General features: G+C 43.7%; 1 long non-coding RNA gene and 1 other non-coding gene across 2 annotated transcripts; both read right to left on the bottom strand.

Moving 5' to 3' along the window:
• Positions 1–45,102: 45,102 nt before the first annotated feature.
• Positions 45,103–136,409, bottom strand: LOC126162688 (uncharacterized). Its single transcript, XR_007535098.1, has 3 exons — positions 136,297–136,409; positions 116,568–116,737; positions 45,103–45,304 (listed from the first exon to the last, which is right to left on the bottom strand). It is a non-coding gene; the product is annotated as an uncharacterized LOC126162688 (long non-coding RNA).
• Trnas-cga (transfer RNA serine (anticodon CGA)) lies at positions 128,674–128,747 on the bottom strand. The gene has a single exon. It is a non-coding gene; the product is annotated as a tRNA-Ser (tRNA).
• Positions 136,410–144,179: the final 7,770 nt, after the last annotated feature.

Raw genomic sequence — 144,179 nt, 5'->3', positions numbered from 1 at the left:
ATTCGACCCCTTCAAACTCGGTCAGCTGTCAGTAGAAAGCACGAATGCGTCTCGGTGCCATGGTTGCCTGGTCGATTCACCATTTCTGTCCGTCTTTTTCTCCAACCTCTCTCTCACTCCTCCTGCCCTTCCTATCTCACTCTATTTCTGTTCACTTCTGTTCACAACTGGACCAGTAAATTAGTAGTTCAGTTGCTGCTAGTCTCTGACCAATGATGCGGGATGTGTAGAACATCACAGGGAGTCCATTGCTAGTTTGCAAATGGCATACGCGAAAGCAAAAGGATGCAGAATGTACAAGGGTTGTTTTTTAAGTAAGGGCCGTTTTTATTTTTTAAAAAAGATACAAATACTTTTGTAAAAAAACTTTTATTTTCTGATTCTACACACTTTTACCTATTTTTCTACATAGTTGCCTTGTATGTTTAAGCACTTGTCATACTGTACAACTAAGTTTTTAAATTCCCTCTTCAAAGAATTCGGCCGCCTGCTCCGACAGCCAAGAGTTCACGGCCACTTTCACTTCATCGTCGTCATTGAAGTGCTGCCCACCAAGATGGTGTTTCAGGTACCGGAAAAGGTGAAAATCGCTAGGAGCAAGGTCGGGGCTGTATGGTGCATGGTCCAAAACTTCCCAGCCAAAAGAATCAATCAAATCCCGAGTCTTTTGAGAGGTGTGAGGCCCAGCGTTATTGTGCAGGAGCAAAACTCCTTTTGTCAGCATGCCGCGCCTTTTGTTTTGAATTGCTCTGCGTAGCTTCTTTAGAGTTGCACAGTTGATTGTCGTTCCTCGTGGCATAAAGTCCATTAGCAAAACACTGCGCCGGTCCCGGAACACAGTTGCCATAATCTTGCGCTTTGACAGCGTCTGTTTGGCTTCGACCTTGACGGGTGAGGTTGTGTGCCGCCATTCTATCGATTGTCGCTTGCTTTCGGGAGTGATATGGGATACCCATGTTTCATCTCCAGTGACAATTTGACTCAACATGTCATCCCCTTCTTCCTCGTAACGAATCAAAAAGTCCAATGAAGTGGCAAATCTCTTCCCTTTGTGGTCCTCTGTGAGGAGTCTGGGTACCCACCGAGAACACAGTTTCTTAATGTTTAGGTTTTCAGACAAAATTTTGTACAAAACCGATCTTGAAACTTGTGGAAATTCCAAAGAAAGTGTGGAAATTGTGAATCTTCTGTCCTCACGAATCTTTGTTTCGACTGCAGCCACCAAATCATCAGTGATCACAGAGGGCCGGCCTGAGCGTTCTTCGTCATGGACGTTTTGACGGCCACTTTTAAACTCTCTAACCCATTGACGCACTTTACCTTCACTCATTGCATTCAAGCCATAAACTTCTGTTAACTGACGATGAATTTCTGCAGCTGATAGGCTTCTCGCGGTCAAAAAACGTATCACTGACCGTATCTCACACGCGGCGGGCGATTCGATAATCGTAAACATTATAAAGTAGCACAGCGATGCGTACACGTCAGCTACAGAACTGCAACTTGCATCAGTGTGAACGGGAAGGATGCCAGCAAGTGGCGCGGTGGCTTGTTGCGGCGTCCGCGCGAACTACGGGACTATACGCACGAACGGCCCTTGCTTAAAAAACAACCCTCGTAGTGTCCTCCCTTGTGATGGTGAGACGTGGTCCAGCAGAATCTTGGCGACGAGCATGCCTTCCCTCACGTTCCCACGCAGTCCAACTCGGACCACTGTCGCAACCGGATGCCCCACAAAACTATATATTGTACGATTTGACCAGCTCCTTCAGACTCCGTCAGCTACTGATAACGCTGTATCACACGAAAATGCGGCATCACCGTGTGCTCCTCAGTGATCACTGACGCTGTTCTCGCCGCTTATATGCTCCATCAGGCCTGATAACAACACTAAACATAAACGACACTAGTGCACTCTGATGACTGTTCTACCTGTCACAGAGAATTGCAACTACTGTCATTTACAAATCTGTAGATGATGTGTATATGTACTAAGTTACATTGACATCCGACGATTTCTTCAAACTGATATTATAGGAATTCTTCTGTCTGTCTGGTGGGACAAGAAACGACCTCGGTTTGCGAAGATTTTCTGGTTGTCTCTCACCTGCCTCTCGCTGTGTATGGTGTATGTGCTAGGACAAAGCCCACTATGAGCCGGAGAAGAAGAATGTTCTACAAGCCCTGATTAGCCCATCCATGATGTACCTCCTGGTACTCTTAAGTATATTACACCTGCAGGGTAGGATACATAGAATAAAGAAAACATAGAAGCAATTATCGTTAGCAGAGGAGAAGCAGAGATTCAAATGAAATTAGCTATTACTTCCTCATGAATTTATTAATGGCATTACACAAAGTAAATTACAGTGCAGTAGATTCAAAGAGCATAGAAATCTAGTTGATGTGAATGAATTCCCGCTCGGGCTTAGAAGACATGGATCCACAGAACATGTGAAATAGGTGTTAAAACTTATCGTTACTGCAAACGAAGAGCACGCAGGTGGTGTAGTAATAGACACAGCTGAAGCTTTTGACAGGCTATGGCGATGAAGAAATCATGGGCATGAATCATCAGATTCACAAGTTGCTTGGAATGACAAGAAATATTGAAAACAGCATGATAATAGGAGTCTTTAATCTTGTTGTGGGGAGCCACAAAACAGTGAAATGCGCTGATAAATTTGGAATAGAAAATGAAAGTAATTTGTGACCACTATGAAATGATAGCAAAAGACATGGTTTGAAGTTGTAGATACTGTAGTGGCGCACTCGTTACCGTATCACGCGCCTTGCATTAATCAGCTATGCACAGCAGTTCACCACCCATGTGTGCTTCAGTATACTTGTGCGACTGCTCATGTAAATACTGGCCAACCAGCCACCACCACGAAGCACTGAATTGGTGACCACTGCAGAGCAGGCCATCACCTTGAGGCCATGGAAACATCGTCGCTCACCTGCCATCCACTGGAGCAGCCATCACTGACCACCATCCAATGGGACTATGTGCCTTGGTGGTCCAGCCTTAGCATGATTGCCTGAGGATCGAACTGAGACCCTCTCATCCACCGAGCCACTGGGCGTCTGCTGTTCCCAAGTGCCAACAGCCAGACATCGAGACCAGAACTCTCTCCCTAGATGTCTCCACTTTCGTGATTCGTCTTGTCGTTCCAACACCTGAAACTAGTCTGCCATCTATTTGGAATGCCGACCACAGAAGGTCGCTCCTCTCCAGAGACATGTTGAGTACGGCATCCACAGGTGTCTACATGACAATGCTTTGCTGCCGAGGACAGTGAGCTCGATGCCCACTTTCCACCTGTGGACGTGACCACAAGACCTCTGTTGTAGATTAGGCTAAATGAATAAATCCACTATAATCGAGCTCGATGTGACTGGATTGCTCTCGCCTACCCACTAGAGAATCCCATGCCCCTACATTTAGTGGGACAATATTGGATGTTGGATATCGACTCGGAGCAACAATGGCAAATCCAGCTGCAGCAGAAGTTCAGTGTTCAGCATATAAGTGTAAATAAGTCCCAATTATTAGCATTGCATGGGCTTGTAGGGTCATTAGCTTTTTTCCCTTTCTGAACTGAATAATATTTTATGTACGTTTTCTTTGCCTTCTCGTAGTGACAGATTGTGAGCAAGATGACGTTAGGTACTGCGGACGAGAAAGTATCAGCTCACGAGACAATACAGCACTTATTTGATCAAGTTTCTTAAATATAAATGGGTGATTAAGAGTTAAATAAGAAACTAGAGTTGTTATGAAAAATACAGTTTAGAGTTACATAGGGGACTGGAGAAGTTACGGCAGGAGGGAAAGGAAGAACCCTACCACCCGCCCCAGTATGTTTCAACCTGTCCTTGATGCTAACACGGTGCCATTAGTTACGCCTTTTTTTGGTAAATCGAGGGATGATGTTTTGATCTTCATGGATAACGTACGCAAGGCCACAAAATTAGGGGAATGGTATGATGAGCGGTTATTGAGTATGGCTCGACTGAGATTAACAGAGAGTGCAAGAGCATAGCTTATGCGCTGCGGAAAGGTGTAAGATCCTCGTTTCTTCTAGGATTTCCAGGAAAATTATTGGAACTGTATTGAAGGAAGAGCACTTTTAGGCACTATTAGGAACAGCTGAACTGTGTAGTGCAAAGTCAAACGGAGACCATAGAAAAATTTTGTGGACAGGGTAACTATGAACTTAGAATGACAGTGTCAACAAAACCATTCTGTAGGAGGCAGAGCAAAAGGCACTGAACGCATTCCTGCAGGGGTTGGCATCTGCAGTTTCCAGTAATGTATGAGCGGAGTTTCAAAAGGCATTAAACGAGATTGTGGCAACTGAATTGGATCTAATAGAAATTGATAGAATAGACCTACAGAAAGGAGGGTGTTTTTTTAATATGGAAGTCACATGTTATCAGAGTAGTCAGCGTGGGCAGAGATACAGGAAACCACAGTGTGGAGAGCGTAAGCGAGCCAGACATTTGGAGCGGGAATATCAGCGATGGTATCCACAGGCGCAGAGTAGATGGGTGCAGGATGGAAATCACACTTTGGCGTTAAACAGGAGCAAGAGCATTACAGCCACTGTGTGACATTCCTAGTAAATGTAAACACAGTTGGCCACAGTGCAGTATTAGTGCAGGGGGGGGGGGGAGGGTTATGGGTTATTGTATGACCAGATCTGTAAGAAGACGGGCATGTAAGTTTTTACTGGTTGTGGGATCGCACGTATCCATGGAAAGTCAGGATGTAGTAGGGGTAAGAAATTTGGGCCCACCTCACTGTAGACTGAATGGTGTTGGTGTGGGTAATGTTCAGTCGGTCGGTTCAGCAATGATGAACTTTCATGTGGGGGAAAGACTTCCTGACTTGTTTGGAAGTACTTCCTCGGGTTGGAAGCAGCTATAATGCCGTAACTGGACTGAATTTCCTGAGGAAATATCAAGCTAAAGTAGATACGGAACAGCATATAGTATAACAGGATGGACATTCCTCACACGAAACTGCTACAAGATACATCTCTGGTGCAAGGGAAACAAGCTGCATGCACAGTCCCTTAGAATCGACTCATGTGATGAAATACCACAAGATACAGGGAAATTAGTCAGGCTAGACATAGAAACAGATTTTTCAGTCAAGAATTCATGTATAGTGGAACAGTAGGTGGAAAATGAAGAACTGAAGGAAATACGTTGTTTTGTGTACTGTGGTGTCTCATACGTGTACGAGGTTGATTGAAGCCAAATAGTGCCCTTCAGCATAGATTATTTCGGTCCATTAGGTGTAGGGCTACGGCGAATATATCGATGTCCAACGTAGAGTTACTGAGGAAGATTTGGATAAAGGATTGAGTCAGACAGTAGTAGCCGACCGAGACAGACGCAGCAACAGGGGAGTGACCGCTTTTGTGACATTTACGAGTTCCTAACCAGGAGCGAATTTTATTATATCACCTGTGTGGTTTAATAGTTTATTTTCTTGAGTTTCTTCGTGTAAATTTAATATCTGACAGCCGCCGTTCTCAAGTTTTCGTCTGCGTCGGAAAGCAAACCGATTTTGTGACATATTACAAGTTCCTAATCAGGGGCGAATTATTTAGTTTTACCTGAGTGCTTCGATAGTTAGGCTTTTGAGTATGTGCGTATTATTAGACACAATTCCTGCGTTTTCGCCAGGTTCTACAGTAGAGTTGCGCAGCACATGCCGATATTCTGTTTATCTGCACAGTTTATTTTTCCACAGTCTTTAGTATGGACAGGGACTGCGATTGCTGTGTGTGGATGCGAGCCGAGTTGGTGACACTTTGCTCTCGGCTTCAGGCTGTGATGGCTTCGGTTACACAGCTTGAGGCTGCAGTGGATGGGCACCACTGTTGTGGGCCGGCTGTGGGGATCCAACGGACGTCCAGCACGTCAGAGTCCTCTGATCAGTCCTCACCAGTGGCCAACCCAGTTACTGCTCACACTGAGCCTGACCCCTCACCTGTGGTCGAATGGGAGGTCGCCCCAGGGTGAAGCAGGCGGCGAAAGACTTCCCAGGAGGTCGCATGTAAGGTCTCCCCAGTTTGTTAACAAACAGGTTCCAGGTGCTGTCTGTGGCTGACACTGTCGCTGAGCCAGATGCTGTCGCCTGTCCTGTTTCAGAGGAAACTACTCAGCCTGCAAGATCCGGGCAATCACAGAGGGTGGGAATATTGGTAGTTGGGAGCTCCAACTTTAGGGGCGTTATGGGGCAGCTTAGGGACTTGGCTGACAAGAAGGGGAAGAAAACTAATGTGCACTCCGTGTGCATACCGGGTGGAGTCATTCCAGAAGTGGAAAGGGTCCTCCCGGATGCAATGAAGAGCACATGGTGCAGCCAACTGCAGGTGGTTGCTCACGTTAGTACCAATGATGTGTGTCACTTTGGATCAGAAGAGATTCTCTCTGGTTTTGAGTGGCTAACGGAAGCGGTAAAGGCTGCCAGTCTTGCTTGCAAGATAAAAGCAGAGCTGACCATTTGCATCATAGTCGACAGGACCGATTGCGGACCTCTGGTACCGAGCCGAGTGGAGGGTCTGAATTAGAGGCTCAGACGGTTCTGTGACCGTGTAGGCTGCAGATTCCTCGACTTGCGCCAAAGCGTGGTTGGGTTTCGGGTTCCGCTGAACAGGTGTCCACTATACGCAGGAGGCGGCTGTGTGGCGTGGACTGGGCGGTTTTTTAGGATAGAGGGTCTCAGGAAAACACAAAAATGGCTTCAGTCACAAAGGGTGCAAGCTGAACACAGGAAGAACGTAGATACAGGAACCATTGGTATAACAGTTGTAAATTGTCGTAGCTGTGTTGGGAAAGTACCAGAGCTCCAAGCGCTAATAGAAAGCACTGATGCTCAAATCGTTATAGGCACTGAAAGCTGGCTAAACCCGGATATAAGTTCAGCCGAAATTTTTGCGAAGAACCTAACGGTGTTCCGAGAGGATAGGCTAAACACAGTTGGCGGTGGCGTGTTTGTTGCTGTTAGAAGTAGTTTAACTTTTCGCGAAATTGAAGTAGATACTTCCAGTGAGTTAGTATGGGCAGAGAGGTCTTGTTGGCAACCGGAACAAAATAATAATTGGATCCTTTTACCGACCTCCCAATTCAGATGATACAGTTGCTGAAAGGTTCAAAGAAAACTTAGTTTGATTTCGAACACATACCCGACTCACACAATTATAGTTGGTAGTGACTAATTTACCCTCAATATGCTGGCGAAAATACATGTTTAATTCTGGAGGTACGCATAAAATATCATCCGAAATTGTGCTAAACTCATTCTCAGAAAATTATTTCGAGCAGATACTTCATGAGCCCATGCGAATAGTAAACGGTTGTGAAAATACACTTGACCTCTTAGCAACAGATAATACTGAGTTAATAACGAGCATCAAAACCGATACAGGGATTCGTGAACAAAGGGTTGTCGTAGCGAGATTGAAAATTGTATTCCCCAATACCTCCAAAAATAAGCGAAATATATACCTATTCAAAAAAGCAGATAAAGATTCACTTGACGCCTTCCTGAGAGACAATCTCCACTCCTCCCAAATTAATAATATAAGTGTAGACCAGATGTGGCTTGAATTCAAAGAAATACTATCGGCAGCAATTGAGAGATTTATACCAAATAAATTAACAAACAACGGAGCTGATGCTCTTTGGTACACAAAACGGGTTAGAACACTGTTGCAGAAACAACGAAACAAACATGCCAAATTTAAACAGTAGCAAAATCCCCAAGATTGGCGATCTTTCACAGAAACTCGAAATTTAGCGCGTACTTCAATGCGAGATGCGTATAAGAGTTTCCACATCGAAACTTTGTCTCAAAACCTGGCAGAAAATCCAAAGAGATTCCGGTCGTATGTGAAGTATGTTAGCGACAAGAAACAATCAATGCCTTCTCTGCGCGATAGCAATGGACATACTATCGAAGACAGTGCTGCCAAAGAAGAGTTACTAAACACAGTCTTCCGAAATGCCTTCACAAAAGAAGACGAAGTGAATATTCCAGAACTCGAACCGAAAACAGCTGCCAACATGAATAACGTAAAAGTAAATATCCTCGGTGTAGCGAAGCAACTTAAATCACTTAATAAAAGCAAGTCTTCTGGTCCAGATTGTATACCAATTATGTTCCTTTCGGAGTATGCTGATGCATTAGCTCCATACTTAACACTAATATACAACTGCTCTCTCGACGAAAGAACCGTATCCAAAGACTGGAAAGTTGCACAGGTCACAACATTATTCAGGAAAGGTAGTACGAGTAATACACTAAATTACAAGCCCATATCGTTAACGTCGATATGCAGCAGGACTTTGGAACATATATTGTGTTCAAACATTATGAATTACCTCGAAGAAAACTGTTTATTGAAACACAGTCAACATGGATTTAGAAAACATCGTTCCTGTGAAACACAACTAGCTCTTTATTCACATGAAGTGTTGAGTGCTATTAACAAGAGATTTCAGATCGATTCCGTATATCTGGATTTCCGGAAGACTTTTGACGCTGTACCACACAAGCGGCTTGTAGTGAAATTGCGTGCTTATGGAATATCGTCTCAGTTATGTGACTGCGTTCGTGATTTCCTGTTAGAAAGGTCAGAGTTCGTAGTAATTGACGGAAGGTTATCGAGTAAAACTGAAGTGATTTCTGGCGTCCCCAAGGTAGTGTGATAGGCCCTTTGCTATTCCTTATCTATATAAACGATTTGGTAGACAATCTGAGCCGGCGCCTTAGGTTGTTTGCAGGTGACGCTGTCGTTTATCGACTAATAAAGTCATCAGAAGATGAAAACAAACTGCCCCGGACGTTGTGGACATGCGGCTCTAGACGCTTCAGTCTGGAACCGTGCGACCGCAACGGTCCCAGGTTCGAATCCTCCCTGGGCCATGGATGTGTGTGATTCCTTAGGTTAGTTAGGTTTAAGTAGTTCTAAGTTCTAGGGGACTGATGACCTCAGATGTTAAGTCCCATAGTCCTCAGAGCCATTTGAACCATTTTGAAACAAACTGCAAAACGATTTAGAAAAGATATCTGAATGGTGCGAAAATTGGCAGTTGACCCTAAATAACGAAAAGTGTGAGGTCATCCACATGAGTGCTAAAAGGAATTCGTTGAACTTCGCTTACACAATGAAACAGTCTAATCTAAAAGTCGTAAATTCAACTGAATACCTGGGTACTACAATTACGAACAACTTAAATTGGAAGGAACCCATAGAAAATGTTATGGGGAAGGCTAACAAAAGACTGCGTTTTATTGGAAGGACACAGAAAATCTAACAGATCTACTAAGGAGACTGCCTACACTACGCTTGTTCGTCCACTTTTAGAATACTGCTGCACTGTGTGGGATCCTTACCAGATAGGACTGACGGAGTACACTTAAGAAGTTCAAAGAAAGGCAGCAATTTTTGTATTATCGCGAAATATGGGAGAGAGTGTCACAGAAATGATACAGGATGTGGGCTGGACATCATTAAAAGAAAGGCGTTTTTCGTTGCGGCGGAATCTTCTCACGAAATTCCAATCACCAACTTTCTCCTGCGAATGCGAAAGTATTTTGTTGACGCCGATATACATAGGGAGAAACGATCACCACAATAAAATAAGGGAAATCAGAGCTCGTACGGAAAGATATAGGTGTTTGTTCTTTCCCCGCGCTATACTAGATTGGAATAATAAAGAATTGTGAAGGTGGTTCGATGAACCCTCTGCCAGGAACTTTGAAACGTCCCCTTAGAACAAATTATACACGACTGTGCTTAACCTGACACACAATGTTTTTTAGCGCAACGCAATCTGACTATCAAAGATCCCTGCAAAGGAATGGCCCTGAGTAACATTACACTATACCTTTCACAAATAACTTACCTCACAAAAATCTTCATTACTGGAACTACTGCAATACAGCGAGCGCCACTACTGCCAGCTAAATAAAAGATTCAAACTACGGAAGGCACTAACTACTGATAGTCTTAGCAAATGAAAGATTCTAATAGAGAACAAACAATGTATTTACCTCAATATTCATAATATATACAGCAGTTCATGACATTTTTCAAAACTCCGCCATCTCTCTCCCCACATCCACCACTGCTGGCGGCTCACCTCCAACTGCGCAACGCTACGCGCTGTTCACATCCAGCTATAGCAGTTCATGACAACAATGGCAGGCAACAATGCAAACTAGCCACAGACTGCACACAGCACAGCCAGTGATTTTCATACAGAGCGCTACGTGGCATTACCCATATAAAAATATAAACAGCCTACTTACATAGCCCCCATGCTCCCCACAAAAAATTTTACAAATTTTTTTGGCCAGTGGCCAATAATGATTTGAGAAATTTTTTTTATAATTACACTAACAAAGATATCCAATGCACACACTTATTAATACACTCCTGGAAATGGAAAAAAGAACACATTGACACCGGTGTGTCAGACCCACCATACTTGCTCCGGACACTGCGAGAGGGCTGTACAAGCAATGATCACACGCACGGCACAGCGGACACACCAGGAACCGCGGTGTTGGCCGTCGAATGGCGCTAGCTGCGCAGCATTTGTGCACCGCCGCCGTCAGTGTCAGCCAGTTTGCCGTGGCATACGGAGCTCCATCGGAGTCTTTAACACTGGTAGCATGCCGCGACAGCGTGGACGTGAACCGTATGTGCAGTTGACGGACTTTGAGCGAGGGCGTATAGTGGGCATGCGGGAGGCCGGGTGGACGTACCGCCGAATTGCTCAACACGTGGGGCGTGAGGTCTCCACAGTACATCGATGTTGTCGCCAGTGGTCGGCGGAAGGTGCACGTGCCCGTCGACCTGGAATCGGACCGCAGCGACGCACGGATGCACGCCAAGGCCATAGGATCCTACGCAGTGCCGTAGGGGACCGCACCGCCACTTCCCAGCAAATTAGGGACACTGTTGCTCCTGGGGTATCGGCGAGGACCATTCGCAACCGTCTCCATGAAGCTGGGCTACGGTCCCGCACACCGTTAGGCCGTCTTCCGCTCACGGCCCAACATCGTGCAGCCCGCCTCCAGTGGTGTCGCGACAGGCGTGAATGGAAGGACGAATGGAGACGTGTCGTCTTCAGCGATGAGAGTCGCTTCTGCCTTGGTGCCAATGATGGTCGTATGCGTGTTTGGCGCCGTGCAGGTGAGCGCCACAATCAGGACTGCATACGACCGAGGCACACAGGGCCAACAGCCGGCATCATGGTGTGGGGAGCGATCTCCTACACTGGCCGTACACCACTGGTGATCGTCGAGGGGACACTGAATAGAGCACGGTACATCCAAACCGTCAATTAACCCATCGTTCTACCATTCCTAGACCGGCAAGGGAACTTGCTGTTCCAACAGGACAATGCACGTCCGCATGTATCCCGTGCCACCCAACGTGCTCTAGAAGGTGTAAGTCAACTACCCTGGCCAGCAAGATCTCCGGATCTGTCCCCCATTGAGCATGTTTGGGACTGGATGAAGCGTCGTCTCACGCGGTCTGCACGTCCAGCACGAACGCTGGTCCAACTGAGGCGCCAGGTGGAAATGGCATGGCAAGCCGTTCCACAGGACTACATCCAGCATCTCTACGATCGTCTCCATGGGAGAATAGCAGCCTGCATTGCTGCGAAAGGTGGATATACACTGTACTAGTGCCGACATTGTGCATGCTCTGTTGCCTGTGTCTATGTGCCTCTGGTTCTGTCAGTGTGATCATGTGATGTATCTGACCCCAGGAATGTGTCAATAAAGTTTCCCCTTCCTGGGACAATGAATTCACGGTGTTCTTATTTCAATTTCCAGGAGTGTACAATGTTGGTCAAAAGCTAAAATTTTCTCACAGTCCATAAAGACAGTCCTGATCATTCACCACAGTAAAACTGCCGTTTCTTTTAACAAAGTCTGAGCAGTAAAAGACAATGCACACGGAAGTAGTGGATGTCCATGCAGTCTTGAAGAAGTAGTGTTGTCCTTCCAACAGAAAGACAGTGCTGACTCTTGACATGCTGACAGGTAATGGGCCACAACAGAGCAAACCCACAGCAGAGTCAGTCGAAGTTGATGAATATTGGTAGGTAGGTCATCACAGAGTAGACCCACTGTAGTCCTGGTAGAGATTGTGGTATTGGTGGGCCACCAGAGGTGCAGACCCACTGCAGTCTTTGTAGAAATAATGGTATTGGTGAGTCAGCAAAGGTGTAGACCCACTGTAGTCCTTGTAGAAATAATGGTATTGGTGGGTCATCAAAGATGCAGACCCACTGTAGTCCTGGTAGAGATGGCCAGCAGCCATCTGCTGCGACTGTGCAGGTGCACAATCACCATCGAAGAGTCTTGCGGATAATATAGCAAGTCCATAACCACCACTTGTCCACTCACAAAGTTTTCTTTTTTTTCTAATTGTCCTTAGAACCAGCAATGCTGTTATCCAGTCCCTTGCTGAATTATTAACACACGTGCAAACACTATCAGTCCCTACTTCTCACATATTGTCCATATACTATGACCAACAGAAATGTGTGCAGTGAAATGTAACATACAAGTTACTTAATGTGATAAACTGGTGTCAATTACAATTATATAACATAAGAATACAATTACAAAGATACAAAATACATCATTAAAAAGATAACAATACAGATAATATTTGTAGTACAGGCTTTACGACAGAATAGAAATAAACATATACATCAGTGTTACAGGAATGATGACATGAGTACAAAAATAAAAGATCAGAATCACTTTTGAAATGTCAACTTCACACATGAGCATTAAAACAACACAGAATAAATAATGGCTAAGCATCTTTACAAAGAAAATAACAGAGTATTAGAAAAATTCTACAACATAGCTCTCATCAGCTAAACACATAAAGACAGGAAAAACACAAATACACAAGGGTACACAAACATATAGCGGAATAATAGAAGGAAAGGACAGGGTTTGTTTTACTGCAGTATTTTGCAAACAAAACTTTCTTTACTTCTCGGAGATCTCCCTTCATTCATCATTATTCCCAAAAAGTCCTATCTATACCTCCTTCCTGTATTCTATTCATATTTCTTTCAAAATAATTATTTCTGATTGTACAATACTCATTTGGGCCCAAATCTTTTTCATATAACTTCGCATTGCATTCTTTACCTATTCTCCATAGTCAGTTTTTTATATAGTCTACCCCCTCTTAAGCTAACTTAAATCTACTGAGCTCAGATATATATACCAAGGGACGAGGCAATGCAGCATCACATAACACAGTTAATATAAACAGCAATGAAAAAAACGCAGATTTGCGAAGCAAGCAGCATTAAGAAATTAGCAAAAGTCAAATTCAATAACACTATGCCTGGCAAACAGCAGCAACTTATACCTAGACATGACATAGCTCAAGCAGAAAAAATATTACAGTAAAAACAACAATGCAGACAAGGGAAATGTCTATTCACATCTTAATGTCTATGTAATTAAAGTGGTGCACCATAACAACTTATTGTAAAAAAAATATTACCATGTACCTGAAAAGAAAATTATGTGTTACTGTTACTAGTTCCTTCTTATTGTTCTTTCCTTTCCAAGTGCTCCTTTTTTAAAGAATGTGGATCATAAAATAATTATTTAATAGATCTGTTGACAGAAAGAGTTCACATTAGCAAATGCATCTAAGTTTATTTTATAAAACTAACGCTGCAACACAGCTGGAAACCAGATATTAAATGAAATAAGCAACTATGAAAAGCAAAGCATAAAAATATCATTCAATAGTCATGTGGCATTTCGTAAGTCAGTAGCACTCAACTCTCGGAGAAAGACACTTGTCATAATCAGGTGTGCAGATGTACGAATATTTCCCATCAATTCATAAGCATTTCAATAATTAGCACAAAGTGCGAGTAATCATATGTTTTTAAGTAACGTGCTAAGGCAGAAATCTTGTGACAGATCTGGATGAGCTAGTATTGGAGCGTGAAGTAACACTTCATTCAAAGAATTGAATTCCAACTGTGCTTGTTCGTCCCAGTTCCAAATAGTATTTTTTCCAGTGAGAGAACAAAGTTTTGGTGTAACTAGAATTTGCATATTCAGAAAACGACGGTAAAAATTTACGAGACCTAGAAAACTGCGGACTTGTTTTTTTGTGGATGGAACAGGAATGGCTCTGATTGCTTCTAACTTTTCAGGATCCAGCTGATTGCCTTCAGAAGAAATAATATGTCCCAAAAACTTCACCTTTGACCTACCGAATTCAGACTTTTCCAAGTTAACTGTAATTCCAGATTCTGCAAAAATACGTAACAAACTGTTGAGGATGCGGTTATGTTGTTCCCATGAAGCTTCTGCTATTAGAATATCGTCCACATATAAGGTGATGTGACGTTTTAAGAACTCAGGTAATATGGAATTTAACCCGCGAATGAATGCTGCCGAAGAAATGTTCAAACCAAAAGGAAGTTTCCGAAACTGATAACAAACGCCGAAACCAAGGAAAGCTGTGTATTTTCTGCATTCTGGATGAAGCTAGATCTGATAAAAGCTGGATCTGAGATCAATGGAAGACAACACTTTTACACCATTAAAATTTTGAAGAAGTTCTTCCATCGTCTGCGGCCTGTCTGTTTCAGGAATGATGATAGTATTGATTTGTCTCGAATCTAAGACAAGTCTGATCGATCCATTTTTCTTCTCAACAACATGTAACGGATTGTTGTATGAGCTTACTGCAGGCTCAATAATGCCCTCGTCAAGCATAGATTGTATTTCTGTTCTAACACGGTCCCTATAATGCGCCGGAATTACGTATGGTCTAACACAAAATTTAGTATGCTCACGAACACGAAATTGGTATTGAAATCCCTTGATTGTTCCTGTTTTGTGAGTAAAAACTGTGGAATGTGCTTGTAAAATCTCAAAAAGGTCCTGCCTATCAGTGTCATTACAATTCTCAATTGTTTGAATTTTATTCTGAATTAACTCATTAATTTCAAATATGCCGTCGATGTCATCCCTGTCAGTACTTACAGAGTGATTGTTAGTGTCTAGTTCCGTAGAAAATTCCAAACTGTTATCTAACAGAAGGTAAAGCCGATTAATTTCCTCATCATGGTTTGAGAGCCAGTCTTCAAATTTCAAAGCTATTGACCTACCTTCTTTCTCTAAACTTATTTCAGCATCGTGAAAGCTTAAAATTGCTTTGTATTCATTCAAAAAGTCTACTCCCAGTATAATTTCCGTCGACAATAATGGAACAATAAGAAAGTTCATAGAGAAGCTGTGGCTTTGGCAAAAGAATTCTAAGTTGGTTTGTTGGCGTACATCTACACTTTTTCCAAAGATTGCACCTTGTAATTTAATCTTATGTAACGGAAGTGTGGGGCAATCGTTCGATTTGTTGCATTTGCTAAAAGCTGTTTCACTAATTACTGAAATGGGACTGCCAGAGTCAAGTACTGCCGTAAATTTTACGTCATTTACAGTAATGTGAATCACAGGATATGCAATGTTGTTATGTTTTACGTCGTGTTCCTGGAGTAAGATGTCCCTAATGTCTTCCATTTTTACGTAATTACTAGCTACGGCAGCATGCGTCGTCAGTTTCATAAGTACGTATTGTGGCTGCCAGTGGAGTGAGTCATTGCCTATTTTCTCTTTGTTGGCGCGCGTCGTTATTGGGATATGGAGACCTAACTTCTACAAATTCATCGTGACGAGAGTGCTCTGCTCTGTTTAAATTTCGCCAGTTCTGATGCAATTCAGGTCTGTCGTTACGATCATATCGTCTGTCGTCATGTCGGTAGGTTCGATAGTTTCTTTCTTGTCGGTCATGTGGTGGAGAATTTCTCCCTGAATCGTAACTGCGCGCTGGACCGTTGCGTCTGAAGTTATTCTGTCTCCCTTGATAATAATTATTTTGGTTCCCATATTGTCTATTTCTCTGATTGTCTCTGTGATAGTCATTATTGTGGAGAGGTGATCTTTCCCTGTAATTATTACTACTCTGCCAACGGTTGTCATACGGGTGGTGTCTATTTTGGTCACGATTTATGTGGTGAGAATAGCCTTGTCGCGTCCAGTTATCGTTTCTGTCGTCACGGAATTGTGACGGATGTGACCTGTAGTGATTGTTTTCCTGTTTTCGCATCCCGCGACTGCCTGTGTCAATTTCTAATTCTTGTAACAGTCCCTGAAAAGCTTCAATGTCGTCTTTGCAACGTCCTGCTAAAATAATATGTCTCAAATGTTCGGGCAGTTTGATTAAGCAAATGCGGATGAGTTCTGAGGGGCTTTATGGGTTTGACAGGTATTGATTCTTGTGCAACATGTCTTCAAAATATTTCACAAGACTGGAAAATTCAGATTGTTCGAAGTGTTTCATCATTATGATACTATGTTTTACGCGGTCTTGTGTGGTTTGAGACCAATATGCTGAGAGGAAGGCATGGTAAAATTCTCCTTCACTCTGGCAATCGTGAATGACCGATCGCATTCTTACAGCTGGTTCATTCTCTAAGTAGCCACACATGAATTCTAACCTGTGCTCCAATGACCAGTTGGGAGGGAAACAATGAGAGAATTGATGGAGCCACGCTTGTGGATGAATGTCGTTGGCAGAATTCTTAAACGTTTTGAATTTACGTGTAGTAATGAACAGCTTATAATCAAAATCATCGTGTCGGCGAGTAGCATATCGGTCATTGTTACGTCGTGTCGGCGGTTCCATCTCAAAATTCGGTGTACCTTGCCAATTTCTTTCATAATTACCGAAATGCCCTGTGTTATTATTTTGTGGCTGTTCCATATTTCTATGTCCCTCTTCCCTTATTGGGGCGCGAGTGTCGTCTGAAATACGTAATTCTTGTATTACCTGTGTCAGCTGATCTTGTACTTCCCGCATTACTCTTTTGTATTGCGTATTAATTTGATTCTGATTTTGTTTGAATTTTCTTATTTGTTCATACTCTTCTGTGTCAGTGAAGGCTACGGGTCTTGTGTCATTCAGATCATCATCTACCTTTGTAGATAAGTTAGTGACCTGATCCGAAAGTTCGGCTACTTTCTCTGATAATGAACTAATTTCCTCCATGTGTCTTTCTACTGTGTCCTTTAAGTTTTCCTGAGTTTGAGCAAGTTGCATAACCGAATCGGTAGATGCAACTGAGTCCATTTTAGCTTGCAAGGTCTCATGATTTTCATGAACAATAGTTTGCAGTTCTTTTATGGCTGCTTCGTGATTCTGTAATGCATTTTCATGCCGCGAAAAAATAGGTTGGAAATGCTCACAAATTTGTGTTTTTACGTCATTACAGACCTTTTGACATTTCGATTCGATGTTATGTAACTCAGTAGTTAAATCTTCACGTGTTTGTTCAAGTGTGGTGTCTAACTTTTGAAGCTTTTGCTGTGTTTGTCTCTGATTTTGTTCCATTGTGTCTAACTTTTGAAGCTTTTGCTGTGTTTGTCTCTGATTTTGTTCCATTGTGTCTAACTTTTGCAGCTTTTGCTGTGTTTGTCTCTGATTTTGTTCCATTGTGTCTAACTGTTGCTGTGTTTGTCTCTGATTTTGTTCCATTTGTTGCATTAGTTGTAATAACAATGCATTAGTGTCTGGAATCTGTTCCTCTACTCTTTTCGGCAGTGCATTTGCACCGGCAACATTCACATTTTGACAAGCTGAAAATGTGTCTTGACTTATTTGAGAAAACGGTGAGGACGCAAAACCTGAATCTACAGTATTTGCAAAATTGTGTCCTATCATTTCGGATTCCTGAGGCGAGCTGTTGCCGACCGATCGATCGATAAATGCTTCCCTGTTCACTACCTGTTTGACTGTCTACGCCATTGTTTGGCGCCCGCTCCATTTCCCTATGCACAGTTACCAAATTACTACTTTGAACATTAGTTAACTCATTACATGGTGGGGCCAACACACTGCTTTCGTCTTCACTGTCATTTCTTAGTTTACTTTGGAGCCGAGTGTTACGTTTTTCACACGCCATTATTGTCACAATATTTCACACGATAACACAGAAAAGCACAATTTGAATAGCAAAAATAAGAGAACACATTAATATAGCACTGAAAATAATATCTAGTTAATTGCAGCTGCGAAATACTTGGTGCAAATCTACATGCATGCCACAACTGTTTTACAGTACAACAATGAAAGACTGCAACTACAAAGGAGATTCTCTCTACAATTACGCGCTAGCAATAAACAAAAGCTACACTAAATACACAAACTACAAGAAAAAATCAGAAGATTCCAGTGAGGTATCCTAGGCTAAGGGTCGACATATGAAACGTCCCCTTAGAACAAATTATACACGACTGTGCTTAACCTGACACACAATGTTTTTTAGCGCAACGCAATCTGACTATCAAAGATCCCTGCAAAGGAATGGCCCTGAGTAACATTACACTATACCTTTCACAAATAACTTACCTCACAAAAATCTTCATTACTGGAACTACTGCAATACAGCGAGCGCCACTACTGCCAGCTAAATAAAAGATTCAAACTACGGAAGGCACTAACTACTGATAGTCTTAGCAAATGAAAGATTCTAATAGAGAACAAACAATGTATTTACCTCAATATTCATAATATATACAGCAGTTCATGACATTTTTCAAAACTCCGCCATCTCTCTCCCCACATCCACCACTGCTGGCGGCTCACCTCCAACTGCGCAACGCTACGCGCTGTTCACATCCAGCTATAGCAGTTCATGACAACAATGGCAGGCAACAATGCAAACTAGCCACAGACTGCACACAGCACAGCCAGTGATTTTCATACAGAGCGCTACGTGGCATTACCCATATAAAAATATAAACAGCCTACTTACAACTTAAAGGTGATTTGCAGAGTATCCATGTAGTTGTAGATGTAGATTAGATTTTGAGTGCTCTAAGCTAGGACACTCTACCAATTCAGATGCAGTGTAGAAGAAAGTGTCATATATACAAGGAAGTGATAAGAAAGAAACTAAAATATTGTTGTAGAAATATGCAGAGTTATTTAGCCCTTTGCCAGAAATTATGATATGACAGTACAGGATTCCCACTGGGAATGAAATGCCAGTGTACAAGAAACGATACCAAGTTGCACATCACCTTCAATCACTATGGAAGAATTTATAAATCAGCATCTTCACGACAACATTGTAGCAGAAAGTATCAGCCCTTGCGGGGGAGGAGGGAAAGGGGCGCTGGTAGTAATTGTAACCAAGTAAAACTCATATGATAGTAAAGCATATCAGTTTCATGGTGACTATCGACACTGAACTCAGCACACAGTCATGGATGGTAACCTATGTCTAATATCACAGAAACTTTAGATAACCTGGCGCTTGGTCTATATTTTGCAACTATGGATTTGCGGAGTGGGTACTGTCAGTTAGAAGTAGCACCAAAGGATGGACCCGAGATCGCTTTTTTTTTGTTCCATTTAGTCATTAATAATACCATCGAACGCCATCTGGTTGTTAAATGCACTGGCAATGCTCCATCATCTGTTAGACGCAGTGCTACGAGGCATAAAAACAAGGCAGTGTGTGATGTATTTCGATAATAGTGTAGTGTTTTCCAAGAACGTCTAAAAGCGTGTAGTACAGTTACAGAACATATTTAGTCGATTACGAGTGGCACAGTTAACATTAAGGTTAGAGAAATGCTATTTTGTTTTAAACCAAGTTCAGTATTTATGGTGTATTATCGGCTAGGATGGTGTGTGAACAGACCCCAGCTTGTACAAGCCGTGCAGGAATTTCCTACTCCTAGTATAGGAAGAGAGTTAAAGGACTTTTCAGGTTTGACTAATTACTACAGGAAATTTGTGCCAAAATTTCCTAAAATAGTGGAACTCCTCACACATCTTCTGAAGAAGGAGATAGAAGTAGGGGGGTGGGGGCATACAAGCAAGAATTTCTATGACATCAGCATCAACATTCCTGGAATTGCATCTAGCTGTGTGCATCATGGTCATCCCAGGAATTCATCATTGCTGTGTGAAGGTACCACTACACCATTGCCTCCCACCACAGCGCCTCCCACCCCATTGCCCCCACCGTCCACACACCACTGACCCTCGCTCATTGATGTCATCATGCTGTCTGCCAGAGGCCTGCGAAGACAGGCAAGCAACTTTCTTCATAATCTGATTCTGTGTGCGGTGTCATTTGATGTCCAACATGAAACACTGCCAACAGAAGCAGAAATCAGCTGGGAAGAAGAAACCTATTGGTAAGTATTTGATTTCTCTTATAACAAAATGTTCATTATTAGCATAACCCACCGTCTAACATTATACTGCTTCCTTGCATGAACAGATGTATATGTTTGTACAGATAAACAAATGACTTCATGATATTCTCTGTTTAAACTGAGGTTTTGTTACAACCACTGATTGGTTCAACTGATAGACAAGGGAACACAGATGTGCTGACATGAACCAAAGCCTCAGCAGCACCACCAGACTCTCCACAGGATGTCTTCCCAACATTTCGAGCCTAATGTTGTTCATCTTTGCCGAAGCACAACCAAAGCTGAAACTTGAGTATCAGGTAACTGCTAGCAGAATACTGCTGTTAACAAATATGTACAGTTTCACTGGAGGTGGATCTAAGTCTGTAAATGATGGTCACACTATATCTGAGTAGCAGAGATACATCATACTAATACTAAGACATGAGGAGAAGTATGGTGTTAAATACAATAACTGCGTAACAGCACCTGACTGCTGTGATACACCGTAACTACTACAGAGTTTTACGAGTATATGCATTGTTTATAATGTAAGGGTAGTAGCAGCCACAGGGGAGATGAAGAAAGAACCAAAAGTACACACATGCGTACAAACACACATGTTGTTGTGGACTTCAGTCCTGAGACTGGTTTGATGTAGCTCTCCACGCTACTCTATCCTGCGCAAGCTTCTTCATCTCCCAGTACCTACTGCAACCTACATCCTTCTGAATCTGCTTAGTGTATTCATCCCTGGGTCTCCCTCTACGATTTTTACCCTCCACGCTCCGTCCAATACTAAATTGGTGATCCCTCGATGTCTCAGAACATGTCCTACCAACTGATCCCTTCTTCTAGTCAAGTTGTGCCACAAGCTCCTGTTCTTCCCAAATCCATTCAATACCTCCTCATTAGTTATGTGATCTTCTCATCTAATCTTCAGCATTATTCTGTAGCACCACATTTCGAAAGCTTCTATTCTATTCTTGTGTAAGCTATTTATCGTCCACGTTTCACTTCCATACATGGCTACACTCCATACAAATACTTTCAGAAACGGCTTTCTGACACTTAAATCTATACTCGATGTTAACAAATTTTTCTTCTTCAGAAACGCTTTCCTTGCCACTGCCAGTCTACATTTCATATCATCTCTACTTCGCCCATCATCAGTTATTTTGCTCCCCAAATAGCAAAACTCCTTTACTCCTTTAAGTGTCTCATTTCCTAATCTAATTCCCTCAGCATCACCCGACTTAATTCGACTACATTCTATTATCCTCGTTTTGCTTTTGTTGATGTTCATCTTATACCCTCCTTTCAAGACACTGTCCATTCCGTTCCACTGCCCTTCCAAGTCCTTTGCTGTCTCTGACAGAATTACAATGTCATCGGCGAACCTCAAAGTTTTTATTTCTTCTCCATGGATTTTAATACCTACTCCGAACTCTTCTTTTGTTTCCTTTATTGCTTGCTCAATATACAGACTGAATAACATCGGGGATAGGCTACAACCCCCTCTCACTCCCTTCCCAACCACTGCTTCCCTTTCATATCCCTCGACTCTTATAACTGCCATCTGGTTTCTGTACAAACTGTAAATAGCCTTTCGCTCTCTGTATTTTACCCCTGCTACCTTCAGAATTTGAAAGAGAGTATTCCAATCAACATTGTCAAAAGCTTTCTCTAAGTCTACAAATGCTAGAAACGTAATTTTGCCTTTCATTAATCTTTCTTCTAAGATAAGTCGAAGGGTCAGTATTGCCTCACGTGTTCCAACATTTCTACGGAATCCAAACTGATCTTCCCCTAGGTCGTCTTCTACTAGTTTTTCCATTCGTCTGTAAAGAATTCGTGTTAGTATTTTGCAGCTGTGGCTTATTAAACTGATAGTTCGGTAATTTTCACATCTGTCAACACCTGCTTTCTTTGGGTTTGAGATTATTATATTCTTCTTGAAGTCTGAGGGAATTTCGCCTCTCTCATACATCTTGCTCACCAGATGGTAGAGTTTTGTCAGGACTGGCTCTCCCAAGGCTGTCAGTAGTTCTAATGGAATGTTGTCTACTCCGGGGGCCTTGTTTCCACTCAAGTTGTTTGTATGTGTACCTTAGTATGTGCACAGAATACAAACACACATAGTGTACAGTAAAAGTGTACATAGTACACATATTACTATATAATTTGCAAGCACACGAAGTGTGCAGTCATTTACATGCATACACACACATACACAGAACAATGACAACAGCTATCTACTACACACACACACACACACACACACACACACACAAAATCACTCCAGCAGATAATATGAGAATGCGACATGTGAAGATGTGTCATCACCGAGTGGATACTCTTCATAGTTTTTGATCGTGAGAGCCTGTGAGGCTGCACAATGCACACGCTTAGCCTCTCTGGGTGACGCTTGCATCTATACGCTATGCATACGTCTTTGATCTGTGCCCTGCAAACTCTGCGAGCCATCCGCTTTGTCTTTCATTAGGTCTACAACTTTCTTGTTCTGAAGTCTTACGCTGTAAGAATTATTGGCCACATATCCAGACACGAATTCCTTGGGATTGTACCTAATTACTTCATATTGATCACAGAATTTTACTCAGCAGGTGAAATTATCTGTATCCATATAAAGTAACTTGGAATCAGCAAAGTTTGGATTTGTGGAATCAGTACCTGTGGATATGAAACTTCCTGGCAGATTAAAACTGTGTGCCCGACCGAGACTCGAACTCGGGACCTTTGCCTATCGCGGGCAAGTGCTCTACCATCTGAGCTACCGAAGCACGACTCACGCCCCGTACTCACAGCTTTACTTCTGCCAGTATCTCGGCTCCTACCTTCCAAACTTTACAGAAGCTCTCCTGCGAACCTTGCAGAACTAGCACTCCTGAAAGAAAGGATACTACGGAGACATGGCTTAGCCACAGCCTGGGGGATGTTTCCAGAATGAGATTTTCATTCTGCAGCGGAATGTGCGCTGATATGAAACTTCCCGGGAGATTAAAACTGTGTGCCCGACCGAGACTCGAACTCGGGACCATTCTTTCAGGAGTGCTAGTTCTGCAAGGTTCGCAGGAGAGCTTCTGTAAAGTTTGGAAGGTAGGAGACGAGATACTGGCAGAAGTAAAGCTGTGAGTACAGGGCGTGAGTCGTGCTTCGGTAGCTCAGATGGTAGAGCACTTGCCCGCGAAAGGCAAAGGTCCCGAGTTCTAGTCTCGTTCGGGCACACAGTTTTAATCTGCCAGGAAGTTTCATATCAGCGCACACTCCGCTGCAGAGTGAAAATCTCATTCCAGTACCTGTGGAGTTTGGAGAGATACAGAATACACATACTGATATAGACAGGCTTCGTGAACTTAATTGAAAACGTAGTCATCTTGACGGCCACTAGCACTTTGTTGAAGATTGTGGCCCACTGTTTAATGTAAAAATTCAATATGTTAGCTAAATTTCATACGCAACAATATATTATGTAATATGCAAAATCATAGCGACCTCTGATTTTCATTGCAAACTTTTCCGAATTCCGCGCAGCGTCTTAATCCCATGTAAATATCACAATAACCACGACCATTAACGAAATGATGGACACATCATGAACCTGAAATATAAAGCTATAAGTAAAGCAAAATTGAAATTTTTTACCGAACTGTTCCTGTGAAATCGTCTTAAAAAGAACGCAGGGCGTGCGTCTCGATTCTATCATCGCTGACCGGACGAAAGGTGGAAAACACTTGTCGGCCTCCCCTTCTGAACAAACGAGTGAACTCGCCCAGCGTTTTGGACTGCGCATCGACCACCGTATCCTGCGAGGGCTGTAGAGAAGATCCAACTAAAAGTGGCTTGTTACGTCACGGGATCGTTTAGTCGGCGCGACAGCGTTACAGAGATACTGAACAAACTTCAGTGGCAAGCGTTACAAGAAAGGCCTTGTCAACACAAAGAGGTATACTATTGAAATTTCGAGAGAGCACTTTCCAGGAACGGTCAAACATTATATAACTTCTTACTACACACATCTCGCGAAATGACCACAATGAAAAAATCCGAGAAATTCGAGGTAATGCAGAGGCTTGCTGGCAACGATTTTTCCCATGCGCCTTTCGCCAGTGGAAGAGGGAAGGGAGGATCAATTAGTGGTGTAAGAAGCACCCTCCACTATACACCTTCAGGTGGCTTGCGGAATATCGATGTAAATGTTGATATTAATACACTTACATAAACGCCGTTCCAAAGAATACTGCCATTAGTAAAGTACTTCGATACAAAATATTAGTCAACAAATTATGAATTTTATGGTGTTTATTTATTAAATAAAGCAGTTGAGTCACACGCTGACCGACCCATTCTGCTATTAGAGCATCTTTTCTGACAACACAATACTTCACGCCTTTTTTTATTCTGACGGATCCGCCTCTCGTAATATCTAGCTGTCAATTACAGGGTGACAATTATTGAACCATATGAAATAAAATTGTTATAGCTTCAGAAAGGTTTGCGTCAGGGCTTTCAAATTGCACGGTTGGCGGGGAATGATGGGAATTAGTGTGCGCATGCGCATGTGCCTTGTTGTTGTCGGCCATTTGCACGTTAAAATGTCACAGTGACGCGCGCCTGAGCATATAGCTTTTGTAAAGGCCTACTATGCGAGCAATAACAGCCAATCTGCGACTCATACGAAGTTTGCGATCGAGTTCAAGCTGAAGACAATCAGTCCACGTGTGCTAACAATCAATAATTTGATTCGTATATTTGAGAGAACGGGTAGTGTCCGTGACGACAATGTTGGCAATGTTGGTCGTCCAAAACGCATGAAAACCTCGAGAAGACACGCGCTGTGTTTCAAACCAGCCCCAGGAAATCGATCAGACAAGCTGCACAACAGGTGGTAATCAACCAGGAGACACTGCGAGAAATTGTTAAAGGCCTGCATCTTTTCCCATACAAAATTCAAATCCATCAGCCATTAAGCCCCAGGGCCATGGAACAGCAGTTGTGTTTCGCCAACACTATTGTCCACAGAATTGTCAAACAGGACTTTGGTTTAACGACGAAGTCCGCTTTCATTTGGGTGGGTTCGCCAATCAGCAAAATTTGCGCATTTGAGGGATCGAGAACCCGCATTTCGCGATCGAGAAGTCTTTTCGTCCTCAGTGGGTAGTCTGTGGGGTATGCAATGTCCAGTCATGGAAGATTATTTCATCCCCATTATCCAAATGGACCATGATTCCGACAAGATGTGGTACATGCAAGACGAAGCTCGACCTCATCGAAGTAGGAGAGTATTTGATGTCCTGGAGGAGAACTTTGGGAACCGCATTGTGGATCTAGGGTTCCCAGAGGCCAGTGGCATGGGCCTCGATTGGCCGCCATATTCTTAGAACCTGAACCCATGCGACTCCTTTTTGTGGGGCTATATTAAAGACAAGGTGTACAGAAATAGCCCCAAAGCCATTGCTGAGTTGAAAACAGCCATTCAGGAGGTCATCGACAGCATCGATGTTCCGACACAGCGGGTCATGCAGAATTTCGCTATTCGTCTGCGCCACGTCATCGCCAAGGATGGCAGTTATATCGAACAGGTCATGAATAAATTCCAATATCTATAGTGACGTTTACATGTTGAATAAAGTTTGTGCACGCCGCAGTTTGTAACTAATTACTTTTTTCACATAGTTCAATAATTGTCAGCCTGTACATAGGGATATCGGGATGCTTTTGATTATGTAGAGTACTCAATCTGCCCTCTACAATGCAATTGTCCGTCTGTGGGAAGTTTGTATAATTGTTATGAATTGTTTCAGTTTGTGCGAGAAACTTCTGATTTTACATTTTTTTTCCTCTCGATTTCAGCGTTGTAGACATCAGTCGGTGAATGCCACACAGCTTACACTCAGAATACGTACGTACCTTTGTATAAGAAGTTATCACCGTCGCAGTCTAAGCATGCTCATCGTGTAGGATTATCACGTGCACGCTGTGTTGCCTGTCCTAATCTCTGGCCCTCATCTGACACGCAGTAATCTCTGGGATGTTTGTCTGGAGCCAACAGTTTTCGTGTGCTTAATGACAATGTTATTCTTCAGCCTTACAGGTGAACTGCTTTTTGCTCGTTCTACTGTTATCTTTAGATGTGGGAATTACATTGTTCTTTTGTGTATTCAGATTCACTTTTACTCTAAGAATTTTCTAACTCTTTCTTAGATTATATTTTTTCATTTATTGGTAAAATATTTAAAAAAATAGTTAATTTGTTTCAGAATGAAATTGGCTGTATTTTGTGTAAGCAGTCGTTGACAGCTGTTATGTGCTTGAGGAGTCATTTCACTGTATCTACGACGGTCGAGTTTGTTTTTTACTTGTCATTCCGCAAACTGCTTTTGTCTATATTGGACCATTTTCAGGCTATCGCTATTAGAAAGAAAATAACATTGCTGAAAGTTCTAGCAATACTTATGAGGGATATTCAGCAAGTAAGGTCCGATCGGTCGCGAAATGGAAACCACTGTGAAAATCAAACATGTTTTATTTACAACAGTTGGCTACGCTTCCCAGCTTCTTTTCTGCTTAAGTCGCCGCTCTGGCTTAGAACATTTGTCGTAGTGCTGTATCATCTTTCCAATACCCTCGTCATAGAAGGCTTCCGCCAATTCTCTATGCTGGTCTACAGTTCGTTGTCTGTGCCAAAATGTTGTCTTCATAGCCAGCGGTTCATGTGAGCAGAGATAAAACTCAGGGGGAGCTGTATTGTGGGTGATAAAACACTTTCCACCGAAAATGCTGCTGTGGTGGCTTCATTGTCCCTACAGAATGTGGCCGAGAATTGTCATAAAGAGGAAAACGCGTGACAGTTATATGGACTGCCTGACAACGGGCGAAATCCCTCACCAGGTCCAACTGTGATTCATTGATATTGTGATCACAGGATACTTTTTTTGTGAAGTGCACAGTTTTACATTTCTGAACATATAAAGCAAGTTGCCAGGCTTCGCACTATTTTGAAATCTTAGCAAGATAACTGCGAGGACGCTGTAATTTTTGAGAACATTTCTCGTGGAAAAACAGCAACCTGGTTAAAAGTACTTTAAAAATGGAGTACAAGCAGTCTCAACGGCACTAAAACATTTATTTCAATTGTTCGCAGAGTCGTAACACCAAATCCGTTCACCGCCACCGCCTACCGTCATGGTATACGGGTCAGAGGATGGTCACATAGTGATAGAAACCGGTCACCATTGAAATAAATGTTTTATTGCGGTCGAGACTGTTTGTAACCCATTTGTAAATGCAAAAGTCTGTGTTATTATTAATATTGTCTGCAACGTCATTAATAAGCAACCTGAACAGCAAGGCTCCCAACAACTGAAATTATTTCTACATATGTCGATGACTCTCCATCCAAGATAACTTGCTGCGTCCTCCCTATCAAAACATCCTCAGTCCGGTCGTAAATTTCACTTGGCATCCCAAACGATAGTGCGCCTGCTTAGCTCACTGGTATCAGTTCCTCTTGGGACGCGACAGCGATCGGACGTGTCGGTTCTTCCGCGTAGTCGTAGCGCCGAAAGCCGTGTTTATAATAATTCTTGGATTGTGACCTGTGATATTCTCAGTGCTTCTTCACTACCGTCGTACACAAGCTTCTTAATTTACTCACAGCGGTCCCGACGGCGCATATAGTGCAGTTGTGGCTCCCAGTGTACCACGTAAGAATACCCTGTGTTTTGCATTTGAGAAATCTTCCAGGAATGTGCAACCGAGTTCTCTAGAAATCCATGACTGGATAGTAGATATTATTGGCATCACATCCGATCAGGTCCACACAGCATATTATGACATGGCGGAATACTGTTTCTTTGTGAAGTTTGTAGACCAGATACAACTGGAGAAAAGTTTGGTGAATACTGGTGGGAAAGTAGAGTTCCGACATCTTGATCAGTCGGTGAGTACAGTTTCAATAACGAACGCTGACTTTGAGTAGAAACAAGTGCGAGTGTTCAATTTGCCACCTGAGGTTGAGAATTGGTTTCTTAGAGATGTCCTCGCCAAATACGGTGACATCCGACAGATTAGAAACGAAAAATGGTCGAGCCGTCACAAACTCCAATGTTATAGTGGGGTTCGCTCAGTTGACATGGCCGTTAAAGTCAATATCCCATCCTATATAATGGTTTGTGGTTATAAGGCTCATGTCATTTACGAGGGGCAAGTCGGTACTTGTTTCATCTGTAACACGAGTGGCCATTTACGAGAGGATTGCCCACGGCGAGTTGTCGTACTTCGAAACAATCTGCAACAACGACAGAGATTAACATTGGCTGATGTCCTAACTCAAAATCAGACGCCTTCTGTGACTGACTCCCAACCGAGTGCATCTGTGTCAGAGGACAACGATCTCGGTAACGGCACCTTCCCACCCTTGCCTCAAAAACCCGTGGCCAGTCACCCCTTAGCCACCGGTGTTGCATTATCTGTCGGTAACAAACGACGACGTACTATAAGTGACGGTAGTGGTTCCGGCGAACAGGCAGTAAAAAATCAAACCGATGACGCGGAGCCACGGGCCTCCACACAGGACACGCATGTGTCGGATGGCTCAGTTACGACCCGCCAAATTCCCATTCAACCGCCCGACGCAGAAACTGTCAATACGAGTGCAGCCGAGTGTTTACAGCAATCCGTTCCGATGCCGCTTGCCGACTCGCCGCAGGTGGCCAACACACAAGAGGCGGCAGTCAGTCAACTGCAACTCGTAAACTCGGCGGATGAAGCATGCGGTGTAGAGCATAACATAAATAGCCGCCACCTCGAAACTGCTTCCAAACAACACGAGGACCCGGACAGCTGTATACAAACAGCCAGTACGGCTCCAAACAAACACAGTGAGCCTACTGACGCCGCGTCTTCGGAGTTGCCGTCACCCGTTCCGAAGCAAGGACTTTCACATACTGCTTACAGCCATGACTCGCCGACTCCGCCGTCTTCAATGACACTTCGGACGCCTTTGCGACGGCAAAATAAAGTTAAACCAAAGGACTCCGTGGCTGGAAGTAACTCAAAAAGTAAAGTCAGCGCAAAAACTGGTACAAAACCTGCGGATGTAGGTTCGAAGTTCGATGGTGAGGTGGACTGGGCTTCCTACGCTTCCCATCACCCACAAGTCTCGGACGATCATGTGTCAAGCTTATGAGTTTTTGTCCCTGAACATTAATAGAGTTAAGACAGATTTAAAATTATCAATGCTACGGCAGTTTATCTATGAGTCCGAAGCTGATATAGTTCTGTTACAGGAAGTGTCTGTCTTAAGTTTTCATGTATCAGGATTTGCAACAATCGTAAACACCGTGGCGGACGGGGGTACAGGTACGGCCATTCTATCACGAGACGGAATCTCAGTGAGCAATGTCGAAATGTTGGACTCCGGTAGAGGCATAGCTTGCCAAATTTTTGATGTCACCGTCGTCAATATCTATGCTCCATCTATGCACCTTAAAATCAGAAAGAGCTAACTTCTTTAAGCAAGACATCATATACTTGCTACGCCGCAACCCAACCCAGTTGATAATTAGTGGTGATTTCAACTGTGTGATCCACAGGAAAGACCAATCGCCAAACTTTAATTACTGTAGGGAACTACATGATCTGGTGCGTCACCTGCAGCTGAAGGATGCGTGTGAACTAAAATTTCCTACCCTGGTAAAGTACACGTACCTGACCACAACCGCATGTAGCCGTCTAGACCGTTTGTACATCTCTGAGAACATTTGCCAACATGTTCTGGACGCCGATGTCATTCCGGCTAGCTTCTCCGACCACTGCGCCCTCTGTGTCACAATAAATCTGGACAAACAGCATACAAAATGGCATAGGATTCCGTGGAGCCTAAATGTTTCTATTCTCGCCGATGCCTTGCTACAAGATGTCATCTCCACGACATGGGCGGATTGTCTCAAGCAATGCTGCAGATATCCGAGCAAGATAGCCTGGTGGAATGCTGTGGTCAAACGGAAAATGCGATTATCTTTAAGAAACTACAGTTGGCAACGGGCGCAAGATGTCAAACGCACGATTGATTTTTACCAAACAGTTCTGCGAGAGCTGTATGCGACTACGACACCAACCAACACACAGCTGACGACCATCAAACAATTAAAGGCGAAGCTTATAGGCATAAAGAGAACGCAGCTTGAAGGACTGAAGATCAGACCTAAGGCAAAATCGCTTCAAGAGGACGAACTTGCATCGCTGTATCACCTCATAAAACATCGTGCCCATCGCAAGCGAGCTTTTATCGGGGAGCTGGACGCAGATGATGGACTCCGTTTGACCCGACAGAGTGATATTCTTACTGCAGTTTACCGGTACTTCACGGATCTGTACTCGCAATGCGATACATGTTGTGCCGACGGCGGCGATATCGTGAGTGCTCTGCCCACCGTAGTCACGCCTGCGGACAACTTGGCGGTCGTGTACGATTTTGCTCCAGACGAAGTCCTTGAACTGATTTCTGGCTCGCCGTCAAATAAATCCCCTGGCCCTGATGGTTTGCCACGGGAATTTTATGTGCGCTTCTGGCCCATAATCGGACACGCATTTACAGATGTTCTCAATGAAGTGATGCGAGGGAGTGACGTGCCGGCCGAAATGAAGGAAGGCCGAATTGTATTGATACCAAAACGCATACACCGAAAAACCTTAGATAACTTCCGACCTATTACTTTACTCAATTTTGATTACAAAACCTTCGCCAGAGCACTCAACAGCAGATTGTCTCCGTTAATGAAGCAAGTGATTCACAACCATCAATCATGCATCCCTGGTCGCACTATTATGACGCCCCTTTCGGAATATAGAGACGTAATAGCCATAGCGTCAGTCACTAACGTGAATCTCGCATTGCTGTTTATCGACTTTTGCAAGGCTTTTGATCGCGTCCGCCACGAGTACCTCCTACAGCTACTGCAGCGGCGCGGTTTTGAGCAACGGGTTATAAATGTCGTGCAACGTTTCGTCACGGGCATTACAACCAGAATCAGCGCAAATGGACAGCTTACTCAACCTATCGAGGTCCAAAGAGGAGTGCCGCAGGGGAGCCCTCTCTCCATGATGTTATTTGTTTTATCGCTCGAGCCGCTCTTACGCTCTATTCATGACAAACTTGCAGGCCTTTCGATCGCCGGGACGTCCTTCGTGGTTCGTGCTTACGCCGACGACGTCGGAGTGTTACTGCGCAACGACAGAGACGTATCAACCCTCAAGACCGCGGTAGACGAGTACTGTCGTGCTTCCGGTGCTAAAATCAACGCCGGTAAATGCACCTTTGTCAACATTCGAGGATTCGACGCAGTTATTATACCTTGGGCGAAGCGTGTCGAAAACCACACCACTCTGGGGATGATTATCGACAAATGCCCGCTAAAAATGAATGCAAAAAATTGGAAGCAGGTCACCAATAAAATGGAAGGTGCCATCTATGAAAACAATTGGCGGTCCGTTAACATTCTCCAACGCATACGACTCCTCAGCAGTTATATATTCAGTAAAGCGTACTATATGGCCCAACTATTTCCAGTCCCCAAGATGCAGGCCAAACACGTGATGAAACTCTCTAATAGATTTATCTGGCAAGGGCATCTGTTCAAAGTGAAATACACCACGCTGACGTCTTCCAGACAGGTCGGCGGACTAAACATGCCTGACATTAACCGAAAGTGTACTGCGTTATATATTAAACGAATCACCCATTTGTTGGACAAGGAACCTCTCAGCGTAACCAGTTGGCTCTTCCGAACCTTACAACCCACCGATACGCATCCACCCATTGATGTAGGTAAAATAAATTACAAACTACGACATGTCAAGCAGTTTTTTCTTGAAGTAAGCTATATTGATGGACATTATTTCACGCAGGATTTACCGACGACGCACCTGTTATTAAAAAGATGGACATCTCCAATAGTCCGGAATCCCATTGAACTTAAATACCCGAGTGTTCATTGGAAGGCAGTTTGGGACAACATAAGTTTAACCGTCCACACTGCTGAAGTGGCGTCCACATGGTATAAAGTGGTAAACGATGTTACACCCACTAATGAAAGGTTGCATAGAATCGGTTTAAGTGACAGTGATAAATGCGTCCGCTGTGGCCTGGTCGACACCTTACGCCATCGCTTCACTTGTGGTGGTCATCTCATTAACTGGAAATGGGTGCAGCAGAGGCTGGGCCTGATTACCCGCAGCAGCCCAGCCAGCCACTGCGCCGACATCCTGCTCTGGCCGGACGCGAAACATTTTCCCGCTACCAAGAACAACACCGTGATGTGGATGTTAGGACAGTTTGTGACATATATCATCATCCACAATAATGAAGATAATCTCATTAGTTTCGAGGCTTACATGAGAACGGCACGCTGGAAGATGAAACGTTACCCAAATTTCCGGAAGATGTTTGCTAACATGTTAGACATAATTTTTGAAAAACAAGGCGTAGGGTAATTCTCGATGCCGGTAAGGACACAAATCACATGCAAGACTATGTAGCGAACAAAATACACAACGAGTAAGGGGTTATACCAGTTCCTAGGACTACTACCGATTTCTCAATGGTGTTATTAACTTCATTATGACGTTTTCATTAATTTATGTACCTGTGCATCTCTTGTTATCCGTTTGTGTGCTCCAAATGACTTTGAGTTTGGACAGTTATGAAACAAATGACATAACTGTCATTCCAGTTAAGACAATCAATTATATATATGTTTGCGTTTCGGATCTATGTCTCTGTCTGGACTGAAGAGGCTACTATTTATGTTCTATTTTGTAAGCTTACAAATGGCACTATATTGAAATGTGTTCTTCAGTCTATTGTAGGATACAGTTCGTGTTGAATCAGTTCCAGCATTTCAATATTTTGTTTTTGTGCTTATGTACATATATGGTTGTTTTAATAAAGGAAAAAAGGTAAAAAAAGTGGTAACGTGCTTGCCTACCGTGCAGTTGGCCCAGGTTCGATTTCCGGTCGGGTTGGAGATTTTCTCCCCCCGCGGACTGTGTGTTGTGTTGTCCTCATCATCATCACCGACGCGCAAGTCGCCCAATGTGGCGTTACCAGTAATAAGACTTACAGTCGACGGCCGCACTCCCTCGGATGGGACCTCCAGGCCAACAATGCCACACAATCCTTTCTTTTACCCCGTGCGATCGTACATTTTTGATAACGAGCGCAGATCTGGTATCAAGAAATATTGCGTCTAGCTGACTGCCTTGATCCATAGCTTTCAATATGTCATGTGAGAGAAGTGCGAATTAGGTTTCTCACTATCGATGTTTCCGGAATCTATGCTGGCTGGCGTGGAGGAGGTCATTCTAATTTATTTACCTAATTACGTTTGTGCGCAGAACGTGTGCTAAAGTTCTACAAGAAATGTATGAAAAAAATGTTCTACGATAGTTCTGTGGACCACTTCTGTTACCTCTTTTCGAGACGTATGTTACCTGTGCTTTCTTACAACTACTGGGCACGGTTTTGGGTTCAAGAGTTCTACTGTAGATTATAGTTAAAAGAGGGGCTAAGTCAGCCGCAAATTTGGTACAGAATCTGATAGAGATTCCATTGGTCTCTGGAGTTTGGTTAAGTTTTAACGATCTCAGATGTTTCTCAATGCCACTGACACTAACATCTATGCCACTAATCTTTTCACTAATAATGATAATTAAATTGGGGTATTACTCTTGGGTTTTCCTTTGTACAGGAACATTTGAAAACGGAGTTAAGAATTTCTGCTTTTGCCTTAGTACCCTCAGATTCAGTTCCTGTCTCATGACTGAACACTAACTTTAGTGCTACTAACAGCCCTTACGCACGAGCAGAATTTATTTTTGTTAAAGATCTTTCTACAACCTTCTGCTCCGGTAGTCACTGAAGGCTTGACACACTGCGATCTTGACCGCCAAACTGATTTAATGCAGGATCTGCCTATCTATAGCCATTTGCTGCGTTTGACACCTATTACGCAATGGGCTCTGTTTCTTTAGAAGTTTCATTACAGTGGCTGTATACAGGCAGGATCCCTCCCACGATGAAATGTTGTATTGGGTACGTATCTATTCCGTACATTGCCATTTATTCGTTTAAACTTGCTTAATAGTGTCTCTGCATGCCCCTGTTTTGAGCTTAAAGTTTCGTCATTGAGATTTGATTCTACTGATACTTTATCTGCCTTACTGAACATATGCATCTTACTATTTCTTGTAACTGCCTTATTGTTTTAATTGTACTTTGGTTGCTACAAATGCCTCATTATCACTGATAACACTTTTGATGTGGACGTCCTCAAACAGATCAGGTCTATTTGGTGCGGGTAGATCTAATATATTTCCATAACGAGTGGGGTTCCGAAGCCCTGTTGTACGTAGGTATCAAAGAACTTCACAGTTACTTGTCACGCCCACCACTGACAAAACTGTGATTTTCCCAGATGATTATTGGATGACTAAAGTCTCCTCCGATGACTGCAGTATGATTCAGGAACTTACGTACTAGAGATCCGGGGTTTTCTTTAAACTTTTCGATTACATCAGGAGGGGCGTTTGGTGGTCGATAGAAGGATCCAATTATAATTTTATCCCACCCCTGATAATAAGAATTGCACATTAAGTTTCAATATTATTTTGGCGAATTTAAGTGTCTTGCCTATTGCGAAAAATACTCCACCTCCATTTTCCAATAGCTTATCCTTTCAATTATCTCACTGCTGTCAACTTTGAGATTTAATCACCTTTCTGCACCTAGTGTTATGTCGGCTTCACCGCTTTTGATGAGTGCTTCAAACTTCGCACTTTGTTGTAAATGCTTCGGCAGTTAACCCTATGATACTAATATTGTTTCCAGTGGGGACAGTAAGAAGCAATAGGCCGGCCGCTGTGGCCGAGCGGTTCTAGGCACTTCAGCCCGGAACCACACGGCTGCTACGGTCGCAGGTTCGAATCCTGACACGGGCATGGATGTCTGTGATGTTCTTAGGTTAGTTAGGTTTACGTAGTTCTAAGTTATAGGGGACTGACGACCTAAGATGTTTAGTGCTTAGAGCCATTTGAACCATCTGAAGAAGGAATATTTTCTTCGCTGCCAGAAGTCATGAAGGGCGACGATGTTTGACCTGTCTACTAATCCAGTGTTTCTCAAACAACATCAGTTACATGTTGAAGATATGGCATACTTTCTAGGTCGATATATTGCATAAAATTTATATTACAGATAAATTCCGTTAATGCAGTCTTACTAAAGGAAGACTAGGTTCTGTATGATTCTCAGCTGATCATGTTTTATGTAAGTATAACTACAATTTTGTTTTGAACCATTTGTACATCACTACACGCAGGGACGTAAGTACGGAGGTGGAGGCCCCAGGACAGTTACATAAAGTAGGGCACCCACTCCATCCTGCGACCTACACCCACATTACCCACTCGCAACCCTACAAAACGTCGCCCACACATCATCTCCTACAGCCAGTTATCCTCCGCCCGTCTACACTACACAATTTCCTGGCCACTCTCCTCTTACACGAGTCAAAAAATGAAACAAGTAACATAAACATAAGAAAACCAATCATTTTATTTTAAGCACAAGATGCGTCTGAAAAGTTCTGTGAACGATCTCAGAAATTAAAAGGAAACGATAGTTACAAACGAAATACCTTTACTGGACTTCAAAATCACCGTTAGTTACAACACACTGCTGATATCGGTTGTAAAGTAGTTGAAAACTGTCAGCAAACGCTTCTTGTGGAATCGCTCGAACTACCATGGTCATGCTTTGTTATATGCATCATTACAAGACATGAGACATTGTGGTACCGGTATGATGCTGAGACCAAGCGACACTCAATGGCATGGTGTTCATCGTCTTCCTCACCTCCCAAAATATGTCGGCTCTCAAAATCCAAGATTAAGACGATATCGACCGCGTCTTGAGACGACAAGGGCTTGATCCATCCCGAGTTTCTACCTGAGGGAGGTGGAGAAGACGAAGAAGATCGCGCCACCGAATGACGCTTGGTCTCCAGATCGTGTCGGGAACACCAGGTCTCATCTCCTGTACTAATGCGAATTCCAACCACTCGTGATCACAGTTGTTCAAGCGATTCCACAAGAAGCGATTGCTGAGAGTTTCCTACAGCTTTACAACCGATGTCATAAAGTACCTAATGGTGATTATTGTGAAGGGCAGTAAAGTTACTTTGTGAAATTGTGTGTATGTGTTACAGACCTAGTAACCAACTCTATTTTGACATCTTACTTTGTTTCCTTTATTTTATTGTGTGGGGACTCGTAATGTTACATGGGAATTCTTACCTCCAGATTTCTGAACACAGTACAGTCACTGGTCAACGATATTGTGACACTGTACTCCTTCCACTTGTGCGTCTTTTCAGGGGTGAATTAGGCTCTGTTTCAGTTTGTGGATGACAAGGTGCGATCGCATCGAACAGCGCAGGCGAAGTAGGTCTTACAAAGAGAAGATATTCGGCCGATGCACCGACCTGCCCTTTCCCCTGACTTACATGCCATCGAGCGCGTCTAGGTTGCGTTGGGGAGACGTACTGCAGCAACGACAATACTATTGTCAACCTCGCTGGCGGAGAAATGGTACGCCCAACCCAAAAATTCCTTACTAGCCTCATTGCTAGCATGGGAGCACGTTGCACTCCGTCATTCCTGTCCGGAATCGCACACACTGTTAATAATGATGTCCCGCCATTAGTGAGGTCCAGGGAACCTTCATGAATCGCAGTGACTTTGGTCCAATTATTTTCATTGAATAGAAGTGTCATTTCTGTTCGTCTCATTGTGTATTTCTTTCAGTTACCTTCTCTACTGTACTGTAGCAGTTTTTTCTACGAGGGTCACTCCAAAAGAAATGCACATTATTTTTGTAAAAATACAGTTTTCATTCTGCATGTGTGAAAGTTTTACAGTGTGTAGATACATCCTTCTCGCTTGTTTTCAAACTTAGTTCAACCTGTTCCCGTGAGTGGCGCCGTCACAGCATGTCCTCAAGATGGCTGCTACACTTGACGTTCGTCAGAAGCAACGTGCTGTCATAGAATTCCAGTGCTGTGAAAACGAGACAGTGGGAAACATCCACAAGAGGTTGAAAAAGGTGTATGGAGATGCTGCTGTCGATCGCAGTACAGTTAGTAGGTGGGCAAGCAGGTTACGTGATGAAAGCGGGCACGGCAATATTGAGGATCGTCTTTGCAACGGCAGGCCTCGTACTGCACACACTCCAGACAATGTGCAGAGAGTTAACGAATTGGTGACTGCTGACAGACGCATCACATTGAACGAATTGTCACGCTACGTTGGGATAGGGGAAGGAAGTGTTTGCAGAATACTGAAAGTGTTGGCGTTAAAAAAGGTTTGTGCCAGGTGGGTTCCCAAGATGTTGACAGTGACTCACAAAGAAACAAGAGAAAAGATATGCAGCGAACTTTTGGAACAGTACGAGAACGATGGAGATGAATTTCTTGGAAAAATTGTGACAGGTGATGAAACATGGCTCCATCATTTTTCACCAGAGACGAAGAGGCAATCAGTGGAGTGGCATAATGCAAATTCACCCAAGAAAAAAAAATTCAAAACCATACCTTCTGCTGGAAAAGTTATGGCTACAGTGTTTTTCCATTCCGAATGACTCTTACTTGTGGACATCATGCCAAGTGGAACCACCATAAATTCTGGTGGATGTGTGACGACACTGAAGAAACTTCAAGCTTGACTGAGTCGTGTTCGACCACATCGGCAAAAGCAGGATGTTATGCTGTTGCACGACAATGCACAGCCACATGTCAGTCGATAAACCATGGAAGCGGTGACAAAACTCGGACGGACAACACTGAAACACCTGCCTTGCAGTCCTGACCTGGCTCCATGTGACTATCATCTCTTTGGGAACCTGAAAGACTCTCTTCGTGGAACAAGGTTTGAAGATGATGACTCCCTTGTGCACGCTGCCAAACAGTGGCTCCAACAGGTTGATCCAGAATTTTACTGTGTGAGTATACAGGCGCTGATTCCAAGATGGCGTAAGGCAGTTGAGAGGGATGGAATTTATGTGGAGAAATGAAAATATTGTCTCTAAAGGATGTATCTACACACGGTAAAACTTTCAACCATGTAGAATAAAAGATGGATTTAAAAAAAAATAGTGTGCGTTTCTTTTGGGGTGACCCTCGTATGTACGGTCCAAGATTCATCGAGCCATGTTACTTGATATTGACTCATGAGAAAATTACTTAGGTTCTTAATCTTTGCACACCACTGTAGTTTGTGTACGATCCTTTGGTGCTAGCTGTTTCTGACAGTGGCTGAGCGAGGTGGTGTAGTGGTAAGGCATTGTATTTACATCTACATCTATACTCCGCGAGCCACGCGAAACTGTGTGACGGAGGGTACTTCTGGTACCAGCATCGGATTTGTCATTCCCTGTTCAATTAGAGAATGGCGCGAAAATGTCCGTATTAACTCAAATTTATCGAATATTCTCTTTGTGGTAATTTCGCAAGATGCACACTTAGTTGACAAAAGTCATGAGACAGCGCTGTGCTTATATACAGATGGCGGTAGTATCGCGTACACAACTTATAATGGGGCAGTGGATTGGCGGAGCCGCCATTTGTAATCAGGTGAGCCATGTGAAAAGATTTCCGACATTGTTATGGGGCACGACGGGAATTAACAGACTTAGAACGCGGAATGGTAGTTGGAGCTAGAGGCATGGGACATTCCACTTCGGAAATCGTTAGAGAATTAGACATTTCGAGTTCCTCAGTGTCAAGAGTGCGGACAACGCATTGGTCGACGGCGTTCACTTATGACGGAGAGCAGCGCCGTTTGCGCCGGGTCGTCAGTGCTAACACACAAGAAACACTTCGTGAAGTAACACCAGAAATCAATGTGGGACTTACGATGAACGTACCCGTTAGGACAGTGCGGTGAAATCTGGCGTTAATGGGCTATGGCAGCAGATGACCGATGCGAGTGCCTTTACTAACAGCACGACGCCTCTGCTGCTCTCGTGACCATATCGATGGGTCCCTAGTCGGTTGAAAAACCGTGACCTGGTCAATTGAACCCAATTTCAGTTGGTAAGAGTTGATGGTGGGGTTCGAGTGTGGCGCAGACCCCACGAAGGCATGGACCCAAGTTGTCAACAGGACACTTTGCAAGCTGGTGATGGCTCGATATTGGCGTGGGCTATGTGTGCATGGATCATTGACTGGAAATGGAGATAATTTGCATCCTTTTATGGACTTCATGTTCCCAAACAACGGTGGCCTTTTTATGGGTGATAATGAGCCATGTCACTGGATCACAATTTTTCACAATTGGTTTGAAGAACGTTCTGGACAGTTCGAGTGAATGATTTGGCCACTCAGATCGCCCAACAAGAATCTCATCGAACATTTATGGGACATAATCGAGAGGCCAGTTCATGCACAAAATCCTACACCGGCAACACTTTCTGACTTATGAACGGCAACGGAGGTGGCATGACTCAATATTTCTGCAAGGGGCTTCCAACAACTTGTTGAGTCAATGCCACGTTGAGTTATTGCCCTACGCCTAGCAAAAGTGTATAAATAGAAACAATGTGAGTCTTCAATTACACTCCTGGAAATGGAAAAAAGAACACATTGACACCGGTGTGTCAGACCCACCATACTTGCTCCGGACACTGCGAGAGGGCTGTACAAGCAATTATCACACGCACAGCACAGCGGACACACCAGGAACCGCGGTGTTGGCCGTCGAATGGCGCTAGCTGCGCAGCATTTGTGCACCGCCGCCGTCAGTGTCAGCCAGTTTGCCGTGGCATACGGAGCTCCATCGCAGTCTTTAACACTGGTAGCATGCCGCGACAGCGTGGACGTGAACCGTATGTGCAGTTGACGGACTTTGAGCGAGGGCGTATAGTGGGCATGCGGGAGGCCGGGTGGACGTACCGCCGAATTGCTCAACACGTGGGGCGTGAGGTCTCCACAGTACATCGATGTTGTCGCCAGTGGTCGGCGGAAGGTGCACGTACCCGTCGACCTGGGACCGGACCGCAGCGACGCACGGATGCACGCCAAGACCGTAGGATCCTACACAGTGCCGTAGGGGACCGCACCGCCACTTCCCAGCAAATTAGGGACACTGTTGCTCCTGGGATATCGGCGAGGACCATTCGCAACCGTCTCCATGAAGCTGGGCTACGGTCCCGCACACCGTTAGGCCGTCTTCCGCTCACGCCCCAACATCGTGCAGTCCGCCTCCAGTGGTGTCGCGACAGGCGTGAATGGAGGGACGAATGGAGACGTGTCGTCTTCAGCGATGAGAGTCGCTTCTGCCTTGGTGCCAATGATGGTCGTATGCGTGTTTGGCGCCGTGCAGGTGAGCGCCACAATCAGGACTGCATACGACCGAGGCACACAGGGCCAACACCCGGCATCATGGTGTGGGGAGCGATCTCCTACACTGGCCGTACACCACTGTTGATCGTCGAGGGGACACTGAATAGTGCACGGTACATCCAAACCGTCATCGAACCCATCGTTCTACCATTCCTAGACCGGCAAGGGAACTTGCTGTTCCAACAGGACAATGCACGTCCGCATGTATCCCGTGCCACCCAACGTGCTCTAGAAGGTGTAAGTCAACTACCCTGGCCAGCAAGATCTCCGGATCTGTCCCCCATTGAGCATGTTTGGGACTGGATGAAGCGTCGTGTCACGCGGTCTGCACGTCCAGCACGAACGCTGGTCCAACTGAGGCGCCAGGTGGAAATGGCATGGCAAGCCGTTCCACAGGACTACATCCAGCATCTCTACGATCGTCTCCATGGGAGAATAGCAGCCTGCATTGCTGCGAAAGGTGGATATACACTGTAGTAGTGCCGACATTGTGCATGCTCTGTTGCCTGTGTCTATGTGCCTGTGGTTCTGTCAGTGTGATCATGTGATGTATCTGACCCCAGGAATGTGTCAATAAAGTTTCCCCTTCCTGGGACAATGAATTCACGGTGTTCTTATTTCAATTTCCAGGAGTGTATTTAAGATTTTGTTCATTGACAGAAGGATGTTGGGAAATAAGTAAACTGAACTTAATCGCCATGATGCAAATTCACTACTAAAATACGCACACCTTCCAACCGCAAACTGATAAACGTGGTGGGAAGAAATAAATGATGTAGCATTACAACGAGAGGCAAAGCACAACCGCAGTAGACATTTTCATCGCAGGGCACTGATCTCGGCGTATGCGTGAAGGCAAAACAAGTACAACACTCTGCTCAACACGCCAGACGCTCAGCTAACATTAGTACGTGTATAGCAAGTAAAGTATACCCGGAAGATTTGAATATAAATTGATTACTAAAATAAATACCGTGGTCTACGCTACAAGAATAACACTAATATTAGAAAAGATGAGGACATATTTACATGAAAGGAAAGAAATTGAACTGATTGTGGGAAGATATCTACGCACCAAGTTACTATTTACAATATAAATACAAGAATCTACATTATAGCTACATTGTATATACAGGGTGAGTCACCTAACGTTACCGCTGGATATGTTTCGTAAACCATATCAGCGGAGGAGTGGTACTCAAGCGTCAACTTTAGGTTACAATATCTCCGGATATAATTAACATTTTACAATGCAACAAACGGCACTGATTACGTATTTGTTTATTTGTTCAGATGTGCTAACAAAACCAACGTGGTTCCATTTAAAAAAACGTAGGTTTGTGTTAAAAACATACTTCCGTGCATTTTTGTATGGTTTGTATTAATCAATTACACTAGCCCCTCTTCTCAAGTTCGGTCTGTGGAATCGGTTCGTCAGTATTTAATGTGGTTTACGAAATATATCCAGCTGTGACGTTAGGTGACTCACCCTGTATACTGCGAATGATGCATGATACGTTGGTTGCCCTTGGAGCAAGGACGTACTTAGTCTACAAGTAAATTTAAGTTTTTTACAGGGAGCAATGCAAGGACGGGTCCCAGTAAGGAGCAGAAAGAGAATTTAGGTAGCTGGTACCAAAAGAAACGGGCCACACGGCAATATGAGTGTTTAATTATATATAAATATGTGTATGAATGTGATAGTGTGAATGCTATGTGTGAATATAAAGAAGTTGTAGTACGTAAAATGTTGCGAAATGGAGTTGAGATCCTGTACTACTACAGGATAAAAAACAGGGGGTCGGATCGTACACTGAAGAATGCAAGTAACAGATATGAAAGCCGAATACAAGTTTTCAAGACACAATTACACATGGTCATGACTTACCTGTATGTCCCATAAACATTTCTTTTGATACAGCTTTCGTAGCATATTATTTACATAAATACATATTATAGTACAGAGGAGCTGTATCCGCAATGAAAAGTATAAATTAAGGACACTGAAGTACAATTATTACAGGTACTTTTAAGCAAATGACATTAATAAACTTATATAACACAATGATGTTAGAATTTTATCTGTATTGCTGCAATCGCTGAGTAAATAGTTCGTCGGAAAACACAAGGAAGCGTTCACAGAGAATTTGCTCAATTATTGTGTGATGTGTAAGCGATGGATTTCAGCAGATGATAAATGCTTCTTTCCAATACTCATCATGCCTCCCTGTAGATTAGATTGGTAGACCATCACCTGGTACATTTGAGAAACACTTAGCTAAGTGTAGTTATGCTTGCGTGTGTTGAAAACGCGAGAGAGGAATGTTCTCTATTCCTTTCGTTAGCAATCTGGAATTACAGACGTTTGAATTAAATGAGATAATGCCAGTCATTCATGCAGACAGATTGCATATATGTATATTGATTTTCCAGTCTCGACACGTAACATGTTTTGCAAAAATTATCCATGTAAACAAAGATTACGTCACGAGTTTAGAAGTTGTAGTGCTAGCTCATCATAAAAAGTTGTAAACATAAATGTTGCCTTACCAGTTTTGAAGGTGAAAACGACTTCTTAAAAGTTATTCACTTGCATTTAAATATTGCTATGCAAACATGGAAAATGTTGTGACAGATGCATGTATAAACTTGTGTATAAGTAAAATAAGTGAAGTGTATTAGACCTCGCGTGTCAGCCAATAGCGAAATGACATTTATGCGTAGTTACAAGGAGCAAATTTACATGTTTTTATTTCTGTATGTCAGTCATGGAAAATTTTATGCACTTTTACTAAGACATGTAAGTAAACTATATATGAAAAGGGTTTTTACCATATGTGAAATGAAAAGAGTCTGCAAGAAAAACTGTTGACATATGATATGTTTAGTGTTCGTTGAACAAGGAATACACACTCGTGTGAAGTAGTGATCAAACTTGCGTCTGTCTACAATGACGAAAACGTTCTAAGTGGCCTTTGTAGCGGCGTTGGAAGCCGAACCTTACAATGAAGGTAGAATTAAAGCAAGCAACTTATGGGCTTACCTGGAATATGGAGTTCTCGACGTGATGCCGATAACCTTGGTCGGAACTTTATGGCTTCTCCGTCGCGGCATCGAACTTTTTAACCAAACACACATCAGCATGCACTTATCTTACAGAGCTACCCTATGGACGCTATAACGACCTGCAATTCGTAGTCGTCTATAAAGATATAGACGCGAGTAGTTGCAGCGACGGTACGCAGCGAACAACGCTTAACGTTGTGGAGATGTGGCCGCGCAAACTATGGTTGTCAGTTACAGTTCAATAATGGAGCAAAAGGCTCTAATTCGAACATATCTTTTGTCGAGTGATGATCTCTCAGAAACTGAACTTTTAAAGTTTTGTAAATTTCAGCAAGTTAATTGTAATATAAATAAAGCTGATTAATGCGGGGGATAAATAAGATACAAACTTGGCCGAACTACAAAAAGTAGTATAAGTAATACTTCCATATGAAATTTGATTATTTACGGTATGTATCTTTGTAAAATGCACCACTGCTGTATACTGTCGTCCAGTAAGGATGGAAAGCACCGATGTACAGTAGGAGGGGGGGGGGGGGGGGAGGGGACAGTCGTGATAGATCTCATTTTCATTTAGCGATAAAGTATATGTCATTTAATAAGTATCGGAACACTGCAAGGGGCAAAGATGCAATATGAACCTGCCCGCGCCAAAATGAGATATACACGGAAAGAAAGATGAACATATATCTGTATCCTAATGTTACCTTAAGCCGATATAAAATTTTTCACTCTTCAGCTGTTGGTCTCTTCCCGTCCGTGATTATGGGTGGATGTATTGTGTGTATGTCATATATATATATATATATATATATATATATATATATATATATATATGTGTGTGTGTGTGTGTCTGTGTGTAAAAGTTTTTCCAATATATCCTCTGGAAAGGGAGGCAGTTTCTTTCATTTCTAAATTACTTTATCCCGAAAATTAAATATGGATACACCGTAGCCTGCAAACCTCGGAAAACACGGTGACATTGATTGTATAATACTGCGTTCTTTTTCACGGAGCTGGATGGTGCAGCAATTTAGGCTGTAAGAGTGGTAATCGAAGCGAGGGACTGTGGAGGTGCGAACGTTAGACGTGTGAATTGCTCGTGGTGAAAGTATCCGCCAGCCACACACCTCGAAATTATCCACATTATTTGCACGTCCTTACAGTGCTAGTACATAAACACTAGTATAACACTCATGCAATACAATGAATAATTTTTATTTGTATTTCATATCAGAAAATTAAAAGACGTGCCACTGAAAAAAGTGGATTAATTTAATCAGTTAATAATAAGTGAAGGTTATTAGACCTTACAGAACAGTTGCAGATTTATTTTCGATACATGACATACATCAATGACAACGTTTATACGGTGTTTGGTCCACTGTAGATCTCAAGTCGTTATGTCTACCGCCTGATGATGCACGGAGCCTGTGTGTAGGTACACCTGTAAAGAAAAAAACACTTCGTTTAATGATGAATTCTTTTGATTTGGCAGATCTTGTTTTAGAGGCCCTTTGCCGGACAAGGAAGCATAGTTAATTTGCAAATCTGGTTCAAATAACTCTAAGCACTATGGGACTTAACATCTGAGGTCATCAGTCCCCTAGACTTAGAACTACTTAAACCTGACTAACCTAAGGACATCACACACATCCATGCCCGATGCAGGATTCGAACCTGCGACCGTAGCAGCAGCGTGGTTCTGGACTGAAGCGCCTAGAACCGCGAGGCCACAGCGGCCGGCTTGCAAATCTGGTAGACGGGCGCTGTCAGTGATACCTCCTCCACTGATGTTATAAAAGAATTGGAGGGGTCAGTGGATGAATTTAGCGTTAGTCTAATTATGGTATCTGTTGTGTTTTCGAATGTATCACATCTTGGTAACAAATAGTTCCATGTGTTTCACTGGTAACCATTGTCTAGTGTGTAATTTTTTTTCTACTCTGTTTATATTCTTGTCTTGTAATTCAGTAAAACATATAACAAACTGAAACTAAAATTATGCTCAAGTGGATTAGCATTTTCTTCCATCGAATTAATGCTTTAAGCAGTCATGGCCGCGGGGTAGTCCCCAGGAGACACTGCAGGAGACATTAGGTAATGCATTTTTAAACCTAGTGCTGAGCTCAATAAGGCGACACAGGGATTTGCGTCACTATTTTTCTAAGGAAGAACTAATAGTGATGGTGTGAGAGGCTGGGAGTGATCTTGGACAGGCCTGCTCCTGAAACTCGTTCCACTAATACGATATTATGGTCCGCTAATGGTCATTTTGTACAGATGTTCCGTCTTTACGTTCAATACCGTCGCGACAGTGTTGTGAAGTGAGTTAATATGGGACTTGAGAGGACGCTGTTGACTGCTGAGGAGGCACACAATTCGGTTGTGCCAGTTGAGAGTATCCATAGGTCGGGCTGTATCAGGAATGGCCTACACCTTAATGTGATTGGGAAGAGGTGGTTGGTGAAACTTACAAATCACAGTACAGCAGCTGGATTTCCGATGATAATGTGTAGAGGGACTAGATACTTTCAAGAAGATGTCAGGTAGGCAATAGCCCTGTTTGAGGAAGGTTTCTTTAATGCTGGAAATTAGTGCAATGAATGGGGAATGCAGATCAGAAAGGTCAGTACTCTTATTTCATAAAAATAATAGGAAAATTAAAGGTAAAGTAGATGAATTGGTAACATATCCTGACACTGACATTATTTCCATTTCTTACATAACTAAGAAATACGAAGGCTTCATTGAGGGCTTTCATTCTATCTGATTTCTATGCAAGGGGTTCGTTGCAGAAAGGAGGAGTGGCGAGTTATACTAATTGTAATGTTTCATTCAAAAGAGCTATATATCAAAACATTGTAAACACCTTATATTTGAAGGTTGTGCAGGAGAGTTTGTGAATTTTCAAGGAGAGACCTTTTAAGTATATGACTGTACAGGTACCCCGTTCACCTTGCAGTGTTTCCTCTCCAGACTTGAAGCAGTGCTAGGCAAGGTTCTTAAGAAGAACATGTTAGGATTTCAGTACAATCTTTGTAGTAGATTCTCAAGTGAAAATAATGTTAATGTACTTGAATCATAGACCGCGGCAGAGACAGCATACTTTCCAACTAAAGTTCGAGGAAACAGAAGCACAATCGTACACACAGTCTTCATAGGCTGTTCTCTAGTCGATAGGCACATTGTGAGCAAAATTAGTAATTAGTTGCACGACGATGCTCAGGTCGTAATCAAGGCAGAGTCATATCGAAAGGTAGTAAACAAAAGTCTTATGGGTCCATTCGCAATGAAGATATTTAAAGACAACCTTGAAGGACTAACTTTGCAAGAAGTCTAAAATACAGACGACGTGAACGACAGATATAACGTATTTCTTTAAAGCTTCACAGCTATAGCCCTTAAAAAGTGTAGGCACTTATGCAATACTAATAAGCAATCGATATGGAAGATCATATAAAAAGGAGCTGTATCACAATACGAATAACAGTGTCAGGTTTGAAACAGAATCCCACCACAGAGCATGTTCCAAAATGCTAAAAATGGCATCAGACGAACCGAAACAGTATATTACACCAAGAGAATAGAACGATCTCAGAACAAATTTAAAACTATTTGATCAGTTGTGAAAGAGGTGTCAAGACAGAATGAGGGTGCTCAACATATTACAGACCTATTGTGTGAGAAAGAAACTGTTTCTGATGTATCAATAATGTGCAAAATATTTAATAATCAGAATTGTCAATAAAAGACACCCACTGGAATGTCGAAATTTCAGATAGGATTATGAATATCGGTGCATCATGCATTAGTTCTATACTCAGTCATTTGCGGAATGAGTCATACAGGTGTGGAGAATTTCGTGATGGACTGAAATACTTTACAAATACTTAAAAAAGGGTTAAAAAGACAATGTATTAATTAACAGCCAATTTCAGTGTTACCAGCAATTTCAAAAGTGTACATCTCAGTACAAAGAACTTGCTGCCAAACTAGCAGTTTAGTTTGAGGTGAAGGGTGTCCACAGGAAATGAAATTTACTCTTTTGTGTGTGTAAGGTAATTTCAGGACTAAACGATAGGTTGAGGACAGCAGGTAATTTCTTTGATTTGGAATAATAAACGTTGGAATCAGTGGACAATATTTTTGCAAAAAATGGAATATTTTTGGGATTAGAGAAAAACTTGAAAAACGGTATACTTCATATCTGGAAAATTGGAAGCAGGAGTCTGTCATCTAGAGTCAACAAATACGAATCTGAGATCTGGGTCTGTTCTTGGCGTTGTTTTTCTTGATATGAGTCAGTGATTGCCGCTAAACGTGACAGATGACTCATAATGTTTGTCCTTCCAGATGACACAAATGTTACTGTGAAAGACGTGGAAATAATATACATGATACATCTATTATTGTATTCAGTAACATAAGCACGTGGCTTTCGGAGAAGTGATTTGCAGTTAACTGCAATAAAACACAATGCGCATAGACGACTGCAGAAATTTTTCCAGGTGGTGGCGGGGCGGGGCGGGGCGGGGTGGGGGGTGGAGGGGGTGGGGGGTGTCATGATTCTAAAATTGCCGTTTATTATTATATCCCAGAGAAACCATGGTTTATGCTTAAAATGGTTCAAATGGCTCTGAGCACTATGGGACTTAACATCTGAGGTTATCAGTTCCCTAGAACTTAGAACTACTTAAACCTAACTAACCTAAGGACATCACACACATCCATGCCCGAGGCAGGCGCGCGGTTCCGGACTGAAGCGCCTAGAACCGCTGGGCCACCGTGGCCGGCGTTTAAGCTTAAATCGGACACATATTCAACAAAGTGATCAATAAGTTAATGAAATAAAGCATAAAATATTTAGAATATATATTTTTATTCATACATGAGTAACGTTAAAGTGACACTGAAGCAAAAATTCAGAAGTGCGAAAAATCAGAAATGAGAACACATTTATAAACAAAAATAACTAGTCATGAAGAGTCATTCATTAATCTTCGTGGAAAGTGCAACAGTAAATTTTAAAAACGCTTATATACTGTTTTCTAAAACTCTGCTTGGAAAAAATACACCCATTCACACAGCCACAAATGCATTTTCAGTCATATGAAATGAAATTGCAGTTCAAAATAATTAATTGACTTCCTAGCAAGAGCTGGTGAAGATAGGCTAACTGTGAACAATCACATGTGATATGAAACTACACAAAATGTAATATTACGCCCAGACTGTTCATAAAGTTTGTCAATGACTAAGTTATTAAAGATCATATGTTGCAGTCTTTCTCCTCCTGTGAATAGTTAGCAGGTAGAACTCACATAACCTGTTTTCATTCTTTGTAGCATACAACCACAGTTTTACTCTTCCTAGAGTCGGAAGGATTGTGCATGTACTAGCAGGCAAAGCAAGAGCAAAAGCCTTTTACATAGCAGGAAAAAACCTTGTATGTTTATCGATATCGGTAACGTAGGTATTTAGGTATTTGTGACCAATATCCATTCCACATTGTCGCTTTAGGTAATAAATTATCAATACTGTAATATTTTTGAGCCGCTTTGGCTCAGGAAACAGATTTGTGGAACTGTAAATTATCAGGTACATATGACAACACACTAAATTTCTTGTTAGTTATTTCGATAACAGAAATACTGGTACCACATCCAGATGTCAGATACGTGTAGAAAATTGCAGAGTGTACCTAATCAGTATTGTGATTTGCGAAAGCCCATGAAATACAACGTAGAATATTAGTAGCTACCTGTATACCCTTCGTCCCCCGGACCCAAGTCGAAAGTAATGGAAGAATGAATGTCGGAAGTGAATATTTTTGCAAAAGAGAAGAGACTGCTGTAGAACTTTCCCAATAGTGCAAAGTTGACAGGTCTGCTAGTTTCCCCTAAGTCTCAACACTCCTCCAATCTGCTCATCCAGTAATTCACCGATAATTGCCGTTTCCTTACATTAGTGTTGTGCGCTGCCACGATATAAACTGAAGAGCCAAAGAAAGTTGTACACCTGCCTAATATCATGGTGGGCCTCCGCGAGCTCGCAGAAGTGCCGCAACATAACGTGTCATGGACTCGACTAATGTCTGAAGTAGTGCTGGAGGGAATCGACACCATGAATCCTGCAGGGCTGTCCATGAATCCGTAAGAGAACGAGGGTGTGGAGACCTCTTCTGTACAGTACGTTGCAAGGCATCCCAGATATGCCCAATAATATGTCTCGGGAGTTTGGTGGAGAGCGGAAGTGTATAAACTTAGAAGAGCGTTCCTGGAGCCACTCTGTAGCAATTCTGGACGTTTGGGGTGTATCAATGTCCTGCTGGAATTGCCCAACTCCGTCGGACTGCACAATGGACATGAACGGATGTAGGTGACCAGACAGGATGCTTAGTTACGTGTCTCCTGTCAGAGTCTTATCTTGACGTATCAGGGATCCCATTTAATTCCAATTGCACATGCCCCACACCATCAAAACGACTCCACCAGCTTCAACACTCCCTTGCTGACATGCAGGGTCGATGGATTCATGAGGTTGTCTCCATACCCGTACAAGTCCATCCGCTCGATACAATTTGAAACGAGACTTGTCCGACCAGGTAACTAATCATCAACAGTCCAATGTCGATGTTGGCGGGCCCAGGTGAGGCTTAAATCTTTGTGTCGTGCAGTCGTCAAGGGTACACGAGTGGGCCTTCGGCTCTATTTCGTTTCGTTGAATAGTTCGCACTCTGACACTTGTTGATGGCACAGCATTGAAATCTGCAGCAATTTACAGAACGGTTGCACTTCTGTCGCGTTGAACGATTCTCGTCGTTGGTCCCGTTCTTGAAGCATGTTTTTCCGGCCACAGCAATGTCGGAGATTTGGTGTTTTATCGGATTCCTGATATTCACGGTACAATCACAAAATCAAATAGGGGTTTAATAATGAATAAAAAAATAGGAGTGCGGGTTAGCTACTACAAACAGCATAGTGAACGCATTATTGTGGCCAAGATAGACACAAAGCCCATGCCTACTGCAGTAGTACAAGTTTATATGCCAACTACCTCTGCAGATGATGAAGAAATAGATGAAATGTATGACGAGATAAAAGAAATTATTCAGGTAGTGAAGGGAGATGAAAATTTAGTAGTCATGGGTGACTGGAATTCGTCAGTAGGGAAAGGGAGAGAAGGAAACATAGTAGGTGAATATGGATTGGGGGGAAGGAATGAAAGAGGAAGCCGCCTTGTAGAATTTTGCACAGAGCATAACTTAATCATAGCCAACACTTGGTTCAAGAATCATAAAAGAAGGTTGTATACCTGGAAGAATCCTGGAGATACTAAAAGGTATCAGATAGATTATATAATTGTAAGACAGTGATTTAGGAACCAGGTTTTAAATTGTAAGACATTTCCTGGGGCAGATGTAGATTCTGACCACATTCTATTGGTTATGAACTGCAGATTGAAACTGAACTAACTGCAAAAAGGTGGGAATTTAAGGAAATGGGACCTGGATAAACTGAAAGAACCAGAGGTTGTAGAGAGTTTCAGGGAGAGCATAAGGGAACAATTGACAGGAATGGGGGAAAGAAATACAGTAGAAGAAGAATGGGTAGCTCTGAGGGATGAAGTAGTGAAGGCAGCAGAGGTTCAAGTAGGTAAAAAGACGAGGGCTAATAGAAATCCTTGGGTAACAGAAGAAATACTGAATTTAATTGATGAAAGGAGAAAATATAAAAATGCAGTAAATGAAGCAGGCAAAAAGGAATACAAACGTCTCAAAAACGAGATCGACAGGAAGTGCAAAATGGCTAAGCAGGGATGGCTAGAGGACAAATGTAAGGATGTAGAGGCGTATCTCACTAGGGGTAAGATATATACTGCCTACAGGAAAATTAAAGAGACCTTTGGAGAGAAGAGAACCACTTGTATGAATATCAAGAGCTCAGATGGCAACCCAGTTCTAAGCAAAGAAGGGAAGGCAGAAAGGTGGAAGGAGTATATAGAGGGTTTATACAAGGGCGATGTACTTGAGAACAATATTATGGAAATGGAAGAGGATGTAGATGAAGACGAAATGGGGGATAAGATACTGCGTGAAGAGTTTGACAGAGCTCTGAAAGACCTGAGTCGAAACAAGGCCCCGGGAGTAGACAACATTCCATTTGAACTACTGATGGCCTCGGGAGAGCCAGTCATGACAAAACTCTACCATCTAGTGAGCACGATGTATGAGACAGGCGAAATACCCTCTGACTTCAAGAAGAATATAATAATTCCAATCCCAAAGAAAGCAGGTGTTGACAGATGCGAAAATTACCGAACTATCAGTTTAATAAGTCACAGCTGCAAAATACTAACGCGAATTCTTTACAGACGAATGGAAAAACTGGTAGAAGCCGACCTCGGGGAAGATCAGTTTGGATTCCGTAGAAATGTTGGAACACGTGAGGCAATACTGACCTTACGACTTATCTTAGAAGAAAGATTAAGAAAAGGCAAACCTACGTTTCTAGCATTTGTAGACTTAGAGAAAGCTTTTGACAATGTTAACTGGAATACTCTCTTTCAAATTCTGAAGGTGGCAGGGGTGAAATACAGGGAGCGAAAGGCTATTTACAGTTTGTACAGAAACCAGATGGCAGTTATAAGAGTCGAGGGACATGAAAGGGAAGCAGTGGTTGGGAAAAGAGTAAGACAGGGTTGTAGCCTCTCCCCGATGTTATTCAATCTGTATATTGAGCAAGCAGTAAAGGAAACAAAAGAAAAATTCGGAGTAGGTATTAAAATTCATGGAGAAGTAGTAAAAACTCTGAGGTTCGCCGATGACATTGTAATTCTGTCAGAGACAGCAAAGGACTTGGAAGAGCAGTTGAACGGAATGGACAGTGTCTTGAAAGGAGGATATAAGATGAACATCAACAAAAGCAAAACGAGGATAATGGAATGTAGTCAAATTAAGTCGGGCGATGCTGAGGGAATTAGATTAGGAAATGAGACACTTAAAGTAGTAAAGGAGTTTTGCTATTTGGGGAGTAAAATAACCGATGATGGTCGAAGTAGAGAGGATATAAAATGTAGACTGGCAATGGCAAGGAAAGCGTTTCTGAAGAAGAGGAATTTGTTAACATCGAGTATAGATTTAAGTGTCAGGAAGTCGTTTCTGAAAGTATTTGTATGGAGTGTAGCCATGTGTGGAAGTGAAACATGGACGATAACTAGTTTGGACAAGAAGAGAATAGAAGCTTTCGAAATGTGGTGCTACAGAAGAATGCTGAAGATAAGGTGGGTAGATCACATAACTAATGAGGAGGTATTGAATAGGATTGGGGAGAAGAGAAGTTTGTGGCACAACTTGACTAGAAGAAGGGATCGGTTGGTAGGACATGTTTTGAGGCATCAAGGGATAACAAATTTAGCATTGGAGGGCAGTGTGGAGGGTAAAAATCGTAGAGGGAGACCAAGAGATGAATACACTAAGCAGATTCAGAAGGATGTAGGTTGCAGTAGATACTGGGAGATGAAGAAGCTTGCACAGGATAGAGTAGCATGGAGAGCTGCATCAAACCAGTCTCAGGACTGAAGACCACAACAACAACAACACGGTACAATCGCGAAATGGTCGTACGGGAAAATCCCCACTTTATTGCTACCTCGCTCGTGCGCCGACTATAACACCACGTTAAAACTCACACAAATCGTGATATCCTGCCATTGTAGCAGCAGTAACCGATCTAACAACTGCGCCAGACACTTGTTGACTTCTGCAGGCGTTGCCGACCGCAGCGCCGTATTCTGCGTGTTTTCATATCTCTGTATTTGAATATCCATGCCTATACTAGTGTCTTTGGCGCTTCAGTGTACAATCAAATAGCCATATAGAAAGCAAGAATTGTTGATTCCCTTGTAGCACTTGACGCCATGACAACTCCCTGCAAGCAGCATTGACTTCTGATGTGCAGCGCCGGCCGGAGTGGCCGTGCGGTTCTGGGCGCTACAGTCTGGAGCCGAGCGACCGCTACGGTCGCAGGTCCGAATCCTGCCTCGGGCATGGATGTGTGTGAAGTCCTTAGGTTAGTTAGGTTTAATTAGTTCTAAGTTCTGGGCGACTGATGACCTCAGAAGTTAAGTCGCATAGTGCTCAGAACCATTTGAACCATTTGATGTGCAGCTTGTGCCATCTCTGACCACACGCGGCTATTCCCGTTCGCTTCAGCGTGTGCACTGTTGTGCTCTTTAAGGTACATGAAAATAGGCACTAAGGTTCTCAGTGTGAACCGTTTGACATAAAAACTGACCAGCGGCCGGCTGCCGCAGAGTCCGCACTGACCGTGACATGGGACAAATAATATGAGTATACAAACGCCTCAAAAATGAGATCGACAGGAAGTGCAAAATGGCTAAGCAGGGATGGCTAGAGGACAAATGTAAGGAAGTAGAGGGTTATCTCACTAGGGGTAAGATAGATACTGCCTACAGGAAAATTAAAGAGACCTTTGGAGAAAAGAGAGGCACTTGGATGAATATCAAGAGTTCAGATGGAAACCCAGTTCTAAGCAAAGAGGGGAAAGCAGAAAGGTGGAAGGAGTATATAGAGGGTTTATACAAGGGCGATGTACTTGAGGACAATATTATGGAAATGGAAGAGGATGTAGATGAAGATGAGATGGGAGATACGATACTGCGTGAAGAGTTTGACAGAGCACTGAAAGACCTGAGTCGAAACAAGGCCCCCAGAGTAGACAACATTCCATTGGAACTACTGACGGCCTTGGGAGAGCCAGTCCTGACAAAACTCTACCATCTGGTGAGCAAGATGTATGAAACAGGCGAAATACCCTCAGACTTCAAGAAGAATATAATAACTCCAATCCCAAAGAAAGCAGGTGTTGACAGATGTTAAAATTACCGAACTATCAGTTTAATAAGCCACAGCTGCAAAATACTAACACGAATTCTTTACAGACGAATGGAAAAACTAGTAGAAGCCGACCTCGGGGAAGATCAGTTTGGATTCCGTAGAAATACTGGAACACGCGAAACAATACTGACCTTACGACTTATCTTAGAAGAAAGATTAAGGAAAGGCAAACCTACGTTTCTAGCATTTGTAGACTTAGAGAAAGCTTTTGACAATGTTGATTGGAATACTCTCTTTCAAATTCTGAAGGTAGCAGGGGTAAAATGCAGAGAGCGAAAGGCTATTTACAATTTATACGGAAACCAGATGGCAGTTATAAGAGTCGAGGGACATGAAAGGGAAGCAGTGGTTGGGAAGGGAGTGAGACAGGGTTGTAGCCTCTCCCCGGTGTTATTCAATCTGTATATTGAGCAAGCAGTAAAGGACACAAAAGAAAAATTCGGAATAGGTGTTAAAAATCCATGGAGAAAAAATAAAAACTCTGAGGTTCGCCGATGACATTGTAATTCTGTCAGAGCCAGCAAAGGACTTGAAAGAACAGTTGAAGGGAGGATATACGATGAACATCAACAAAAGCAAAACGAGGATAATGGAATGTAGTCGAATTAAGTCGGGTGATGTTGAGGGTATTAGATTAGGAAATGAGACACTTAAAGTAGTAAAGGAGCTTTGCTATTTGGGGAGCAAAATAACTGATGATGGTCGAAGTAGAGAGGATATAAAATGTAGACTGGCAATGGCAAGGAAAGCGTTTCTGAAGAAGAGAAATTTGTTAGCATCGAGTATAGATTTAAGTGTCAGGAAGCCATTTCTGAAAGTATTTGTATGGAGTGTAGCCATGTATGGAAGTGAAACATGGACGATAACTAGTTTCGACAAGAAGAGAATAGAAGCTTTCGAAATGTGGTGCTACAGAAGAATGCTGAAGATTAGATGGGTAGATCACATAACTAATGAGGAGGTATTGAATAGAATTGGGGAGAAGAGAAGTTTGTGGCACAACTTGACCAGAAGAAGGGATCGGTTGGTAGGACATGTTCTGAGGCATCAAGGGATCAGCAATTTAGTATTGGAGGGCAGCGTGGAGGGTAAAAATCGTAGGGGGAGACCAAGAGATGAATACACTAAGCAGATTCAGAAGGATGTAGGTTGCAGTAGGTACTGGGAGATGAAGAAGCTTGCACAGGATAGAGTAGCATGGAGAGCTGCATCAAACCAGTCTCAGGACTGAAGACCACAACAACAACAACAACAATAATACTCTAAGTCTCGCTATCTGCATAGCTATCTCCCAATCTCTACACTTTGGGGATCACAGCAGCGCAGCCTCTGTGAATCCTGAGTTGTGCCTCAGCGTGCTGAGGGCTAACTGTACAGAGAAACGTGGAATCTAGCTTGGTTCTGACACTAAGTACAGTAGTGTCGTGTAGTGTAGTGTTGTATAGTAGTGTAGTCCAGAATTACAAATTACAGAATTTGCAAAGCAGCGTAGTACAACAGAACAATATAACATATATCTGTTGAACAGTTGGCCAGAGAGTTTTTTTTTTCTTTCTGTTAAAATTACTATGACATTTTTATGTAGATTTTCCCATCCCTCTTAAACACAGTAATATGTAGTTATACAACCATATTTGAAATAATGTTAAAAAGTATGTGCTGTATTTATGCCAATTCATGCGCAACATCTGGTCCGTTCTTGTATCTAGATAACAGACTAAAAGGAAATAGCAAATAAAGAATATCTGCAGAAATTGTCAACACTAAATCTTTTCATACTGCTGAAACTTCCTGGCAGATTAAAACTGTGTGCCGGACCGAGACTCGAACTCGGGACCTTTGCCTTTTGCGGGCAAGTGCTCTACCAACTTTTTTTGTGTCATCTCATTTTGTTCGTTTTCGTTCATTGCGTTTGCTCTGGGGGACGTCGCAAGACACCCGTTTCAGTTCGCCCTTGATCTATTAACTCAGTTTTTTATTACAGAGGGCAGCTAACCCTCTGACCGAACACGCTGAGCTACCATGCCGGCAGTAACTGAGCTACTCAAGCACAAGTCACGCCCTGTCCTCACAGCTTTACTTCTGCCAGTACCTCGTCTCCTTCAAATTACTGTTTATCACCGTTGATGTACAACTAAAACTGCTGGAAAAATAAACCGGAGATAGAGCTGATCAGTACTGAAATCAAGCTATTTAGGGAAGAGTTAAGTACGTATTATTATTGTCAACGGAAAGTACTGTGATTAAATGGAACAAGTTTGTTTGCAAATTACAGACACAGTGTATATTGCCAATGTGTGCACTGTTGCGCAGATATCTTCAGTGCAAAACATGTGCACAGATAAATGGGGCTAAGAAATCGAACGAAATATTCTCGAACTACTGGACACCAAAGATCATTTATACCAAAATACTCTGAAATTACCTCTGAACAACCTTCGACATTTTGACAGAGAAGTTCACATTCACCCTTTGTATTAGAGAAGTCTGTGGAACGTAAATGCGACTATTTAAAGAAAGGCCACCACGTTGCTCTCGTGGAAACGTGTTGAGTAAATTTGGAGAACTTGAGGGGCACCTGGTACCACTTTCTGCACAAGACCGACGTGTTACTGTGCCTCGACTGCAGAGAGCAGAAGCCTTCCTGAACTGCACGCAATAGCTCGCACTTGATGGTACAGATCGTGCAATACCATTCATCAAAACAATTGATATGTGGGCCATATTCATTGAGAGATTTTTATTTTTAAATTTTAGAGCTGCTGCAAATAATAGCTATAGCTCCGATGCTACATCTGCAGCCATATCCGGCAAGCAACCTCACGCTCTGTGAGGGAAGGGACGTCTTGTATCAGTGTATCACGAATGGTCTGCAGCACGAACTTCCATAGACAGGACAGTGAAACGACAGAGATAATGCGTGCGTCTGCAAGAAACCAACCGAGCCCCGAACCAAAGTTCGATGGAAAGTGTCCACTCTGCTTGGACCTAAGTGAGAAGACGGCTCTCATGAGCCTGACTACTTATTAAAATTTTTACCCATAGAAAACACTAATTATCTTAATGAAATTTAATTATTTGAATGACATAAAATGAACCTAAGTAACTGGGTTATGATGTTACCTCCGCTGCATTTACAATACCTAACATGAAGTGGGACAAAATTTCTAAATACTTAAATTTATTATATTCAAGAACCAGTAAAAATAATAACGTAAGTGTCGTGTGACTAGGGCCTCCCGTCGGATAGAACGTTCACCGGGTGCTAGTCTTTCGATCTGACGCCACTTCGGCGACTTGCGCGTCGATGGGGATGAAATGATGATGATTAGGACAACACAACACCCAGTCCGTGAGATGAGAAAATCTCCGACCCAGCTGGGAATCGAACCCGGACCTTTAGGATTGACATTCTGTCGCCCTGACCACTTTTGTTTTTTTAATCTCATTTTGTTCGTTTTCGTTCGTTGTATCTGCTCTCGGCGGACGTCGAAAGACACCCGTTTCGGTTCGTTGTTGATCCATTAACCCAGTTTTTTTTTATTACAGAGGGCAGCTAGCCCTCTGATCGAACACGCTGAGCTACCGTGCCGGCTACCATTCAGCTACGGGGGGCGGACTCAAGAAACCACTGAAATTACGAGATTTATTTTCTCTGTATGTATTGGCATGAGATCTGTAAGGTACAGTTATTTGATATCACGAAGTCTGATGGAATAATGGCATCATACCACATACACATTGCTATAGTTAATTAGTGCAATACAAGGATGGCACGGCCATACTAGTAACGATTGAGAAAATGGATAATACCATACTAGATCAGAAATACAGAATTTACCATTAGTAGCTGACTGCACCTGAGGTTACGCAAATCTGACCACGGTGTTGTGTATAGTTTCAGACACCACACTCTAGAGGTATAAATCTCTGGTGCTCCAAGTGAATATTTATATATTTCAGTTTCAATACAATAATGGTCGGATCAGAGTAAACTACATCAAAGTCTCGAAACTCTGTGCCGCAGGTACATCTTACCAATTGTGTGCCGAAAACTGCAGCTGCAGCACATACATTGCCGCAACCGGATGAGACAAATATTCGTGGAATAGCCAGGTGTCCCTTGTTTCTTATATCCTCCCTTCTCTGCGGCTCATCAGTGAAAAATTTTCTAAGACCCGAGCGAACGCGAAAAGTCCTTAAAGAAAGACAAGAACCAAAGCGATATCACTCCAAGAGTGCCTATCATGTATTACAATGCGGGGTTCCACTGTTTCTCTGCTCCAGATTTCGGTATTATAATTTCGTGCACCACCTTCTCTCACTCGGAGAGCTAGCATGCAACAGATGACACATGAGGAATGTGGTTTTTTGGGCTAAGAAAAACCCCCATTATGCGCAAGAGCTGGAACCAAGCACATCTCGTGTTACAATGTGGGCCAGGTTATCATCTCTATACCTGTTTTAATGACTTTTTTTTTAAAAAAATATACATTTGTGGCAATTCCTGTTCGAACATGTCGCAGACATTGATAATACCACGACTCGAAGACAAAGGTGTCATGGATTAGGTGTGGTTAAGAGCAGGGCGAACCTCCCAGCACACTTTGGTATTCATCGGTGCGAGTTCTTTGATGAACACGGGTGCGGTTCAGCAACAAGTCTAGCGCCACTGAAATGGCTACCACGAAGCCCAGACCTTACCACACGAAAAACTCATCGTAAGGAATAATAATAATTTCGCGCGGCTCAGTGGCTTGGTGCAAGTCTCTCAATTGGACGCCATTTTGGCGAACTTGTGTGCCCCTAACCTACCTCCGTTATGTAACAGGGGAAGGGGAACCTACAGGTAAACCTGGAATCCAAACCGCTTGTGGTGCCTGGTGACTTTTCAGATCGTTGAGAGGTGAAGACTAGGTTGAAACGCAGACGGAAAAACCTGTGATCCAACCAAGATTCGATCCCGAGAGCTCTCTGCTTCCAAGCACGAGCTTTAGCACCAGATGACCAAGTTCGTTACTATAGTGAATAATTGGTGTAAGACTAACGAAGTACTTCGCAAAAGTGTTGAGGAAGCCTTTCGAAGGATTACCTAAGAGATGGTCCGTGTGAGGTTACAAATGGTGTGTCTGCTGTGTATAAATTAATCACAGAAAAGGAAGGACAAGTTGAGCGCCATGTCGCGGACGAGTTGCAGCAAGGTAACGAAATTAGGCTGGTGAACAGACTGCGAGCGGATGAGTCGACTAGGTGTGTGTTCACTTCTTGAAATTCCTGTGATGGTTACCCGCAGTGTGCTAGTGGGCGACAAGCACCCAAGGCCAAATGTCCGACTGCGTCAATATTTGAAGTCTCAAATACTTACGAAAACATTAAAATTGCTTCCAGAGAAGCTACGACAAATCCGAATACACAGCAATGAATCTGTGATAAAGAGATGGTTACAATGCAAGTATTACCATATTTGTACAACCAATCTTAGCAAATATATTCACGCCTATGTATAAAATTGTTTATAAAAACAGCAACAAAAGCAAAGATATACCTTCACCGAGGAGTCAAGCAGTATATTGCTCCCTCCTACGTATATCTCACGAAGAGACCATGAGGACAAAATCAGAGAAATTAGAGCCCACACAGAGCCACACCGACAATCTTTCTTTCCACGAACAATAAGAGACTGGAATAGAAGGGAGAACCGATAGAGGTACTCAATGTACCCTCCGCCACACAGCGTCAGGTGGCTTGCGGAGTATGGATGTAGATGTAGACATACTAAACTTCCATACGATACCCCCTTTGATGAATATATTTAAAATACTGATAAACAAAACAGCTATACTCTAAGAGAGAAAAAAAGCACCACGAAGGAGTTACCCGAATGGGACGGAAATACGTCGATGTGATGTACATGTACAGACAGACAATTTCAGGAAAAAACTGCATGATTTATTCAAGAGCAAGAGTTTCAGAAACTGAGCAAATCAGTAACGGGTTAGTTCACCTCTGGCCCTTATGCAAGCAGATGAGGCTTGGCAGTGATTGACAGAGTTGTAGTATGTCCTCCTGACGGATATCGTGACGCATTCTGTCCAATTGGCGCTTTAGACAATCGAAATTCCGATATGTTTGGAGAGCCCTGTCCATAATGCTCCAAGCGTCTTGAACTGGGGGGAGATCCGACGACCTTGCTGGCCGAGGTACGATTTGGCAAGTACGAAGAAAAGCAGTGGAAATTGTCGCCCTGTGCGCGTTGGCATTATCTTGCTGAAATGTAAGCTCAGGTTGGCTTGTCATGAAGGGCAAGAAAACGGGGAGTAGAATATCCTCGACATAGCGCTGTGCTGTAAGGGTTCTGCCTATATCAATGGGGTCCTGCTATGAAAAGAAATGACACGCCAGACCATCACTCCTGGCTGTAGAGCGGTATGGCGGTCAACAGTCAGGTTGGCATCCCATCACTCTCCGGGGCGTCTTCACTGGTCATCGGGGCTCAGTTCGAAGCATGACGCATCACTGAAGACAATTCTGCTCCAGGCAATGGGATTCCGTGCCGAAGACGTGCCTGGGGTTCCACCAGACAGCGGTGGGATACCAAACTGTCTGCCGCCCACCAGGACTGGTGACCAAGGTGCCATTTCTTTTTATAGCAGAACCCCTTTGGTTGTCATTCGCCTCACTCTTACAGCACAGCGCTATGTCGAGGATATTCTACTCCCCGTTTTCTTGCCCTTCATGGCAAGACATCGTCGGCTTACATTTCAGCACGATAATGACCGCTTGCACACTGCTAGAGTTTCTACTGCTTCATGCTTATCAAATCCTATCCTGGCCAGCGAGGTCGCCGGATCTCTCGCCAAATGAGAACGCCTGGAGCATTCTGGACAGGCCCTCCAATCGTCTCGGTATTTTGACGATCTAATGCGCCAGTTGGACATAATGTCATACGATATCTCTCAGGAGAGCATGCAAGAACTTTATCAATCAATGCCAATCCGATTAACTGCTTGTATAAGGGCCAGAAGCGGATCAACGGTTATTGACTTGCTCAATTTGTGAAGCTGTTTCTCTTGAACAAATTCTCCAGTTTTTCTGAAACTGTAATCATTTCGTTGTCCGTACATGTACATCACATCTGCCGATTTCCGTCTCATTCGGATTAGTCCTTCGTGGTGCGTCGTTTTTCTTGTCTTAGAGTGTATTTGCTATAAATAAATTATTGCACAATTCTTTATTCAGCGCCAAAGCAAATAGTTCTGCACAGTTACACGAAAAGGTTAGTTTCAGCATGAAAGATTTGTACTATTATTCTTAATTGTTTGCACGCATTTAGTAAGAAATTTGTCAATCAATGTTTGGAAAGTAACCACTTGAGTAAGGTAACGAGGAGCTGACAGGACGAATAAAGCTGCTCCCTGCAATTCTGATTTGTAGTGTACAATATTTAACTAAAAAGATTATAAAATTAATCAACGTACAGAGTGAATCCTAACACAATTCCTATATCTCCTGTATTTAATAAATTTCATTTATCCTTTGCTTTGTATATTATTCGCTAATTACGCATTAAGTTGGGTTTCTTACATGTAAAGGAAACAATACAACAGTCCCCAACCAAACCCAGATGTCAGCGAACGAGCCACTGAAATGATTTGTGGTTGGGTACTCGTTCTCAGATGGTTAGGTAACAACTAATTAACATTATCTGACGATTAGTTTGACTTCTTTTATTGGTTACTACAATCCAACCACTACGTCACATCGGCAAGATGTCAAGAAGAACATGGAGACACATAGATTTCTGTGTATGACACATAATGCATATAATGATCGTTTGGATTAGTAGTTTTAATATTATGTACAACGGTGAACTTTAAGCATAGAGTGCTGGGTGTGAAGGGCTTTTATTTAACGTACTTGTCATTTTATGCTAGCAATATTTGTTGATGTAGGGGATCTAATTTTTCCAGATCCTTTACCAAACAGCCCTCTAACAGAAATAAAATTCGTCTGACAAAAACTCACATGCAAAAGTTATATGCGATTAAATAAAAAAGTGCCTGAATTTCTCCGTCACGATCAGCTACAGCGCCGAGCTTCGGAGAACTGTTTCGTGTGCCGTTCGCACGGAGTTACATTGCATCTATGCCCCTGTTGGTGGACATTAATATGGGATGTATCCACAGTTCGCCTTTATGATGGCTTGAACTCTGCTAGAGGTACTTTCAGTGAGGTATCTGAATGTCTGTAGAGCAATGGTAGCCCATTCTTCATCAAGAGCCGAAGTCAGCAAAGATAGTGGTGCAATACCCTGTGGTCTGAATCGAAGTCGACTTTCTAACTCATCCCAGAGATTTAGATCGGGACGCTGGGTAGGTCAGGCCGTTCCAAGAATGTTATTGTCCACAAAACATTGCCTCACAGATGTTGCTTTGTGACAGGGTACATTCTCATACTGGCACAAACAATAATCGTCTTCGAAATGTTCCTATAGTGTGCGTCCACTATGTTGTAAAATGTGTTCATATCTTTCCAAATTTAGCGTTTTCTTAAGCGCAATAGTGGGACCTCACCCTAATTACGAAACCCTTATACCGTTAAACCACCGCTTCCGTACTCCACTGTTGGCCCTACACATGGTAGCAGAAATTTTTCCAGGTGGTGGGCGGGGCGGGGCTGGGCGGGGGGAGGGGGGTCATGATTCTAAAATTGCCGTTTATTATTATATCCCAGAGAAACCATGGTTTATGCTTAAAATGGTTCAAATGGCTCTTAGCACTATGGGACTTAACATCTGAGGTTATCAGTTCCCTAGAACTTAGAACTACTTAAACCTAACTAACCTAAGGACATCACACATATCCATGCCCGAGGCAGGATTCGAACCTGCGACCGTAGCAGGCGCGCGGTTCCGGACTGAAGCGTCTAGAACCGCTGGACCACCGTGGCCGGCGTTTATGCTTAAATCGGACACATATTCAACAAAGTGATCAATAAGTTAATGAAATAAAGCATAAAATATTTAGAATATATATTTTTATTGATACGTGAGTAACGTTAAAGTGACACTGAAGCAAAAATTCAAAAGTGGGAAAAATCAGAAATGAGAACACATTTATAAACAAAAATAACTAGTCATGAAGAGTCTTTCATTAATCTTCGTGGAAAATGCAACAGTAAATTTTAAAAACGCTTATACACTGTTATCTAAAACTCTGCTTGGAAAAAATACACCCATTCACACAGCCACAAATGCATTTTCAGTCATATGAAATGAAATTGCAGTTCAAAATAATTAATTGACTTCCTAGCAAGATCTGGTGAGGATAGGCTAACTGTGAACAATCACATGTGATATGAAACTACAAAAAATGTAATATTACGCCCAGACTGTTCATAAAGTTTGTCAATGACTAAGTTACTTAAGGTCATATGTTGCAGTCTTTCTCCTCCTGTGAATAGTTAGCAGGTAGAACTCACATAACCTGTTTTCATTCTTTGTAGCATACAACTACAGTTTTACTCTTCCTAGAGTCGGAAGGATTGTGCATGTACTAGCAGGCAAAGCAAGAGCAAAAGCCTTTTACATAGCAGGAAAAAAATCTTGTATGTTTATCGATATCGGTAACGTAGGTATTTAGGTATTTGTGACCAATAGCCATTCCACAATGTCGCTTTAGGTAATAAATTATCAATACTGTAATTTTTTGAGCCGCTTTGGCTCAGGAAACAGATTTGTGGAACTGTAAATTATCAGGTACATATGACAACACACTAAATTGCTTGTTAGTTCTTTCGATAAGAGAAATACTGGTACCACATCCAGATGTCAGATACGTGTAGAACATTACAGAGTGTACGTAATCAGTGTTGTGATTTGCGAAATCCCATGAAATACAACGTAGAATATTAGTAGCTACCTGTATACCCTTCGTCCCCCGGGCCCAAGTCGAAAGTAATGGAAGAATGAATGTCGGTAGTGAATATTTTTGCAAAAGAGAAGAGACTGCTGTAGAACTTTCCCAATAGTGCAAAGTTGACAGGTATGCTAGTTTCCCCTAAGTCTCAACACTCCTCCAATCTGCTCATCCAGTTTTTCACCGATAATTGCCGTTTTCTTACATTAGTGTTGTGCGCTGCCACGATATAAACTGAAGAGCCAAAGGAAGTGGTACACCTGCCTAATATCATGGTGGGCCTCCGCAAGTTCGCAGAAGTGCCGCAACATGACGTGGCATGGACTCGACTAATGTCTGAAGTAGTGCTTGAGGGAATCGACACCATGAATCCTGCAGGGCTGTCCATGAATCCGTAAGAGAACGAGGGTGTGGAGACCTCTTCTGTACAGTACGTTGCAAGGCATCCCAGATATGCCCAATAATATGTCTGGGGAGTTTGGTGGAGAGCGGAAGTGTATAAACTTAGAAGAGCGTTCCTGGAGCCACTCTGTAGCAATTCTGGACGTTTGGGGTGTATCAATGTCCTGCTGGAATTGCCCAAGTCCGTCGGACTGCACAATGGACATGAGCGGATGCAGGTTATCAGACAGGATGCTTAGTTACGTGTCTCCTGTCAGAGTCTTATCTAGACGTATCAGGGGTCCCATTTAATTCCAATTGCACATGCCCCACACCATCAAAACGACTCCACCAGCTTCAACACTCCCTTGCTGACATGCAGGGTCGATGGATTCGTGAGGTTGTCTCCATACCCGTACAAGTCCATCCGCTCGATACAATTTGAAACGAGACTTGTCCGACCAGGTAACTAATCATCAACAGTCCAATGTCGATGTTGGCGGGCCCAGGTGAGGCTTAAATCTTTGTGTCGTGCAGTCGTCAAGGGTACACGAGTGGGCCTTCGGCTCTATTTCGTTTCGTTGAATAGTTCGCACTCTGACACTTGTTGATGGCACAGCATCGAAATCTGCAGCAATTTACAGAACGGTTGCACTTCCGTCGCGTTGAACGATTCTCGTCGTTGGTCCCGTTCTTGAAGCATGTTTTTACGGCCACAGCAATGTCGGAGATTTGGTGTTTTATCGGATTCCTGATATTCACGGTACAATCGCGAAATGGTCGTACGGGAAAATCCCCACTTTATTGCTACCTCGCTCGTGCGCCGACTATAACACCACGTTTAAACTCACATAAATCGTGATATCCTGCCATTGTAGCAGCAGTAACCGATCTAACAACTGCGCCACACACTTGTTGACTTATGCAGGCGTTGCCGACCGCAGCGCCGTATTCTGTGTGTTTACATATCTCTGTATTTGAATATCCATGCCCATACCAGTGTCTTTGGCGCTTCAGTGTACACTCAAACAGCCATATAGAAAGCAAGAATTGTTGATTCCCTTGTAGCACTTGACGCCATGGCAGCTCCCTGCATGCAGCATTGACTTCTGATGTGCAGCTTGTGGCATGTTTGACCACACGCGGCTATTCCCGTTCGCTTCAGCGTGTGCGCTGTTGTGCTCTCTAGGGTACATGAAAATAGGCACTAAGGTTCTCAGTGTGAACCGTTTGACATAAAAACTGACCAACGCCCGGCTGCCGCAGAGTCTAAGTCCGCAGTGACCGTGACATGGGACAAATAATATGAGTATACAAACGCCTCAAAAATAAGACCGACAGGAAGTGCAAAATGGCTAAGCAGGGATGGCTAGAGGACAAATGTAAGGAGGTAGAGGGTTATCTCACTAGGGGTAAGATAGATGCTGCCTACAGGAAAATTAAAGAGACCTTTGGAGAAAAGAGAGCCACTTGCACGAATATCAAGAGTTCAGATGGAAACCCAGTTCTAAGCAAAGAGGGGAAAGCAGAAAGGTGGAAGGAGTATACAGAGGGTCTATACAAGGGCGATGTACTTGAGGACAATATTATGGAAATGGAAGAGGATGTAGATGAAGATGAAATGGGAGATACGATACTGCGTGAAGAGTTTGACAGAGCACTGAAAGACCTGAGTCGAAACAAGGCCCCCAGAGTAGACAACATTCCATTGGAACTACTGACGGCCTTGGGAGAGCCAGTCCTGACAAAACTCTACCATCTGGTGAGCAAGATGTATGAAACAGGCGGAATACCCACAGACTTCAAGAAGAATATAATAATTCCAATCCCAAAGAAAACCGGTGTTGACAGATGTGAAAATTACCGAACAATCACTTTAATAAGCCACAGCTGCAAAATACTAACACGAATTCTTTACAGACGAATGGAAAAACTAGTAGAAGCCGACCTCAGGGAAGATCAGTTTGGATTCCGTAGAAATACTGGAACACGTGAGGCAATACTGACCTTACGACTTATCTTAGAAGAAAGATTAAGGAAAGGCAAACCTACGTTTCTAGCATTTGTAGACTTAGTGAAAGCTTTTGACAATGTTGATTGGAATGCTCTCTTTCAAATTCTAAAGGTGGCAGGGGTAAAATACAGGGAGCGAAAGGCTATTTACAATTTGCACAGAACCAGATGGCAGTTATAAGTGTCGAGGGGCATGAAAGGGAAGCAGTGGTTGGGAAGGGAGTGAGACAGGGTTGTAGCCTCTCCCCGATGTTATTCAATCTGTATATTGAGCAAGCAGTAAAGGAAACAAAAGAAAAATTCGGAGTAGGTGTTAAAATCCATGGAGAAGAAATAAAAACTCTGAAGTTCGCCGATGACATTGTAATTCTGTCAGAGACAGCAAAGGACTTGGAAGAACAGTTGAACGGAATGGATGGTGTCTTGAAGGGAGGATATAAGATGAACATCAACAAAAGCAAAACGAGGATAATGGAATGTAGTCGAATTAAGTCGGGTGATGCTGAGGGAATTAGATTAGGAAATGAGAAACTTAAAGTAGTAAAGGAGTTTTGCTATTTGGGGAGCAAAATAACTGATGATGGTCGAAGTAGAGAGGATATAAAATGTAGACTGGCAATGGCAAGGAAAGCGTTTCTGAAGAAGAGAAATTTGTTAACATTGAGTATAGATTTAAGTGTCAGGAAGTCATTTCTGAAAGTATTTGTATGGAGTGTAGCCATGTGTGGAAGTGAAACATGGACGGTAAATAGTTTGGACAAGTTGAGAATAGAAGCTTTCGAAATGTGGTGCTACAGAAGAATGCTGAAGATTAGATGGGTAGATCACATAACTAATGAGGAGGTATTGATTAGGATTGGGGAGAAGAGAAGTTTGTGGCACAACTTGACCAGAAGAAGGGATCGGTTGGTAGGACATGTTCTGAGGCATCAAGGGATCACCAATTTAATATTGGAGGGCAGCGTGGAGGGTAAAAATCGTAGGGGGAGACCAAGAGATGAATACACTAAGCAGATTCAGAAGGATGTAGGTTGCAGTAGGTACTGGGAGATGAAGAAGCTTGCACAGGATAGAGTAGCATGGAGAGCTGCATCAAAACCAGTCTCAGGACTGAAGACCACAACAACAACAACAACAACAATAATACTCTAAGTCTCGCTATCTGCACAGCTATCTCCCAATCTCTATAATTTGGGGACCACAGCAGCGCAGCCTCTGTGAATCCTGAGTTGTGTCTCAGCGTGCTGAGGGCTAACTGTACAGAGAAACGTGGAATCTAACTTGGTTCTGACACTAAGTACAGTAGTGTCGTGTAGTGTAGTGTTGTATAGTAGTGTAGTCCAGAATTACAAATTACAGAATTTGCAAAGCAGCGTAGTACAACAGAACAATAAAACATATATCTGTTGAACAGTTGGCCAGAGAGTTTTTTTTTCTTTCTGTTAAAATTACTATGACATTTTTATGTAGATTCTCCCATTCCTCTTAAACACAGTAATATGTAGTTATACAACCATATTTGAAATTATGTTAAAAAGTATGTGCTATATTCATGCCAATTCATGCGCAACATCTCGTCCGTTCTTGTATCTAGATAACAGACTAAAAGGAAATAGCAAATAAAGAATATCTGCAGAAATTGTCAACACTAAATCTTTTCGTACTGCTGAAACTTCCTGGCAGATTGAAACTGTGTGCCGGACCGAGACTCGAACGCCGGACCTTTGCCTTTTGCGGGCAAGTGCTCTACCAACTTTTTTTTGTGTCATCTCATTTTGTTCGTTTTCGTTCATTGCATTTGCTCTGGGGGACGTCGCAAGACACCCGTTTCAGTTCGCCCTTGATCTATTAACTCAGTTTTTTATTACAGAGGGCAGCTAACCCTCTGACCGAACACGCTGAGCTACCATGCCGGCAGTAACTGAGCTACTCAAGCACAAGTCACGCCCTGTCCTCACGGCTTTACTTCTGCCAGTACCTCGTCTCCTTCAAATTACTGTTTATCACCGTTGATGTACAACTAAAACTGCTGGAAAAATAAACCGGAGATAGAGCTGATCAGTACTGAAATCAAGCTATTTAGGGAAGAGTTAAGTACGTATTATTATTGTCAACGGAAAGTACTGTGATTAAATGGAACAAGTTTGTTTGCAAATTACAGACACAGTGTATATTGCCAATGTGTGCACTGTTGCGCAGATATCTTCAGTGCAAAACAAGTGCACAGATAAATGGGGCTAAGAAATCGAACGAAATATTCTCGAACTACTGGACACCACGGATCATTTATACCAAAATACTCTGAAATTACCTCTGAAAAACCTTCGACATTTTGACGGAGAAGTTCACATTCACCCTTTGTATTAGAGAAGTCTGTGGAACGTAAATGCGACTATTTAAAGAAAGGCCACCACGTTGCTCTCGTGGAAACGTGTTGAGTAAATTTGGAGAACTTGAGGGGCACCTGGTACCACTTTCTGCACAAGACCGACGTGTTACTGTGCCTCGACTGCAGAGGGCAGAAGACTTCCTGAACTGCACGCAATAGCTCGCACTTGATGGTACAGATCGTGCAATACCAATCATCAAAACAATTGATATGTGGGCCATATTCATTGAGAGATTTTTATTTTTAAATTTTAGAGCTGCTGCAAATAATAGCTATAGCTCCGATGCTACATCTGCAGCCATATCCGGCAAGCAACCTCACGCTCTGTGAGGGAAGGGACGTCTTGTATCAGTGTATCACGAATGGTCTGCAGCACGAACTTCCATAGACAGGACAGTGAAACGACAGAGATAATGCGTGCGTCTGCAAGATACCAACCGAGCCCCGAACCAAAGTTCGATGGAAAGTGTCCACTCTGCTTGGACGTAAGTGAGAAGACGGCTCTCATGAGCCTGACTACTTATTAAAATTTTTACCCATAGAAAACACTAATTATCTTAATGAAATTTAATTATTTGAATGACATAAAATGAACCTAAGTAACTGGGTTATGATGTTACCTCCGCTGCATTTACAATACCTAACATGATGTGGGACAAAATTTCTAAATACTTAAATTTATTATATTCAAGAACCAGTAAAAATAATAACGTAAGTGTCGTGTGACTAGGGCCTCTCGTCGGATAGAACGTTCACCGGGTGCTAGTCTTTCGATCTGACGTCACTTCGGCGACTTGCGCGTCGATGGGGATGAAATGATGATGATTAGGACAACACAACACCCAGTCCGTGAGGGGAGAAAATCTCCGACCCAGCCGGGAATCGAACCCGGGCCTTTAGGATTGACATTCTGTCGCCCTGACCACTTTTTTTTTTAATCTCATTTTGTTCGTTTTCGTTCGTTGTATCTGCTCTGGGCGTAGACTCACCTCAGATGATGTTGCCCGCAGCTGGCAACGAAACGTCAGGGAGAAGTATTTCTATTATTGGACCACGGCCTCTTAGCCCGGAAGTTTTAATCAGTGAAGACGCCGGCCGTGAAAGCCTACACGCTGTGACTAACGAAGTACTTCGCAAAAGTGTTGAGGAAGCCTTTCGAAGGATTACCTAAGAGATGGTCCGTGTGAGGTTACAAATGGTGTGTCTGCTATGTATAAATTAACCACAGAAAAGGAAGGACAAGTTGAGTGCCATGTCGCGGACGAGTTGCAGCAAGGTAACGAAATTAGGCTGGTGAACAGACTGCGAGTGGATGAGTCGACTGGGTGTGTGCTCACTTCTTGAAATTCCTGTGATGGTTACCCGCAGTGTGCTAGTGAGCGACAAGCACCCAAGGCCAAATGTCCGACTGCGTCAATATTTGAATACTTACGAAAACATTACAATTGCTTCCAGAGAAGCTAAAACAAATCTGAATACACAGCAATGAATCCGTGATAAAGAGATGATTACAATACAAGTATTACCATATTTGTACAACCAATCTTAGCAAAGATATTCACGGCGATGTATAAAATTATTTATAACAACAGCAACAAAAGCAAAGACATACCTTCACCGAGGAGTCAAGCAGTATATTGCTCCCTCCTACGTATATCATACGAAGAAACCATGAGGACAAAATCAGAGAAATTAGAGCCCACACAGAGGCACACCGACAATCTTTCTTTCCACGAACAATAAGAGACTGGAATAGAAGGGAGAACCGATAGAGGTACTCAATGTACCCTCCGCCACACAGCGTCAGGTGGCTTGCGGAGTATGGATGTAGATGTAGACATACTAAACTTCCATACGATACCCCCTTTGATGAATATATTTAAAATACTGATAAACAAAACAGCTATACTCTAAGAGAGAAAAAAAGCACCACGAAGGAGTTACCCGAATGGGACGGAAATACGTCGATGTGATGTACATGTACAGACAGACAATTTCAGGAAAAAACTGCATGATTTATTCAAGAGCAAGAGTTTCAGAAACTGAGCAAATCAGTAACGGGTTAGTTCACCTCTGGCCCTTATGCAAGCAGATGAGGCTTGGCAGTGATTGACAGAGTTGTAGTATGTCCTCCTGACGGATATCGTGACGCATTCTGTCCAATTGGCGCTTTAGACAATCGAAATTCCGATATGTTTGGAGAGCCCTGTCCATAATGCTCCAAGCGTCTTGAACTGGGGGGAGATCCGACGACCTTGCTGGCCGAGGTACGATTTGGCAAGTACGAAGAAAAGCAGTGGAAATTGTCGCCCTGTGCGCGTTGGCATTATCTTGCTGAAATGTAAGCTCAGGTTGGCTTGTCATGAAGGGCAAGAAAACGGGGAGTAGAATATCCTCGACATAGCGCTGTGCTGTAAGGGTTCTGCCTATATCAATGGGGTCCTGCTATGAAAAGAAATGACACGCCAGACCATCACTCCTGGCTGTAGAGCGGTATGGCGGTCAACAGTCAGGTTGGCATCCCATCACTCTCCGGGGCGTCTTCACTGGTCATCGGGGCTCAGTTCGAAGCATGACGCATCACTGAAGACAATTCTGCTCCAGGCAATGGGATTCCGTGCCGAAGACGTGCCTGGGGTTCCACCAGACAGCGGTGGGATACCAAACTGTCTGCCGCCCACCAGGACTGGTGACCAAGGTGCCATTTCTTTTTATAGCAGAACCCCTTTGGTTGTCATTCGCCTCACTCTTACAGCACAGCGCTATGTCGAGGATATTCTACTCCCCGTTTTCTTGCCCTTCATGGCAAGACATCGTCGGCTTACATTTCAGCACGATAATGACCGCCTGCACACTGCTAGAGTTTCTACTGCTTCATGCTTATCAAATCCTATCCTGGCCAGCGAGGTCGCCGGATCTCTCGCCAAATGAGAACGCCTGGAGCATTCTGGACAGGCCCTCCAATCGTCTCGGTATTTTGACGATCTAATGCGCCAGTTGGACATAATGTCATACGATATCTCTCAGGAGAGCATGCAAGAACTTTATCAATCAATGCCAATCCGATTAACTGCTTGTATAAGGGCCAGAAGCGGATCAACGGTTATTGACTTGCTCAATTTGTGAAGCTGTTTCTCTTGAACAAATTCTCCAGTTTTTCTGAAACTGTAATCATTTCGTTGTCCGTACATGTACATCACATCTGCCGATTTCCGTCTCATTCGGATTAGTCCTTCGTGGTGCGTCGTTTTTCTTGTCTTAGAGTGTATTTGCTATAAATAAATTATTGCACAATTCTTTATTCAGCGCCAAAGCAAATAGTTCTGCACAGTTACACGAAAAGGTTAGTTTCAGCATGAAAGATTTGTACTATTATTCTTAATTGTTTTCACGCATTTAGTAAGAAATTTGTCAATCAATGTTTGGAAAGTAGCCACTTGAGTAAGGTAACGAGGAACTGACAGGACGAATAAAGCTGCTCCCTGCAATTCTGATTTGTAGTGTACAATATTTAACTAAAAAGATTATAAAATTAATCAACGTACAGAGTGAATCCTAACACAATTCCTATATCTCCTGTATTTAATAAATTTCATTTATCCTTTGCTTTGTATATTATTCGCTAATTACGCATTAAGTTGGGTTTCTTACATGTAAAGGAAACAATACAACAGTCCCCAACCAAACCCAGATGTCAGCGAACGAGCCACTGAAATGATTTGTGGTTGGGTACTCGTTCTCAGATGGTTGGTAACAACTAATTAACATTATCTGACGATTAGTTTGACTTCTTTTATTGGTTACTACAATCCAACCACTACGTCACATCGGCAAGATGTCAAGAAGAACATGGAGACACATAGATTTCTGTGTATGACACATAATGCATATAATGATCGTTTGGATTAGTAGTTTTAATATTATGTACAACGGTGAACTTTAAGCATAGAGTGCTGGGTGTGAAGGGCTTTTATTTGACGTACTTGTCATTTTATGCTAGCAATATTTGTTGATGTAGGGGATCTAATTTTTCCAGATCCTTTACCAAACAGCCCTCTAACAGAAATAAAATTCGTCTGACAAAAACTCACATGCAAAAGTTATATGCGATTAAATAAAAAAGTGCCTGAATTTCTCCGTCACGATCAGCTACAGCGCCGAGCTTCGGAGAACTGTTTCGTGTGCCGTTCGCACGGAGTTACATTGCATCTATGCGCCTGTTGGTGGACATTAATATGGGATGTATCCACAGTTCGCCTTTATGATGGCTTGAACTCTGCTAGAGGTACTTTCAGTGAGGTATCTGAATGTCTGTAGAGCAATGGTAGCCCATTCTTCATCAAGAGCCGAAGGCAGCAAAGATAGTGATGCAATACTCTGTGGTCTGAATCGAAGTCGACTTTCTAACTCATCCCAGAGATTTAGATCGGGACGCTGGGTAGGTCAGGCCGTTCCAAGAATGTTATTGTCCACAAAACATTGCCTCACAGATGTTGCTTTGTGACAGGGTACATTCTCATACTGGCACAAACAATAATCGTCTTCGAAATGTTCCTATAGTGTGCGTCCACTATGTTGTAAAATGTGTTCATATCTTTCCAAATTTAGCGTTTTCTTAAGCGCAATAGTGGGACCTCACCCTAATTACGAAACCCTTATACCGTTAAACCACCGCTTCCGTACTCCACTGTTGGCCCTACACATGGTAGCAGAAATTTTTCCAGGTGGTGGGCGGGGCGGGGCTGGGCGGGGGGAGGGGGGTCATGATTCTAAAATTGCCGTTTATTATTATATCCCAGAGAAACCATGGTTTATGCTTAAAATGGTTCAAATGGCTCTTAGCACTATGGGACTTAACATCTGAGGTTATCAGTTCCCTAGAACTTAGAACTACTTAAACCTAACTAACCTAAGGACATCACACATATCCATGCCCGAGGCAGGATTCGAACCTGCGACCGTAGCAGGCGCGCGGTTCCGGACTGAAGCGTCTAGAACCGCTGGACCACCGTGGCCGGCGTTTATGCTTAAATCGGACACATATTCAACAAAGTGATCAATAAGTTAATGAAATAAAGCATAAAATATTTAGAATATATATTTTTATTGATACGTGAGTAACGTTAAAGTGACACTGAAGCAAAAATTCAAAAGTGGGAAAAATCAGAAATGAGAACACAGTTATAAACAAAAATAACTAGTCATGAAGAGTCTTTCATTAATCTTCGTGGAAAGTGCAACAGTAAATTTTAAAAACGCTTATACACTGTTATCTAAAACTCTGCTTGGAAAAAATACACCCATTCACACAGCCACAAATGCATTTTCAGTCATATGAAATGAAATTGCAGTTCAAAATAATTAATTGACTTCCTAGCAAGATCTGGTGAGGATAGGCTAACTGTGAACAATCACATGTGATATGAAACTACAAAAAATGTAATATTACGCCCAGACTGTTCATAAAGTTTGTCAATGACTAAGTTACTTAAGGTCATATGTTGCAGTCTTTCTCCTCCTGTGAATAGTTAGCAGGTAGAACTCACATAACCTGTTTTCATTCTTTGTAGCATACAACTACAGTTTTACTCTTCCTAGAGTCGGAAGGATTGTGCATGTACTAGCAGGCAAAGCAAGAGCAAAAGCCTTTTACATAGCAGGAAAAAAATCTTGTATGTTTATCGATATCGGTAACGTAGGTATTTAGGTATTTGTGACCAATAGCCATTCCACAATGTCGCTTTAGGTAATAAATTATCAATACTGTAATTTTTTGAGCCGCTTTGGCTCAGGAAACAGATTTGTGGAACTGTAAATTATCAGGTACATATGACAACACACTAAATTGCTTGTTAGTTCTTTCGATAAGAGAAATACTGGTACCACATCCAGATGTCAGATACGTGTAGAACATTACAGAGTGTACGTAATCAGTGTTGTGATTTGCGAAAGCCCATGAAATACAACGTAGAATATTAGTAGCTACCTGTATACCCTTCGTCCCCCGGGCCCAAGTCGAAAGTAATGGAAGAATGAATGTCGGTAGTGAATATTTTTGCAAAAGAGAAGAGACTGCTGTAGAACTTTCCCAATAGTGCAAAGTTGACAGGTATGCTAGTTTCCCCTAAGTCTCAACACTCCTCCAATCTGCTCATCCAGTTTTTCACCGATAATTGCCGTTTTCTTACATTAGTGTTGTGCGCTGCCACGATATAAACTGAAGAGCCAAAGGAAGTGGTACACCTGCCTAATATCATGGTGGGCCTCCGCAAGTTCGCAGAAGTGCCGCAACATGACGTGGCATGGACTCGACTAATGTCTGAAGTAGTGCTTGAGGGAATCGACACCATGAATCCTGCAGGGCTGTCCATGAATCCGTAAGAGAACGAGGGTGTGGAGACCTCTTCTGTACAGTACGTTGCAAGGCATCCCAGATATGCCCAATAATATGTCTGGAGAGTTTGGTGGAGAGCGGAAGTGTATAAACTTAGAAGAGCGTTCCTGGAGCCACTCTGTAGCAATTCTGGACGTTTGGGGTGTATCATTGTCCTGCTGGGATTGCCCAAGTCCGTCGGACTGCACAATGGACATGAATAGACGCAGGTTATCAGACAGGATGCTTAGTTACGTGTCTCCTGTCAGAGTCTTATCTAGACGTATCAGGGGTCCCATTTCATTCCAATTGCACATGCCCCACACCATCAAAACGACTCCACCAGCTTCAACACTCCCTTGCTGATATGCAGGGTCCATGGATTCGTGAGGTTATCTCCATACCCGTACAAGTCCATCCGCTCGATACAAATTGAAACGAGACTTGTCCGACCAGGTAACCAATCATCAACAGTCCAATGTTGACAGGCCCAGGAGAGGCTTAAATCTTTGTGTCGTGCAGTCGTCAAGGGTACACGAGTGGGCCTTCGGCTCTATTTCGTTTCGTTGAATAGTTCGCACTCTGACACTTGTTGATGGCACAGCATTGAAATCTGCAGCAATTTACAGAACGGTTGCACTTCTGTCGCGTTGAACGATTCTCGTCGTTGGTCCCGTTCTTGAAGCATGTTTTTCCGGCCACAGCAATGTCGGAGATTTGGTGTTTTATCGGATTCCTGATATTCACGGTACAATCGCGAAATGGTCGCACGGGAAAATCCCCACTTTATTGCTACCTCGCTCGTGCGCCGACTATAACACCACGTTCAAACTCACATAAATCGTGATATCCTGCCATTGTAGCAGCAGTAACCGATCTAACAACTGCGCCACACACTTGTTGACTTATGCAGGCGTTGCCGACCGCAGCGCCGTATTCTGTGTGTTTACATATCTCTGTATTTGAATATCCATGCCCATACCAGTGTCTTTGGCGCTTCAGTGTACACTCAAACAGCCATATAGAAAGCAAGAATTGTTGATTCCCTTGTAGCACTTGACGCCATGGCAGCTCCCTGCATGCAGCATTGACTTCTGATGTGCAGCTTGTGGCATGTTTGACCACACGCGGCTATTCCCGTTCGCTTCAGCGTGTGCGCTGTTGTGCTCTCTAGGGTACATGAAAATAGGCACTAAGGTTCTCAGTGTGAACCGTTTGACATAAAAACTGACCAGCGGCCGGCTGACGCAGAGTCTAAGTCCGCACTGACCGTGACATGGGACAAATAATATGAGTATACAAACGCCTCAAAAATGAGATCGACAGGAAGTGCAAAATGGCTAAGCAGGGATGGCTAGAGGACAAATGTAAGGAGGTAGAGGGTTATCTCACTAGGGGTAAGATAGATACTGCCTACAGGAAAATTAAAGAGACCTTTGGAGAAAAGAGAGCCACTTGCATGAATATCAAGAGTTCAGATGGAAACCCAGTTCTAAGCAAAGAGGGGAAAGCAGAAAGGTGGAAGGAGTATACAGAGGGTCTATACAAGGGCGATGTACTTGAGGACAATATTATGGAAATGGAAGAGGATGTAGATGAAGATGAAATACTGCGTGAAGAGTTTGACAGAACACTGAAAGACCTGAGTCGAAACAAGGCCCCAGGAGTAGACAACATTCCATTGGAACTACTGACGGCCTTGGGAGAGCCAGTCCTGACAAAACTCTACCATCTGGTGAGCAAGATGTATGAAACAGGCGAAATACCCTCAGACTTCAAGAAGAATATAATAATTCCAATCCCAAAGAAATCAGGTGTTGACAGATGTGAAAATTACCGAACAATCAGTTTAATAAGCCACAGCTGCAAAATACTAACACGAATTCTTTACAGACGAATGGAAAAACTAGTAGAAGCCGACCTCAGGGAAGATCAGTTTGGATTCCGTAGAAATACTGGAACACGTGAGGCAATACTGACCTTACGACTTAAATTAGAAGAAAGATTAAGGAAAGGCAAACCTACGTTTCTAGCATTTGTAGACTTAGAGAAAGCTTTTGACAATGTTGATTGGAATACTCTCTTTCAAATTCTAAAGGTGGCAGGGGTAAAATACAGGGAGCGAGAGGCTATTTACAATTTGTACAGAAACCAGATGGCAGTTATAAGAGTTGAGGGACATGAAAGGGAAGCAGTGGTTGGGAAGGGAGTGAGACAGGGTTGTAGCCTCTCCCCGATGTTATTCAATCTGTATATTGAGCAAGCAGTAAAGGAAACAAAAGAAAAATTCGGAGTAGGTGTTAAAATCCATGGAGAAGAAATAAAAACTCTGAGGTTCGCCGATGACATTGTAATTCTGTCAGAGACAGCAAAGAACTTGGAAGAACAGTTGAACGGAATGGATGGTGTCTTGAAGGGAGGATATAAGATGAACATCAACAAAAGCAAAACGAGTATAATGGAATGTAGTCGAATTAAGTCGGGTGATGCTGAGGGAATTAGATTAGGAAATGAGAAACTTAAAGTAGTAAAGGAGTTCTGCTATTCGGGGAGCAAAATAACTGATGATGGTCGAAGTAGAGAGGATATAAAATGTAAACTGGCAATGGCAAGGAAAGCGTTTCTGAAGAAGAAAAATTTGTTAACATCGAGTATAGATTTAAGTGTCAGGAAGTCATTTCTGAAAGTATTTGTATGGAGTGTAGCCATGTGTGGAAGTGAAACATGGACGGTAAATAGTTTGGACAAGAAGAGAATAGAAGCTTTCGAAATGTGGTGCTACAGAAGAATGCTGAAGATTAGATGGGTAGATCACATAACTAATGAGGAGGTATTGATTAGGATTGGGGAGAAGAGAAGTTTGTGGCACAACTTGACCAGAAGAAGGGATCGGTTGGTAGGACATGTTCTGAGGCATCAAGGGATCACCAATTTAGTATTGGAGGGCAGCGTGGAGGGTAAAAATCGTAGGGGGAGACCAAGAGATGAATACACTAAGCAGATTCAGAAGGATGTAGGTTGCAGTAGGTACTGGGAGATGAAGAAGCTTGCACAGGATAGAGTAGCATGGAGAGCTGCATCAAAACCAGTCTCAGGACTGAAGACCACAACAACAACAACAACAATAATACTCTAAGTCTCGCTATCTGCACAGCTATCTACCAATCTCTATAATTTGGGGATCACAGCAGCGCAGCCTCTGTGAATCCTGAGTTGTGTCTCAGCGTGCTGAGGGCTAACTGTACAGAGAAACGTGGAATCTAACTTGGTTCTGACACTAAGTACAGTAGTGTCGTGTAGTGTAGTGTTGTATAGTAGTGTAGTCCAGAATTACAAATTACAGAATTTGCAAAGCAGCGTAGTACAACAGAACAATAAAACATATATCTATTGAACAGTTGGCCAGAGAGTTTTTTTTTCTTTCTGTTAAAATTACTATGACATTTTTATGTAGATTTTACCATTGCTCTTAAACACAGTAATATGTAGTTATACAACCATATTTGAAATTATGTTAAAAAGTATGTGCTATATTCATGCCAATTCATGCGCAACATCTCGTCCGTTCTTGTATCTAGATAACAGACTAAAAGGAAATAGCAAATAAAGAATATCTGCAGAAATTGTAAACACTAAATCTTTTCGTACTGCTGAAACTTCCTGGCAGATTGAAACTGTGTGCCGGACCGAGACTCGAACGCCGGACCTTTGCCTTTTGCGGGCAAGTGCTCTACCAACTTTTTTTTGTGTCATCTTATTTTGTTCGTTTTCGTTCATTGCATTTGCTCTGGGGGACGTCGCAAGACACCCGTTTCAGTTCGTCCTTGATCTATTAACTCAGTTTTTTATTACAGAGGGCAGCTAACCCTCTGACCGAACACGCTGAGCTACCATGCCGGCAGTAACTGAGCTACTCAAGCACAAGTCACGCCCTGTCCTCACAGCTTTACTTCTGCCAGTACCTCGTCTCCTTCAAATTACTGTTTATCACCGTTGATGTACAACTAAAACTGCTGGAAAAATAAACCGGAGATAGAGCTGATCAGTACTGAAATCAAGCTATTTAGTGAAGAGTTAAGTACGTATTGTTATTGTCAACGGAAAGTACTGTGATTAAATGGAACAAGTTTGTTTGCAAATAACAGACACAGTGTATATTGCCAATGCGTGCACTGTTGCGCAGATATCTTCAGTGCAAAACAAGTGCACAGATAAATGGGGCTAAGAAATCGAACGAAATATTCTCGAACTACTGGACACCAAAGATTATTTATACCAAAATACTCTGAAATTACCTCTGAACAACCTTCGACATTTTGACGGAGAAGTTCACATTCACCCTTTGTATTAGAGAAGTCTGTGGAACGTAAATGCGACTATTTAAAGAAAGGCCACCACGTTGCTCTCGTGGAAACGTGTTGAGTAAATTTGGAGAACTTGAGGGGCACCTGGTACCACTTTCTGCACAAGACCGACGTGTTACTGTGCCTCGACTGCAGAGGGCAGAAGACTTCCTGAACTGCACGCAATAGCTCGCACTTGATGGTACAGATCGTGCAATACCTTTCATCAAAACAATTGATATGTGGGCCATATTCATTGAGAGATTTTTATTTTTAAATTTTAGAGCTGCTGCAAATAATAGCTATAGCTCCGATGCTACATCTGCAGCCATATCCGGCAAGCAACCTCACGCTCTGTGAGGGAAGGGACGTCTTGTATCAGTGTATCACGAATGGTCTGCAGCACGAACTTCCATAGACAGGACAGTGAAACGGCAGAGATAATGCGTGCGTCTGCAAGAAACCAACCGAGCCCCGAACCAAAGTTCGATGGAAAGTGTCCACTCTGCTTGGACGTAAGTGAGAAGACGGCTCTCATGAGCCTGACTACTTATTAAAATTTTTACCCATAGAAAACACTAATTATCTTAATGAAATTTAATTATTTGAATGACATAAAATGAACCTAAGTAACTGGGTTATGATGTTACCTCCGCTGCATTTACAATACCTAACATGAAGTGGGACAAAATTTCTAAATACTTAAATTTATTATATTCGAGAACCAGTAAAAATAATAACGTAAGTGTCGTGTGACTAGGGCCTCCCGTCGGATAGAACGTTCACCGGGTGCTAGTCTTTCGATCTGACGCCACTTCGGCGACTTGCGCGTCGATGGGGATGAAATGATGATGATTAGGACAACACAACACCCAGTCCGTGAGAGGAGAAAATCTCCGACCCAGCTGGGAATCGAACCCGGACCTTTAGGATTGACATTCTGTCGCCCTGACCACTTTTGTTTTTTTTAATCTCATTTTGTTCGTTTTCGTTCGTTGTATCTGCTCTCGGCGGACGTCGAAAGACACCCGTTTCGGTTCGTTGTTGATCCATTAACCCAGTTTTTTTTTTATTACAGAGGGCAGCTAGCCCTCTGACCGAACACGCTGAGCTACCGTGCCGGCTACCATTCAGCTACGGGGGGCGGACTCAAGAAACCACTGAAATTACGAGATTTATTTTCTCTGTATGTATTGACATGAGATCCATAAAGTACAGTTATTTGATATCCCGAAGTCTGATGGAATAATGGCATCATACCACATACAAACATTGGTACAGTTAATTAGTGCAATACAAGGGTGGCACGGCCATACTAGTAACGATTGAGAAAATGGATAATACCACACTAGATCAGAAATACAGAATTTACCATTAGTAGCTGACTGCACCTGAGGTTACGCAAATCTGACCACGGTGTTGTGTATAGTTTCAGACATCACACTCTAGAGGCATAAATATCTGGTGCTCCAAGTGAATATTTATATATTTCAGTTTCAATACAATAATGGTCGGATCAGAGTAAACTACATCAAAGTCTCGAAACTCTGTGCCGCAGATACATCTTACCAATTGTGTGCCGGGAACTGCAGCTGCAGCACATACTTTGCCGCAACCGGATGAGACAAATATTCGTGGAATAGCCAGGTGTCCCTTGTTTCTTATATCCTCCCTTCTCTGCGGCTCATCAGTGAAAAATTTTCTAAGACCCGAGCGAACGCCAAAAGTCCTTAAAGAAAGACAAGAACCAAAGCGATATCACTCCAAGAGTGCCTATCATGTATTACAATGCGAGGTTCCACTGTTTCTCTGCTCCAGATTTCGGTATTATAATTTCGTGCACCACCTTCTCTGACTCGGAGAGCCAGCATGCAACAGATGACACATGAGGAATGTGGTTTTTTGGTCTAAGAAAAACCCCCATTATGCCCAAGAGGTGGAACCATCTCATGTTACAATGTGGGCCAGGTTATCATCTCTATACCTGTTTTAATGACTTTTTTTAAAAAAAATATACATTTGTGGCAATTCCTGTTCGGACATGTCGCAGACATTGATAATACCACGACTCGAAGACAAAGGTGTCATGGATTAGATGTGGTTAAGAGCAGGGCGAACCTCCCAGCACACTTTGGTATTCATCGGTGCGAGTTCTTTGATGAACACGGGTGCGGTTCAGCAACAAGTCTAGCGCCACTGAAATGGCTACCACGAAGCCCAGACCTTACCACACCAAAAAACTCATCGTAAGGAATAATAATAATTTCGCGCGGCTCAGTGGCCTGGTGCAAGTCTCTCAATTGGACGCCATTTTGGCGAACTTGTGTGCCCCTAACCTACCTCCGTTATGTAACAGGGGAAAGGGAACCTACAGGTAAACCTGGAATCCAAACCGCTTGTGGTGCCTGGTGACTTTTCAGATCGTTGAGAGGTGAAGACTAGGTTGAAACGCAGACGGAAAAACCTGTGATCCAACCAAGATTCGATCCCGAGAGCTCTCTGCTTCCAAGCACGAGCTATAGCACCAGATGACCAAGTTCGTTACTATAGTGAATAATTGGTGTAAGACTAACGAAGAACTTCGCAAAAGTGTTGAGGAAGCCTTTCGAAGGATTACCTAAGAGATGGTCCGTGTGAGGTTACAAATGGTGTGTCTGCTGTGTATAAATTAATCACAGAAAAGGAAGGACAAGTTGAGCGCCATGTCGCGGACGAGTTGCAGCAAGGTAACGAAATTAGGCTGGTGAACAGACTGCGAGCGGATGAGTCGACTGGGTGTCCACTCACTTCTTGAAATTCCTGTGATGGTTACCCGCAGTGTGCTAGTGGGCGACAAGCACCCAAGGCCAAATGTCCGACTGCGTCAATATTTGAAGTCTCAAATACTTACGAAAACATTAAAATTGCTTCCAGAGAAGCTACAACAAAACTGAATACACAGCAATGAATCCGTGATAAAGAGATGATTACAATACAAGTATTACCATATTTGTACAACCAATCTTAGCAAATATATTCACGCCTATGTATAAAATTGTTTATAACAACAACAACAAAAGCAAAGACTACCTTCACCGAGGAGTCAAGCAGTATATTGCTCCCTCCTACGTATATCTCGCGAAGAGACCATGAGGACAAAATCAGAGAAATTAGAGCCCACACAGAGGCACACCGACAATCTTTCTTTCCACGAACAATAAGAGACTGGAATAGAAGGGAGAACCGAAAGAGGTACTCAATGTACCCTCCGCCACACAGCCTCAGGTGGCTTGCGGAGTATGGATGTAGATGTAGACATACTAAACTTCCATACGATACCCCATTTGATGACTATATTTAAAATACTGATAAACAAACCAGCTATACTCTAAGAGAGAGAAAAAGCACCACGAAGGAGTTACCCGAATGGGACGGAAATATGTCGATGTGATGTACATGTACAGACAGACAATTTCAGGAAAAAACTGGATGATTTATTCAAGAGAAAGAGTTTCAGAAACTGAGCAAATCAGTAACGGGTTAGTTCACCTCTGGCCCTTATGCAAGCAGATGAGGCTTGGCAGTGATTGACAGAGTTGTAGTATGTCCTCCTGACGCATATCGTGACGCATTCTGTCCAATTGGCGCTTTAGACAATCGAAATTCCGATATGTTTGGAGAGCCCTGTCCGTAATGCTCCAAGCGTCTTGAACTGGGGGGAGATCCGACGACCTTGCTGGCCGAGGTACGATTTGGCAAGTACGAAGAAAAGCAGTGGAAATTGTCGCCCTGTGCGCGTTGGCATTATCTTGCTGAAATGTAAGCTCAGGTTGGCTTGTCATGAAGGGCAAGAAAACGGGGAGTAGAATATCCTCGACATAGCGCTGTGCTGTAAGGGTTCTGCCTATATCAATGGGGTCCTGCTATGAAAAGAAATGACACGCCAGTCCATCACTCCTGGCTGTAGAGCGGTATGGCGGTCAACAGTCAGGTTGGCATCCCATCACTCTCCGGGGCGTCTTCACTGGTCATCGGGGCTCAGTTCGAAGCATGACGCATCACTGAAGACAATTCTGCTCCAGGCAATGGGATTCCGCGCCGAAGACGTGCCTGGGGTTGCGCCAGACAGCGGTGGGGTACCAACCTGACAGCCGCCCACCAGGACTGATGACTAAGGTGCCATTTCTTTTTATAGCAGAACCCCTTTGGTTGTCATTCGCCTCACTCTTACAGCACAGCGCTATGTCGAGGATATTCTACTCCCCTTTTTCTTGCCCTTCATGGCAAGAGATCGTCGGCTTACATTTCAGCACGATAATGACCGCCTGCACACTGCGAGAGTTTCTACTGCTTCGTGCTTATCAAATCCTATCCTGGCCAGCGAGGTCGCCGGATCTCTCGCCAAATGAGAACGCCTGGAGCATTCTGGACAGGCCCTCCAATCATCTCGGTATTTTGAAGATCTAATGCACCAGTTGGACATAATGTCATACGATATCTCTCAGGAGAGCGTGCAAGAACTTTATCAATCAATGCCAATCCGATTAACTGCTTGTATAAGGGCCAGAAGCGGATCAACGGTTATTGACTTGCTCAATTCGTGAAGCTGTTTCTCTTGAATAAATTCTCCAGTTTTTCTGAAACTGTAATCATTTCGTTGTCCGTACATGTACATCACATCTGCCGATTTCCGTCTCATTCGAATTAGTCCTTCGTGGTGCGTCGTTTTTCTTGTCTTAGAGTGTATTTGCTATAAATAAATTATTGCACAATTCTTTATTCAGCGCCAAAGCAAATAGTTCTGCACAGTTACACGAAAAGGTTAGTTTCAGCATGAAAGATTTGTACTATTAATCTTAATTGTTTGCACTCATTTAGTAAGAAATTTGTCAATCAATGTTTGGAAAGTAGTCACTTGAGTAAGGTAACGAGGAACTGACAGGACGAATAAAGCTGCTCCCTGCAATTCTGATTTGTAGTGTACAATATTTAACTAAAAAGACTATAAAATTAATCAACGTACAGAGTGAATCCTAACACAATTCCTATATCTCCTGTATTTAATAAATTTCATTTATCCTTTGCTTTGTATATTATTCGCTAATTACGCATTAAGTTGGGTTTCTTACATGTAAAGGAAACAATACAACAGTCCCCAACCAAACCCAGATGTCAGCGAACGAGTCACTGAAATGATTTGTGGTTGGGTACTCGTTCTCAGATGGTTAGGTAACAACTAATTAACATCATCTGACGATTAGTTTGACTTCTTTTATTGGTTACTACAATCCAGCCACTACGTCACATCGGCAAGATGTCAAGAAGAACATGGAGACACACAGATTTCTGTGTGTGACACATAATGCACATAATGATCGTTTGGATTCGTAGTTTTTATATTATGTACAACGGTGAACTTTAAGTATAGAGTGCTGGGTGTGAAGGGCTTTTATTTGACATACTTGTCATTTTATGCTAGCAATATTTGTTGATGTAGGGGATCTAATTTTTCCAGATCCATTACCAAACAGCCCTCTAACAGAAATAAAATTCGTCTGACAAAAACTCACATGCAAAAGTTATATGCGATTAAATAAAAAAGTGCCTGAATTTCTCTGTCACGATCAGCTACAACGTCGAGCTTTCGTGTGCTGTTCGCACGGAGTTACATTGCATCTATGCGCCTGTTGGTGGACATTAATATGGGATGTATCCACAGTTCGCCTTTATGATGGCTTGAACTCTGCTAGAGGTACTTTCAGTGAGGTATCTGAATGTCTGTAGAGCAATGGTAGCCCATTCTTCATCAAGAGCCGAAGGCAGCAAAGATAGTGATGCAATACTCTGTGGTCTGAATCGAAGTCGACTTTCTAACTCATCCCAGAGATTTAGATCGGGACGCTGGGTAGGTCAGGCCGTTCCAAGAATGTTATTGTCCACAAAACATTGCCTCACAGATGTTGCTTTGTGACAGGGTACATTCTCATACTGGCACAAACAATAATCGTCTTCGAAATGTTCCTATAGTGTGCGTCCACTATGTTGTAAAATGTGTTCATATCTTTCCAAATTTAGCGTTTTCTTAAGCGCAATAGTGGGACCTCACCCTAATTACGAAACCCTTATACCGTTAAACCACCGCTTCCGTACTCCACTGTTGGCCCTACACATGGTAGCAGGTAGCGTTCACCTGTCATTCGCCAAACTCAGACTCTTACATCCGATTGCCACACGATATAGAGTGATTCATCACTCCAAATCACTCGTTTCCTATCACCCACTGTACAACGTCGTCGCTTTTTACAGCTGGTCATGCGTTGCTCAACAGTGACTACCGACATGTGTAGCTTATGAGCTTCTGCTCGATCATTGTACGCCATTCTTTTCAGCTCCCTACACACAATAATTGTGCTAGTTGGACTACTGGTAGCGCCTTAAAAATTTTGAGTGATTCCTTCCGCTGATCTGATGCGATTTCTTACTACCGCCCTCTGCAACGTTCGACAGTCCCTGTCCGTCAGTACATAACGTCTGCCTGGTCTCGGTTTAGCTGTGGTTGTTCGTTCGCGTTTCCGCTTCACAATCGCATCACCAACAGGCAAATTGGGCAGCTTTAGAAGGGTTCAAATGTCCCTGATGAATCTGTAACTCACTCTCAGACAGTGTGCCGTGGCGGTGAGGGGCGCGTGCAGCCAGGCTGAGCCCTATGACACTGGTCCATGTCAGAAGTCACTCAGCTCTCCTGACCGATCGATTCTGCTGTTACTCTCTCTCTCTCCCACCTTTTACTTTCCCCTCCTTGGGGAAGTGTATAGAGGAGTTTGTAGCCTGCTGGCTTTTACTCCACAATGTGTGTTGTGAGTGTGTGATTGTCTTTGACTGTTTTTGTTGTCTGTCTACATCTACATTTATGCTCCGCAAGCCACCCAACGGTGTGTGGCGGAGGGCACTTTACGTGCCACTGTCATTACCTCCCTTTCCTGTTCCAGTCGCGTATGGTTCGCGGGAAGAACGACTGTCTGAAAGCCTCCGTGCGCGCTCTAATCTCTCTAATTTTACATTCGTGATCTGCTCGGGAGGTATAAGTAGGGGGAAGCAATATATTCGATACCTCATCCAGAAACGCACCCTCTCGAAACCTGGCGAGCAAGCTACACCGCGATGCAGAGCGCCTCTCTTGCAGAGTCTGCCACTTGAGTTTGTTAAACATCTCCGTAACGCTATCACGGTTCCCAAATAACCCTGTGACGAAACGCGCCGCTCTTCTTTGGATCTTCTCTATCTCCTCCGTCAACCCGATCTGGTACGGATCCCACACTGATGAGCAATACTCAAGTATAGGTCGAAAGAGTGTTTTGTAAGCCACCTCCTTTGTTGGTGGACTACATTTTCTAAGGACTCTCCCAATGAATCTCAACCTGGTACCCGCCTTACCAACAATTAATTTTTTATGATCATTCCACTTCAGATCGTTCCGCACGCATACTCCCAGATATTTTACAGAAGTAACTGCTACCAGTGTTTGTTCCGCTATCGTATAATCATACAATAGTACTGTGTGTTGTGTAGGTGTTATGGTGGTGTCTAGTACTTGCCTGAGCTTGGCGAGATGTTTGGTATTTTAAGGATTAAGGATTGGTGTTAGGATTTGGAGGTTTTTTGGGATTTTTCTCTTCGACTTAGTCGTCGAAGATTGTCATGGGGCGTTTGTGATTATCGCGGGTCATGTCGTACCGATCAAAGGATTGGATGAGGCTATTTCCAGATCTGGAAGAGCTCTCGTAGAAAGCCCTTGCCCTATTCTGGAATCTTTCTTTGAAGAGTGGGATTTCGGCAGCGGCGTGCATGTCGTCTGTGGGGAATCCTATGTGTAGGTGCAGTGCCCTCCTGAGGGCGCGGTTCTGCAGCCTCTGGAGTTTGTCCAGGTGCTGCTTTGCCGCGTATCCCCAGACAGGGCACGCATACTCCGTTACTGGACGTATGAGGGCCTGATAGACGTTTAGTCCTACAGAGCAGGGAAGGGAGCTGGTTGTGTTGAGGACTGGGTATGGGATGTACATTCTGGCGCAGACCTTCCTATGGATATCCTCTATATGGGGTTTCCACGTTAGTCTCGAGTCCAAGGTTACACCGAGATACTTGGCGGATCTGCGCCAGGGGAGTCTGGATTTATGTAGGTACAGATGAAGGGTGGAGCGTTGGGAGCGTTGAGGTGGTCCATGTCTCCCGAGTCTCTGGGTGATCAGCATAGCCTGTGTCTTTTCAGGATTGATTGTGATGCGTCAGCGACGGGCCCAGGTTTCTGTGTTATCTAAAACCCTTTGTAGCGTACGAATGACCAGGTCCTTTTTCGCATTACGATTGTAAAAGGCGGTGTCGTCAGCGCACTGTGCGGTGTGCACCAGGGGGCCGTTGGAGTGTCCGCTGTGTACAGACTGTACAAAACGGGCCCCAGGACCGATCCCTGTGGCACCCCAGCACGAATTCGCCTTTTGGTAGAGGTGACTGTTTCTACCTTGACAGAAAAGGTTCTATTCGTGAGATAGCTTTGGATAAACCTGACTATGCTCCCGCAGAACCCTTGTGTGTATAACCTGTATAGTAGCCCTTTATGCCATACTGAGTCGAAGGCTTTGGCTACATCAAATAGCACTATCCCGCAGTAGCCTCTATGGTTGAAGCCCTCTGTGGCTGCTTCCACTAATCTCATGATCTGTTGTGGGGCGGAGTGCTTCTGTGGGAATCCGAATTGGAAATCCGGCAAAAGTCGCTCGTTGGTGATGTGGTCTCGTATGGGAATAAACAGGAGACACTCTTAGATCTTGCTGAGAGTTGGCAAGAGGCTAATCGGCCTGTAGTGCTGCGGCAGTAAAGGGTCTTTCCCTAATTTGTGCCGGCCGGTGTGGCCGTGCGGTTCTAGGCGCGTCAGTCTGGAATCGCGTGACCGCTACGGTCGCAGGTTTGAATCCTGCCTCGGGCATGGATGTGTGTGATGTCCTTAGTTAGGTTTAAGTAGTTCTAAGTTCTAGGGGACTGATGACCACAGATGTTAAGTCCCATAGTGCTCAGAGCCATTTTTTTAACCTAATTTGTGTATCGCGATCACTTCCGCGTGTTTCCAGTATGCTGGGAACTCGCTGGTAAGAGTAAACTCGTTGAAGACGTTCGCGAGGTGTTCGATAGCCGAGGGCGAGAGGTTTTCAACTAACTGGTTGGTGACGCTGTCGTGTCCTGGCACCTTTTTTGTAGGGAGGGACATAATTACTTTTGCCACGTCTTCGTGGGCGAAAAGTGGGGTTTCGTCCTCTGGGTCCTCCTTAGCATTGAGGAAGACAGTCAGTTGACGACAGACTACCTCTTCATGTTCGTCATCCTGCGGTTCTGCCGCTTGAAACTGCTTCTCGTAGGTATCGGTGAAGGCGTTGGCCTTTTCAGCATGGCCAGACCCCTCTCACCGTGCAGTGTCGGCAGCCTAGTGGGTCTCTTGATAAATTGTTTGGTTGCCTGCCATAGTGTGTGATCGTCTACTTTGAGGGCTGTGAGGCGCTTTTCCATTGCTGGTTTCTGTGCTCACTGAGCGCTACCTTCAGCTCAACGATTGAGCAGCCTCCTGGTGGCCTGATTTCTGGTGACCTTCCACTCTTTTGCCACTCTGTTCTTGTTACGGATTTGGGCTAGTAGATGTTCCAGGAGTGGTACTTGCGGGGGCGGGCCATCCATTTGTGGGGGAATGGCATCTTCCGCTGTCTGCAAGATGGTTCCTGTTAGGTCTTGTAGCGCTTGTTCTACTGTTTCGGCAGTAGGTGGCGGAGCGCGAGCGATATCAGAGGCGACAGTTTCTAGGTATGGTTCCCAGTACGTTTGTAGGACGTCTGGTACCTTGAGAGTGTTACCCATTCACTCACATCGACCTCTAGAATCACTGGGTTGTGATCGGACGACATTCTGTTGATTGTCCTTCCGGCCACAAACCCCGCGATCCTCCTAGTGAGCCGGCCGCGGTGGTCTAGCGGTTCTAGGCGCTCAGTCCGGAACCGCGCGACTTCTACGGTCGCAGGTTCGAATCCTGCCTCGGGCATGGATGTGTGTGATGTCCTTAGGTTAGTTAGGTTTAAGTAGTTCTAAGTTCTAGGGGACTGATGACCACAGATGTTAAGTCCCATAGTGCTCAGAGCCATTTGAACCATCTTCCTAGTGAGGGCTATGTCTAACACGTTGGGCCTATCTCCATTTTCTAAAAAAGTGTGGGCTCGACCGGACCCCATGTTTCGAAGTGATGGTCGCTTGCTAGTCGTTGCAGTTTGGCGCCTGCTCTGGAGGTTAATCTAGAGTTCCAATCAGGGTGTTTGGCATTGAAGTCGCTCCCTATTATGAGTTTGCCTTCAATTTTCCCTAGAGTAGCTGTATCTCCCTCGTCTATCTCGTCTTGCGGGGGTTGGTAGATTGCAACGATTTTTAGGGGTCCGGTGGCAGTGGTTACTTCCACGGCCACTGCTTCGATTTTATTGGTAGGTGGTATGAATACATGGTGATGGGGGATCCCTATTTTTATGTAAATGGCCACTCCTCCGCCTTGTGTTGGCCTATCTTTACGGTTGGGAACTGCCGCTTTTATTCCCAGTTTTAGGTGGGTTTCCCCCATCATGCATGTGTCGATGAAGAACTCCTTCATTAGTTCTCTGAACTAGACCTCTTCATTAACAATGCCGTCTGCTTTAAAGATGGACATTTTTAGGCCTTGGATATTTGGTAGTCTATCTATGATGGGATTTTGTAACTACTGAGGAAGTAGCAGAGGGGAGCGACTGCTGGACTGTTGCCTGAAGGGAAATGATGAACTGAGTGTTCTGCTTCTAGGCCTCCCTGAATTCCTTCATCATTTCCATGATGAGGTTCATGGTCTGGACCATAATGCCAAACAATTGACCTGAGATGGGTGGAGTGAGTGTGGGGTTCCCTAGAGCTTCCTCTGTCTTGGTGGACCTGGTCGTTGCTGTGTTTCTCCCAGTGTTGTTCTGTGTCAGGTGTTGTGGTGACATGGCTTGTGTCGATTTCTCGACGTTTTCGTGGCTCTTTGGTGGAGAGCCCTCTTCTGCATATGTTGCCCTTGGAGTGTCACGCCTTGGTTTTACTCAAGTTTTGTCTGCGTGTGTTGTCCTGTTTTGTCTCTCTGTGTGGTTTGATGGGGTTGCAGTGTCTTGTTTTCGTGTGTGTGTGGGCGGCCTTCACACCCTTTGCCTTCTGTGTGTGTTTCTTGTGGACGTCGCAGCCTTGGTACCCGGCCATGTGGTTTTTCCCACACAGCGCGCACCTTATCTGCGGGTCCATGTGTTTTATTGTGCAAGTCCTGGTGTCGTGGGGTTCGGCACATTTTCTACAGCGCACGGGCATCTGGCAGTGGGCGGCAATGTAATCCAGTCCCTAACACCTGAAGCACTGCTGTTACTGCTTCTCTACTGACTCCACGGTACTCCCCGCCTGCTTTTAAACTGGTGGGGCCGCCTGTCCTGACATCTAGCCGTCAATTCATTATTACATACACTATGTTATCAAAAGTGCCCGGACACCCCAAAAAAACATACGTTTTTCATATTATTTGCACAGTGCTGCCACCTACTGCCAGGTACTCCATATCAGCGACCTCAGTAGTCATTAGACATGGTGAGAGAGCAGAATGGGGCGCTCCGCGGAACTCACGGACTTTGAACCTGGTCAGGTGATTGGGTGTCACTTGTGTCATACGTCTGTACGCGAGATTTCTACACTCCTAAACATCCCTAGGTACACTGTTTCCGATGTGACAATGAAGTGGAAACGTGAAGGGACACGTACACCACAAAAGCCTTCAGGCCGACTTCGTCTGTTGACTGACAGAGAACGCCGACAGTTGAAGAGGGTCGTAATGTGTAATAGGCAGACATCTATCCAGACCATCACACAGGAATTTCAAATTGCAAGTACTTTGACAGTTAGGTGGGAGGTGAGAAAACTTGGATTTCATTTCGAGCGGCTGCTCATAAGCCACACATCACTCTGGTAAATGGCAAACGACACCGCGCTTGGTGTTAGGAGCGTAAGCATTGTTGGACGATTGAACAGTGGAAAAACTTTGTCTGGAGTGACGAATTACGATACACAATGTGTCAATCAGATGGTAGTGTGTATATTGGTATGGCGAATGCTCGGTGAACGTCATCTGCTGGCGTGTGTAGTGCCAACAGTAAAGTTGGGAGGCGATGGTTTTATGGTGTGGTCGTGTTTTTCATGGAGGGGCTTGCACCCCTTGTTGTTTTCCGTGGCACTATCACAGCACAGACCTACATTGATGTTTTAAGCAGCTTCTTGCTTCCCACTGTTGAAGAGCAATTCGGTGATGGCGATTGCATCTTTCAACACGATCGAGCACCTGTTAATAATGCACGGACTGTGGCGGACTGGTTACACGACAATAACATCCCCGTAATGGAATGGCCTGCACAGAGTCCTGACCTGAATTCTATAGAAGACCTTTGGGATATTTTGGAAGGCCGGATTCGTGCCAGGCCTCACCGACCGACATTGATACCTCAGTGTAGCACTCCGTGAAGAATGGGCTGTCATTCCCCAAGAAACCTTCCAGCAACTGATTGACCATATGTCTGCGAGAGTGGAAGCTGTCAACAAGGCTAAGAGTGGGCCAACATCATACTGAATTCCAGCGTTACCGATGGAGGGCGCCACGAGCTTGTAAGTCGTTTTCAGCCAGGTCTCCGGATACTTTTGATCACGTAATGTACATGTGCCTGGGTACTTTAGATCAGATAGTGTATGTCTTTAGGATCGCTACAGACAGTCATCACAGTGCCTGCTCCCAGTCTCCACGTCCGCAGCTCGTGGTCTAATGGTTAGTATTACTGCCTCTGGATCATGGGGTCCCGCGTTCGATTTCTGGCCGGGCTGAGGATTTTCTCCGCCCAGGGACTGAGGGTTTGTGTTGTCCTCATCATCTTCTCATCACTCGGAAAGAGATGAGACAGGAAATGGAAAGATTGGGAATTTGTATAGACGCTGATAACCACGATGTTGAGCGACCCACAAACATCATCATCATCTCATTATCATCGCAGTCTCCACCATAGAATCCCGACAGTCAGGCTGTGAGGGAAGATTGAGCCCCTTCGATGAAGGTGGTAGGAGTAAACCGTCTTATCGTGAATGGACTTTTAAAAATTTACGGTCGGAGATAACACAGTGGTATCGCGGCAAGAACTGTTTTATCGCATAGCGAAGAACTTCTTAACCGACGTTTCGTGAGTAACACACCGTTATGGAAATGTAGTGTGATTTCAATTACCTGCCTTCCAGATGCCAGGAAACGAGTGTATGCTTCCTACATGAGATACTGCGTAAGAAGTGTAACCTTACGAGAACTAAATATCGAGTTTAATGACGAGGAAATCTGTACTATGCCTGCCTACTGCTTTCGATTCGGTGTGATGAACTAAGGAACCTCCACAGAATATGAAATGATTTTAGCTAAATTTTGTTAATAGATCGTGAGTGTTTGGAACATTTTGAAACAATACGCATTTATAAATCAATAAACGAGATCTTGTTCACTGAACGGCAAACTTTTAGTTAGCCTAACGCAGATCTTAGCTCTGTTTCTGTCGACGGTCGTGATAAGATATTTTTCTGTATAGTAGCTCAGATGTCATCAGCATGCGGAAAGTAGATCGCTGGTTATCAGGTTTTCACTACTTTCTGCTTCTCTCCATGTCTTCTGCTGGTCCTTGCTGAGTGAGTGGCAAGGTAGAGTGTTTACAATCGTTCGCGAGAACAGCTACCAACCGACGGAATGAAGAAACCCAAAACCCGGAGCCAGTTACCTGGCCTCCCCACGTAATGCTACTCCACAAGGACTGCACCCATTTCTGGCTATGTTGCGCACCTCGCGTAGGGCCTTGACGATAAGATATGAGAGATTATCGCGCTTACAGAGACATATGGACAGTAATTTTTTTTCTCTCGCTCATTACGTGTGTGGAATAATACGGACAATCGGTTACTTTTGTATGAAGCAGCTTCTGCCGTGCACTGTCCAGTGGCTCGAGGAGTAGACACGTATGTGTAGCAACAGAATGCCACGATCATGTTCACCCATGTTCATTAAAGAATCGTACTTCTATATACAAAACAGCTTCAAATTTTTGATCACTAATGAGTTGATGTGTTAAATATTTGACGTTACGTATTTATGCTAGAAAATTTTATCAATGGTTTGGAATTATGTTTACAGTTTATTGTAAGTCGCTACGTGTTCTCATTCTCAAACACTGGATGAGAGTAGACGGGATAATATGCGCGCCTTTCTTTAAGAAAAGCTAGTTTTTAACGCATCTCAATGTTTATGACGTTGGAATTATCTCCTGAACAATGTGTCGCGCAATAATATAATTTTGCAGGTACATCCAGTGATATATATAGGAAGCTGTCTCCAAAATATGTTGCGGATGGAGCTGGTGTTGTCGGCCGCGGTGGTCTAGCGGTCCTGGCGCTGCAGTCCGGAACAGCGGGACTGCTACGGTCGCAGGTTCGAATCCTGCCTCGGGCATGGGTGTGTGTGATGTCCTTAGGTTAGTTAGGTTTAAGTAGTTCTAAGTTCTAGGGGACTTACGACCTAAGATGTTGAGTCCCATAGTGCTCAGAGCCATTTGAACAATTTTTTTGAGCTGGTGTTACAGAGATAATAAATTAAAGCGTCATGCCTGATAATGAAGTTCTGCTGCAAACTTCTCCGCAGCTCGTGGTCTAGTGGCTAGCATTGCTGCCTTTGAATCGTGGGGTCCCGAGTTCGATTCCCGGCCGGGTTGGGGATTTTCTTTGCTGCAGGACTGGGTGTTTGTGTTGTCCTCATCACTTCGTCATCATCATAATTCGTGACAGTTGCTAGATTGGACTGCGTAAAACATTGAGTGTGAAAAAAAACTGGGACTTTTTACGGGCACTGATGACTGCGCAGCTGAGCGCCCCACAAACCAAACATCGTCATCTGCTGCAAACTTTCCTCCTTTCATCATTTTGTAACATAATTTTTTCAGTGTAAAAACGTTTCGTAAAGGTTTGGAAAATTGAGGAAAGTTTTTTGGAAGTCGCTAAATGCTGTAATTCTCAAATACTCGGTTTGGCTGAGTTACACTGCCCCAAGACATACACACAGCTTGTAACTGTAATACCTGTCTTACTGTGTTAAAACTCTAATATGAGACTGTACACCGTAATGAGTATAATACGACAGCATTTTAAATTTTCAGTTCGCTCAATAATTATATGAAATACTGAAAAAGAAACTCTTGTTGCGCCCACGACCCGTTAGACATCCTGCAACTGGACCGTGGTTGAAATGGCTCAAATGGCGCTGAGCACAATGGGACTTAACATCTGAGGTCATCAGTCCCCTAGAACCTAGATCTCCTTAAACCTAACTAACCTAAGGACATCATACACATCCACGCCCGAGGCAGGATTAGAACCTGCGACCGTAGCAGTAACGCGGTTCCGGACTGAAGCGCCTACAACCGCTCGGCCACAGCAACTGGACTATGTACCATGAACAGGGTTAATTGTTTAGTAATATAAATGTAAAATTCGTTACAGTAAACGTTAATTTTCACTGCTCTGTTGTACTGCAGTTTGACCCCTGACCCATGACGAAAGTCATGGGATAGCGATATGTTCTTATACAGATGGCAGTAGTACAGCGAACACAAGGTATACAAAGGCAGTGCATTAGTGGAGCTGTCATTTGCACTCAGATGATTCATGTGAAATAGTTTCCGATGCGATTACGGGCGCACGACGGGAATTAACAGACTTTGAAAGCGGAATGATAGTTTCAGCTAGAGGCATAGAACAATACATTTCGGAAATCGTTAGGGAATTCAATATTCCGAGATCCACAGTGTCAAGAGTGTGCCGAGAACACCAAGTTTCTGCCGTTACTTCCCACCACGGACAACTTAGTTGCCGACGGCCTTCACTTAACGACCGAGAGCAGCAGTGTTTGCGTAGAGCTGTCAGTGCTAACAGACAAACAACACTACGTGAAATAACCACAGAAGTCAGTGTAGATGTACGACAGAACGTATCCGTTAGGACGCTGCGGCGAAATTGGGCTTTAATGGGCTATGGCAACAGACGACCGACGCGAGTGCTTTCGGTAACAGTGCGTCATCGCCTGCAGTGACTCTCCTGGACTTGTAACTATATCGATTGGGCCCTAGACGACTGGAAAATCGTGGCCTGGTCTGATAAGTCCAGACTTCAGTTGGTATGAGCTGATCGTATGATGCGAGTGCGCCGCAGACCCCACAAAGCCATGGACCCAAGCTGCCAACAAGGTGTGCAAGCTGGTGGTGGCTCCATAATGGTGTGGGCTGTGTTTATGGGAATAGACTGGATCATCTGGTCCAACCGAACCGGTTATTGACTGGAAATGGTTACGTTCGGCTACTTGGAAACCATTTGTAGCCATTCATGGACTTCATGTTACCAAATAACTATGGAACTTTTATGGATGACAATTCTCCATGTCACTGGGCCACAATTGTTCACAATTGATTTGAAGAAAATTCAGAACAATTCAAGCGAATGATTTCGCCACCCATCGAACGTTTATGGGACATCATCGAGAGGTTAGTTCGTGCACAAAATCCTGCAGCATGGCTCAATATTTCCGCAATGGACTTACAGCGATTTGTTGAGTCCATGGCACGTCGAACTGCTACACGATGGTCGACAAAAGGAGGTCCGACCGATGTTAGGAGGCATCCCGTGAAGTGCATTTTCGTTCTGAGCGCTGGGCGAGTCCACCTCTCTGTTTCGAAGGGGTGGCCGCCTCTGCTTGCTGTCTCCTGAGCTGTGCACTACGTCCATTATAAACGAAACATTCTCTGGCCACTTCTGCTACACTGCGGAAATGGAGGCGTTTGCACACCAGTTTCTGAGCAATCTTTCTCAGACGGATTTAAAGAAACTACCTGGTAAAAAAAATTGGTTCTCTCGTATCTCATAGCCTCATTTGTCAACTTCATGGTGAACTGCCCGTCGTTTTGCCAATGGTGACAAAGTGATATTTCGACATTAAGTAAGGATCTGCGCATATTCGAATAGTTCGCAATGAAAAATAGGGGTCGCTATGAGTTTGCGTTTGGTACATTTGCCTTTGGTGCCCGTTAGGTCATACATTGTGCATAAGTAATGTAGCTAACACACTGAATTTTTATGTAAACTTGAGTTGAGATCTACATCTCCAATCTCGAGAAAACGGATTCTATGTAGTGTAGTCACTTGTGACCACACGTGCAAACAACAGAGTGAAAGTTAAATGTTCATAACATCCCTCATATCTCATAAAAAGTTCGAAATACCTAAACAAGTTTATGGCAAATGACTGCACGCAAAGAGGAGAGTATGCAACCTTATATAAGGGTAAGGCAAAAAGATCCGTTTGAGAGCGTTGCTGCAGTGGCTATGCAACGTAGCGTGACTGATACGGGCATAAACTGATAAGCCAAAACACTATGACTACCTGCTTAATAGCTTGTTTGTCCGTCTTTGGAACGAAATACATAACTGATTCTGCGTATCAGTGATCCGACAGTTTGTTGGTAGGTTTGTGGAGATATGTGGCATTAAGTGTCTACGTACATGTCATGTAATTCACGTAAATAACGTAAGGCTGATTTGAGCACGCGGTGATGGCGCCCGATAGCGACCCAGAGGGGTTCCATAGGATTTACATAAGGCGAAATTGGTCTCTGAGACATCAACGTGAGTTCACTGATATGCTCCACAAACCTCTGTAGCGTGGTTCTCGCTCCGGGACACGTATGTTTATACTGCCGGAAGATAGCACCGCTGTCTGGGAAGGCGTCAAGCATCAAGGGATGCAGGTGGTTCACAGCTGTCACCGTATCTTCGATTACTACCACAGGTGCCACGCCAGCGCAGAAGAATGTCTCCAGTGGCACGATACTACTTCCACCAACCTGCGTCCATGGGGTACTGCACGTCTCGAGCCACCGTTCACCTCGATGGTGGCGTTTGTGGAGACGAGGTCGAATCCCAATGGTCCCATGGTCACTGCAATCGTGTGTGTGTGTGTGTGTGTGTTGTGTGTGTGTGTTTGAGTGTGTTTGGAGTTTAAGGGCGCCCAACGGCGTGGTTACCAGCGCCCTTAGCAAACGAATGTGGATAAAATAGCGAAATGTTAACATACGCATCGAGACAACGAAGAAATGGAAAAATGTGCTATACAGGAGATTCAAACGTAAGTAAAACGACAGACGAGCTGAAAGAAAGGCGCATAGAAATGTGATTGGATTGAAGAGTTGCTAGATAACAGAACGCAGCATGTCATTCTCAATGGAGAGAAGTCTTCCGAAGTGAGAGTGACTTCAGGTGTGCCGCAGGGGAGTGTCGTAGGACCGTTCTATTCACAATATACATAAATGACCTTGTGGATGACATCGGAAGTTCACTGAGGCTTTTCGCAGATGATGCTGTGGTGTATCGAGAGGTTGTAACAATGGAAAATTGTACTGAAATACAGGAGGATCTGCAGCGAATTGACGCATGGTGCAGGGAATGGCAATTGAATCTCAGTGTAGACAAGTGTAATGTGCTGCGAATACATAGAAAGATAGATCCCTTATCATTTAGCTACAAAATAGCAGGTCAGCAACTGGAAGCAGTTAATTCCATAAATTATCTGGGAGTACGTATTAGGAGTGATTTGAAATGCAATGATCATATAAAGTTGATCGTCGGTAAAGCAGATGCCAGACTGAGATTCATTGGAAGAATCCTAAGGAAATGCAATCCGAAAACAAAGGATGTAGGTTACAGTACGCTTGTTCGCCCACTGCTTGAATACTGCTCAGCAGTGTGGGATCCGTACCAGATAGGGTTGATAGAAGAGATAGAGAAGATCCAACGGAGAGCAGCGCGCTTCGTTACAGGATCATTTAGTAATCGCGATAGCGTTACGGAGATGATAGATAAACTCCAGTGGAAGACTCTGCAGGAGAGACGCTCAGTAGCTCGGTACAGGCTTTTGTTAAAGTTTCGAGAACATACCTTCACCGAAGAGTCAAGCAGTATATTGCTCTCTCCTACGTATATCTCACGAAGAGACCATGAGGATAAAATCAGAGAGATTAGAGCCCACACAGAAGCATACCGACAATCCTTCTTTCCACGAACAATACGAGACTGGAATAGAAGGGAGAACCGATAGAGGTACTCAGGGTACCCTCCGCCACACACCGTCAGGTGGCTTGCGGAGTATGGATGTAGATGTAGATGTAGATGTAGATGTAGAGAACGATACGCAGAGTTGTCTGTGCGCCACATGCACCACAAATTGAAGAGGCCTCTCGCCGGAGTAAGACGCCATGCTTCATAGGGCTGTGGCCTATGCGAAGACGAGTAAGAAGAACCTCGTCCCGTCGGCGTGGCTGGAAGGAGGTACGACATGGCCTTTTTGTGGGCTTCACTACACGGAGCTTATTGTCGGTCACTTACAGCCACTTAGCTTCCTATCTACACATGACTTTGTACCTCAACAGAGAGCTGGTAGCATGCAGGGGAATGGCACACTGGAGGAACGCCTCCTTGGCTGCTAGATCTGCCCTTTCGTTCCTGCAATACCCATGTGCCCTGGTAGGCAACAGAAAGACACCTCATTCCGCAGTAGTTGTAGTTGGAGGAGGGCATCCTGGATATTCTGGTTCAAAAATGGTTCAAATGGCTCTGAGCACTATGGGACTCAACATCTTAGGTCATAAGTCCCCTAGAACTTAGAACTACTTAAACCTAACTAACCTAAGGACATCACACACACCCATGCCCGAGGCAGGAGTCGAACCTGCGACCGTAGCAGTCCCGCGGTTCCGGACTGCAGCGCCAGACCCGCTAGACCACCGCGGCCGGCGGATATTCTGGATTACTTTACCTGCTGGGTACAAACGTTGGAAAGAGTGAAGGGCGATCATACATTCGGAACACACAAGAAATTTAACACTGCAAGAACGTCTCTCCTGATCCAGTGCTAGCAAGATCGCATATAATTCTGAGTCGAAGACAGTGAATTCTTGAGGCAGTCGGACCCCCAGGACACGATCCGGGGGAACACGACAGAGCAACCAACGAAGTCCTACTGCTTAGACCCATCCGTAAAGAAAGTTATATAGTTGTGGTGCTAATATAAAATGTTAGAAAATATTGCATCAAAAACATAAGTAAGAGTGCAGTCTCTACTGTACTGCACTACATCTAAAATTACGGTGGGTTTCTTCAGTTACCAGAGTGGCAGATGGTTAAAACCCTTGATTTGGGATTGTACTTGCTCAACATAGAATGACTCCAGCATATACTATATGCGTATCCCAAACGGCATTGTAGCTCGTGGACGGTTGGAGAAAAGGTATTCCAGAGGCAGACGAGCAACAGTATGGTGTGCAGGTGAAGTCGGAGCTGCAAGGAACTTACATGCCTGATACACCATGAGGAGCTGCCGCCGGGTGGTCAGTGGCGGTTCTGCAGCCTCAGCACCGAGACTAGGTACGGGGCTAGTACTATTAGCACCTGTGACCAGCCAAATCCTCTCATGGTCGATAGCGTCAATGATCTTCAAATAAGAAGGTCTCGCTGATCCATACACCGCGCATCCATAGTCCAGCCACGAACGCACGAAAGCCATATAAAACTGAAGCAACGCGCCCTGTCCGCTCCCCAAGACCTGTGGCTAATGCACATTAAGGTATTCATTGTCTTCAGAGTCCTGGATTTCAGGTCTTTCAGGTGTCAGAAACACGACAATTTGCAGTGCAAAATGAGGTCCAGAAACCTACACTCCTGGAAATGGAAAAAAGAACACATTGACACCGGTGTGTCAGACCCACCATACTTGCTCCGGACACTGCGAGAGGGCTGTACAAGCAATGATCACACGCACGGCACAGCGGACACACCAGGAACCGCGGTGTTGGCCGTCGAATGGCGCTAGCTGCGCAGCATTTGTGCACCGCCGCCGTCAGTGTCAGCCAGTTTGCCGTGGCATACGGAGCTCCATCGCAGTCTTTAACACTGGTAGCATGCCGCGACAGCGTGGACGTGAACCGTATGTGCAGTTGACGGACTTTGAGCGAGGGCGTATAGTGGGCATGCGGGAGGCCGGGTGGACGTACCGCCGAATTGCTCAACACGTGGGGCGTGAGGTCTCCACAGTACATCGATGTTGTCGCCAGTGGTCGGCGGAAGGTGCACGTGCCCGTCGACCTGGGACCGGACCGCAGCGACGCACGGATGCACGCCAAGACCGTAGGATCCTACGCAGTGCCGTAGGGGACCGCACCGCCATTTCCCAGCAAATTAGGGACACTGTTGCTCCTGGGGTATCGGCGAGGACCATTCGCAACCGTCTCCATGAAGCTGGGCTACGGTCCCGCACACCGTTAGGCCGTCTTCCGCTCACGCCCCAACATCGTGCAGCCCGCCTCCAGTGGTGTCGCGACAGGCGTGAATGGAGGGACGAATGGAGACGTGTCGTCTTCAGCGATGAGAGTCGCTTCTGCCTTGGTGCCAATGATGGTCGTATGCGTGTTTGGCGCCGTGCAGGTGAGCGCCACAATCAGGACTGCATACGACCGAGGCACACAGGGCCAACACCCGGCATCATGGTGTGGGGAGCGATCTCCTACACTGGCCGTACACCACTGGTGATCGTCGAGGGGACACTGAATAGTGCACGGTACATCCAAACCGTCATCGAACCCATCGTTCTACCATTCCTAGACCGGCAAGGGAACTTGCTGTTCCAACAGGACAATGCACGTCCGCATGTATCCCGTGCCACCCAACGTGCTCTAGAAGGTGTAAGTCAACTACCCTGGCCAGCAAGATCTCCGGATCTGTCCCCCATTGAGCATGTTTGGGACTGGATGAAGCGTCGTCTCACGCGGTCTGCACGTCCAGCACGAACGCTGGTCCAACTGAGGCGCCAGGTGGAAATGGCATGGCAAGCCGTTCCACAGGACTACATCCAGCATCTCTACGATCGTCTCCATGGGAGAATAGCAGCCTGCATTGCTGCGAAAGGTGGATATACACTATACTAGTGCCGACATTGTGCATGCTCTGTTGCCTGCGTCTCTGTGCCTGTGGTTCTGTCAGTGTGATCATGTGATGTATCTGACCCCAGGAATGTGTCAATAAAGTTTCCCCTTCCTGGGACAATGAATTCACGGTGTTCTTATTTCAATTTCCAGGAGTGTATATGAGTCTCTAAAATATAGGATGGTGTCTCTCATATGCAAGACAGGTAAATTAAAAATACGACGATAACGATTAAAATGAACACACCCACACATACGTGCAGAAAACTGAAAACACGACGTTGCAGCCCCCTTATCTAGTCTCCACAATGTAAGCTGCAACTGGTGGCATGGTGGCATGCTGTTCCAAGACTGGTAAACAGGAAAGTCGTCCACCAATAAGGAGCAGGACTCCTTACCGTAGACATGATACTGTCTATGGCTATGGCAAAGAGGTAACTCTTAAAACACTGCCCTGACTGACACATTTCCTGCTCAGAATGCTCTATCAGTGAGTCACCAACACAGGTCCTAAAAAACCACTGAGACAGGAAAGATGGGGGGGGGGGGGTGGCCACTAAAGCCCCAGTGATGCAGTCGAAGAATATGCCGATACAGTGATGTTTACGTAGGAAAACCTGCTGAACAGCGGCCTCCAGCAGGGTCAGGTTGCCGACAGTGGACCGAAATCTCCAGAACTGATAGTGAGAGCGACTAAGGAGTTGCCTGGTCTCTAACAACCAGACCAGACGACGGTTAATCATTTCGTTTAGGTCTTTCCCACACAGCTCGTTAAGGCGATACACCGACAACGACTGGAACATGTGCAGTCCTTTCCTCGTCTGAGGAGAGTTGTCAAAAGTGCCTCTCTCTAAGAGTTGGGGAAGTTACCACCTGCCTGCCATGTACGATTAAAACATCCGAGGAGGATTTCCTTAGCGCTGCTGCCAAATGGGAAGGATGCAGTAGTGGATTTGGTCATGACCAGGTGCAGTATCACGAGTTTCTGAGACAGGGTCGATTCAAATGGATCAGATGGCTCTGAGCACTATGGGACTTAACATCTATGGTCATCAGTCCCCTAGAACTTAGAACTACTCAAACCTAACTAACCTAAGGACAGCACACAACACCCAGCCATCACGAGGCCAGCTCCTACATGTAGAAAGCGTAGTTGTACGTCTCAGACCTGTTGAATCTGAAGTCCAATTTTCCCCTCTCTACAATTGCATGGTAACGACAAAATGCTGGGTCCTGGCGAATTCTCAGTAGTTTGTGCAAAATTCTCTGCCAGGGTCTGAGTAATATCTCCTGTCACTGTTTGGAGACATCCCTATTTCAGCACTGCTACTATTGGTAAACGGCTGCGTTGAAGAGAAATCCCCCTGATGGTCTCCCATACTTTCATAGAGTAAGTGAAACGATTGACAGAGCCCAGAAACGCTTGCAATGTCCTTTTCTTGCTCTCCTTAATTATGCATCGAGCCTTGGCTCTTGCGACTCGAAAGGCTATGAGGTTGCCCCTGTAAGGTGGCATTTAAATCTTCAAAGAACTGTACACCTGTCCCGGATGGCTGAATGGCACTCATCTGTCCACCAAGGCACATGTCGCCTCCTAAGATGACCTGAGGACTTTGTGAAGATAAGTCAGTGGCACGACTGATCACTCATGTGATGTGGTCCACCTATTCTTGGACGCTGTTGTGATGTTCAAACACAACTAGCTGGCTCGACAGTGTCCAGTTAGTCCTGCCAACCATAGTATGCATGGCTTCTCTTAAGGTAGTTCTCCATCCAGTAGGTGAATGCAGAGTGAGGAGTGTTCATTGGAATGAAGGTCGTCAACGATCTCCCACTGAACGGAGTCTGCAAGGGTTCGAGAGCAGAAAGAGAGGTCGATAGCTGTCAATGATTCCATAGTAGTGCAAAAAATAGTGTGTGTATGCACAGTGTGTGAGGATGCACAGCTCATGAGACGTCATGAGGCTCTCAAAAACATGAGTCCAAGGAAGCTATAGGTCCAGCCCCACAATATATGACGGGTGTTGAAGTCTCCCAGTTCGAGAAATAGTTGGGGGAGTTGTTCCACAAGATCTATGAGAGCCTCAGAGTCTATTGCATCTGGTGGAGGTAGATACGGCGAGCAAACACTGACCCTCCAACACCTATGAATCTCGAGAGCAACTGCTTGCAAGTCAGTAGCCAGGGGGAGAGCAAAGGAGTGATGCGCATCATTAACAAACACAGCAACCCATCCCTTGGCTCTGTCCCCAGTCAGACCATCCTTTTGATTAGGGTAAAGCCCCGTAGCACAGGAATGTCAGTGGCTTTAAAATGAGTTTCTTGTGAACACAGGCACTGGCGTCATTCCTGCACTAGCAGTTTCAGTTCCTCCACAAGTTTCCTGAACCATTTAATGTTCCACTGTAATATGGGAGCCATCTATGATGGGAATTGCACTTTCACTTTCACCGGAGAGGGGAGGGAGTCCATAATGGTCGGGGCCTCAGTCTTGGGCGAGATCATTGCCCTAGTCTGACATCAGTACCGAAGACTCAACAGAGATGTCAGATACTATAACGTCGACGTCGTCGCACTGTTTACTTTCCGACTCCGTCAGTGGGGGACGCTTGGTCTTTGATATTTTGTCCTAGGTAGGCATCAGAGCCACGACTGCAGCAGTGGCAGTGGTAGCGCTAAGCGGTGGACCAGATTCAACCTTAGAGCAGATAACACAAAGTCAGCGACCACAGACTTTTCCGATGTTTTGGGAGCAATTGTGGACTGTGAAGCAACTGCAACAGCACAAGTGCACTGACAAACGCAGTTACTAGTGCTAACACTAGCTACCTCCGTTTATGTAGCAGCATCACTTTTCCGTACTGCCTGTTTAACAACTGGAACAAAGGAGCTAGCAAACATCGGGGGCTGCATAGTCTTATAAATCTTCTTGGCCTCAGTATAGGGGTTCAGTCGTGTGGTTTTAATACGTTCCGGGAGTTCTGTGCTATTAAAAGTGAGAATGAACGAGTCGGATTTAATCACATCACCTTCCACTCTCTTCATAACATTCAACATATCTACAATGCCTTCTTGGGCCCATTCAACTTTCAGATCTTCTTTCGGGATGTCCGTCAAGTCTGTGCATGTCGCAATACATTTACTGTAATTAAATGTGGCGTGGAGCTCAGTATCAATGGCATATTTACCAAGGGTTTTGGCTTTCCATAGATTTGTTACTTGTTGGAAACTTGATATTTCCACCAACAGTGTCCCAGTTTGTAACTGCTTATCTGATTTTAAAGTACCTGAAATACCCTTTAAACCCTTTTGTATGGAAAAGGTGATACTTTTTCAAAACTTCCGTCTTTCCTTCTAACGAATAAAAACGTACTCTAGCCAGCAGCATGCATTCTGTTTCCAAACCCACTAGAATTCCTCAATGCCCCTGAGCGCGGGAGACTGGCTACTCGAGCCCTCTTATTTGATTGCGTGTTAATACCTACTAGTTCAAAATGGTTCAAATGGCTCTGAGCACTATGGGACTTAACATCTATGGTCATCAGTCCCCTAGAACTTAGAACTACTTAAACCTAACTAACCTAAGGACAGCACACAACACCCAGCCATCACGAGGCAGAGAAAATCCCTGACCCCGCCGGGAATCGAACCCGGGAACCCGGGCGTGGAAGCGAGAACGCTACCGCACGACCACGAGATGCGGGCTATACCTACTAGTGACCCTCCCATTCCGCTGAGAGGGGGAAGAGAAAACTTTGAAGAGTCATCTCGGTCCCAGGAGCAGTTATGGAAATAAAAGTGCACCTATACAGAGCCCTGCGTGCCTCGGTAAGCCTTATACAACTGAAGTGTGGCACGTTCCCCATAGGTTGCCCGCTAACGACTGTTCCACTTCAATAACCATGCATCTCATCAACCTTGAGACTGAAGTGCTTTTTATAGAGGTTTTTACCATCCTCGAGATCTGGGCGGTCAAGCCAGGACACCCATTCCTTGTGACATATAATGTTCCATTGAAGCGCCTGATAGTAGTCTCTGAAGCATGGCCAGTACTTACGATGACAGGGGACTGGAGGCGCTTATCAGCCCCCAGCTCAGGAACCCCACGGTCGCCAAGCCTGTATCCAGCCAACGAATGCTAAACCCCTGAGAGCCCACTGTAGTTGTAATTGACGATGTTGTTGGTCAACATGTGAACACGTAGGGGTGGCCTGCTGCAGAGCTCCATGTTCAACATAGTACGATGAATGGTGTGTTCTGAAACACTTGTGCGTTCACCAGCGTTGTGCCATTTCAGCAGAGATGCTACAGACCACCGTCTGTCCTACTTTACAGAGCAGACAAGCTTCGGAACCCCACGCTCTGTGAAAAGTCGTGGACGTTCAACCATTTAGCGGCTCGTGGTAGTTTCACTGTCCTTCTACCTCTTTCCGTAGATGCTCACGACAGTAGCACGTGAACATTCGACCAGCTTCACCGTTTTCGTGATACTCGTTCACACGCTCTACGTAATAATAATCCGCCCTTTGTCAAAGACATCTTAATGGATTTGCGCATTTGCAGCCTGTATCTTCGCCAGGATGATCCGCGTCCGTGTCTGCTCTGCTTACATAGTTTTATTACCGCAACGCCACCGGGCGGAGGAGGAGGAGATTAGTGTTTAACGTCCCGTCGACAACGAGGTCATTAGAGACGGAGCGCAAGCTCGGGTGAGGGAAGGATGGGGAAGGAAATCGGCCGTGCCCTTTCAAAGGAACCATCCCGGCATTTGCCTGAAGCGATTTAGGGAAACCACGCCACCGGGCGGCATCCAACGTGGCGGTGGGCAGTGGTCACAGTGTTTTGGCTGATCGGTGTATTAGAGCCGATATGTAAGCTGGGGATCAGTGTGGCATTCGCGTCTTTCTGAAATGCATGTGTTGTTGCAGGCGACGGAAGGTAGCGCCTTCACCGGGAACCAGAGTCGAAAGCGTCGACGACGCAGTGGTGTCATCCATCGTCTCGCGTCCCAAAACGTTCAAAAGCCAGCAACCTGCCGGGAAGTTGATGTTCACCTTGTTCTTTGATTACTGTGACAAGGGGTACTGCTGCTTCACTACAACGCATGTCCCCATATCGCAAACGTCGTAATGCAGAAGTTATTCCACCTCCAGTGGGAGACCCCGCCTATATTGCTGATCTCTCCCTAAGCGATTATCACACCTACGATACCCTAAAAAAGGCCTTGAAGGGTCAACGATCGCTGTCGGACAAAGATGTGCGCCAGGCAGTTACGGACTTCTTCACGCAGCAGGACACGATGTTTTACCAAATGGGTATCTTCGACTGTTGCGTCGGTGAACTGATTGCCTCAATACCCACGGCGATTTTTAGTATTGGCGTTCCGATTCTAGACTATACAGCTTTCGAACGGAAACTTTTTGATCGCCTCGTATAGTAAACATACAAAACTTTCTTATATGCTGTGATATATGTGTGGCGATAGATTTTTTCAATGGAATAACGTAATGATTTTAAGGGCTATTGATAATCAATATGGCTTTGTAACAATACAAGTGAAGAAATGACACGTTTATTTTTACACAGACCATGACCTTTTTATAAGCTATTGACTTGACATGTCATGAATTATTTATTTAATAACAGGTTGTTTCAGGATTCTGTTGCAATCGCAACTGCACTAGTACCTAGAGAGGTGAAGTTGTGTAAACCCTTCTGTGTTTTGGTAAAAGGAATTAATTTCAACATGACAACAAAAGAAAGAAAAATAAGTCCGTTGAAAATAAATCGTTCCTTCTGCTGAAATTTCAGCGTAATCCTTTAACCCACTGTGTTTTTAATAATGAACGGTTGACGTTTCGAATAATTGGTCGTATTGACATGACCTATCAATACGATCATCGCAAACTGTTTGGCTGTAACTCAGAAGTTCTGCGAGATAGCTTTTTGTGTAACGGCTTCAGTTTTACAACCACACCTCTCCTATTGCCATTTCTCGTCCGCAAGGAAACCGTCACCACCAGTCCGGTTGTCCCCTCCTGTACCACGCCGTCTGTGCAGCTGGTGGCCAAATAGTTTTGCACGCACTCTACGAATGTCAAGACACCTCCCATCCCATCGCCGCGGCTAGGAGTAAACGTTGTAGCCTTCTACAAAGACGATACTACGGAGAATGCTTCCTTGAGTGCAGACGAATAAAAAAAGTAAAATAGCCTATGACATCAAGGCTGTGCAAAGGAACAACATCACTTACAAATTAGTCATTTTGTATCCTGCAATCATTATCGATGAAGTAACCGAAAAAGAAGAAGGAAAGCTAGTCCGTCAGGGAGTCATTAGAAATGGAGTATTAGCTCATCTGGTATGGATTCTGTAATCTCACCTACATAGATTTTTTGCCCGTATTTAAATACTGAAGTTTTTCGAGTCAATAAAAATTTTATAGCAGAGTTTATAGATTAAACACTCTTTGCATCTCGTAATTTTTGTTGTCGGTTGTCGAGGATTACCTCTGGTGGTACTCGTAAAGGCGATACGCTGCAGATGTTTCTTCTTAGGCTAGGCGCAAATTGAGACGCGTATAGCACGTGTGACGTGACACGACACTACAGCGCGACACGCACGTGCCGCACGGGTCGCGCGGGTGCAGCGCATATTGCGACGCGTACACCATACTTCGCACGCGCCGACGCTCTGCGCTGACAGAACCGAAGCGCGCGCAACCTGTTATCTTTCTCAAACGATTTTACAGAAACTATTCACTGAAAATATATGATTTTTGCCTTACTTGTAGCTTCGTGGCGAAGTGCCCATCATCTCGCTAATGACCATTCTTATTCTGATGTACACATTTAAGTAAGACACTACGCAAAACTCAAAAAGTTTGCAACGAAAATTAGGGGTCGCTATGATTTTGCGTTTGGTGCGTATTACACCATATGTTGCTGCGTATGAAATTTAGCTAACATGCTGAATATTTGTTTAGACTTGGGAGGAGGTCTCTGTTTTTGCCTCCGATCTCGAGAAAATGGATGCCACGTAGCGCGCTCCGATCTCACGCCCGCGAGAATGAAATACTGGTAACATTTCTCACATCTCCTAAACCGCTCGAGACATCGAAACAAAAGTTTAGCGAATGGTACCACACAAGGAGGAGAGTGTTTTGCCAATTCTTGAACACACGGAACTTTCTTATCTATGGCGATATATGAGTACTTACACTTCCCTTTATATATATTTCACTCCAGTGACTGTAATTTTTGAAGAGCTATCGACAGCTAGCAAAACAAGAGCTTCCTCATATGAAAATAAACATGAAATTTCTTCTTTTATGTTACTGCAAACCGACACTATGAGGTTTTTCGTAAGCTACTGAGCTCTGTGATTGCCAATAACTTGTTTAATGGGGCACTCCGTTTCGGAATTCTGTCTCAATAGCTGCTGTGAGATGAGTTTGGCAAATTACACTGTGAGAAAAAAAGTACAATTAAACCAGTCACCAAGATAAATTTGGCCGTTACTCACAAACGGTGATGCTTCTTCGAATGAGAAAAGGTTAACAACTCACACAAATACAGATTGGCAATTCTGTTGGAATTTTGGTGGGGGTTACAGGGGTAACCCATCGTATTTTTAACACTGAGCGACTGGAATGGAAACTTACCAAAGGATTTTATTCCTTCTCTTGATCTGAGCAGTATTAAAATAATGACGAGCGTTCCTTCAGGCGGAATGATGGGCACATGCCAGATACTGGTTACTCACCTACGGCTTGCCAAACTGACAATGTGTGATCGCGAATAAAATAGTTGTTATTGAGAAAAATAAACAACTGATCTGTCGTACAACACAATGGTCAGTGTATTGTGAGTAGCGGAGGATAATGCGCGCGACAGGAATGCACAAGCTAGCCATGTGTACCCTGTGAGTTGGAGTTCGAAAAACATTGTCATGAAAGTAGATCCGCAGTACATTTCAACAAATTAAATATATCTAATCATAAAACTCTTTTAGGATATTCCTACTTTCGTAATAATACCGACCATTTTCTTCATTTGTGTAGCCTGTTGTATAATTAGTTTATTAATGCTGATAATGTGCATGCAACAATTGAAATGTTTTTTTCATAACGGCGAACCAATTAAAACATTGTTATTTGTGAGTGCTTTTCGACTGTTTCTAGCTTGCAGTGGAAATATGTTGTTCACATGCATGTAGTACAGTGTGTCGTATTACATTATTACATCCATATCAGAGTAATCACAGTGAGACTTCTACACTTCAGATCTTGGACGCTTTTTACCAGGAGCACAAAGGGATCACAGCTGTGGAGATTACCCCTTTCTAAATGTTTGTAACAGATCGTACATATACGCCAGCATACTAGGCAGCGAGAAGATAACCTTGTTTTACTTTGCTGCCTTGATTCTTAATCACATGATTTTATAATATTCCTTGCTTCCTTATTCACTACCCTCTGTTCCTTCTTGCGATCTGAAAACATCGCGGAGGCATATGATACGCTTCCAGAGGCCAATGGCTCAACAGTTACTGAAGTGTGCATTTTTCTTGACAGAAGAAAAGCAAAACAAAACTATACAGATATAAATAATAGAAAAGTATAATGTAATAACGAAGAGAGCTGGAGCGCTTAAATGGCGAAAAACGAAACACTACCCAAAGGCAATAAAATTTAGTACACAGTAAGGCAAAATTTATCGTATGGGCAATAGTACCACTGCTCATATGCGCCGTTCCGATGTGAGCATATGGCCGGTTCCGCTCCCCGCCTCAAATTTCCCACGGTGCTAGCGAGGTACGCGCGACGCGCGGCGCGAGAAACTGTGCCACAACCACAACGCCGCGCGACCTGGCGCAGGTGCGTGTCGCATCCCAGTCGCGTTGCGTCGCTTTTTGCGCGGCACCATTTGAACCTGTGAAGTTACAAAAACGCGCGCTGCGCTGCATCGCGCCACACGCGCTATACGCGTCTCAATTTGCTCCTAGCCTTTTTCATGTTGCGCAGTCGCAATAAAGCACCTGCAGTTAGTTCACAAGGGACACTGCTTACAAAACACTCATGCGACACCATCCTCTAATTTTGGTCAAGTGTGTGGAATCCATACCGAATAGAACTAACACGGGTTGGTGAACGTATGCAGAGAAGGCCAGCACGAATGGTCATTGGTTTGTTTGGGCCGTAATAACCTAAACAGTCAGACGTTTAAAAATAGACTTAATTATCCCATGCAAACCTAGTTACACAGTTTCAGGAAACAGTATTGAGAAATAGATTCGCATTCTGCGACTATGCACTGACGTCAGCTGTTTGTGACACACGCAAATTTGAAATGAACCCGGGTATCCTGCTTATCGTGAGTGGTCGCCTCAACAACTTTGACTATCCGAGCAGCCTCCAGGGCCGAACCTCTACCATGTATGTCACGTAAAACCCTTGCGATCGCAAAATTCGTGATTCCCGCTCATCATTTTGGTCCGTCGAGACATGGAGATATCAATGATGGTTACAGTGCCTCAATGGGGGAAATTTAGTTGTGTAATATTTATCTCCCTATGCAGGAATCATGAAATGTGTGGGCTTAAGGGTTCTGGCTACGAGACGTAAAGATGTTTAGATCTGTCCTGTAGGCGTGCTCAAATAGTTGAAGAGGTCGAGGCGACCGCTCGTGATTAGCGGGAAATAAGGTTTCGAGTCCGCTCTGACAGCTGACGTCAGTGCACAGTCGCAGAATGAGAATCTGATGTTTACCACAGCTGTCTAATGTTTACAACAGCTGCAATTGTCAGTGACAGTGTCTGTTCCTTCATACGTGGTTGCAGTTTGATGGGCGTTCTACTGTGAAGACACAGACACTGTATAAACACAGTCATTGCAACTATCAACGACGTAATCAATATTAAGAGGAATCTCAAGGGATATACTATACCGCCTATTGCTCCTGTAGGGAACAAGAAGACAAGATTATATTATTTTACGTTCTGTTGGACTCGCAGCAAAATGAAAATGAAAGCTCCAAAACTAGCTGCAATAAGTTAATATACACTCCTGGAAATTGAAATAAGAACACCGTGAATTCATTGTCCCAGAAGGGGAAACTTTATTGACACATTCCTGGGGTCAGATACATCACATGATCACACTGACAGAACCACAGGCACATAGACACAGGCAACAGAGCATGCACAATGTCGGCACTAGTATAGTGTATATCCACCTTTCGCAGCAATGCAGGCTGCTATTCTCCCATGGAGACGATCGTAGAGATGCTGGATGTAGTCCTGTGGAACGGCATGCGTGCCATTTCCACCTGGCGCCTCAGTTGGACCAGCGTTCGTGCTGGACGTGCAGACCGCGTGAGACGACGCTTCATCCAGTCCCAAACATGCTCAATGGGGGACAGATCCGGAGATCTTGCTGGCCAGGGTAGTTGACTTACACCTTCTAGAGCACGTTGGGTGGCACGGGATACATGCGGACGTGCATTGTCCTGTTGGAACAGCAAGTTCCCTTGCCGGTCTAGGAATGGTAGAACGATGGGTTCGATGACGGTTTGGTTGTACCGTGCACTATTCAGTGTCCCCTCGACGATCACCAGTGGTGTACGGCCAGTGTAGGAGATCGCTCCCCAAACCATGATGCCGGGTGTTGGCCCTGTGTGCCTCGGTCGTATGCAGTCCTGATTGTGGCGCTCACCTGCACGGCGCCAAACACGCATACGACCATCATTGGCACCAAGGCAGAAGCGACTCTCATCGCTGAAGACGACACGTCTCCATTCGTCCCTCCATTCACGCCTGTCGCGACACCACTGGAGGCGGGCTGCACGATGTTGGGGCGTGAGCGGAAGACGGCCTAACGGTGTGCGGGACCGTAGCCCAGCTTCATGGAGACGGTTGCGAATGGTCCTCGCCGATACCCCAGGAGCAACAGTGTCCCTAATTTGCTGGGAAGTGGCGGTGCGGTCCCCTACGGCACTGCGTAGGATCCTACGGTCTTGGCGTGCATCCGTGCGTCGCTGCGGTCCGGTCCCAGGTCGACGGGCACGTGCACCTTCCGCCGACCACTGGCGACAACATCGATGTACTGTGGAGACCTCACGCCCCACGTGTTGAGCAATTCGGCGGTACGTCCACCCGGCCTCCCGCATGCCCACTATACGCCCTCGCTCAAAGTCCGTCAACTGCACATACGGTTCACGTCCACGCTGTCGCGGCATGCTACCAGTGTTAAAGACTGCGACGGAGCTCCGTATGTCACGGCAAACTGGCTGACACTGACGGCGGCGGTGCACAAATGCTGCGCAGCTAGCGCCATTCGACGGCCAACACCGCGGTTCCTGGTGTGTCCGCTGTGCCGTGCGTGTGATCATTGCTAGTACAGCCCTCTCGCAGTGTCCGGAGCAAGTATGGTGGGTCTGACACACCGGTGTCAATGTGTTCTTTTTTCCATTTCCAGGAGTGTAGTTAATTATCTTGCACGACTGGCTTGTTTCGGCTTAATTGCCTTTATCAAATGAACGGGAAAAATAACATTGGTAAGAGTAGACTAGACTCCTCCCGAACGGGCCATGAAGGCCCAGCGGTACCGACCGGCCGCCGTGTCACCTCAGCCCATAGGCGTCACTGGATGCGGATATGGAGGGGCATGTGGTCAACACACCGCTCTCCCGGCCGTATGTTAGTTTCTGAGAGAGGAGCCGCTACTTCTCAATCAAGTAGCTCCTCAGTTTACCTCACAAGGGCTGAGTGCACCCCACTTGCCAACAGCGCTCGGCAGACCGGATGGTCACCCATCCAAGTGCTAGCCCAGCCCGAGACAGCGCTTAACTTCTGTGATCTGACGGGAACCGGTGTTACCACTGCGGAAAGGGCGTTGGCATTGATTAGAGTAACCGTACGTAAATCGCGGGTGTGTTATGTTTACATTTGCACTGGCACTTACGTCTAGTTGGAAGTGACGACCATATTGCATCTATAGTAAATTTTTTCTTTCATGTCATGATAAGTATACTATTTTTTGTAGTTATAAAACGTTAAAAATACGTTTTGACAAATATTTTGACAATTCAGTATTTTGACAGCTCTTTACTGCGGTTCTGTATGTTTACAAAACAAAAAAGAGACGATTTACGCATGGCTAATTTCACCAATGTTATTTTTGAAGTTGGCTTGATAATGGTTATGAAGCTGAAACAGGCCTTATTGCAGCTAGGTTTGTAGCTTTCATTTTCATTATGTCTTATTAAGATTAGGTGAATTACTATGCGCACAGAGGTCATTCTTCTCGCGCTCAATGCATGAATGGAACGGGATGAAACTCTAATACCTGATACTCTGCAAAATACTCTCTGCCATGGAGTTCACGATCGTCTGCAGAGTGTGGATATAGGCTTAGATGCAGATATGACAGCCCTGGCAAGATATTCTGAAGTGAGGTAACTGGACGAGTGCTATAGCACTGACTTTTCATCGGATCAGCGGCATCGTAAGCAAGATATAACTTACATGGAGAACTATGTCACGTTTAATATTTATGGCTTTGCAGCATCATACTCGGGTACAACAAGCTCTTTTTAGAGCAGTTGAGAAGGCAACAGTGGCAAGATAACGTAATGTGGTGTGAGGTACCAAAACAGATGGTTGTTCTGTACCGGTATCGTGAGAAAGATTGCTTGAATTGTGGTCCTTCTCTGCGATTGGCTGCTGCGTTCGGAAGTTGCGAACCAGAATGGTAATCTTCTGTTATTAATAGTAGACGTACTAAAAAGCGTATTTACTTGTATTTCAAATTAAAGCATCTCTCAATAGCATGCTATGATTCCATTACTTCACAAGTATTAATAGGCAGTAGAATAATAAACAACTGCTTAACGAAAAGGCAGGCGAAGCACTTCGGTGATCTTCGGATTGCGCCTAACTTGGATGGCGGGCGAAGTGGTCCGGCTGTTAGATCATAGCTGGTTCGGCAGTCTCTGAGGACGGATATATTGTCCGCGGCGGTATCAGTTAAGATTTAATTTGCAGTGTCTAGTCTGTGAATAGAGCCGATTAGGTAACCTCGGAGGATAGACATGTTTTCTGCCGCAGTCGGTGTTAAGACTTTATTAGAAAACTCTTGTTATTTGGACATATACTTGAGAACAGTACCATACTAATTAAGGAAATGCGTAGTTCATTATTTTTTGAAGAATGGAAATTATTTGTGACTGAAGTGGAATGTAATTGTGCAATTTCTCGTGTTCTGCCAAGGGAAAGCGAGTGGCATCCCATGTAAACAAACTAATTGGAAATTTAATTATTACATAATATCAATTCATCGCTAAGAGTTACAGCCTCAAAATAACAGATTCACGATCTACTTGCTGTTTTCTGCGCTGGGGACAACGACTATAGAAGACTGCAGGTTGGTGAACGCTCAATAGAACTTACGCATTCCACTCAGGGCTGTGGAAGCAAATAGGCACCTCGCGTGTACTGTAATCTTAGTAGTACATATGAGATCAGTGACACATCATCTGTGACAACACAGAGGAGGTATGAAGGAGGGAAATTTTAGAGGGAAGGGGTTTATCATCCGCATATATATATATCAGTCTCTCTCTCTTTTTCAACTTGCAGTAACATGAGCAAGCTGTTTCACGTGGGCACCTGCAGATCGGAGCTGAATAGGTAATTTAAGAAAGAACAGAACACGGTATGAAACTTCCTGGCAGATTAAAACTGTGTGCCGGACCGAGACTCGAACTCGGGGCGTTTGGCTTTTGCGGGCAAGTGCCCTACCAACTGAGCTACCCAAGCACCACTCACGCCCCGTCCTCACAGCTTTACTACCGCCAGTACCTCGTCTCCTACCTTCCAAACTTTACAGAAGCTCTCCTGCGAACCATGCAGGACAAGCACTCCTGAAAGAAAGGATTTGCGGAGACATGGCTTAGCCACAGCCTAGGGGATGTTTATAGATTGAGATTTTCACTCTACAGCGGATTGTGCGCTGATATGAAACTTCCTGGCAGATTAAAACTGTGTGACGGACCGAGACTTGAGAGCACTTGCCCGCGAAAGGCAAAGGTCCCGAGTTCGAGTCTCGGTCCGGCACACAGTTTTAATCTGCCAGGTAGTTTCATATCAGCGCACACTCCGCTGCAGAATGAAAATCTCATTCTGAGAACACGGTATGTCACACATAACAGATATTGATGGCAGTAGCACGCGGTTACCTGTGGTGTCGAAGCGCAGTTTCAGTCACTGGTTCGCTATCCGGAAGTGCAGAGGCAGTCCCCGGCGACGCACTGCCCCACCTGGTAGCCCGGCTGGCCGAACAAGTTGCAGTAGCAATCGCACGCCCAGTTGCCCAGCCAGCAGATGTTGTAAGTCGTTTTTATGCCCCCTGAAACGGCAACAGTACTTGTTTCAGTGTCCGTGGCCGTCCCTCGTAGCGAAGCTATCACCTGTTATGGCGGTGTCAAACAATCTCCAGCTAATTGTGTTCTTCAGTGCTGTGCATAAGAATATACATGGTGTATCAAAAAGAATCATCCAGTTTTAATAAATCATAACTGTTTTGTTATTTGAGATATGTAAGGGAAGGACCAGTGTTGGATAGAGTAAACTCTCGAGTGTTACATGGCTCCCGCTAGGTAGCAGCAGTGTGCGCCCGCTTTAGTTATAGTAAAAACGGTGTCGGGACAACAAAAAGCGTTTTGTGTCCTACGTTTTGCGCAGTGCGAGTCAGTAATAATTGTTCAGCGTGACATTCGTCCTAGGTGTGGTGTGGATCCTCCTACAGCACAGAGCATTAGAAAATGGCGTGAACAGTTCCCAGAAACAGGTTGTTTGTGTAAAGGCAAATCGCCGGGCCGTCCTTCAGTGTCTGACAAAGACGTCGAACGCATCCGTCATAGTATAACAAGGAGTCGGCAGAAATACGGTCGCCGTGCAGCTCGACAGCTCAACATGTCCCCGATGTCCGTCTGGCGTGTGTTGCGTCGATGAGATCATACAAAATTCAGCTACTGCAAGCTCTTTGTGAAGTGACAAACAACAACATGTGGAGTACTTTTTCGTTCTTGACAAGATCGAGTATGACAGTTTTCTTCCACACTTAGTGTTTAATGACGAGGCAACATTCCATTTAAATGGAAAGGTGAAGCGTGATAATGTGAGAATATGGGGTATGGAACAGCTACATGAAGTTGTACAACATGAGAGGGACTCTTCAAAATTTAATGTGTTTTTGGCATTTTCACAGGAAAAGATGTATGGCTCATTTTTCTTTGCCGAGAACACTGTTACAGGAAGCACATATCTCGATATGCTTGAGAACTTTCTTTTCCCACAGTTGGAGACGGATTCGAACGACTTCATTTACCAACAGGATGGGGCACCGCCACACTGGCATCTGGAAGTGTGGAAATTTTTAAATCAAAGGATTACTGAACGATGGACCGGTCACACTGGACCAAATAATTCAGCCTTACATTACTGACCTCAAAGGTCACCTGACTTGACTGTATGTGATTATTTCTTGCAGAGGTTCATAAAAGACTCTGTTTATGTGTCTCCGCCACCAACAAAAATGAATGAACTGAGACATCACATAACAGCAGCTGCGGAAGCTGTAACTCAAGACATGCTCGCTGCAGTGTGGGAACAATTTGAATGCCACAATAACATACGCCCTGTGTCTCAAGAAGGGTATATCGAACACCCATGACAATGTATGAAAAAAACCTTTTTGAGTTTTTCATTCATCAAAAAACAAAATTCATTGTATATGTTTATTAGTTTCGGAAATATAGACATGCCAAATCGGATGATTCTTTTTGAAACACCCTGCATTTTAAATACTACGTCACCATCAGCGTTAATGTAATTTTTATGTAGTTTAGTACTTAGATAAACATTCTTTTGATCTACTCTAAATTCACAGACAACGAGCAGTACTACACTAAGATGACAAAAGTCATGGGACAGCGATATGCACATATGCAGATGGCGTTAGTATCTCCTACACAAGGTATAAAAGGGCAGCACATTGGCAAAGCTATCATTTGTATTCAGGTGATTCACATGAAAAGGTTTCCGACGTGATTATGAGAGCACGACGGAAATTAACTGTCTCTGAACGTTGAATGGTAGTTGGAGCTAGATGCATGGGACATCCTACTTCAGATATCGTTAGGGAATTCAATATTTTGAGATGCATAGTGTCAAGAGTATGCCAAGAATACGAAATTTCTGGTATTACCTCTCACCATGGACATCTCTGTGGCCGACAGCCTTCACTTAACAACCGAGAGCACCAGCATTTGCGTAGAGTTGTCAGTGCTAACGGACAAGTAGCATTGCCTGAATTAACCATACAAATCAAAGTGGGACATACGACAAACGTATCCATTAGGACAATGCGACGAAATTAGGCGTTAATGGGCTATGGCAGCAGACAATTAGCCCGCGGGCCTTTGCTTACAGCACAACATAGCTTGCAGTGCCTCTCCAGGGCTTGTGACCATTTAGGTTGGATCCTAGACGACTGGAAAACTGTTGCCTTGTCAGACGAGTCCTGATTCCAGTTTGATGGTAGGGTTCAACTGTGGCGCAGACTCCATGAGGCCATGACTCGCGTTGTCAATAACGCACTGTGCAAGCCTGTGGTGGCTCCATAATGGTGTGTGTTGTGTTTGCATGGAATGGATTGGGTGGGTCTACTGACCAGCTGGATCACAAATTGACAAAATTGTTCTGGAGACCATTTGCTGCATTTCATGGATTTCTTGTTCCCAAACAATGATGGAATTGTCACGAGCCGCAGTTTTTCCTAGTTGGTTCGGATAGCATTCTGGTCAATTTGACCGAGTGACATGGCCACCCAGATTGCCTGATATGAAACCCATCCAACATTAATGTGACATAATTTAGAGGTCAGTTCATGCACAAAATCCTGTACCGGCAACACTTTCGCAATTGCGGAGGGCTATAGAGGCAGCATGGCTCAGTATATCAGTAGGAACTTCCAAAGACCTGTTTAGACAAAGCCGTGTCGAGTTGCCACACTATGCTGGGCAAAAGGAAGTCCGACGCGATATTAGGAGGTATCTCATGTTTTATGTCACCTCAGTGTATTCTCTAAGTCGTTAGTAAGGCTGTAGCCGGCCGAAGTGGCCGTGCGGTTAAAGGCGCTGCAGTCTGGAACCGCAAGACCGCTACGGTCGCAGGTTCGAATCCTGCCTCGGGCATGGATGTTTGTGATGTCCTTAGGTTAGTTAGGTTTAAGTAGTTCTAAGTTCTAGGGGACTAATGACCTCAGCAGTTGAGTCCCATAGTGCTCAGAGCCATTTGAATAAGGCTGTATCCTGCTCCGTAAGGCGTCAGTCAAATAACACACACTGAATTCCTGAAACAATTCTTATGAAACTGATATGTCACACAAGATAGTTACGTGCAAATGTAGGAATTTTATTGGTAGGCAAATCGAATAAACAAGACGACATTTTGTGAATATAACCCACTAACACTCACACTAGTAATTGCATGCAAGTGATTTCCCAGACCTGAGCTATGAGTGCCGGCCGGTGTGGCCGTGCGGTTAAATGCGCTTCAGTCTGGAACCGCAAGACCGCTACGGTCGCAGGTTCGAATCCTGCCTCGGGCATGGATGTGTGTGATGTCCTTAGGTTAGTTAGGTTTAATTAGTTCTAAGTTCTAGGCGACTGATGACCTCAGAAGTTAAGTCGCATAGTGCTCAGAGCCATTTGAGCCTGAGCTATGAGTCGCAGATCAGAGGAAAGGAGAATTTTATGACGGCAACGCTCGTCCCATGTTCGGTCGAAACCTTCAGGGCAGCCACTGTGCAGGCCGCCGGCAAAAGCCGCCCTTGTCCCTGATTTTAACAACGAGCCTTTCGAAAGCCCTTCTGCAGGAATACAGCTGGAGATGGGAGATAGGCGTCCGGAGAAACCCCACTTAAAACATTGGTGACTCACTGTGGCCACCTGTGTTAAAACCCGCGTGGAAAAAAGCTGTGCCGTGCGGGATTAGCCGAGCGGTCTAGGGCGCTGGAGTCATGGACTGTGCGGCTGGTCCCGGCGGAGGTTCGAGTCCTCCCTCGGGCATGGGTGTGTGTGTTTGTCCTTAGGATGATTTAGGTTAAGTAGTGATCGGAATGGACAGTGTCTTGAAAGGAGGATACAAGATGAAAATCAACAAAAGCAAAACGAGGCTATTGGAATGTAGTCGAATTAAGTCGGGTGATGCTGAGGGAATTAGATTAGGAAATGAGACACTTAAAGTAGTAAAGGAGTTTTGCTATTTGGGGAGCAAAATAACTGATGATGATAGAAGTAGAGAGGATATAAAATGTAGACTGGCAATGGCAAGGAAAGCGTTTCTGAAGAAGAGAGATTTGTTAACATTGAGTATAGATTTAAGTGTCAGGAAGTCGTTTCTGAAAGTACTTGTATGGAGTGTAGCCATGTATGGAAGTGAAACGTGGACGATAAATAGTTTGGACAAGAAGAGAATAGAAGCTTTCGAAATGTGGTGCTACAGAAGAATGCTGAAGATTAGATGGGTAGATCACATAACTAATGAGGAGGCACTGAATAGAATTGGGGAGAAGAGGAGTTTGTGGCACAACTTGACAAGAAGAAGGGACCGGTTGGTAGGACATGTTCTGAGGCATCAAGGGATCACAAATTTAGCATTGGAGGGCAGCGTGGAGAGTAAAAATCGTAGAGGGAGACCAAGAGATGAATACACTAAGCAGATGCAGAAGGATGTAGGTTGCAGTAAGTACTTGGAGATGAAGCTTGCAAAGGATAGAGTAGCATGGAGAGCTGCATCAAATCAGTCTCAGGACTGAAGACAACAACAACAACAGTGTGTAAGCTTAGGGACTGATGACCTTAGCAGTTAAGTCCCATAGGATTTCACACACATTTGGACATTTGATTTTGGAAAAAGCTGTTTGTCTCAGTATTAGGTAGCAGAAGTTAGTCTCTGTCCTACGAAAGAAACGACGCTTTTGACAGGCTACAGAAACTCCAGTGCATGGAATTACAACAAGTATGAACGCTCTCATTGTCCAGAAAGTAAGAAAAAGCGAAACCGCCAGCTTTGATATAGACAAAATGCAGACAGCAAAATTTGCTCTTCTCTTGCAGCAAATCATAGAGTGAGCGAGACTACTAGCGCTGCGTTGAGACGATTGTGAGAATAATTATGTCAACACAGGCTCATCTTAACTCTTAAGGAGTTAAACTGCAAAGTCTCCTAGTATGGAGAATTGCACCGACCACTGACAGTTAACGCTTGCGAGAAATTTGAGATCAAAGATGTACACGCTATTCCACCTAAATGACGTGTACCATGCTAATAAACATAGTAGGCTATAACTTGGAGTCTAGGCTTCACCTAATGCGTAGGAAATGTATCACACGGTGTTTAACAGCCGAGAGAGTCTTAGAATGGATTCTCAGGTTCACAGTTCATGCCGACAGCAGCCACTGCCGCCGACGACGAAAGGTAAACATGCGCGCTCATGCAGAACGTGATATTCAACCGACACTCAGAACTGTGGTCGTCACCTATTTTTTTCGTACATTCAACCATGACCTGTAGTTAAACATATTCACGATTGTCGGGCTTAATTGAAAGGAAAACACACAATATATCCAATATAACAGAAAGGACTGATCAGCCACTGCACAGTGCTTTATACTCTGAAGTTACTGAACTGTTTTAATTGTGCAATTATATTTGCAGTGATATTTACATACCCTATACAGACCCCATTCATTTTTGGGTACTTTCATTGCACATTTTAGTTTAATTAATATCTCTGGCCCCAATTGTATTTAATTTTTTTGTATTCTATCGACCCCCAACATGGTCATCAACCATCTTACTACTGAAGAACCTTAGAATACTTCCTGGCAGATTAAAACTGCATGCCGGACCGGGACTCAAACTCAGGACCTTTACCTTTCATGGACAAGTGCTCTACCAACTGAGCTACCCAAGCACGACTCACGACCCATCCTCACAATTTTACTTTCCTCAGTAACTCGTCTCCTATCTTCCAAACTTCACAGAAGTTCTTCTGCGAAACTTGCAGGACTAGGACTGCTGTAAGAAAGGATATTGCAGAGACATGGCTTGGCCACAGCCTGGGGCATGTTTCCAGAATGAAATTTTCACTATGCAGTGGAGTATGCGCTGATTTGAAAGGCAAAGGTCTCGAGTTCGAGTCTCGGTCCGGCACACAGTTTTAATCTGCCAGGGGATTTCAAATCAGCGTACACTCCGTTGCAGAGCGAAAATTTCATTCTGGAACCTTAGAATAGTTCGGAATTTCGCTTCACAGTTGAGAACACCCAATATCAATATTTTACCATCTTGTACACATTATAATTATGATTACTATGTCATGAGGTCATACTTAGAGTAAAAATAACCTTAATAACGAGAATCTAAGTTTTTCATTCTTGCTAACATATAGTTATACCTGAACCCATACACTCATTTCTGTTAGCGATGACGTTTCCTTTGCAGGGAGCGTAGTGGAACCGACACTCATTGTGTGATTACATCACTCTCCGTACTGCTACACTCTTCTGAACTCTGCATGGTGAGCTGGTGTCTTCCTACCTTGCAGGCCGTAGTTTCAGCATACATTCCTAAAACACCCACAGAGCGTCCTTGCCCAGCTGTGTTAACAAGGTAGATCAGAACCAGTCTCACACATGTTAGAACTCCTGATGTAAGCACCTGATCTTCTTCATCAGAAACTCGACACAAAATTATGTTCTCCATCACCTAGCTAAGCTCGCCACTAGGTTTCACAGTGGTTATGATCTGGTAATCTACACTTGGGTTTTCTCGTAGCATTTGCCCTAAACCCCTCGCATGACTGATACATAGCAGCAGGGCTCTTTTCTTCCTATGTGACTTTTCTACTTAATTAGTCTTGAATGTTGTTCTTATGGGTGTGCTGCTTTCTACTTGACTCAAACACAGACTTAGGATTTTCTCGTGTTTCAGGTAGCATATCAAAATGATTATTAACGGGAGTCTGAACTGCGATCTTTGAAGGTTTTCTCCTGTTGGTTATTGCTTGTTATGTTTTACCAGTTCCCATTGTCTCTTTCCGTTTTCAACCTATCCAATTCAAAATCCATTACCTTTAATTGTGCCTGATGGACACAAATCTTTCCTCCCTATTCCAAGATTCTCTTGTCTCGACTGCATAATCTACAGCTCAATGACAGAGCCTCATCTGATATTTTACTGGCCTCCCCAGTACAGTCTCCTCAATGAAATACCAGCCCACGGTCCTGATATGTTTCCGCCATACTTGCTAGCCTACGACAACAACTATATTTTTTACACATGACGATACTTCTACGGTAAACCGAAAAACGCTAACACACACTTAAAACGCAGTGAAATGGCTCTGAGCACTATGCGACTTAACTTCTGAGGTCATCAGTCACCTAGAACTTAGAACTAATTAAACCTAACTAACCTAAGAGCATCACACACATCCATGCCCGAGGCAGGATTCGAACCTGCGACCGTAGCGGTCACGCGGTTCCTGACTGAAGCGCCTAGAACCGCACGGCCACACCGGCCGGCAAAATGCAGTGAAGTAAGAACTAATGAGTAATTATCTTATGATGAGTTATATAGCTAACTTCCAGACGGCGGGAAAACATAAACGCGAGGATGCACATTTTACTGGCATTGTGTGAAATCCAACGTTCTATAGAATGCCTAGGTTATGTATAGAATTCCGAAATCGAACGTAAAAGTGTGAAAAGATTGATATTTTACACATTACCTAGGTATTGTATATTTTGCCGGATTGTCCGCTGCCAAAGGATATAATACTCCTAATCCCATCATTTTTTCCCGCTACCACTGTCTGCGGTGCCGTTCGGTTGTTTGTTTAATGGTTGCGCAGACGCCTAATCCCACCATTTTTTCCCGTTACCACTGTTCGCGGTGTCGTTCGGTTCTTTGTTTAATGGTTGCGCAGACGGCGTATTGTTGTGCGAGGTTCCACTACCACACGACGGTTATCGCCATAATAGTTCTCCAGTGTATGGCATCTGGCTGAAGTTCCACAGACGCTCTCCCGTCATCCTTTCCCGTTGTTCTTGTATCACCTCATCGCAAGAGTGTGTAGTGCCAAGACAGGAATTACGCCATGCTGTCATGCAACGACGCTACTGCGATGAATTATCTCAAGTAATGCCGCTAAAAACCATGTTTTCCTAAGTGAAACCAAATGTCAGCCAACGATGGGAAAAAGGCTAAGACGATCACGAAGAAGGAACCACGGGACTATTGATTGCTGAAACAATATAAGACTAAGTTGATCTATCCTGGTAAAGAAGGTTCGACTGCTATTAAACTTTACACCGCCGGATCCGAGTTATTTGACATACTCCATAAGGCCTATTTGGCTATTGGTCATGGAGGGCGGGACAGGATGTTGAAAGAATTTTCACCCAAGTGTAAGAACATCTCCCGTCATGATATTGGGCCGTCATTCACCTTTGTGAGCATTGCCAGAAGAAGCAAAAATGTGTTAAAAGAAGGTGTTGTGGTCAAGGCAATGGTTTTTTTTTCAGAATTCCGTTCCCGTTGTCAAGTCGATATCATCCATTTTCAATTCCCTCCCGATAGAGAGTACAAGTTTATAGTGGTGTGCCAAGATCATCTCACTAATTTTGTAATTCTCACGGCTCTGAAACCAAAGAGAGCGGAAGAAGTAGCCTTTCCTAATCAACGTATTTACTTTGCTTGGTGCTCCAATGTTTCTATAGTCCTATAAAGCCAGAGAATTTGCAGACAATATGACAAGCAGCCTAAAGGAGTATTGGTTCACCTTGACGGTCGTCCATGATAAGCCGCGACGCCGACAAAGTCAGGGGAGCGTCAAAATATTGAAAATATACTGTGTTCTTGGCTGCAAGATGAAAAAACTAGCTGCTGGAGTGACAGACTGCGGTTAGTCCAACTTACCAAAAACAGTGCTTTCCATTTTGGGATTGAAAGGTCACCACACAAAGCTCTGTTCGGCTGCAAAGCTAGAGTAGGTCTCTCGACGTCATCCCTGCCTGACGGCGTTTAATAAAACGTAATTCATGGTCAACGAATAGATATGATAAGATATGCCGATGATATAGCTGTCCTGGCTGAAAGTGAAGAAGATCTTGTAGTCCTACTGAATAGAATGGAAAAGTTATGGGGGAAGAATATAATATGAGAAATAATAAAGCAAAAACAAAAGTAACGGCATGCGACGAAAAAAATCAAGTGAAAGTCCAAGTTCATGTAGGCAATGAACTGCTTGAACAAGTTGATAAATTTACTTATCTGGGCAGTAATATTACCAGGGATGGAAGGAGCAAGGTAGAAGTGAGAAGTAGAATTGCTCGAGCAAAGGCTGCTTTTAAGAAGAAGAAAAACATCTTAACATCTAACAGCATCAGCCTTGAAATCAGGGAAAAGATTTTTGAAACCATATGTGTGGAGTGTGGCATGCTATGGGTGTGAAACATGGACTCTAGGGACAGAGGAAGACCAGAAGCTAAATTCTTTTGAAATGTGGTGCTATAGACGCATGCGCAAAATAAATTGCATCGACAAGGTCACAAACGAAGTGGTTCTGGAAAGAGCAGGTGAGAAGAGAAGCTTCTGGAGTTTCATTGTTAAAAGAATTGTGCAGTTTACAGGCCATCTATGAAGACATAAAGGACTCCTGAACACAATTATAGAGGGATATGCCGAGGGTAAAAGACCAAGAGGAAGACCACGACTGAGGTACATGGATCAAATCGTGAAAGATGTGGGATGTAACACCTATAAAGAAATGAAGAGAAAAGCTGAAAGACGCACAGAATGGAGACAAGCTGCCATTGTAGCAGTTGCAAACCAATCCTTGGATTGACCACTACAGAATAAGACTGAAGGAGAGGTGGAAAAAGTAATAGCGTACAAACAACACAACAGCAGAAAGAAAGACGATATGAATCACTGCAAGAGACACAGCTCCCTGCAGAACATGTATCTGAGAATGGAATCCATGTTGGAGGAAACCAAAACAGTGACGAAGCCTTGGTTACCGAAGAGCTTTCCATTTCTGTGGTTACCGAAAATCCATTTTCTGATACATGTTACGTCTCCTTAAAAGAAACCAGCGGTGCTCATATATGTCAAAAATTTTGCCAAAACGTTCATGTAATCTGAGTACATTCTCCCAAAGATCATGACGGCAACGAAATAGAAGGTTATGGTGTTAGCACTATGTGCAGTGTTTGCTTCAATATTGAGAAAGCTAGTAAAACTAAAACGGAATCGAAACTGAACTTTGAGTTTTAGGCCAAAAAATGAGAATGGGTTCTGATAAAAAAAATCCTCTTGTGCCTTTGGGTGCCACTGTGCGACTTCCAATTCCCGACATCGACAAAGGGCTGGGTGACTCACGGAATCTGTTGGCCGTTGTTATGAACGTGGCGGAATATAGCTTTTGCCGACTTCGGACTGCAGAAGGAATCTTGAAGCAGCTCTACGCAAGACCAGAATTCACAGTATGTCCAAAGAACTTCATGAGAATTGAACACGTTCCACCAAACACTTGCAGCTGATTCTCAGTCCACAGGAAGCGGCCAAGGATTCGTCAGGTGTATGTGCAACACGAAATGCCAAAGTATGAGGTGCTTTTGTTTGAAAAAGAAAATTAAGTACAATTCAAAATGTCACTCTAGCCTTCCCTGGTGCAACACGTAGGTCTGCTTTCTGTTTTACCAGTAGAAATATTCTGTTCGCATTCTTCTTTAAGCCATAAAATGTTTGTACAAGATCGAATTGCCAAAATATAAAGTGTTTTTTGTGTGAGTACTCACTGTAACAAGTACTTTAATCTGACTTCTGCTTACATTGTTTTCCATAAAGAATATCCCTGCTTTATTTCATAGTTTTGTTTATTCAATTTCAAATGCCTATTTATTAATAAAGGGGTCTCATCTTGCGCCCTTTTAATACTTTGCGTAAATGGTACTGGTCATTCTGTATAATGCCTAGGAATTGTATAGAATGCCTAGGTTAAGTATGCAGCATTTTCACAAAAAACTTGTATTTCATAGTTTGCCCAAAACCATCAGGCATTCTATATATTACCTAAGCATTCTATAGAATACCGGGATTTCACACAATGTCGGTAACATATGTTACCGACATTTAATGAACGGGAGTTTAGGGTAGCAGTAGACACGAACTGAATGAAAACGAAAAGAGTATAATGTTTTTAAGAAAACTCTTAAGCAGGCAGCATCATGAAATTATGAAAAGGACTATAGTGAATTCATACAACCTGAAATATTGCTCGTTGCAAGGGATTACCGTTTCTTTCTATTACCATCACTCAATTATGTTTAAGCCTCACTACCTCTGAAAGAACAAAATTGGAGGTGTGTCACTACTGAAACAAGGCCTTCAAATGCGAGTATAGCAATATGGAATGGTACACTGCTACAACAAATGTAAATTGGAACGCATAAAGGCAATGAAGACTAAAAAGGTAATGAGAAATGAGAACACTGAACGCCAACGGTTTTATGTAAGTTGTCATAGTGGAATTTCGACAATGGCAGCAGAATATTGTCACCCTGGATAGACCAGTATTAAAATCAAAATTTAAGAGAGCTTTGGAGGACTTTCGATCAAATAAGGGAGAATGGATAGATAACATTCCATCTCAATTTCTAAAACCATTGGGAAGTGGCAACGAAACGATTATTCACGTTGGGGTGTAGGGTGCATGAATCTGTCGACATACCATTTGGCTTTCGGGAAAATATCATTAACACTATTCCGAAGGTTGCAAGAGCTGACAAGTGCGAGAATTATCGCACAATCAACTTAACAGCTCACTCACCCAAGTTTCTGACCAGGATAATACACAGAAGAATAGAAAAGAAAATTGAGATGTGAAACTTCCTGGCAGATTAAAACTATGTGTCCGACCGAGACTCGAACTCGGTACCTTTGCCTTTCGCGGGCAAGAGCTCTACCAACTGAGCTACCGAAGCACGACTCAGGCCCGGTACTCACAGCTTTACTTCAGCCAGTACCTCGTCTCCTACCTTCCAAACTTAACAGAAGCTCTCCTGCGAACCTTGCAGAACTAGCACTCCTGAAAGAAAGGATATTGCGGAGACATGGCTTAGCCACAGCCTGGGAGATGTTTCCAGAATGATATTTTCACTCTGCAGCGGAGTGTGCGCTGATATGAAACTTCCTGACAGATTAAAGCTGTGTCCCGACCGAGACTCGAACTCGGGACCTTTGCCTTTCGCGGACAAGTGCTCTACCAACTGAGCTACCGAAGCACGACTCACGCCCGATACTCACAGCAGGAGAGCTTCTGTAAAGTTTGGAAGGTACGAGACGAGGTACTGGCAGCAGTAAAGCTGTGAGTACCGGCCGTGAGTCGTGCTTCGGTAGCTCAGTTGGTAGAGCACTTGCCCGCGAAAGGCAAAAGTCCCGAGTTCGAGTCTCGGTCGGGCACACAGTTTCAATCTGCCAGGAAGTTTCATATCAGCGCACACTCCGCTGCAGAGTGAAAATCTCATTTTGGAAAATTGAGATGTGTTAGATAAGATCAGTTTCGCTTTAGGAAAGGCAATTTTGATGTTGCGGTTGATAATAGAAGCAAGACTAATGAAAAATCAAGCACGTTCATGGGATCTGTCGTCCTGGGAAAAGCGTTCGACAGTGTAAAATGGTGTAAGATTTTCGAAATACTGAGAAAAATAGGGGTAAGCTAAAGGGAGAGATGGGTAATATACAATATGTACAAGAGCCAAGAGGGAATAATAAGAATGGACGACCATTCTTATTATGATCAGTTAAGACATGAAGGAATGACTTTCATGGTACTAGAGGGAGCTGTAGAGGGTAGAAATTGTGGTGGAAGACAGTGATTGGAATATATCTGGCAAATACCTGTAATTGAGGACGTAGGGTGCAGGAGAGGAATTCGCAGCAAGCTGCATCAAACCAGTCAGAAAGTGATGGAAAAAAAGCCTGATAGTTACGGTTGGTAGAAGTCGGTAGCAATGTCAGAGACAAAAAGTAAACTTTTTGCATGTGTGTATCTATTTCCTTTTATGTCTCCTAATGGCTATGTATGCACATGTTTTTTTGTGCACGTCTACAGCAAAGTTTCTTTGGAATCACGGAAGTTTCATTGGCTCCTTGTATAATTAATTTTAAAAATTCAATTTACGATGCTCACGTATAATTTTATGATCGTTAAATAAAACTGATGCATTATCATTATGAATGTCCACGTTGCTATTACTTCCTCCATGCAAAAATAGTATCTGTCTAGCTCTGCGACTTTCAATCTGACTCGTTTGCATTCTCCTTCTAGGCATACCCAAAAACAAATATAATAAGGGAAGTCGAAAGTCGTAGTTATTGAAAATAACTTCGTTCTCACGTTAAAAAGGGTGTAAGAAGAGGAAGTAGTCTTTCACCCCTACCGTTCAGTCTGTTCATCGAAGAAGAAATGATGTAAATAAAAGAAAGGTTCGGGAGTGGAATTAAAATTCAAGTTGTAAGGATACGAATGATACGATTCTCTGATGACATTGCTATCCTGAGTGAAAGTGAAGAAGTTACATGTTTTACTGAATGGAATGAGTATAGAATATGGATTGAGAGTAAGTCGAAGAAAGACGAAACTAATGAGAAGTAGCAGAAATGAGAACAGCAACATACTTAACACCAGGGTTGATGGTCACGAAGTAGATGAAGTTAAGGAATTCGACCACCTAGGGAGTAAAATAACAAATGACGATCGGGGCTAGGAGGACATCAAAAGCTCTGGCAAGAAAGGCATTCTTGGTCAAGAGAAGTCTATTAGTATCAAACATAGGTCTTTATTTGAGGAAGATATTTATGAGAATGTGCGTTGGGAGCAAAGCATTGTATGGTTGTTCAACATGGACAGCGGGAAAACCAGAACAGAAGAGAATCGAGGCATTTGAGATGTGGCGCTACAGAAGAATGTTGAAAACTAGGTGGACTGGTAAGGTGAGGAATGAGGAGGTTCTGCGCAGAATTGGAGAGGAAAGGAATATGTGGAAAACACTGACAAGGAGAAGGGAGAGGATGATAGGACATCTGTTAAGATATGAAGGAATTACTTTCATGGTACTAGAGGGAGCTGTAGAGGGTAGAAATTGTGGTGGAAGACAGTGATTGGAATATATCTGGCAAATAATTGAGGACGTAGGGTGCAGGAGAGGAATTCGCAGCAAGCTGCATCAAACCAGTCAGAAAGTGATAGAAAAAAAAACCTGATAGTTACGGTTGGTTGAAGTCGGTAGCAAAGTCAGAGACAAAAAGTAAACTTTTTGCATGTGTGTATCTATTTCCTTTTATGTCTCCTAATGGCTACGTATGAAACATGTTTTTTTTGTGCACATCCACAGCAAAGTTTCTTTGGAATCATGTAAGTTTCATTGGCTCCTTATATAATTAATTTTAAAAATTCAATTTACGATGCTCACGTATTAATTTTATGATCGTTAAATAAGACAGATGCATTATCATTATGATTGTCCACATTGTTATTACTTCCTCCACGGAAAAAGAGTATCTGTCTAGCTCTGCGGCTTTCAATCTGACTCATTTGCATTCTCTTTCTAGGCATACCCAAAAACAAATATAATAAGGGAAGTCGAAAGTCGTAGTTATTCAAAATGAAGAAATTAAAAATTAGGAATTTTCTGGTAATGGGAGCAAATGACCACACAGGTACTCTTACAGAAACGTAAGCAAAGTATCGACGCCAATCTACAACGTTATTTACAGTTCTACGATATGTCGATTTTCACTGTTGACAACATCATCGACTAGCGATTGTCGCATTGTAGCTGCACGGTATGCATGTTTTACTGCAAATGAACCATGTAAACATTAAAGCCCCTAGGATGCGATTTCACGAAATCTTGTTACTTTCGTGTATCATTTCGACCATAGCACTTAATCGGTGCGCAGGGCAGAGGTTGGTAGCTCTTCAGTTTTCGATGTTCAGGTACAGGAGAATTTAATGCGTGATAGAGAATGAAACATTAGTGTTATCAATGTGAAAGCTGCCCTTTTACCACCCTTAACAGCTACATACACACATTTTTTTTTTTTTACACATCTATGGCCAAAGTACATTTAGAATTATGTAAGGGTCATTGGCCTCCTTGTATAATTAATATTAAAAGACGCTACTTTTTTCGTGTTCACGTCTCGTATTATGATTATTCCTCAGCAGAATACTCGTAACACAGTGCGATTGGCCTAAACCACTTCACTTCAAGCGAATGACGCTACGCTTCCTTGTGCTTCTAGAACTAACTGTTGACAGGCCATTGCTTTTTTAGCTGTTTCTGCAGATTCTATTTGTCGTATGCACTGGTGCTGATCTGCTAAACGTATCAGTAACACCAGACGTGCATGGAATTCTTTGATATCTTCGGAAGGAGCATCTGCTCGAGCAAATTTTCGCATCTAGGGTATTCTGCAAATCACATTTAAGTGCCTGGCAGAGGGTTCATCGAACCACCTTCACAATTCTTTATTATTCCAATCTCGTATAGAGCGAGGAAAGAACGAATATCTATATCTTTACGTACGAGCTCTGATTTCCCTTATTTTATCGTAGTGATCGTTTCTCTCTATGTAAGTCGGTGTCAACAAAATATTCGCATTCGGAGGAGAAAGTTGGCGATTGGAATTTCGTGAGAAGATTTCGTCGCAACGAAAAACGCCTTTCTTTAATGATGTCCAGCCCAAATCCTGTATCATTTCAGTGACACTCTCTCACAAATTTCGCAATAATACGAAACATGCTGCCCTTCCTTGAACTTTTTCGATGTACTCCGATCTGGTAAGGATCCCACACCGCGCAGCAGTATTCTAAAAGAGGACTGACAAGCGTTGTGCAGGCAGTCTCCTTAGTAGATCTGTTACAATTTCTAAGTGTCCTGCCAATAAAATACAGTCTTTGGTTAGCCTTCCCCACAACATTTTCTATGCGTTGCTTCCAATTTAAGTTGTTCGTAATTGTAATTCCTAGGTATTTAGTTGAATTTACGGCTTTTAGATTAGGCTGATTTATCGTGTAACTGAAGTTTAACGAATTCCTGCCAGCACTCATGTGGATGACCTCATAGGTTTCGTCATTTATGGTCAACCGCCAATTTTCACACTATTCAGATATCTTTTCTAAATCATTTTGCAATATGTTTTGATCTTGTGATATCTTTATTAGTTGATAATCGACAGCGTCATTTGCAAACAACCTAAGACGGCTGCTCAAATTGTCTCACTTAAGGAACAGCAAAGGGCCTATAGCACTACGTTGGGGAACACCAGAAATCACTTCTGTTTTACTCGATGACTTTCCGTCAATTGCTACGAACTGTGACCTCTCTGACAGGAAATCACAAATCCAGTCACATAACTGCGACGATATTCCATAAGCACGCAATTTCACTACAAGCCGCTTGTGTGGTACAGTGTCAAAAGCCTTCCGGAAATCCAGAAATACGGAATCGATCTGAAATCCCTTGTCAATAGCACTCAACACTTCATGTGAATAAAGAGCTAGTTGTGTTTCACAAGAACGATGTTTTCTAAACCCATGTTGACTGTGCGCCAGTAGAGCGTTTTCTTCGAGTTAACTCATAATGTTTGAACACAATATGTGTTCCAAAATCCTGCTGCATATCGACGTTAACAATATGGGCCTGTAATTTAGTCGATTACTCCTACTACCTTTCTTGAATATTGTGACCTGTGCAACTTTCCAGTCTTTGGATACGGATCTTTCGTCGAGCGAACGGTTGTATATAATTGTTAAGTATGGAGCTAATGCATCAGCATACTCTGAAAGGAATCTAATTGGTATACAGTCTGGACCAGAAGACTTGCTTTTATTAAGTGATTTAAGTTACTTCACTACTCCGAGGATATTTACTTCTACGTTACTCACGTTGGCAGCTGTTCTTGATCCGGATTCTGGAATATTTACCTCGTCTTCTTTTGTGAGGGCATTTAGGAAGTCTGTGTTTAGTAACTCTTCTTTGGCAGCACTGTCTTAGATATTATCTCCATTGCTATCGCGCAGAGAAGGCATTGGTTGTTTCTTGCCGCTAACATACTTCACATACGACCAGAATCTCTTTGGATTTTCTGTCAGGTTTCGAGACAAAGTTTCGTTGTGGAAACTGTTATAAGCATCTCGCGTTGAAGTCCGCGCTACATTTCGAGCTTGTGCAAAAGATCGCCAGTCTTGGAGATTTTGCGTCTGTTTAAATTTGGCACGTTTTTTCGTTGTTTCTACAACAGTGTTCTGACCTGTTATGTGTACCAAGGAGGATCAGCTCCGTCGTTTGTTAATTTATTTCGTATTAATCTCTCACTTGCTGCCTATACTGTTTCTTTGAATTCAAGCCACATCTGGTCTACACTTACATTATTAATTTGGAAGGTGTTGAGATTGTCTATTAGGAAGCCGTCAAGAGAATTTTTATCTGCTTTTTTGAATAGATATATTTTTCTTTTATTCATCAACCGTAACTGTTCCGTCGCACATGCTACATCAAAGAGAGCTCAGATGTTCATAATTTTTCTGTCGCACATGCTATATCAAAGAGAGCTTTGTTATTCATAAGTATTTTTTAACCGATTTCTCCTGAAATTATTTTATGTCTCACACTGTCGCTATAGATTGAGAAAAATTTCTTGTACTTTTAAACTGAAAGAAACTAAATCGGCTAAAAGTGAATAAAGTACTTGTGTTATTTCTGAATAAAACATCAAACAAATAAGATTGTTAACGTTTGAAACTTTTCAGTGGTTTATACTTGATTGTTTATTTATTACGAAGTTCCATAAAAGAAATAAGAATTATTGAGTAGGGCAACCGAAGCACGAACGTCGACTACACTAATTTTAAAATTCATTTGGTTGGGGCATTAGAAGTCCATATAGTGCAACGTGTTGCTTTTCAACACCTGTTTTACTACATCATAGTTTTCTTTTAGTTGATCTTTTACACAGCCTTTCTTCAGCTAGTTTTGTGCGCTTGATTTTGAAAATAAACTTAAAAGGGAAGTTATTTTAGTTGTTGGGGACATTTTGTGTTGCTAGAATCAACGCGGTGTTCTGATTATGTTCGGGCAGACAATTTTAATCCGTGACATCATTCCTGGTTTTATATGATGCCTAAGATACTAGTACCTACGGTACTAACAACGACAGTCAGATTACTAAATACCTAAGTGAAAACAAATCAACGACAGTTTGATTGTGTTTATTTATTTACGAGTGGGCCCGGCAATACTTCGCAATTGCTAAATATGTACGGGAATTGGATACAGATCCTGATCTCCTGCCCCCTTCTCTATATCCCCTTCGTCCTGCCCCCTGCCTGTGTCCATTTCTTCCTCCTCTCCCCTATCTCTGTGCGTCACCTTCCTCTCCACTCCCACACTATCTATCCATCTCCTCCCTCATCTCTCTGACCACATCCTCCTTCATCTACCATATATCAATTTCCTCCCTCCTTCTGTCCATATTCTCCTCCCCCTCCCCCCCTATTCTTATTTATTGGTGTTGCAAACGAAACCTTTATTGGTAACAGAAGTCAAAATGAATGGGTAATTCGATTGGAATTATTAGTACACGGAGTATGAGAGAGACTTTACCAGCTCGTGGATCGGTGAGGATAATAGCTTAAAAGACAATATTTCGCATGGTTTTAATCTACTAACAGGTAGGATTATAAAGTTAGCCGTAAACACAATCCTCCTCTTTTATGTTGGAAACGACTGCGAAAAGGAAAAACCGCAAATTTTACAGCACAGCTTAGCATGTTTTTTCTCGCAGCTGGTTTTACAGAAAGTTTTTGTTATATAACATGTCTTTAATGACATCGCAGAGGGTTGTTCGTTGTACGTTAATGATGAATCGAGAATCAGGAATCGAGAATAGATTCATCAAGCCGAATGTTGTCTAAGAAATGAATGTACTGAAATGAATTATGTTACATCGGAATTGACTACCGTGGAATCACAGTGGAACGCTCGTGAGAAACCCTTAGTCCCCCGCCCGTGGAATCACAGTGGAACGCTCGTGAGAAACCCTTAGTCCCCCGCATTCAAACCCGCAAACGCTCTCGTCAGTCTCATTGACTTGTGTTGCTGTTACGCCGATGGATATTTCGACGCCTCACTGGTGGCATTTTTTTTCCAAGGAATTAAACGACGAACTGAAATCAATCGAATGCTCGCAACCCACCACATTACCTCGAACTGACATCAACTCAATCTTTACAACACACCAGAGGTATGATTCCCGCCGATAACACACTGAAATATCGTTTTCAATTGTATTCTTTTTCGCAAAATATCAATATTCAATACAGAATTTGTTGTCGTTACGTAAACACGCGACAGCAGAACTAACAAAGTGAATGCCACATTTGGCAGAAAACATGTGACAGCAGAACTATCAAATCGACAGGCAAATTTCTTTCATCGATATTTTCATACAAAAATACCACCATATTTTAGTGGGTTTTCCAAAAATTTTCTTTCATACGAACCATGACTTGACAATTATTAAGAACACAAAAAATCAGCCAAATCGGCCGAGACGTTCTCATGCGATGATCTTTCATACATCGGCAACCGATTTTTATTTATATAGATAGATATGGAAACATTTTGTATATGTTTATAACTCAGGCTTCCGGTTAAAGACACAGATAATCGTTGCTATGAGGCCTGGATTCTGACGTAATACGTAAACAATGGAGCTACAGGAATAATGATTCCCAGAAGCCAACTGCTGCGCCTCGTCACATACCGGCAGGTTTGGTTTCCTCGGCAGCGGCGATGCAGACGAGGGCCACAAGCAGAAGGGCGAACGTCAGTAGCAGCTTGCGATACATGGCGGCGGGAGACTCGAATCGCTATCGACCAGCGTCTAATGCTTCGGCAGATCTCCGAGGCATTTAATAGCGGTTCTTATCGCTTGCTAAGGCGGAAGGCGTTCGATGCAGTTACATACTGCCGCCTAATGGACAACACCTGAGCGCACGGAATATCAGTCCACATGTGTGATTGGACTGAAGGGAAAACAGTATGTCATTCAGAACGGAGAGAAGTCTCCAGACGTAATAGTAACTTCGGGCGTGCGCCAAGGGAGTGTTATACGACCATTATATTTAAATTACCTAATACACTAATGAAAAAACCTCAACACCAAAAAATAATTAATATAGAGTAATGAAATTTCGGGAATACATTTGTCTTGGTGACATACACTACTGGCCATTAAAATTGCTACACCAGGAAGATGACGTGCTACAGACGCGAAATTTAACAGACAGGAAGAAGATGCTGTGATATGCAAATGGTTAGCTTTACAGAGCATTCACACAACGTTGGCGCCGGTGGCGACACCTAAACGTGCTGACGTGAGGAAAGTTTTAAACCGATTTCTCATACATAAACAGCAGTTGACCGGCTTTGCCTTGTGAAACGTTGTTGTGATCCCTCGTGTAAGGAGGAGAAATACGTACCATCACGTTTCCGGCTTTAATAAAGGTCGGATTGCAGCCTATCGCGATTGCGGTTTATCGTATCGCGACATTGCCGCTCGCGTTGGGCGAGATCCAACGACTGTTAGCAGAATATGGAATCGGTGGGTTCAGGAGGTTAATACGAACGCCGTGCTGGATCCCAACGGCCTCGTATCACTAGCAGTCGAGATGACAGCCATCTTATCCGCATGGCTGTAACGGATCGTGCAGCCACGTCTCGATCTCTGAGTCAACAGATGGGGACGTCTGCAAGACAACAACCATCTGCACGACCAGTTCGACGACGTTTGCAGCAGCATGGACTATCAGCTCGGAGACCATGGCTGCGGTTACCCTTGACGCTACAGCACAGATAGGAGCGCCTGCGATGGTGTACTCAACGACGAACTTGGGTGCACGAATGGCAAAACGTCATTTTTTCGGATGAATCCAGGTTCTGTTTACAGCATCATGATGGTCGAATCCGTGTTTGGCGACATCGCGGTGAACGCACATTAGAAGCGTGTATTCGTCATCGCCATACTGGCGTATAACCCGGCGTGATGGTATGGGGTGGCATTGGTTACACGTCACGGTCCCCTCTTGTTTGCATTGACGGCACTTTGAACAGTGTATGTTACATTTAAGGTGTGTTACGACCCGTGACTCTATCCTTCATTTGTCCGTGCGAAACCCTACATTTCAGCAGGATAATGCACGACCGCATGTTGCAGGTCCTGTACGGGCCTTTCTGGATGCACAAAATGTTCGACTGCTTCCCTGACCAGCACATTATCCAGATCTCTCACCAACTGGAAACGTCTGGTCAATGTTGGCCGAGCAACTGCCGCGTCACAATACGCCAGTCACTATTCTTGATGAACTGTGGTATTGTGCTGAAGCTGCATGGGCAGCTGTACCTGTACACGCCATCCAAGCTCTGTTTGACTCAATGCCAGGCGTATCAAGACCGTTATTACGGCCAGAGGTGGTTGTTCTGGATACTGATTTCTCAGGATCTATGCCCCCAAATTGCGTAGAAATGTAATCACATGTCAGTTCTAGTATAATATATTTGTCCAATGAATACCCGTTTATCATCTGCATTTCTTCTTGGTGTAGCAATTTTAATGGCCAGTAGTGTATGTAAGTGATTAACACTGCGAGATGGTAGATCAATGTAAGCGCGAGATAATCCATTGAAAATGTGAAATGCTGGTACATTAATCACAGATATAACCGCCAGAATGTTGACTGTAAGTGTGAAAACTTACAATCATTGTGTTGTCATAATGTCTCGGATGTCAGTTTGTGAGGTGGAGTTCCGTACCTGTTGCACTTGATCGGTCAATACTGGAAAGTTAATGTTGTTTATAGATGCCGCTGGAGTTGTCGTCCAATAGTGCCCCATATGTGCTCGATTGAGAAAGATCTGGTAATCGAGCAGGCCAAGGCAACATGTTGACACCCTGTAGTGCATGTCGGGGTACAACAGCGGTGTGTGTGGGAGCGTTACCCTGTTTGAAAGCACCCCTGGAGTGCTGTTCTCGAATGACAGCCTAGCAGCTTGAATCAGCAGATTAATGTACAAATTTGCAGTCAGGGCGCGTCCGAAACCACGAGAATGCTCTCCTGTCATGCGAAATCGCACCTCAGACCATAACTCCAAATGTAGCTCCAGTGTGTCTATTACGCAAACAGGTTGGTTTTAGGACCTCAACTGGCCTCTTTCTAACCATGTAACCTCCTAACAGTAAAAATTATGTATATCATTCACCTTTAGTGTAACCTCCCAACCGTTTACTTCTGTAACCTCGGAATAATAAAATGTGACTAATCTCTCAGTAAAACTGTGACTTACTTATAACTTTTCAATAATTGACTGTGAATTTAAACTGGTAAATTTTGGACGTCAGCAGTGCTGCGTCATGGCCCTGAAAGATAATTCTGAATAAATTGAAAACTCTTACCTCAATGAAGTCGCCGGATATCGCGTATATATCTGCTCCTATAAGAAATAGTTCTGGCACAGTCCAGTGCAATGCTGGCCGCTAGATTTGTCATGTATAAAAGGAAATGACTGATTTTCCTTACGATAATCGGGATGACCATAGATGGCAGAAATTAATAAATTCTTTAAATTCAGATGAATGATTGTCAAAAAGTTAATTTTATAAAAAGGATTATTATTAAAAAAATTTTGAAACATTTACATGGGACTTGATATAACAATAGAACGTATTTTGTTGTAACAAACTACATATGCGCGCGGCTGCTTTTACCTTATACTACATCGCTCAGGCATCGCCATCGGTCCCCACGACCGGCCCAGCCATCTCCATACACCAGACTGCTAGCTACTACTACTACTGCCACTGCTGTTACTGCAGCCAACACTGCTCTCTGGTCTGAGATTCTCTTATAGCTTACATATCGCACGCAGTGCATGAGCAATCCATCGAAATTACATCTGCTCGAGTGTGCTAGCAATAAATCCCTTTCATCAGAAAACACAAGGCCCCTCCATCCTGTCCTCCAGCAATGAGCTCTCGCTTGACGCCACTGAAGTCGCAAATGGCGATGGTTTGAGATGAGTGGAATGCACGCTATAAGACGTCTGACTCGGAGCTATCCTTGAAGTAACCGATTTATGGCAGTTAGTAGTGTCACTGTGGTGCCAACTGCTGCTCAGATGGCTGCTGCAGATGCATCACGATGCACCAGAGCAGAGGTATTCCCTCTCGGTACTGCCACGTGGCTCTCTTCTTGCAACCGTACGTTCCCGTGACCACCGCAGCCAGCAGTCGTGTACAGTAGCTACGTTCCTGTCAAGTCTTTCTCAATATCGCAAAAGGAACATCCAGCTTCTTGTAGCCCCATTATACAATCTCATTCAGACTCAGTCAGCTGTTGATCATGGCGTCTTTGTCGCCTTAAAGTGGTTCTTGACTACCATCAGCTCACTTAGTCCAATTTCAAAGGAAACTAACTTTCATCACCGCTAGACCTCATATTTAAAGCATACCTGATTTGCATCCTCACAGTAACGCTATTAGTGTCCCTCTTATACGTTGTTGTTGTTGTTGTGGTCTTCGGTCCTGAGACTGGTTTGATGCAGCTCTCCATGCTACTCTATCCTGTGCAAGCTTCTTCATCTCCCAGTACCTACCGCAGCCTACATCCTTCTGAATCTGCTTAGTGTATTCGTCTCTTGGTCTCCCTCTACGATTTTTACCCTCCACGCTGCCCTCCAATACTAAACTGGTGATCCCTCGATGTCTCAGAACATGTCCTAGCAACCAATCCCTTCTTCTAGTCAAGTTGTGCCACAAACTCCTCTTCTCCCCAATTCTATTCAATACCTCTTCATTAGTTATGTGATCTACCCATCTAATCTTCAGCATTCTTCTGTAGCAACACATTTCGAAAGCTTCTATTCTCTTCTTGTCTGAACTATTTATCGTCCACGTTTCACTTCCATACATGGCTACACTCCATACAAATACTTTCAGAAACGACTTCCTGACACTTAAATCTATACTCAATGTTAACAAATCTCTCTTCTTCAGAAACGCTTTCCTTGCCATTGCCAGTCTACATTTTATATCCTCTCTACTTCTATCATCATCTTATTTTGCTCCCCAAATAGCAAAACTCCTTTACTACTTTAAGTGTCCCATTTCCTAATCTAATTCTCTCAGCATGAACCGACTTAATTTGACTACATTCCATTATCCTCGTTTTGCTTTTGTTGATGTTCATCTTATACCCTCCTTTCAAGACATTGTCCATTCCGTTCAACTGCTCTTGCAAGTCCTTTGCTGTGTCTGACAGAATTACAATGTCATCGGCGAACCTCAAAGTTTTTATTTCTTCTCCATGGATTTTAATATCTACTCCGAACTTTTCTTTTGTTTCCTTTATTGCTTGCTCAATGTACAGATTGAGTAACATCGGGGAGAGGCTACAGCCCTTCCCAACCACTGCTTCCCTTTCATGCCCCTTGACTCTTATAACTGCCATCTGGTTTCTGTACAAATTGTATACGACTGGCCTAAAATTTCAACGTATATCGTGTTTCAAATGTAGAAACACACATACGGACTTTCGTTTATGTCGCTCAGTTCCTCCTTGGTACTGCGTTTTTATTTCCGTCAGTGTATATAACGTCGGAAGTTCCACGAGGCTTTTTGCGGATGATGCTGTAGTATACAGAGGAGTCGCAAGGCTAGAAAATCGCAGCAAAATGCAGGAAGCCCTTTATAGGTTCGACGTTTGGTAAAGGGAGTGTCATTTGATCCCCAACATAAAAAATGTAATGCATTGCGAATACATAGATCATTTACTGTAGATTACACAATTGCACATAATCAAGGGAGGCAGTTCCTTTCAAAACATATCTAGGAGGATGTGTACATAGCAATATGAAGTGAAACGAAGCACATCAAATTCTGGCAGATTCCAGACTGACTTTTATTGGAACAATCCTCATGAAATGTAGTCCATCCACAAAAGAAGTAGCTTACAAAACATTCGTTCAATCAATACTTCAATACCGCTGGGATCCGCACCAGATAGAATTTGTAGAGGAAATTGAGACACAATGAAGAGCTGCACTTTTCGCTACAGGTTCGGTAGTAGGCCCTAAAGTATCACCGACATGCTGAGCCAACTCTAGTTGCAAACGCTTTCCATCATGGTGTGGTTTACTGTCGAAGTTCCGACAACGAACGTTCCTCTAAGATTCAACATATACAAGGTGTACATAAGGCCTGGAAACACTCTCAATTATTTATTGCTCAAGAACTAAATATTGTACAGATGTCATACATATTGCATTTTGAAGAGAAACTCTGCTGAAAGTTTTTTTCTTTTTTTTAGAAACACTCGATATGCGAACCATGAGTGACCAGGGCAGACTTCATTGCAGTAATCGAATTCTTGCCATACCCGTCCCAGCATGGCATCGTCGACTGTGACAGTCGCTTCCCGTATTCTCTCCCAGATCTCTGCTACATCATGTGGTAACGCCTGTACATATACCAGACCTTTAATGTGTCCCCAGAGAAAAAAGTCACACAGAGTGAGATCTGGTGATCGGGGAGGCCATTTGACGAAACAGCTGTCCCCTTCTGTAGCACAGCCGATCCATCTATGCAGCAGATCCGTCTTCAGGTACCCACGAACTTCACTATGAAAATGGATTGGAGCCCCATCCTGCTGAAAGAGGAAAGGAGAGTCTGATTGCATTTGAGGCATCAGCCATTGCTGCAACATGTCCAAGTAGGAATATAAAGTGACAGGGCTCTCGGCGAAGAAGAATGGCCTGCACAGTTTTCGACGTTATAAGGCACAAAAAACATTTACCTTTGGGGAACCACGCTCCAGTTCAATGCATTCGTGTGGATGCTTTGTACTCAAGATTCGAGAATTATGCCTGTTCATTTTCTCATTAGTGTGAAAAGTGGCTTCGTCGCTAAAAATTAAGCGATCAACAATGCCATCCCCATCCTCATTCAATTGCTGCAACTGCGAACAAAACTCAAAACGCTTGTCTTTGTCGTCGTCATTGAGCTTCTGCACTAACTCCAATTTGAATGGTTTCGTAGACAGGTTCTGCCGCAGGACTTCCAACGCTCCTGGTTCCCGGGTTCGATTCCCGGCGGGGTCAGGGATTTTCTCTGCCTTGTGATGGCTGGGTGTTGTGTGCTGTCCTTAGGTTAGTTAGGTTTAAGTAGTTCTAAGTTCTAGGGGGACTTATGACCACAGCAGTTGAGTCCCATAGTGCTCAGAGCCATTTGAACCATTTGAACTTCCAACGCTGTTATTGGAGTAATTTCGAGTTCACGGGTTGCACTATGCACCGATTTCTTTGGACTCCTTATGTATGTCTCTAGTACGCGCTCCACATTCACTTCACTCACACTGGGACGTCCGCTTCTCTTTGCCGGGCACTAGCAACCCGTCGTAACGAATTTGTTGTTCCAGTGGTAAATGGCCTTCCTAGTTGGTGGCTTCTTACCGTACTTGGTTCTAAACATCCGTTGAACAGCTGTTGCACACTTGTTTTTGTCGACCTCCAACACACAGAAATCTCACACTGTACCTAAACTCGCCATGTTTGCGACTAGCGCTGACTATCGGCAAATTTCCAAACTATGCTGTGGCGGTATACACGAAAAAAAAAATATTTCAGGATATCTCCTCAAAATCGCTTATGTATGATATCTGTACAATTCTTGTGCAATAAATAATTGTAAATGTTCCTGAACTTTTTTTATGTACACCCTGTATATTGCTTTCTCCTACGTGTTTTTAGCGAAAAGACTACAAATTTAAAGTTACGGAGATTCAAGAGCACACGGAAGATTACCGGCAATCGTTCTTCCCGCGAACAGGACAAGGTGAAAGGACACTGATACACTACCTTTGCGGAGTATAGATGCAGGTCTAATATATATCTGCTTCACTTCCCAGATTTTCCTCCGAGTGTTTCTTTATCATGTGGATGGTGGCGGAGTCAGTTTGTTTACAAGAAAGACACTGAATAATCTGCTCGTTGATTCGTTCTTCTTCTACGACTCAATCAGTAGATTAAGTAAGACATTGCGACTTCCGTTTCGTAACTGTTGAATTCTTCTCCTGTTTTATCTGCCAACACTTCTCTCTCGTGGCTGGTAACTAGCAAATATTAATAAGCAATGTATCGTCTGAACATTGGTTGTTGGGACACTTATACACTTACCTACATACAGACATATACACACAAAGTTTCAATCTTTGCCTGCGTCTATGGAGAACTTTGTCTCACGTACTTTTTGGAAGGTTTCTCTTGTTTAATGCTGGAACGGGAAGTCGCCTCCCAGACGTTCCGAACTGGGACTCCCTCTGCGTCACATTCAGCCTGGCTGAATAAAATATAAGCACCTACTGTACGAAGTTCCGCCAGTCTGTTATGTCATCTAAAATCTTATTCTCTTGCCTGGAACAGGCTAAATGCTGTCTAATAGCTGTGATCTCAGTTCCACTCTCCATATGACGTATAAAACAGTCATGGTAACCATACTTACGCTATTTCGAGTTTACTTTCATCCAAAGCAAGTAAACACCACTTACAGGTTAGTCCTTAGGCCTGAGGCCTGTTCCGACTGGTACGTACAAGGCA

The sequence above is a fragment of the Schistocerca cancellata genome, chromosome 2 (assembly GCF_023864275.1).
Source record: "Schistocerca cancellata isolate TAMUIC-IGC-003103 chromosome 2, iqSchCanc2.1, whole genome shotgun sequence".
Classification (NCBI taxonomy): Eukaryota; Metazoa; Arthropoda; class Insecta; order Orthoptera; family Acrididae; genus Schistocerca; species Schistocerca cancellata.
This window is presented reverse-complemented; position numbering and strand designations above follow the sequence as displayed.